Here is a 139,971-nt window from a genome sequence, read left to right on the forward strand (position 1 = left end):
CCTATGTCAAGTCATAAATAAAAATGGACTACAGGATGATTTAATCAGAACTGTGTTCTGACTGTAGAAACCAGAGTTGATACAGACTTCAGAAATATTCAGAAATATGAATATATGAGGTTAAGACCCCTGATGTACTTTTATTCCATTCTATTTTATGTGCATGAAAAATGCAGGTATATTTCTACGAAGAGTCATTATGGCATTCTTGAAGTATACTGGTCCGTTTTGACCATTCTGCTGAGCATTTAGGATTAAGGGATACAGATTTCTGACTTCTGAATTAGAGGTATGTTTTGTGACATATTTCTCTCTCAGTCTTCTCAATTGTGCAGTGGAGCTAAAGCTATCTACTTTCTTTTTTCAAGGAAGCACTGGTGGGATTAAAATACTTATTTAGGATTTTAAAAATGGAAAAGATCAGACAAGCACAATTGATTTTATTATAACCACGCATTTCTTGCCTTACATATACAGTGAAAGGTGTTTCCCTTTGCCTCAATTATCAGAAGATTGCGACAGCCCAGAATGTTCAGCAAAAGCAATCACAGATGTTGTCTACACCCACATATTTCTGAAACTTTTGGTGATAAGCACGCAGTTTGCATGCTACAGGAATAAGCATGTACTGGTTCACATAGAAAATGAAAATACAGCAGTTTAAATCAAGTGCTGATGAATTGTGTCTATTCCCCTCTAGCTATTTGCTGGGATTAAAAAAAAAATAAAAAAAAATCAGTACTTAAGCTTCTTCCTACACAAGAGGATAAGCTTTCATTCCTCTTTCTTTTATTATGCCAATGTGTCAAAAACGTCAGTGTGATATCTTTCAAAGTCACTTCAGTAAGATCAGATATTGAAGATCAAAGTGAGAAAGAAATTGGAATAAAACTCGCAATTGAAATTTGAATAATACAGAGAAGTTTAAATCTTAAAACTGTTAAACACCTGGGAGTTTATAGTTAGCTACTATATATTTTTCTGTAAGCACAGTTTGTTAGCCAATACTTCTGGCAGAATGGGAGGCAGGAAAATGGAAAAAAACTATTATATTATGGAGGAATATTATAATAATTCACTTAGTCTTTCAGAGACAGGTTCATGCTCAAATATGAAGTGCGATACATGTGATCGTTTAATATGAGGACACAAAAGTTTCAAGTTCTGGTTTGTAAACTCCAGCTTTTCAAACAGAGAGTTTTAAGTCTCCAGGCAAGCAGATTTCACTGGTTTGAAGGAATTTGTAGTTCTAAGACTCAGAAATTAAGAATGTATATTTAATTAGTAATTAATTCCCAGATTTGGGAAGAAAATGTTACTCATAAAAATAGAAAAACACTTGACCATAACCTAAATGCATCTTCTTGTTTTCTCTATAACTGTTTTTGCTTTCAAGCCCTGTCAGTGACAAAGCCACATGAAAGCAGTACCTAAAATAAGCTTTCTAAGCCAATAGTTTTGCAATCACTGAGTCTTTATTCTGCAGATGGGTAGCCAGGTCCCAGGTTCTCATAGTTAGCCACAGCCCTGGCTGAGCCCCATTTGCTTCTGTCTTTGCTCTGGGCATTTATTAATCTGTTTTGAGCACACAATTACATTCCTTATGATTTAAACTTCTCCAAGTAGCACAACCAAGCACTGGCTCTAGTCTGTGCTTGCTGATGCAACGCAGAACCTTTCTTTCTTCCGTCTGAGGATGGAAAGCCCAAGAGTGACCCACTTACATGAACAATGTCTAACTGTGTAGAGGAATGTGATAACAGAAACAAATGAATTTAGCAAAATTACTGCTTTGACTAGCAAAAGAAATGTACATATGCTGATAAAACAATAAATACACAGGTGTCTTCACCACTCTTGTTTCTTTACTTTTGGAATGTGTTCTGGGATCTTGAATGAAGAGACAGTGTAATACTCAGAGTCCCTTCCCTTCACAGCATCCGCTATAAAAGGATTTTCTGGTAACAACCTTGAACCTTGCTTTAAAAGGGCACATGAAGGTTATTTTAGAAGAGTATATACCTTAGCTATCCAGTCTTGAAACAAGTTTGTGCTTCCAAGAGCTACAAATTCTTATGTATTTATGTATATGTAGAGATACCTATATTTATATTTATATCTATAGACACTGCTTTTGATTTAGTCTGAATGGGCTGATTCCCATTACCTTGAATACACCTGAAAGCAGAGCAAATGGCCAGGGACTGTCCCATTTAAAAAAATCCAACTAATTACCTCAGAAAGAACTCTGAAATACTCTTGACTGCAATTGTGTGGAGGGCTGTTGAGTTTGGCCTAAAGTTTGGCCTTAAGACTTCTCTTATACAACAGAATAGATTTAAGCAACAAGTCTGTGGCTACTCACAAACTTAAGTACTTTGTGTTTAAGGAAATGGTGGAAGAAACAGCAAGAATGTAGACTGTCAAGATACATGGTGTTTAATATTTGTAGAGTTTTAACAGAATTTTTTTTGCTAGAAGACGACACCAGGATCTTCCAGCTAGCTACTGAGGTAGATATGAAGACAGAGACGGAACAGGAAAAAAACGATCACTGCCCAAAGTGCTAGGAGAGAAGAGAAGTAACTATAATGCCCTGTCTCTCTCCAGGTTTAGAAATGGCTAATAAATATTGGTGAGTACCATATATTTTTTTTTGTTTGACCTTTTGGTGGGTCATATAATCACAGTGCTTTCAGCTGTCCTGGCATTCCTTGTAGGAATGGGTAGGGTGGGTAGGGCACACATTGGTTCTGCCATTAAAAATAGCCTTATGAGAAAGAAAATAACCTTTTGGAATCTGAACTGAAAGACAAATACATGGGTTTTGCCATAAGTTGACATAATTTGGCTCTTTTATTAATCTTGATAAATCAAGTTCTACAAATAGATTCACAACATGATTCTGCTGGTAGAGGGAGTCTGACGTATACCTGATAAGCATCCCGATCGAGAGACCTGTGCTTTCAGTGCTTTCTTAATTACAGACTCAGTTTTTCCTTACTCCAATTAGACAAGGTGTAGCTGGGATGAGTTCTGCCAGTGACAAAACGTCAGAGGTGACAGCATGACCTCAGCTGTACCTGCAGAAATGCCTCCCCCCCAACCACACCTATGTCTGCCTTTCACTGTGCACATGATGGAATTGCAAAATACATTACCTGATGTGTTCTCTAGCCTGACATGAAAACAGGAGGCAGATTCTGGAAAGACAAAGACAGAAAACTCTGGAAAGCCAGGTTCTGTCTTTAGGCAGTCTATGAGATGGTCCTTAACTTCACTCTCCCTGACGATCCCACAACAGGAGCTGTTTTCCTCAAGGTCTTATGGGTACACAGCAAGCTTATTCTGCTGTCATGTTGACCTTCCTTCATTGCCAAAGCCCTGGAAGCAGGCTTGAGACTGCACCTACTGCCACAGAAACATAATCAGCAAACCAGGACTGGTTGTGCCTACCTCATTCACTGTGTACTACCGAGATTTGGAGACACAGTACAGGCAAGTGTCTGTGTAACTTATACCCCTGTATGTCCCTACAGACTCTCAAAAGGAGCAGCCACAATGTAATTCCATATTAAAATGCCATCTTAGAGATATTTGGCGGGAGTTCTCCTTGCTGCTGTGCCACTTGATTTAATTCTACCCCCAGTTTAAATGGAGAGCTGGGCTGCTTTCCTGTCTCTGTTTGGATTTTAAATCCTCTCTGGATCCTGCTGAAATAATCTCTGCCAGAGACAACTTATCACTAGGTATTACTGAAAAGCTCCCAAGGAGCACATTTATTTCTTTCTTATTCTTGGCCTGGACCAGGTCACAAAAAATGGGAGGAATTTTAAAGAAAATTCCCAGAAGTGGATATCAAAAATACTCCTCCTTTTGCCTCAGTATCTTATCTTCCCCAGGTTTAGGGTGAGCAAGCCAAGCATGGTTTTGCTTCATCCATATCCCTGATCTGTTTTCCAGGAACAAAACATAAAGTGATGTGCTTTGTGAAGGCAAGATCACCTGCCTGTTTGGGGACAGAAGTGAGACAGCTTTCAGATGATGTGGAAGGCTGAATAGACTCTCCAGTAGCCCAAACATCCCAGGTAAAAGCAGATGGGTTGTTACTGAGAATTCCTTTGTTTAAGATGTTGGCAGTAGGCTTCTACAGAGTTGGGATATCAGATATCTATATCTATATCTATATGCATGTAAGTATATATTCCACCTGATGCATTTTTAAAGCCTTTCTAGTTACTAGTTCCATCTTACTGTGTCCTCCATAAACTTATGGCCAGGGAACCTGTGCAATACCTGAATTTAAGCACTTTTTCATAGCTGCCTCTCCCAGTGGTTTTTGCCAGCTCTGACCATTCAGCAGATCCTTCCTCCAGGGCAGGACTCCAGGGACAGCTGGCAATGGTTCCACCACCCATCCTACCTCCACTCTAAATCCCTGGACCCAAGGCTTCCTCTTCTAGCCTTGTCAAGGACCTGGCTTATGGTTTGGAGTTTGTGTGCTGAGCACTTAACCAGGATCCTGGAGAAAGTGTTAAATATTTGTGATACATGGTGAAGGAATATAAAAATAGGTAAGGAAGGACTGTTAACAAGCTGTATTCTAGACTACTGGAAAGAAAGCGGCAAGAGTGACTGCAGGATTTTCCTAGAGCTGTACCAAAAAAACCAGCAAGTGTTTGAGGCAAATTAGTGATGAAGGACTCATTATAGATACCAGAGAAATTTCAGTAAAATGAACATGGAAGATTCCAATACTTTAATTTTTTAGAGTTAACTCCTGAAGGAATGTTTAGGTTTTTATCTCCTTCAGTATTTTAGCAGGATATACTGCATTTGCAGTGAACAGAGGTTTGTATTCCTTGTGAAGAAGAAGGTGTTTAATTTATTGAGAAAACTTGTTCTCAGGAAAATAACTGTGTGGTTTTATAAAAAAAGACGTTTTTTCTTTACATGTAGTAAACCAGACTCATTAGGAGCAGTTGACATGTCCTGTTTTTCCCACCATGTTTTTTGGTTCTTGACACTCCAGGTTTTGACTATCAAAGAGCAGTAAAATGTGCCAAACTTCCATTGCTCAGGACACCAGCCAGCAAAGTCCCCCTGCCTGGACCAATTAAGAGGCTCCAGTCCTGGATCTGACTCTTGCACAGGGACTTGCTGTCCCTTCCAGGAAAGCAATAGAGAACTCTATTTGCAAAGGTTTTTCATCACTTCTGATCTTAGACTTGCATTTCAGATTTGCATTTCTAAACCAGTTGTTTAGGAAATTAGCACTATATCCTCAATAAACTGAAAGCAGTGATGCACACACCCTACTCAAAATGGCAGGGGAAAAGGAGTTGCTGACTATTTTAAAGAATTGTAACCTTAAAGTGTCATAATCTTGATTGTGGTGTTCCTATTCTTCCCCAATAAATAAACTAAGCCTTAATGCATATAAAATAGATTGTAATAGAATGCAAGAATGCTTGGAAAAGCATAAACCATTTACTGAGGGAAACTTGAACTTCCTGTGAAATGGAAACAATTTGAGAGCAAAATTTTAAGATCATTCATTTATTATATTCATTGGCCTTAAACTCCTTATTTATGGAGAGTCAGAAAAGATGGGAGAGGCGCTAGACTTATCCCAGCCACAGTGTATATATTTCCATTATTGATACTAAACCCTAAGTTATTTTAAAGAGGCTTGGTGCCTTCAGCTTACCTTCTGCTTTTAATAAAAATAGCATTTTCATAGAAAAACTAATAATGACTTCCCTTCATTCCTCCAGATTTGGATTTTGCTGTAGACTTCAGTATTGGAATAGGCACAAGGTACAAGGTAAGACTTCCTGATGATTACTTTTATGCCTAGCCATGGTAGTAAAATCATACTCCTTTTACATATGTATATAAATATACATAAAATGTGCCATATACTCTTTAAAGGTTAGGAGAACATTCCATGAGTTACTGATGTGGTGGAGATACACTGCATACACTGTATATGTGCTCCAGTCATATGAAAGTTGGTGGAAAGACTATGATGTTCCTTGAGGAGAACTGAATCAGGCTGGATTAAAGAAGCAGGTTAAACATTTCTGTTGCCCTAACTCAAGGGATGTCAGCAATACAGAAAATGTCATTCAGTGGTTTTCTTTGGTTAAATTTCACTGCTTTATTGGACATCTAACATAAAGTCTCTGAGTGCTTTGTAGTTACTGCAAAAAAAAATATAGGCTTATACCTGAAGAAAAGCCATCTGATCAAAAATCAGGAAAGAGAAATACTATCATCAGTGATACCATCCCAACTTGACCACAGTTATGATTCTCTCTGCAAAGCCCAGGGACTCTTGGTGCATCTTTGTGTCTGGATGGTAATGGAAATTTCACACCCATAAGGCCTACTTTGCCATCAGAGTGCTTTGGCAGTTGCATTGATTTCAACTGATTAATCTTTCAGGGCTGTATCTAGCTGGGGCTTGGATATCTCCAAGGATGGAGCCTCTCTGCGCAATCTGTCCCAGTGTTTGACAAAATTCACTGTAAAAAAAAAGTGGTGTTTTAACATTTAAATGGAATTACTGTATTTTAGTTTGTGTCTATGGCCTCTTGTCCTGTTACTAGGCACTGATGAGGAGAGTGTGGCTCTGCCTTTTATACTTTCCCCATCAGGTGTTTACTCACATCTATGAAATCCCCTTGCAGCTTCTCCTCTCCTGGCTGAATATTCCCAGCTCTCTTTGAGTGTCAGATGCTCCAAGAACTTAATCACCTTCCTGTCCCCTCACTGGGACTCGCTTTACTTAGACTCTTTTGTACTGGAGAGCCCAGCACTAGAAACATTACCAGGATCTATCTCACCAGTGCAGACCAAAGAGGGAGGCTCACGTCCCTTGGCCTGCTGTCCATGCTCTGCTCAGCACAGCCCAGGAGGCCACTGGCTGCCTTCACTGCAAGGGCACATCATCACTGGCTCACAGAATCATAGAACCACAGAATGGTTTGGGTTGGGAGGGCCCTTTTAAGATAATGTAGTCCAAGCCTCTGCCATGGGCAGGGACATCCTTTATCAGATCAGGTTGCTCAAAGCCCCAACCTGGTCTTGAACACTTCCAGTGATGGGGCACCCATGGTCAACTTCATGACCACCAGGACCCCAGGGATTTTTCTGCAAAGTTGCTCTCCAGATGGTTGACCACCAGTGTGTACTGGTGTCTGGGGTTATTCTTCCCTTGGGGGCAGGACTTTGCACTTCCCTTTGTTGAACCCTATAATGTTTCTGTCTGCCCCACTTTCCAGACTGTCCAGGTCCCTCTGGATGGCAACATGATCCCCTGGAACATCACCCACTCCTCCCAGTTTTACATCATCTGCAAACTAGCAGGTCATTAATGAAGATGCTAAAAACCCTACTGAGTTGTAATGGTTTTCCAAAATGATTAGTCTAGAAGCAAGACAATTAGGACATGCATCCATAATCTGTGACTCTAGGGATCAAATTTCACTTCACAGGCTCATTGACAGAGGTCTCCTTGAGCGGGGATTGTCCTGCAGGGGGACCACTAGCCTTAACTTCCCCAGTATGCTCGGGTTTGTCACTAGGAGAAGCGTTGCCCTCAAAGGAATACAGACCTGGTGCTGGGTCCACCTTGAGTGACACTGCCAATGTCAGGGCAGGACCCCAGGGGTTCATGGTGATAACCAGTGGGGAATGAGACTGAGAAATGTGCCTTGCATGTGTCAGAGAAACTATTTGAGATGCTGCATTTTCAAGGCAGTAGAAATGTAACAGGTGTGTTGGACACAGGCGGCCAGTCACTGGGACACTGAAAATAAAAGAAAGAGAGGAGAAAGGAGGAAGAGATTCGGGTTTTTTAGTCCAGAGCTTGCTGGAGAGCAGATTTTAGGGGGGGTTGTTGGCCGCTGCTGTTTATTTCAGTCGTGATTTTAGTGAAAATAAGTTTTCTTTTTTTCTTAAAACTATTTTCTAGAAATACAATTTTTTTTCCTGAGTGCACACTTAAATTGTATTAACTGTTTCTCATTCTATGGGAAATGACTCTTGAGTTCAAATACTGGCTAAGCACTCAGAAAACAAAGAAAAGGTTTAAACTGCTTAGGAACATAGGACGGAGGATGAAACCTTACTGAAAAATAAACTGTGATAGCCGCTTGCCATAAATGTACTTCCCCAGATGATCTTCTTCACAGTATCCTCTCAAGACATTAGCAAATGCCAAGGACCTCATCTGAGGTTACTGGACACTTACTGTGTTCTGCTGTCACTTGGCTTGGAAGCCACTTGGTGTGGCTTCTCTGCCACACTATCCATGTAAAACACATCTGGCATCTTTCCCATCAGGCCTCTGATGCTCTTGACTAAATAGCAAATCCTGTCCCTCTTCCAGTTCCAGGTCAGACTCACTCAGCAAGGGGGTCACCCACCCGTGCTGTGAAGATGCATTGGGAGAGTCAATGCTCCTCTGCAGAACTGGCTCAGCTTATGTAAAACTGGGCTGCTGTTAGTATTTGATCTCCGTAAGGCTTTAGTCTCGTCAGCTGAACTAAGGAGCCATGAAGTGCAAGGTGACTTCATCAAAAGCCAAATGGGGATAGAATAACATTGGAACTGGGAGTTGGTTTTGTTCTGACTTGCGGGCAGAGCCGTCGGTGTAAGCCCCAGCATGAGCAGTTGGCAAGGAAATTGTACAAAAATGACTTGCCAGAGGCTTGCAGTTTATGCCTGTATAGATTTCTGTGGTGAAATTTGTGCCTGCCAGCCAAGCCAACTTGCACTCGGCACTTCATTGGAAGACTCCTTGCAAAGGCATGCCTGTAGCCTTCCTGAGACACCAGCGCTGGAGCCTTTTCCATTGGCATCCCAGCTCTGCTTTTCATTCTGGGACACTCAGTGCCTTGGAGCATCACAGAGTCAAAGTAATAATCAAAAGTATCTTTTTGATATTCCAGTACAGTGTGATATTGCAGGGGTTTACATGATATAAAAGGTCATGGTTTAACCCCAGCTGGCAACTAAGCACCACAGAGACATTTGCTCACTCCCCCACCAGTGGCATGGGGAAAGTATCTGTAGAGCAAAAGTGAGAAAACTCATGGGTCAAGATAAAGACAATTTCATAAGGTAAGCAAAAGCCATGTACACAAGCAAAACAAAACATTCACCACTTCATGGGCAGGCAGGTGCTCAACCACCCCCAGGAAAGCAGGGCTCCATCACACATAATTGTGACTTGAGAAGACAAACATCATCACTCTCAATATCCACACACAGCCCTCCCTGCTTCCTTCTTCCCTCAGCTTTATGTGCTGAGATAATGCATTGTATGTTATGGAATATCCCTTGAGTCAGTTGGGATCAGCTGTCCCAGCTTTGTCCAGCCCAGTCTCCTCACTGATCAGGTGGGGTGAGGAGCACAAAAAGGCCTTGTCTCTCTGTAAGCACTGCTCAGCAATAACAAAAACATTTCTGTACTATCAGCCCTGTTTTCAGCACAAATTCAAAACACAACCCCATACAAGCCACTGGGAAGAAAATTAACTCTACCTCAGCCAAAACCAGCACATAAGTGCTGAGCCTTAGAGCAGAAAAATAATAAAGAAATTCCTTGTGGAAACATACTTTCCTAATCCTCTTCGCTTTGCATGGCTTCTGATTAACCTAGATGAGGAGACACTTTGGAAAAGCCAAAGAGTATTAATGAATGGATTTGTATGCCTCATTTCTGTCCCTAATAATAAAAATTTTGCCCTGAATTGTGTAAAGGCTGACTGTAGAATTGGAATTTTGCTCAATTAAAAATCACAAAAGGATTTCTACTGGGGTCATCACTGACTACTCTGCAAAAGAGCAATGAGGTGTCAGGGAATAGAGCATGGGACTCTATGGAGAGAGCTGCTTCTCACACCCATGAGGTCTGACAGCTGTTAGGGAACATGCAGACATCCTCCAAGACAGTCTTTTGGGATTTCATGGTCTGCTTCCTAGTGAGTCAACACAGAGTACATCTGCAGAGCAACAAGGTAGGTGTGAGCTCAGTATATAGAACAGCATGTCTTTACTAACAGAATTAGGTGGATAAATGGCTTGTGCCTTGCTTGGTAGGCACAAGGCACACTTGCAGGACTTCTCACTGCAAGTCTTACAAATTCACTGCAGGTAACCTTTGAGCTGGGGTCTTGTTTGCCTTGAAAGAATTTTTCCCAATAATGGCTGTCTGCAGATACATCCCACAGGTTGTCCCATATTGTAATTCTCTGATGGTAAGTTCCGCAACAGCTTGAGGGAATAATTTAGCACTGGTCCCTGCTCCAGGTCTTCCAGTATAGAACAAAACCACATGAAATTCAAAAGCTAGACCAGATGCCAACAGGAAGAGAGAAATAGGGTATTTCCTACCAAGCTGCACCTCAGCTTCACTGCTGGGTGTGGGTGAGGGGACTGGTGTCCTGAACAGAGAAATATATGCACAGTCCTTGCCTGCAAAAAGGGGGGTGACAAGGGTACAGCTTGTGCTGTGGGAACTCCTCTTGAGATTAAGTGAAACACTGAGCAGGACTGTTCAAATTAAGAATGGAAATGGAAGCACAAGTAGCAGCAATTGCCGTTTAGACTTTTGACATGTGCTTCCTCATGTCTTGTACCGTTTCCCAGTATGCTTTGTCACATGATACCTTTGAAATAAAATGAAAATTAGCTATAGGCATCACAATGTCTCCTGCCCATGCACTGGGACACCTTACCTGCCTTTTCATTCTGAATCCTGTCAGGAAACTCCAGTTTGGGCATTGAGCACCCATATTAGGTAGGGCAACAGTGGTCATAATTCTGGCCTCTGATGAGCTGACCCTTTATGACTTAAAAAGACAATGGGATTCTTAGCCTTTCACATCATATACATGGTTTTAAAAATATACCCCAAATTTAACTCATGTGGCATGTTGTTACAGCTGATGCACTGCATTTTCTTATCAGTTTTCTGTTTCTCTGAGCATAGTGAAGGACTGCTTGAAAGAAGAACTACAGGTTACTCACTCAGTGGCAGCATCTAGCATGTCTTCCAGCATCCTAGAAAAAATCAGCAGTAAATCTCAGGCCAAGTGTCATATGAGGTAAGAGAGACTATCTGACATAATTTCATTCTTAGAAACTTTCAGTGTTGAAAGTCTTTAAACTTTGGCATCTCACCAAAATCCACAATCCCCACCACAAAATTAGAAGATATCTGAAAAAGAGGTCCCTTTCCAGGAATGACACAAACAGAAATGAATACAGAGAAAGAAAAAAATATCCCACTGTTCAGGATAGATTAGACATAATATTTCCTTTTTAAATTTACAGGGCACTGGGGATTTGGTCTTAGGGAAATTATTTTCCAATTACAATTCTCAGACCTGAGTTCTGCTCTTCCCACAACTGATTATTTCCCAGAAGTCATATTTTTCATACTTTTGTTTGGTTTTTTTGATACTGAATGAGCTGAAACCAGGAGTCTGAAGAGAAGAAAAAACAAAGACACTTAACTCTGAAGAAAGTCCTTTTCCTTTTTCTGCACTTACCAAATTTTAATAATTTATCAAAACTGCTATAAACACAACCTTTGCCACCCAGGCAAATTCCAGCAAGGTTGACCACCATACTGTTTGGCTGAATTTTACAGTATACTTTTAGGCCACTTAATATAAAAGAATCTGCTTCTGCAAAAAAACATGGTACAGCTTCAGGTCAGTTCACATTTCCAGTTCATTTTTCTGTGGCCTTCACAGAGACAAGCTGTTTTTCTATTCTTTGGTGAAGTTTATTATACTGTGGGCAAAACATCAAAGGGAGTGCTGGACCAAGCTGTAGAGTAAGCCACAAAGGGCACACTGTTGAACTGGAACAGTCTAGATTTTTCAAATGTTAAAGATAGGAAATATTTTAAATACTTTCTCCTGGATGTGCTGCTCAGTATGCCTTGCCCACGTTTGTGGAGAGAGAGAGCTGCCAGCTCCCTGCAGGACAGGTACCCTCCATGGGGCCAGCAGGCCAGGATGGGGCAGTACCATCCTTGGGATGGCAGTAGCAGCCAAGCAGGGGATTTCCAAAGCTGCTCTCAGAAGCAGGCTCACCTGAGACTACATCTGGGCCAGATCTCAGCACACTGTGTGCTGTCAGAAGAGCAGAAAATTCATCCATGCTGATAGTGGCTGTGGGCATTAGCAATGACCTAATAGTCCAAGGATTTGACCACTTTCTACAGCTATTAAAGTTTTAACCTGTAGCCTGTTCGGGATATTCCATAGCCATTTGGTAATGGATGACAAGGATATGATGGGAAAATGGTTATCACTTGAAGTTTATTGATGGCTGCCACTATGCGAAAACAACACCCTTTTGTTCACTATGGTACAGCTTCAGCATGTGTAGGTATGTTTGTGAGCTATTCCAGCCTGGATGAAAGTGTGGTGCTTAAGGATCAGTTTTGACAGTAGGAGAGGTGAGTTTAAACCCATCAGGGGACTGGAGGACAAAAACACCAGTCACTTGGAAGAGCTTTCACCCCAGGAGGGTTATATGAGAAGGTGAAAAGGAAAGGACTTCTCCCTAAACCTTATTTTTGGTGAAATTCTTCCCCCTCTAGCTACAGGCTTTGTTTATGTGCGTTACCAGCACAATAGCATGAGCTAGAAGGTCACTTGTCTCCCTTTGGACTTACATGACATTATTGCTAAAGCCAGCAGGCTGGAAAATGGAAAGCTTTCCAGGTCTGCCTCGTCTCCTGTTAAAGACAATCCAGGAAGCTGTGCAGTCTCAGTGCTGAATACTCAGAGATATACTGAATCCCATGGTTACTTGCTACCCTTTAATGGATATTTGAGTAAAGAATACTCTCTGGGGGAAGTGTGTTATTGTGAACCTCTGAAACATTGGTGCTGGAAGTTTGTTCCCTTCACATGCTCCCATATGCTTGTCTCTCTTGTATTGTCAGTTGTTCCTCATCATCGTGGTGATTGCTGGGTAAAGAAATACGAAGCATAAAGATTCAAAAAGGACTTAATTAAAGGCTGGGTTAGATGCTAAGCTGATGTGAGCTGGCACAGCTGAACAAGCCACGACAGCTGCCCCACAGCAGTAAGAGGAGAGGTCCTCAGCTTCAGACCTTCAGAAAAGTGGTACATATACTCATTGAAGATGGGGACTTTAAAAGTGGTGAATACTTTTCTCACTCAGTCTGAAAAGCAAACTTCATTCTCATTTACTTCAGAAAAATGGCATTTAGACTGTAATTGAGAAAATTTGGTCATAACAATACAAGCATTTTCCAGTGATGATCATACAGCTGAAATTTTATCCAAAAAAGGCAGTGTTGCTTTGGTGTCAAGGGGCCTTGTTGGTGTGAAGGCTTAAAGATTGTATGGCCAGAGCAGAAAGCATTGCCTATCATTAAAGACATGTAACACTTTCCTTTGAAAGACTTTTAGACTGAAATTCTTCATGCTGGTTGCTTATTCTCTGCTGAACTGTCTGGGAAAGATTTTATCAGAAGTCATTCAATCCATTTTAAACAGAGCAACCGGGATAAACTGCTCTACCTATAGTGAAAAAATAATTCTGCATCTATATTACTAAGCAGCTGCATGTTTTACAAGGGAAAGGCAGCCACCTCCAAGGCCCCTCACTCAACACACAGAAGCAGTGGTGTGTCCAGAGCAGAATGTAACTCCTTGGTTACCTCAAGTCCCCCAGCCCTGTTCAAGTCACTTGGAGGACAACACTCCCATCTTGAGTCTAACACAAGTGATGAGTTGGTTAAGGCTGACAACAGGGAATATTAAAACATGACACAAGGACAGTGATAAAACACAAGCATGAAACATCAGCATGGCATACTGGCCTGAAAACACTACACAAAGGAAACCAGGACTGTATTAAAAGAAAAAAAAAGAAGATTGAGCAGAGAGAATGGCTGAACCAGGATGCTATGGAGAGACTGGGAAGGGAATTAGACAGTAAAATCTGTGAGTGGCATGAAGAAGTGTGTGTCTGTCTGTGTCTGTGTGCATGTGTGTGTTTATATGTGTGTACAGGCAGCCTCAACTCTCACAGAATTGTGTAAGAAAAGGCAATGAACCAGGAGAGAAAAAAACAAGCTAGGAAGTATCTAGGAGATAACATGAAAATTTCCTTAATCTTTTTTCAATAACTTTGTACAAACAGTTTCATGATTAGCTTTCAGCTTGTCACTGCTGAAAAATGCCTTGGGTTTAAGTCTGTAGAGCAGTACCAAAAGGTAAGGTAGAACTTCCTCAGCTGAGTTGGGCATCTTGTATTGTATGCATTTACTGCTCTTAAAACTGTGTATAAGAGCATGAGCTGATCTTACCTCTTGTTCTCTAATTGCCTTGTGAAGAACCAGGAGCCAACACTACTATTCATTTGTACAAAATCAAGACACTCTATTTTATGCTAGGATATACAAGTTGCACTTTTTCCTAAAAATCTTAATTTAGCTGGCTTGATTTTAAACCATCAGCTGGCCTCAGCCTGAGAATGAACTCAGCATTTTGGTGATGGAGCAAGGACTGAGCATTCAGGTGAGGCTGTATCCTGCAGGGGAACCTTGTCACGTGGAAGAAGTCACAAGCTGCAAATAAGACAAAGCCTTTGGGTCACACAGCGAGCCATCTCACCCACTGCTCTGCTTCCAGTGGGTGGCAAGAGGACATGCTGTTTAGGAAGAACATGTGAGGCTGGTTGTTATGTGCAGTCCTTTCCCCTAATATGCAGCATTCACAGCTGTTGGATTAGGGATACTAGAGGTATGCTCCTGCCTCATCCTTTTAGCATAAAGACCCATTAATTTGACCAATCCCTTTTTGAACATGCTAATACCGTCTGCCTCCACAAGCTTCTGTGTTGGCAAGCTTCAGAGGTTCACTACTCATTGTGTCAGCAAATACTTTCTTTTATCTCTTTCAACCCATCTTTTGGTAGTTGCCTCAAGTGTCCCCTAGATCCCATACAAGGTCCTCGTAAACAACAGCTACATGTTTGCTTTAACCAGCATGTTCATCATCTGGTAAATCATGATTACCCCACTCCATCACCTTCACCTCCTCCACTTCAGAGTGGAGTCCCAGTATTCTCAGTCTTTGTAAGGCAACAGCTTTAACACCTTGACCATTTTTTCTGCCCTGTACTACAAGAATGCATCAGGGTGTCTTTTTTTTTTTTTAATGTAGCAGTAACATTACACCCTCTGTCCTGTTCCTAATAACTTTCTTATGAGTTCCAACATTTTATTGGATTTTGTTTGCCATTGCATACTGACCCGATGATTTCAGAGAACCATCAGCAATGGCTCAGAGATCTCTTTCCTAAGTTGTAACTCTCAGTTCCAAGTCTGATGTGGATAATTTTTTCCTAGATGCATTGCCCTAGATTTATCTATACAAAGTTCATCTGCCACCTTTGAGCCAACTCAGTTTGATGATGCCTTCTTGGCCTGCACAGAACTTGACTGTCTAAAGAACTTTAGTATCATCCACAAACTGCAGTGACAGCAACTCCACAGTATGAGCTGGTTCCATTGCCATTTTACATTAGTTGACCTGGTTATCCCTAGGAAAAAGAAATCCCTCCAAAATCTCCTTAAGGTTTGAAGGCTAGTTTCTACTTCTCTAACCTAGTGGAGCTACATGGATTTCAATCACAAATGATTTCTAGAAGTCAATAAAGCCAACTGTGTCCTGCAGGGAGAAGAGTGAAGTCTCGAGCTACCTCAGCTCCACAAAAAAGGACTTTGCATTGTAGGATTTGTGTCCTAGGATTGTTCTTGATAAACATGAAACTTTTAACACAACTCATAGTGACAAAAGTATAAAGTCACGTACAGTGCTGAGCTGTTTCTGTGTCTTCTTACAACAAAAAGATGAAAAAGTAAGCCCGGTCCTTTCATATAAATCACCTAAGTTATAATGAGTGTTCCTAATTGCACTCCTGGAGCTTTGTTTATTCAGGATTAGGGTAGGAGCCCTGCAGTGGGGCTGGCACCGGGCGGTTCCCGGCGCTGCGGCTCCATCTGCCGGTCCCGACTGCCCCGGTCAGCCCCGGGCTGCGGCAGCTGCTCGGTTATCTCCGCGGGTCTCCTTCCACCAAAATGTGTTACGGTGTATTGGATGGAAGGGAATTCAGCACGGATCTCTTCTCCTGCTACGCTTTCGGCCAGCAGAGGTACTCAGATCCCTAAAAGAGCACTGGAATTTGGTGATAACATAGCAGTTTTTCATCTTAGGATCTTTAGGCCATATTGCACCTCAAATACCCTCTCCACTTTGCCAACCCTAAACCATTCACAAGCCACGTCTGGTCCTCCAAAATAATGAGTTTCTACAAGTGCTGGATTCTTATCTTGGAGTCTTCAGACTTTCTAATCTGCCATGACCACAAAGGCTATCTGTCCCTTAATGGTAGCAGAAGCATATCCCGGCAGAACCTCACTCTAGCAGCAGGATCCTTAAGAGAAATAGCAAATGACACAAGGCCAAGGAATTTGTAATACCATTTGTTTCAAAGGTCAGCTCTATTTAGTGCCAAGGGAAAATTCTGCTCTTACTTCCATTAGTGAAATTCCTTGCTGGCGACTGGAAGTTGCATTTATATAACTAAAAGAACAATTTGGCCTCTTGTTCACCATTAAATTTCTCTCTGAGGTAACTGTGTCTTGTTCTAAGAACATTTGCTCCAGCTAAAACTCAGCCTTGTTGTTTGACAATTTCATTATTGCATATATTTAATTTTTATTATAGGTCAGGGGCTGGATGTTGGATTTGGTCCAGGAACAGCTGCCACTGCTGTGGGTAAGTCAGGCATGTCTCAGGACTCAGATGACACCTCTGTACAAGTCCTCCTCCGTTCTGTCCCCCAGCTCATCCAGGGTCCACGGCAACTGGAGCCAGGGAACAGAGGTAATGGAGAACTACTCCTGCCCTTCTCCCAACTCTTAGAGCTGATACCAAGTTAGACAGTGGACCTGAAAACAATTTCCCTTCTCTGCTCCTGAATTTTGGGTTAAAGCATCTGGTGATGATTCATCTTGCCTCTTATTCCAACAGCCCAAAGCTCTAAGCTGGCCCTACAGGTTCCCCAGGGCTTTAGATCCCAGGCCAAGGTATTTACAGTTTGAAAAACAGGTATATTATAGAGCTAAGTGCTGGATTCAATGCCAGATTTTATACAGCAAACAATTGTAGCCAAGTACTAAGGTCGTATTCTCCTTTTCTAACTGGCAGGTCTCCCACCCCATTTCCCCATTTGCTGTATCTTATCTTGGTGTAACCACCTTAGGCCCATCCACGCCTTCTTGTGCTACCGAACAGGGAATCATATTCCAATACACCACACTGGGTTTTGGGTTATTCAGCCTGTTTAGATCATTCTGAAGTTCCCTTCTTTCTTTCCAAAACCAGGTAAGAGGCAGGGAGAAGAAAAAATGCTTTTTGAGGATTTACTGTGGCATAGAGCTGTAACCAAGCTGGGGAGTTCATACCGACCAAGGTGTCTGGAAATACTCCCAGGCCATGCAATTTGCGAAGCGTGAGACCTATGATATCATTAATTATATTATTAATTTATGTTAAAGTTTGTTTTCCACTTTAAAAGTACTTACAAATTAAAATGGCTGTGATCCTTGTGTGGGAAAAACAAGAGTCAGCAAAGTGTTTACAGAAATTAAAACCCCTTTTTGCATCATTACTTTGGTAAAGCTTATCGAACCCAAAACATCACCTGTCACAAAGTAATGTTAAAAGCCAGTCATTGGTGGGCACTGCCAGCAGAGCTGCCCGAGCCCATAATCAGTTCACCAGGAAGTCCCAGAACCTTTGTACAGGGTCATGGGGCTGTGGGAGGTCCCAGCTCTTCAGCAGGAGGGCAGAACCTTTAAGGTCCCTTCCAACCCAGTCTATTCTATGATACTATGATGTTTTTCTCTGCAAGGGAAGTAGAGCATTCCTCTGGCCTTGTGCTGATCTGCTGTTTATTTTGCCACATCACTGGTCCAATGACATAGGCCACAACTTGCTGAGATGAACAGGAAAAGGTGTTCAGATGAGATTAAAATCTCCAGTCATTCTTTTAAGATTACTAGTAATAGTGCAACCATAATCAGACTGTAGGGATCCACAGAGCTCAGTCACAGAACCCCAGAATTGTTAGGGTTGTAATGCACCTCTGGAGATCATCTAGTCCAAGCCTCCTGTCAACGCAGGGTCACCTCAAGTGGGTGACACAGGGTTGCAGCTAGCTGTGTTTTGAATATCTCGAGAGCAGGAGACTCCACATCCTCCCCAGGCAGTCTGCTCCAGTGCTCCGCCGCCCTCCGTGGAAAGAAGTTCTTCCTCATGTTGACGCAAAACTTCTTGTATTTTAGTTTATGGCCACTGCTCCTTGTCCTGTCACTGGGCACCACTGAAAAGAGTCTGGCACTCTTGACACCCACCTTTTGGATATTTAAATCACAGAATCACAGAACATTCTGAGTTGGAAGGGACCCACAAGGATCATGAAGTGCATAAGAGCCTCTCTGGAGACAGGCACAGTAAGTCTGGACATGTATATGAATATTTTGTCCATAATCTCCAAAATCCTTACAGATATTCGCAATAACCCTATGGCAAGAAAGGTGTTAAAACCACACCTAGGCATAATCATGTTTGATCAGTGGGTTCCCTTAAACAGCTTGACAGGTTAGTTGCCAAAACTTAGCTCAGGTTTCTGAACTGAAAAGTGTTATGTCCTGGCAGGTTTAAGGCAGGTAATATTTTACCAGCACCAAGAATTTAGGGCTCAAACATGCTGTATAGCAGGGAGCAGCTGAAATTGTAGATTCTGAGGATCTGTTTCTTCTACTAAGATGCAGGAGGTAGATCAACACCTCAAACAGAAACTCCTTGTAGCCTATTTATCACTGGATAATCAAAATTTGTTAGAATACCCACCCAGAAACTATGATGTTTGATATAGTAAAGCCAGTTTGGCACGTTAAACCTCCATTTGACTCATAACTCTCCACATTCTACCTTTTAACCCCATGTAACTAACTGCCAGAGTAATACCACCAGGACAGAGACAGGAGTGGGCCAGGTCACACACCATCTGCACTACGCTGCTTCCTTCCAGCCCACAGTGGGCAGCAGTAGGGGCTGCTGGGCAGGGCATGGAGAAACTCACCTGAGAAACCAGGTTTCCTTTTACTGCTCCACCACAGATCTCCTGTGAGAGGCCTTCAGCAAGCAAGTTGTTGCTTGGTGTCTCTCAGTTTTCCACCTGTGAAATGGGAATAGCACTTCCCCCCTTTCCAGGAGCACCTTGAGGATAAATACTGTAAATTCTGAGCTGGTCATATTATAAGGGTATCTAGATAAACACCATCATTGACCAAGAGAAATTTAACCCAGTGGGAGAAAGGGGTATAGTCATGCTGAACTCAACTTCTTAAAAAAAAATTAAGAGCTTTCCATTGCTGTTTACTGACTTCAGTAAATCAGATTTATTTTTTTTTCTGATGGTTTTCTCTGTGTTTCAACAAGGCTAATATGTCATGACCAATTGTACAAAATACAGCTAAGAAAGAAATACAACATGCTCTCATTTTCAAGTTTTTCTTTTTTCAATATTGAAAAGAGCAACGTTCTGTTTGCATCTCAGTCTGAGAACTAGTTTACTGTTATCCACAGACAAAACCCTGGGAAGCCTTTCTGTATGACCTGGGCAGCTTGGCAGAGGAACGTGAAAGGCATCAGGACATTTGCTCAGAGACTGATTTCACAGTATCTAAACAAAAATGGAACAAACAAGCTATCAGAATTTTAAGCTCTCTTAGCATTAGTTTTTCAAATTCAGATGGAGAAATTATGAAGGTCAACATTTTTTAGTTATAAAGCAAATGCAAAAATACAATGATTAGAGGAAGTGCAATGGGAGTCAGCACTGTGTCACCTTGTTTTGGAAGCAAAAGAGAAAGAAGAGCTGGTTTAATGATTATCCAGTGCTTTTTCTTTAATTTTTATGAAGGGCACAGATTTTTGTGATCACTGGTTCTGTCTCTCTCACCTTTTACAGCTGTGTTTTACAGCTGTATTTTAAGGCAGCATTTTACGTAGCATAACTTTACTCACATCAGGAGTTATAACCAATGTATACAGCACAGAAATCATGAGAATCTGAACAGACTGATCTTCGCAGGTCAATAATCACTGCAGGACTTGTATAATTTTTGATTATTTCCAGACATTCAGCGAGGCAGAAGCAGAGTCTGGACTCCTGTGAAGCACTTGCTGTGCATATTTTCTGACAAAATTCTAATAAAATTTTAGGTTTCTAAAATCTTCACTTTCACTTCTCTTTAGCAAAAAGCAGTAAACTGCTGCTTATCTCTGCACCCTTTGAAGGAAAGTCTCCTTTGAGGCTTCTCCTAATTTACCAGTAGCTACCACACAGCCCTATCCAAAACACCTAGAAATATTTTCTAAGAGTAGGGACCTGCATGGTGTCTTAGACACTGCTGCATTGCGACTTCACATCAAATAGAGATGTTTGATGAAAACACTATTTAGCATCTGTGGTCTTCTTCCTTTCACCTTAAAATTAATTGAGATAATTTATCTCCCTACGTTTCCTCCCACTCTTTGGAAGGTCTAAGCTTGCATTCTTCAACGTCATAGGCTTGGGGGAATTTTTGTACAAGGAAGAGTGAGACTTATTAGAACCAGCTTGCACGTATCCCCTATAATACCTATCATAAGGATTATGCATTATTCCCATATCAGTATCTGCATACAGACAGACAGCAACCACATACCATTTCTGAGTCACACCTATCTTTTTAGCTCCCAGTACAAAGTAATAGCAAATTAACTACTGACTTTTTTCTTTTTTTGAAAGAATGTAGCTGCATGTTCTGGTGTGTCTTTCCTTAGATCTTCTTCAAAGTGCACTAACAGAAAAATTCCATTCTTCCACTCCATTTTGGCTGTTAAAGTCATTCTTCATTACTGTAGTTTTTAACTTTATCTCTTCTCTGTCCTTTGTTTGTCTTTGATACTTAAGAGGGAAAAGTTCAGTCTTTCCTCACTGTGCAAACAGTTTCCATAATACACTAACCACACTCTGCTATCTGGACTTCTACAAGTAGATTGGCAGACTTGAGTAGCACCCATCAATCATGACCTTTACAGCTCAGGTTTGAACTTGTAGGTTAGATATAAACGCTGACGAAACTTGGGAAGCTTTTTAATTGACACCACGTGTGGGATTCCTACTCTGTAGGTTTAAATGGCCAAAACATTAAGATCTGCTCTCCATCACCCCAGCTGGCTGCTAAGACCATAGTTGTGGCATGCAGAGACTGTGGTGAGTAGTGCACAGCCAGGTTGCAGGATACAGGAGAAACCACAACAAAAATCAGCATCCATTTGAAATGTTGTTGTAGCCGACCTTACTATTCTAATATTCATGCAGCGTCACATGGCAAAACAGCTGTGAAACTACATATATATATGAAACCAGCCCCAATGGAATTGTGCCTTCTCAAGAGATCTTAGCCTCAATTTTGTACGTCTAGCGTGAGTCAAAGTTGCAAGGTAGTTTTTTGACTTTCCAAAGACAAAAATATTCACCAGACTACTGCCATAAATATATTAAGGAACTTTAATGCTGCTTAGCATAAGTCTTTGTTATATACTTTCATCCATATACTCCAGTGTAAAGGTATTTTTTACAATATGAAGTATTTTTAAAAGTATATGGCTCTAGATAAAATGTTCACAAAAAGTCTCAATGCAATTAGAGAATTAGGAAAAAAAAATCGGACAAGAGTACAAAATCTTTGGAAGAAAAAAAGATTCAGAAACCAGATAAAGGCAAACATCCCACTTGCAGTAATTCTGGATGACCACGTGGTTCTGTAGTCAGAGGGGCTGCCACTCAGTGCCGTGTCACCCATAAGAACCTGTCCTGGGTCAGCAGGGACTGCAGGGCACTGCTGAGGGTGGCTGCCTCTCACAGATTTTTGTACTTAACAAGTTTGATAAAACAACTTCCACGGCAGATACCGTTGTTGGCTCAAGGAGAATGAGTAGGCCTGGGAGTGAAGGAAATCCTGCCTTCCCTTACCCAAGCACTGCTGGTCTCTGCAGAATATTCAGGTGCACTGGCAGGACATAGTCAACAAGCTGTTTTACGAATGACAGGGAGCTTTTATTCTCCCAGGTTCTATTTGGCACTATTCACAACAGCAAAAATTATTTGCCAGCATTATAAAAAAAAATTTTCACCATCTGCAAAAGGACATGAGTGTCAGGGAGCAGAGCACAACCTTATCATTTAGTTTTGCTAAATCAATTATCTATATATAATATTGCATGTCATTATACAACAGGATATTCAAGAAAGGCTCAATTAAACTTCATTCGTGCGAAAAGCAAACTCCATAGTGGTCGGACTGCTTTGCATTCCACTGCCTTCAGTAAGATGTTGTACAGGCATCTCTCCAAATAAAAACACCTTTACAACACTGCAGGTTTAGAATGCAGCAAATAACACACTGCAAGAATTGAGGTCAGACATTATTCACCATTTGGTAACATTCCATTCAAATGACATTGACTCACATAGCACCTAACAAATACAGCACTTTAAGTTAACAAAAACAAATCTGTACTCTAAGAACTAAAACAGTGCAAATACTCCTGTTAAACAAAAATACACCATGTATATACACACAACACAAATGCACTGTTTTGTTTTGCAGTATAAATAGATCTGATAAATAGTTCCTAAAACTAATGAACTACTGATTGACAGTCCAAAATGGTTTTCATCTAGTATGGAACGTAATAAGCTTCAAGGATCAGATGACCATAGACAGATATGGCAGATACAAAAGAGTATCAAAAGATTTCACTGCATGGTTATTTAAAATATATTCTCTGTACACCAAAGTTAATAATACATATATACTAAGTTGGCATTTCAAAGTCAGGTCTGATCATGTAAAGAGCAGCACACAGAACATCCATGACTCTACAAGAAGCCTCAAGGCTGGACCTGTGTGGAGTGCACCATTACGGCTGCAAGACACTTAAGGCCCAATCTCAGGAATTAATAAGGGGGGAAGCTTTTTAGCTGCCTATGCAGTCAACATCTTGGCTTAGTTTCCACTTTCTTCCTCTACTGATGTAGCACTAGAGTTCTGCTGTCTGGTAATGACATGTCTGTTTATCCCTGAACTCCCTAATACCACACAATTAGTACACTTATAATGCATACACAATAAAAGTAAATATTAGAAAGGGAAGAGATGGAAACTTGTTGAGGAAATCCTAATTAGGGGTTATTTGCATTTAAAACAGATTTTAAGCAGAAAAAAAGTCTTTTTGGAATTAGATTACAGTAAAACAGACAAGTAGCACTTAATTTGATCTGAAGTGGAACACATGGGTGTTAACCTCTCTTCAGCTGTTATTTAGCCTCCATCTCCTTAATGCCAGGGCTGTGCTGAAACCGTAACAAACAGCTGTTGCAAAGGCAAAAATCTAGAGAAGAAGCAGGGGAAAAAAGAAAAAAGGAAAAAGTGAATCACACATTATATTGTTCTACTATTTTTTTCCATTCTAAATGAATATAGGGACACAAATGATTCAAAACTTATCCCCTCCTAACCAAAATGCTTAAAGTAAAGATAGGTTTGGGATCCTCTGAAGTCTCTTCAGGAACTTCTCTGTTATAACCCCATTTTGCTACTACCCCATGCAACTACTTTTCACTTGCTTGCTTCAGAAGACATTTTGAAATAGAATATTAAATAGAATTCCTGCAAAGTTATGGTACAAAGTAAACACGTGTATATACACTGTGTATTTCAGTTTTCTCTTATCTAGACTTATCAAACATTAATCTCATATTTGTTTTCAAATGAATGTCTTTATCAGCAAACATCCAAGAAGACATCCCTCTAAATAGCAGAGCTCTTTTACTTGCAGAAATACAGAAACAACTCCAAGTCTGGCCTCCTTGACCAGATATGCAGCCATTAGAACAATTTCCTGAACAATACCAGGAAGTTGCTCTTGCTCAAGAACTGAACTGGATAGATTTGAAATGAAGGTCATGTCACAATGAAATTGAATATGTAATGACGGGTTATATCTCTTTGAACATACAAATTCAATCATAACAACCTATTCCTTGCTTTCCATACAAGTCTTAATTTGACAGTTAAAGTTTTGAATAGATGCTACACCATAGAAATACCATCTGTAAAAAATGAACATATATATTTTTAATCACAGTATATGAAAGTAATTTTAAAAGACAGAATGTTAGCAACCCTTTACATTTTTTTCTTAGGTAGCTTACAAGACTGTTTCAATGAAGTATTACAAAGGATTACAAACTTTTTTTCTGTATGTTCTGACTTCCTAAATATACACTTCTGCAAAAAAGTAAAAATACATTAAAGACTACAGTTATCTGATTCCCTATTTTCAAGCATCCCTTAATTGAAGATACTGAGGCAAGTTACAGAAGAGTCTCCTCCTCCCCTATCTTGCCAGGGATTTGAGAGGTTTGAAGAACTGAATTCTTCCTTAAAAAAGTAGTACAGAAGGGGGAAATGGTCTCTTGGAGTACCCACCATCCCGCTGTCAGACAAAATGACTTAAGCGACCATAACTTCAGTGGGATCTGAACACACTAAACTAGGATTGGAGGGGTACGCTTAAGGGTAGAATTCAAGATACCTGCTTACTATAAAGATCTCCCTTAGTTCAGGTACAGCTATGAGACACCCCCTCTGTCCTTGTGCCACATGGCCACACCGATCAGATGTACTTGTGTGTTACTGGGAGGTGGGTAATGGTGAGGAACTCCAGACTTGGAGACTGACATGACCACTTCACCTCTTCAAAGTGTCCATCTGTTTTTATCTTAAGATGAACTAAAGGTGTTTACTATGCAAATTTTATGGTGTACTTTTAAGGACAACAGATACCTGCAGAGGGTTTTAGAAGCTTAATAAATACACATTGTTCCCTGAGGTATGCAAGACCCTCTGGACGGAACAAAAAATAAGAGCATTAGTTTCAGTTCTTTAAACTGAGCCTACATGGTATACCTCTACTTGCCTCTGAGGAGTCCAGCCAAGGAGAAACCTAGAGCCTTGTATATTTTCTGATTTGGCTATGCACACTCACATTAGCAGATACAGGGATTCAGTGATGATGCAACCACAGTAGGAAAAATGCATTCCGAACTTAGGCTATCAAGAAAAGCATTCTTGCCGTGAGACAATATGGCCCTGACACGTAACTTTATGTCTGATTTAATAAGTACATATGTGGAGCTTCACAAAGGTCTAGTCCAGTTTTATTTCTCCAAGGTATGTTCAGGACTATCTAAATGATATTAAAAAAAAAGACAACTGGAAATTTGAGCACAGGCATGAAATTCATACCTCATCCTTTGATAAAGCTTCAGTTATTATTTTTTCTTCAAATAATCAACACTGCTTTACAAATTACCATGTCTAAAAATTATACACTGTAGTGATCATCTACATAAAACACTATGGTGAAGAGTAGCAACTCTACACTGCAGTGAAGAGTAGATATCCCATTAGCTTATACCAACAGTTTTTGCATGTTGCTGTTAGACGCTATTTGCTGCTCTCAAAGACAATCCTTTCTCTCACAGCTCCTCTTTCTATTAAAGCTTGCTGTTAAGTTCCCAAGTTGAATGGCTGGCTACAAGGACTTACAACAGATTTCTGTTCCCCTGATACAAATACACAAAAATACATACCGAAGCTGCTATGCTTATGTTATATTCATGACCAGTTAGAATCCTCTCTTGTGTGGTGGAATTGAATTTGCGGGGAAAGTGATGCAGAGATGTAGTTGCCGCTTGGAGTAGAAAAGCTCCAAAATAAAAGACAAAAGTAGCTCCATGGAAAATAAAATCCTAAAAAGCAAATAACAGAATCAGTCTGGGCTGCAATCCATACGTAATTCTTCTCGTCCCAGTACGAATGAAATCTAATACTGAAACTCGAAACAAGCACTGATAACAATAACTTTAGATAAGCTGTGTTAAATCCATGCGAGAGCTTAACCTGAACATGTTTTCACAGCTGCTTGTACTTATAAGCAACTCACTAACATTAGTCGTGATACAGGGCAGCTCTCCCTCTCCCCAAACCTTATATTCTTTCAAATTAAGAGGCACATGCTCATCTTTATGTACACATGCTGACCTCTCAGATCACTTTAAAGCTACTGGAGCTTACAGAAGTCTCCCTTCATACAGCTTAGATAAAAAAGAAGGGACATACAGGCCAACTTTATCACATTTCAAGCAGTAAAATACGACCTTGCAGTCCCCCACATCCCTTCTTAGCTATAACCAGAGCTCAAAAAACGCCCCCTCCATGCCTAAATTTTGCTTCCGTGAAAGCCCAGAAACATCTCAGCCTTGACACAGATGAAATTTACTTCTCAACATCTGAACACAAGAATAGAGGCATTTCCTCAACTGACTCTAACTTGGCTCTACCCAATAGTCAGTAATCTAAAAGTTCTTCCTGACACTGTGGAATAAAATGCCTGAGACTTGAGAGGGCAGGTGTTAGGATTTACTTTAAATATGCTTCTCTCTTAGACCTCTCTAGGCAATTCCCTCCTCTGTGGTGAATGCTAACTGAACATAATGCTTAAACATCTAACTTTCATTTCAGGGTTCTATTACTGACACACATGAAAAAGGTCTGATGCTCAAGTATCTTTGTAGTTCTATTTTAGAGTCCAGTGTTCCAGCAGCAAGATCTAAGACATGTTGCAGTACAGTTTTAAAACATCTAAAATATTCTTCCAACATCTCCTTCTGTTGTTGAGTCTGAAAATTGCACTGACATTTGCACTGCACTCGATTCCTGAGTCCACACAACATGTACTTTGTGCCTATACCTGTGCAGGTCTGCAAAAGCCACACAATTTTTAAAATACACACAAGTATATTTATACTTTTTGATGATATCCACGATATCATCAAAAGTCTATCTCCAGCATAATGAATTCTTTGTGAACTTTAACTTCACTTGAGTGCAATGGACGACCAGCATGCCAAGAGTGAGAACCCAGGGTACACTATGTGTGCCCAGCACAGCAGCAGACAGCATTTATATGCACTAGAAGTTACTGTGTGACATCCTTACCTACTGTCTGCCTGATATCAAAGTGAGAATATGCTGCATTTCCCTGTTTATAAATATGCAGTTTCTTGGCAGATGTGAGATTTTCTTTTTATTGCAAGAATTTTCTTTTCAAACCCATGACTTGTTCCATATTTGATAGCAGCTAAAGCTACTTATCACACCCTCAGCAGTTGTGATAAGTTACAATATAAGCTGCTACTACAGTTCCCCATTCCACTTAGATCAGGACTGACTGCATACAAGAGAGATATTTTCAGAAGACAAACTCTTTAATTTCCGTCATTCTCCTGCCAAACCCTCTAATTTCCTTCTCCTGGAAGCAATTACAGTGAAGCTATGTAGCATCAGTAAGGCTTCACGTTCACATGGTTATGGTTTCTGTGACCAAAAACCCTAAGGTCCTATGAGGGAGAGTTTTTTGGTTTTGAGTAATTGTCGGCATGGTGCTAACTCTCCCTTGCTTCCACACTTGTATAATCATTGGAACCTCATACAAAGTGTTTGTAAAATATTAACAGATCTGCATGATAAGTTAGTTCTCATGTAATTTTGTAAATGAGTATGTTGTGAGTCAGGCTGTAAAGGACAGTATTTGTCATACCATCTGGCTTAATACAGTGATGTACCGAGTGATGTGGTTCCATAAGGTCCATCTTTTCCACTGTGTAGCATCTTATTTCTTAAATATCTTTATTAGCATTAATGGATATATCCTTTACATTACTAAATGCAGAGCTGCATTTATCGTAACAAAAATAGTTCTACTGTTTCCAGTAATTAATTATTTATTTGCAACAGAAGGTAAAAAAAAAAATCTTGTGAAGTGCTGCTAACGAGTTTAGTGCCAACAAGTTACAGAACACCTGGGTACTTGAAAACAGTGGTCAAATGATCTATCTAGTCTTATTTTTATTGAAAGCTGGAAGGGGCTGGGTTTTAGTTACCAAGTTAGAGATAAAATCATTCTTTCTGCATTTATTTAAGATGCTGAGTTACGACAGCTTTTCAGATGAAGCTACAGATACAGCTTTTATACAAGTTTTGTAGCTATTTCCTGACATAGAAAGTTTTCCAGTAACTATATGCAAGAGGACAAAATTAACAGTACAACAAATCATTGCCAGTATCAAGTAGCCAATGTGAAACACACACACAATTGTCATATGATGAAATTTGTATAGCATTTTCAATCTATAGAAGGCTTTATCCTTACCTAGCAACCCTTAAATAGATGCATGATTGTAAACTGGCAAACAGTTTCAATGAAACCCAGGACACTATTAATTTACTTCAGTTATGCACATGCTCAAGGGCTTTGTTGCATCATAATTTGTGAGGATGTTGCAGCATAAATCTCTGTAAAGGTGTCTGTGATTGTAACTCATTATTAGCCTAATTACTGCCTGTATTGTGCTGGAAAGCTGATGCTGTATGTATGTGTACTCACTGTCAAAGTGCTAATGTTTGTTTTTAGTAGAATCCAGTCTGTTATCACTGATAGGCTTTGAAGTTATCTGAGCTCCAAACTCATGACTGCTCTATGATTTGCTTTAAAGACCTTTTGTTTTAAGGGACTGTCCATGAATACCTGAACAGATTCCACAGATGTGGATACTGAAGCACGCAATTCCAGCTATGATCAAGGAAAGTGTCAACAGGAAAACTAAGCCATGTAGGAGGAAGGTTAAGGTGATCAGCAATTACAGACACTTTACACTAAAACATTTTAGTGTTTTAGAAGTTGCAGTCCTTTTAGATTTATTTGAAAATTTCCATTCTGATCAGAGTTCTGCCATCCCACTTTCAGTAATATAAGAGAGTGTGATATCATCTCATACTCAGCTATTTGAGTACTAAAAACTCAAAGTAAAGAACAGTTAATTACAAAAAAGGAGCCCACAAATCAGCAGTCAATAACCTGAGGTATCCATAAGCTCAGCAAAACCAGAGCAAACAACTTCCCTTTTTTAACAGGAACATACAGTCTGTGAGAACTGCTGGCACAAGCCACAACAATCAATTCCAGCAAGAATCAAGTTTTGTCTTCACAATGAGGAAAAGTTGGGCAGAGTATAATTATATCTGTAGTCTCACCAGGCAAACGTTAAGTCTCCTAGTAAGAAGCTTTATCATCCTGCAGGTTATTCTGTCTTTGACCACCTAAGGTCTAACAGTCATTTAGCATTGCTGCCTTAGTTTTAAGGAATCAACCCAAAAGTCACCCATAGACTTTCTTAGGAACTGGAGGGGACCTTCTGGGTGCTAAAGTCCAGTCTGTGGTATCTGTGATGGTATCTGTGATTGGAAAAACAACAGGCCACAGCAGACCTCACTCCCAGACAAGCAAGACTGGCCACAGGGACCTGCTGCCTTCAAGTCCAAGGGAAGAGAATAGGGGAGACTCTCCTCTCCTTCTTATTTATACTCTTGCTTATGTAAAAAAAAGGATGGAATACTGGGAATGGCCACTTCCCTAGTTTCGACCTGGTTACCAAGGAAGGTCTATATCAAACTATCACAGTATCTCAGACAAGCCCATCACACAGAATGTTCACAAATCCATCCCTTCCTTTACAATATTAGCTGTATCTTTCTAAGTCCCATTATTTACAGGGTGTTACTACCACTTCTTTAATAGCCAGAAAGTATTTTCTCATTTCCAGTCCACAATAATTTCTGGCCATTTAAACCAATTTGTTGTCATGTCTTGTTAAACTAGTCCTCTTCCTGCTGCTCATACATTTTATGTGCTTATAGAGGACAAGTATACTCCAAAAAGTTTTGAAAGCTCCTTCAGCATCCATCATAAAACAGGTCCTGTATTTCCTCTGCCACCTTTGTAACCCTATTCTTTTTCCAGTTTTGAATTCCTCCATTTTGAAAAACTTTTCCCTGATACAGAAGTCCAGCCATTAAGACTTCGGATCAGTAGTTCTCATTACATCATTTTCAGTTTCTAAAACAAAGGGAATCCTTAAATAAAGAAAAAAATCTTACCGCCTGGTTCCAGTTGAGAGCAATTCTATTTGCATAGCCGAAGAGGAACACAGAGAGGAACACAATGGACAGGAACCATGCAGTCACTGCTACAAACATGACCCATCCCTGCAGCAGCGGCAGTGGAACTCGGGTAGAAGCGACCAAAATCCAGACTATTGTTCCGAACAGCTGCAAGGGAAGGAATACAGAGAATGAACTGAGTGATAACTTTCATTCAGTCCTTTCTGCCTAAGAACTGATATCACACATTACACATCATCAGATTACTCTTAGGAACCAAGAGGAAACACTTCCAAAGTACTCAGAGAGCCAAGTCCTCTTCTCAGAAATGATAGGCACTAAGTGGTGGTAAGACAAAGCCACTCTGAAATTCTTTAAAGTTCTTAAAATAGTCTTGAAAATGGGATATACGAACCCAGGTGACCTGTGTGCTGCTACTGAAAATTTTACCCTCTCACTTTGAGGAAAATATAAGAAATGTGAAGCAAATCTATCTACATATACTAAAATTGTCACGAGAAGGATGTACTTCAGATTTTGATTCAATCTCATACTATTTAATTTAGTAGTCCTAATCAGATGAGATACAGAAAAGATGAAACTACTTCTCTTTTTCAATGTATTTGTAATAATAAACCGAAAGAGAACACATTAAGCAATAAAGTGAAAGAGAAGACTAGGATATACAATAAGGCATGCTGTAAATTATGTTGTAAAGATTATACAGCTTTCCAGAATCATCATAACTTGAGGAAGAATTCAGCACTGCCAATTTTCATTTCAGCATACTGATCACAGAGAAAGAGTGAGAGGAACACTGTGCTATGATGGACTGATGGAGAATTTATGTACTCTAAGACTTCCTTGGTTTAATCAACTCTTGCTGTAAGGAAGGGTACTATTTCTTCCTGCAAATTCTGCCTCTTAATAAAAAGGGATAAATTGAGTGAATCACAATTGTCATCTGAAGTATGTTCATTTATTACAGAAAGATTTAACTTCATAATCCAACCTGTTAAATAGTGACAACTACAATTAATTTCCAAGCAAGTTACTTCTGTCCTGTTTAAATTCTACAGATTTACAACCAAGAAGTCAGAGGTTACATTTTCAGGTTCAGAGAACTTTCTTTTGTATCAAGGTTGGATGAGAGACACATTTTAAAAAATGCCTCCTATAAAATTAATTGGTTCCTCCCTCAGTTACTTTGCAGCAGCACATATGTAAAGATGCATTGCAAGTCTCAGTTCAAAGCTCCCAAGGGTTTATGTATTAGTATTCAAGTTGTTCTCTAGGGTTCCTTTTTTAGCTGCTGTGAAGAAGCAAACTTTCTCTAGTTTCACAAGACTGCAGGTGCAAGTCTGTTACTCAGTGACCAGATAGTGATGGGCAGTGAGGAAGCAGAAGGGATATCACAAAGTGTCTGTTAAACAAAAAAACAGAGACACGTGAAATGTTTTCAGTATTTTGAATATGCAAACTTGCAGGGTTCTTTAAAAATAAATTTAGAAATGTATTGTAGAGACTGCTAATCTCGGCGCCCACTACTGTGCTATTTCCCTCACACCACACCTGTCCACTTCAGCTCAGCTGTCAGATATACAATAGGTGGGCCAACCTAATTAACCTTTTGTTCCTACTGACTCACGGCCTGATTTAGTGCCTGGACTTGTGTTTTGAAGTCCTTGCTCAGGTAGAGTTTTATAGCTTGCAGGGCGGGACGCAGGGACACAGCTCACCGGCAGGAACCCAGCTCGCAGGCAGGGAACCCAGCTCGCAGGCAGGGGACCCAGCTCGCAGGCAGGGGACCCAGCTCGCAGGCAGGGGACCCAGCTCGCAGGCAGGGGACCCAGCTCGCAGGCAGGGGACCCAGCTCGCAGGCAGGGGACCCAGCTCGCAGGCAGGGGACCCAGCTCGCAGGCAGGGGACCCAGCTCGCAGGCAGGGGACCCAGCTCGCAGGCAGGGGACCCAGCTCGCAGGCAGGGGACCCAGCTCGCAGGCAGGGGACCCAGCTCGCAGGCAGGGGACCCAGCTCGCAGGCAGCATTCTGCTCTGACCCCAAGGAAAAAAAAAAAATCAGTTCTACCGAGGTTTTTTTTTTTCCCCTCTTACTAGTCAATACGAGGGCAATGCAGAGCCTCATGCACGGCCTTAGCTCAAAGGTCTCAGCCCTATGTACACCAGTGAGGACTTACACATACATGACATTGAACACACTTGTAGGAGTCTGCACGGGACCAGCAACACACGCGCGCAGGAAAAACCCGGTGTAACTCTCCATGCTGCGTTTTCGGGTCTGGGTCACGGAGTGGCTTAAAGTCCTCGACAGCTCAAACCACCCCGCGAAAACCACCTCGGCGGGGCTGCGGTGAGCGGACCCGCCGGGGCCGGGTCCCGCTCCCCCGGCCCGGCCCGGCCCCCGCACCTGCCCCGCTCACAAAATGGCAGGTGAGGAGCCGCGGCTCGGCCGCCCCCGGGGAACGCGGGGGCAGCGGGCGCGGAGGGCAGGGAAGAGCGCGGGAAGGCGGTGGCCGCTCCCCCCCTCCCGAACTCCCCCGCGCACTCACGATCTCCAGGAAGATGACGGCTCCCGAGAAGGTGCGCAGGATCTCCAGGCCGGAGGGCAGCGTGACCCGGGCAGGCGGGAAGTAGGGAGCGGGGTTGGGAGGCGGCGGCATGGACGAGGCTGCCCTGGGCAACATGTTGCTGCGGCGGCGGCGGGTGCGGGGCCGAGCGCGGCGAGGCCGGGCGAGCCGCGGCCAGGTGGGCGAGGGGGCGGGGGCAGGTGAGGGCGGGCCGGGCCGCGCCTCCTCCCGCCCCCCGCCCGGCCCGGGCCGGCACCGCCCCGCTTCGCCCGGGGCTGGCAGGGCGGCCCTGCCGAGCCGGGAACCCGACCTGGGGCCGGGCCGGGCCCGCCCGGCGCTTGTCCGGCTTCCCCGGCAGCGCAGCGCTCCGCATTCGCAAATCCTGAATCAGTCCGTGATTTCCTAATGCCAGTTTACAAAAGGTTGTTATTTACCTTCTGGTTACAGATACTTGGGGCTTCGAAATTACGAGGTTGTACTTTTTTTTTTTTTTTTTCTCTTAAAGGAACATTTAAAAAAGGAACCTTGCCCATTCAAAATACTGAAAACATTTCATGTGTATCTTCGTTTCGTTCAATCTGGCTCAACCATGCGCAACTGCTTAAAAGTAATAGAAAATTGTTTGTAAAAGTTTTGGGTAGGTAAGGGTCTAGAAAGGCACATGTTCACCAGACCACTCATAATGCATTTTTTTCTTATGCTTCTTTATATAAACATTTTCCCCAGATGAAGGATGGCACTATGCAGCAGTTTTGTTATTTCTCCCAGACTGGTTTAGGATGAGGTGTCCTGACTATGGGATGACTGAGCACTGTTTCACCCAATTGTTAAACCATGCAGTGTTTCTGGGTGTTTATCCTCAACACATACAGCTTCAGTTTTAAAGATTACATTTTTAGAAGGTTTCATTCAAGTGTAGCAGCTGCTCTGGAAGTTGAACTAGCTCAGATGTTAGGACTATATTCCTTTATGTTTAGATGCATGGTGTTTCTGGGATGTGCCTTTGTTATGGCAAGAAATGCCACAGCCTGATGCCTGTCTTCCCCACCCCAATCCAAGCTCTAGGTGGAGAGCAGTTGGCTCCAGTAAACATACTCATCCATGCTTCCACCATAACTAGTACATAAATAGGTTTGTGATGCTTTTAAAATGCAGTAAAAGCCGCTTGGCTTTGAAATTGTGGCTTCTAAAGGAGGAAGAAGCAACAGTTTGCATTCTTTATTGTACTCTCTTTGTGTCTGTTATAGCTGGATGCCTCTTGCACTCTTAAGTAGGAGATGTGGGATTGAAACCCCATTAGGCTGAGGAAGGCACTGAGCTCAGCCTTCCCTCTGTTCTAAGTGCTTTACCCCATCAGTTACTCAATGAGATAATATTTCTCCTCTAGACCTATTTTAAAAGTGAACCCTGTGTCCCATCCATTTATCTTCAGGAAAGGACTTAGGCTCTGGAGGTGCATGCCTACAGGACCTGATTTGGGTGTGTTTTGGAAAGGAATGGGATTCAGACTGGTGCCTAAGTGATTTGGGTGTAGGTGGTTCATTCCTGGAGTTGCATTATGGAGACCATATGTCCAATTAATTTCACAGTCTGGCCCTAAATCTGTTGAGACTGTCCTGCAGAGGAAGAAATCTGAGTGGGCAGAAAGCTGGGTTGATCAGTTTATGATTCAGAATGAGAACTGTGATTGTCCTTATCTTATACAAAGGAATTACAAATAACACTTGGTCATAAACATCTCCAGTGTTATTATCCAGCTGTACATTTAATCTGTGTGAACTCCAACAGCACTGGATTTTACTAATGATTACATACCACATACATTCACTTTTTTTTTCTTGCTTATAAATACCATTCCTTTTAGTCTGCACGTTCCTTTTAACACTTCTTTTCTAGAATTTTAGTAGGTTTTTACAATAAAGTCTAAATTTCACTGGGAGGTATAGGTATGCTGAGTAGATTTTTGGCAGGGCTTTTTCCTGAACCATAATCATTTAAAAGCCCCTGGTGGTCTAGTGGTAAGGGCGCGGCGCTATCACCGCGGAGACCCGGGTTCGATTCCCGGTCAGGGCCACTCCCGGGCAGATGGAGCTCGTTAGTCTTAAAGGCAACCCACCTACGTCCTGAGGACCTCACTGCCACCGTCCAAGCTCGCTTGGCCCCGGCAGATGAACCTTAGGATTAAAGGGTGGGCTCAGTTCCGCGCACACTGTGTCTCACCTAAAAAATCCAATGCGCAGGCTGGAAGGTGGAAAGACCTTCCCCGGATCTTCGCTCGCAAAGACTGGCCATTGAAATTGAATCATTTAAATGAAACTTTAAACATTTAAAATATTTTTACTGTGTTCAGACAGGATGCACTACAGCACTATACGAGATTGCTTTTATACTGATTCATGACTGTTTGAATCTTTAAAGATCTGGATTCTTTAAGGGATTAGTGTCAGGATTGCATTTTTAAATTTCCATGGCAAAAGCACATGTTTGTGTTGGACTGCTTTTTAATAGCATTTTTATGTAACTAATTGCATCTTGGCATGTTACAAGGTAAACTAATGATGCTGCTTCAAGTCCACTGAGTCAACAAGTAGACGGAAGTATATTGATTCATTGTGCATAGGAAGGTCTGTCTATACAACCACAAGGACTAAAAACTGCTCCTAAATGGCTATAACATAAAGTCCAAACTGTTTCTCCTTCATATTCTTATGCTTATGGCAGCCTAACACAAAGTGGGCATTGTCACAGAACTACAAAACCTGTTGTTATCAATTTTAGATTATGGAAAATAATCGATGATTTAAGTTCCACGTACAGTGATGTAATATGTACATATCTTATATACAGAAATTAAAATATCTGTTTTGGAATACTGTAAGTCTCCTCCCTCAACGATCAACCATTAGAAAAATGCAGTAAGAATATGAAAAGTACTTATACAGCAGTCCTATGCAGCAAAATTCAGGCTACCTTTTGTAATATGTACCATGACACTTATGGAAAAGCTGAATATTAGTAATGATACTACAGTAATAGGTGAAAGTAATGTCAGTGTAAGCGTTCATGGTCCTTGACACCTTATCTGAGTATGTTATCAGAAGCACTTCAGGAAGAGATGTCATCTCACGTCCCATGCTGCAGTGTGCACAAGGGTGGTCTACCAAAATGGCCAAAGGGATGGAAAATAAAAACCAATAAATGACAGTAGCCCTGTTCTCCTGTGGCTATGTTTACACACAAACAGATTTCCCCAAGCTAGAGCAGAACTCAGAAAGTATTAGGATCAGATAGTATTAAGATCTGCTTCTTTATTCCAGAAACTTTTATTTTCTGGAGGAAGTTGCCCCCAAAAGTCATCTGTGTTTCTTTTAGATTTGCAAAGCTGCTCTTTCTTAAGAAAGAACACAGACTCTCTTAATCCCATAATTAGTTACATATCAAAAATAGAAAGCCCGAAGATGATAGTATAAAATGCAGACTGGTTTTTCTTATGGATTAATTAATTTAACATGCTCTGTAAAATTGCATGCAGGATTCTGATCTAATACTGGTACAAACTCTGGAGTCATTCTCCTTTAGCCAGTGAAATTATATAGGCATAAAACTGGTTTGCATAAGATGAGTGATAAGGAAACCCTTTCGTGTCATTTGTCTAGTGTATTTACTCAGTGGTAGCAGAACTTGAGGATAATGGTTGGACCTATGCATGTTATGAATTAGTGTGCAATGCCATTACATCGTTGAGGTCTCCTGGGAGAGAGTGCAACAGTTTTTATTTCTAACAGGCAAGGCTAGGCTTGTGAATGCATGGTGCCCCTTTTTGCATCATTACACTAAGGGAAAAATAGCTATTGAAATCTCTCACTTCATCCAGTTAAACTGAGCTTGGGATGTGTGCTGAAGAGGGGAGGTTAATAAATGTGCCACCTGTTTGGCCCACTAGTCCCAGGGATGGCTGGTTGCCAAACCAGTCCCTAGAGTAGCTTAAAGCAGTCTCAGAGCTGCTCTAAGCAGTAATTTCTGGCTGGCTCATAAGGCTGTGGTAGTACTCTGGATATGGCCTCTTCCCACAGAAGTGTCTTCTGTGCCCACAGCTTTGGGATGAAAGGCGTTGACCTGGCTACTTTGGCTCTCCACAGTCTCAGGATGCCCTTTAAAGCAGGGAATTCTTAGCTGGATGGTTAAGGGTCTTTGAGGGTCCCTTCACACAGTCACCACACAGCTGGGAGTCTGGCATCGAGCCAGGGACCCTCCTGGGTGGAGTAAGCCGGTGTTACTGAGAAGGGACTGAGGTCTCTGACCTGTTCCAATAATGTCGTTTACATGTTCCTAAGATTATCATCACCCAAATTATTTGACTTGGTGGCACTGCTGTTCTCTAGCAGTGTAGTTTAAGGTGCACTCAGAGGGCTGATTCTCCTTTAATTTACTTTGAGGAACTCCTTTTAGATGTGTGAGGGTGCAGCAGAGGTAAAAATACAAAATCTCATCATAGAAGAGAGGAAGATCCTGAATTGGCATGGTGCAGGAGGCGGGGTGTGTAGAGAGGGACATGGCAGAGCAGAGCAAAGTTACCTAATGGGATAATGTCTCAAGAACTCAGTGTGCTGCTCTTGGCATAGGTGACCCATCAGGAAAAACGTTTTGTGTGGATGATCCCCAGAAGGGAATGTAGAAGTCTCAGAGGTACAAACCAGGAGCATAACATTCTTGTAGATGAGAGATGAGTAAATGGCGCTGATTGTTTATGACAGAATTGCCCAGGGAAACCAGCAGACAGATTGCACAGCAGCAATACTTAATGCTTTGTTTTTTTCCCTGTCCCCCTCTGGCGTCATGGTGGAAAAGAGGACCAGTCCAGCCGGTTGCAGAGGAACTCACATTCAGCAGCACAGGCAGGAGGACATGCTAAGTGCTGCCAGTGCAGGATGCAGTACAGCACCATGCCATTGGTACTGCTCGTAGCGTGGGTCTCTTCTCACTCTGTCATCACTCAAGGCTTGATGTACTAATCTTTACTCATAATGTGTTGGGCTCTGATCTTATCTGTCGTTGCTCAGGAGTATGGATCTATTGTTTTGATGAACGAACTATCAGTACTGACGGGAAGTCACCTTTTTCCTCAGTTGCAGTTTGTTTGCCTTTTGGGGACTGTTTGTTTTATTGAGCAAATTCCTGGCTAAAAATCCAATAGATGGCAAAGGATTATTAAGCAAAAGACAATGGTGACTTTATTTCATGATGAATGAATTCAGGAAGGAGGGAGAAGGAAGGAGACATTAAAATAGGGTCGTATGAAAAAACACTGTAATTGTTTAATATAGCATAAAAATGCTGCTGCAAAAGGAGTGAATGCATAGATTTGAAAGCACTGAATTTATTTAGTTATAAATAAGAAGGAGTTATCAGTGTTAAAATGTATACACATAATTAGGACTTATCTGATGACTGTAAGTAGGATGATGAAGAGTTATTTGTATATAAGTATGGGCATGTTTAAGGGATATATAATGTATATTTGTAGTTAGTTTCAGTTTGCTTGAAACAGCAGGGTCTTACTCTACTGACACGTTGTTATTTACAGTAACTACTGGAGTTATAAGGCTGAGAGGGAGCTCTTCAGCTACTGAATTACTGACAGACCTGTAATCCTTTTACTGACTATGCATCATTTCAAAACTGTCTCTGAGCCTCCAGCCTCCAAGCATCCAGTGCCTCTGGTGTCCACAAACGTCCTCGTGGTAGTTCAAACTGCACATAAGCCAGTGTAACTGAGCTGTTGCCTAATGAAGGGATCACATTCCCCCAGTCGTGGTTTCCCTCTACCTCCTTTGCATCAAAGCCACTGAAAATGGGGGTACAGAGGGGTTCAGACCAAGGCAAAGCCATTCCTTGTTTCTTTTTGGTTGATTACGTTTGTGCTGAAATTGCTTGATTTCAGTACAAAAGGACAGTTTAAAAATGAACACAAAACTTGTGAATCAGATACATCGCCATGTTCTATCTTCTTTATGGAACGTACAGTACATGGATTTTTTTCTCTTTTAAGTTAGATGGAAAGCCATTATTAGGATTTTCCTTTTAGATAAGAAATGCTGATGCAACTTCTAGAATCCTTCTGGTGGTCTGAGCCATGCTTCTGAATCTTGAGATGCTCTACTCCTGTGCCCATACTAAGTAAAGGGAAAAATTAAATTATCACAGTTATTCATTTGTAGTGGAAGAATATTGGTTTCATTATGAAAATCAAATTGTTTATAAAGAGGTATTTGGATGTTCTTATATATAGGTGATTTTAGGGAAAATGCTATCTGGAGTGTATTTTCTTGAGTGAAGTTTACAGTGCTTTACATCCCTGAGGACTCCAAGAGATGAACGGGTCACAATATATTAGCATTTTTCTCATTTTCTTTACCTAGAGTAAACAGAAATACTTATTCTGTAACCTTGAACTTTAGAGTTATGACCTTAATATGAGTTTGCCTGTCCTCTGCAATGATAACCCCCACAGGACACTCAGGTGTTTTCAGGACGTGGATGCCCCTTATAGAACAGGAACCCTGTTTCTAATGCTTGATCTTCTGACATCATACTGAGAAATACTTCCTACTGATGAGCTTGCATCCTCTGAAAAACAGCCCTGATACTGATGGCAAGTTCCAAATAGTAGCTGTTTCTGATTCACCAAGTGCTGAAGCTACAGCAGAAGTTAATAGAACACATGAGAACAATATCTTTATTTCATAGAACTACTATGAATATGCTTCTTAGGCCTATCTCAGCCACTTAGTTCCTACTGAACCCAGGCCCAGATTCTTTCACAATGTTTTGGTAAGTTTAAACATTTGATCAAGTAGGTTCTGATTCACAGAGAAGCAAACAGGTTTGATTTTTTTTTTCTTTCCTTTCTTTCATAAATACTAAACCAGTTAAACTGCATTCCTGTTGGCCTGGCGTCCTTCATGAAGAAATAAGTGTTACACACAGTATGTATGCAATTTCTGGATAGAAAACAAGCTGTGGTTCTACTAGCAGGTTTAGCTTGTGAATGATCAAGGAAGATGAGGTGGTTCATGTTGTCCTCATACTGAAACACAGTCTGCTAAGATGTGGTTTAGACTATAAAAAAATAAGTTAAAGACCAACTGTCTCACTTTCCCTCCATGATTTTAAATGAGACAACCACAGAATTTACTCAAACAGAAAATGAATATTTTATTTCAGTCACAGTTACTGATGGTTTCTTGTATTCATTAATGTCTTTGTGCTTCGTTTCCTGACATTTTTCCACTTCTTGCACATGCTCTTCTTATGTAGTGGGTGTTTTCATTCACTACAATAACTAACTCATCACAGTGGACTTGTTCTCAGAGGTGCTGGATGAGGGGAGAGAAAGGGACAGTGGACTGACCACCAGGAAAATTTTGTAATTTATTCACAAGGCCGTAATCAATAAATAAAACCAAACAAACTTTAAACAGCAGCTTTCCTGAACCTTTAAACAAAATTATTCTTCTACCCTGGAGTCTGATTTAGAATGGGACCTTATGTTCACATATCCTTTGAAGTGTTTACACTCTGTAGCAGCGCATTTCAAATACTTGAATGGCCTTGCCATTTTCTGCCTACCAGTAGTTTTGTGGAGCTATTTAAGTAGCTTAAATTTTAATCCGCATGTATTTGGAAGAAGGATGAATCAGTGGTCAAAAAACACAGCTCATTAATTTTACATAATAGCAAAAGAATAAATAGGTCACTATTCCATGCCTTATTTTACTAATAGCATAGTCTAACTGCTGTGTAGTTAGTGTTTATAGGGTACTTTGAAGAAGTAATTTGTTCTACAGGACTAATATTTTGTTCATACATTTCTACATTTAGCTATACTCGAAAAGAAATACTTAACTTGCTTGAAACCTTTTCAGGTTCCTGGTGCACAGTGAAAGAAAGCACGCTGGGATTCAGCTGACCAAGAGCCTCTGTGTATCTCTAGTTACCTGGCTAGACCCCCACTACAAACAGGAAAGAAATGGCTGCATTTGAGGAACAATGTACTAAATTACATATCTGGAAATAGATCATATGAATCACTTGTGTTCTGCTTTGTCCTTGGTTTTGCAGAAAATGTATTTTTGCTTCTTCAGGTCCTGAGCAAGCTCTCTCTTGCATATGTGAGCTTGCAGAAAGCTCTGGTATTCCTGAGCTGTTGAATTGAAGTTTCTTGTTGGACTTATTGACAAGCTTTTAGATTTCCTCTGACAAACTTTAAAGCATTTTCAGGACCTATAAACTATCTCACAGGGGGAAATAAATTGATCAGTTCACATGCTAAGCATCTACCAACTCTGTATTCACATTTTTCTGCATCGTTTTTACTTAGCCTTCTACTGAATGACTGATCATCATTGTTACTACTTCCACCCTGTCCAGAGTAGAGTGCTCCATGTGCTCAGGCAATGCTGTGGGGCAACTGATATAAAGACTTCTGTTGTATGAAGTTGGGAAAATTAGCCTCTCTTGCTAGACAATTCACTGCTGAGGGTTAGTAACATAGCAAAAACTTGAAAGAGAAGAAAACGAACAGGGGATTCATGACTGAAATCTGTGTCCAGAAAGACATTACTTTTATTTGTTATACTCTCAAGGATTGAACTATGTCTGCATCAATAAAATCAAAGTAATGATTGGCATCTGGCTACTTTTTATAAAGTTATGTCTATTTTGTAAAGCACATGAGAAAAGACAAATGTGACGAGAAGATATGTAATCAAATTGCCTTGTCTGTGAAGGTCGTGGCTCTGCAGATGCACTCATGATGGACTGCATCACATCACTGAGAAGCTACAGTCCCTTTACAGCTCCATCATCTGCAGATCTGCACTTGATTAGGCACAGGACCTCCATGGATTTAAGCATGGGTATAGCACTGAGGGTGCTGAGGTGAAGCACTAAGGGCCATAGGGATTCAGAACTCAGAAATGCACGTGTCCTCACACACTTCCCCGGCGTGGAGTTTTGTGTAGTTAGACACTGTGCTTTGGCAGGCTGCTCTGCTGCTGCCTGCAAAACAGGGTGACGCGAGTTACCGGTCCCACCCACCTAATGACAATCAAGTGAAACTTTTCCTCCTGTGTTGAAAGATCCCCATGGAGAAACCTTTCCAGGCCAGGAGCAGGTGGGGCCCTGGGTCTGCAGTCGGGCACGCTGCACACAGCAGGTAGGCAGAGAATTCTTTTAGAGTTTGCTGTTCTCTCTTACCACACAAGCATAAAAGAAACCCAGATTAAGCTACTGCTTTGATCTTGTTCATTCTTTTTTTCCCCCTGTGAGTAGGTTACATGTGACTTCAATAAATGACAAAAGACAGAGGAAAAAAAGAAATAGCAATTCACAGCTTCTACACCTCTGCAAACTTATTAAATCAAGACAATCTAGAGCAATGCTTTCCAAATAACCATGTTAATCCCTCTCTCTGTGAGACATTTACTATTTTTATCATTGTATGTGGTGTCAAATTGCAGTTCATTAACCATTTCAGTCAGCTGAGATACAACTGCAATATACTATTCAAGACTGTATATGAAACTAAATAGAGATGTCTACATATTCTTGTGGCTGTGGTCAAGAATGTCATATTCCATTGCTTTAGGTGCTCAATCATTTTTTTTTGGTTTTTTTTTTAAAGTGATTAAAGGTAGTTAAAGACTCAGAAAGAAGGAAAGAAATGGAACTGCTGAATGCCCATGTGAGCCCATGAAATGCTTGAAGAAAATGTTTTCTTAATGGGATATATTGATTCTATGATAATTTTTATTAGAATGAGTTTTTAAAACATTATATTTACCACAGGTATCTGTGCCTTAAGTGTGTTATGAGCCTGCGGAGAACAGGATGATAATGCTTGCACTGAGTCAGGTGACAGTCTTCAGAATATAGAAGATCATAAATTCCTGGCTGTCCAAGAAAGAGCAGGAAGTGTGCTGAAATATTCCTGCTATGATGTACCAAGATCTTGAGCAGCTGTCTTGTATTCACTGTGTATCCACAATCAAATATATCAGAAGATTGAAGTGGCTAAACATGGAGCTTGGTGGAACTCCAGTACAAAAAGGGGAGTATAGAGGGGATGGAAGCAGGAACAGGCTACAATGGAATAATTTAGAAGCATTGCCTGAGTTTGTAGGAGTAGCCTCAGGGGCTCCAAAGCCTAAATGCCTTTGAGACTTGCATGGGAAGCACAGCAAGAAGAGCTTCCACTGCTGTGTTAGTATAAAAAGCCTGAGCAAGAATACGTGGAACCACTGCTGAATGGAGGAGGTGATGTAGTGACAGCAGACATGGATAGAATGGAGATGCTCTAAGGTTTATTTGCCATCTTTACCACCAAAATATGCCATTCCTCTGTGCTTAGGGAAAGGGTCCAAAGAGAACTTCCAGTGTTTAACCAGGGATTACTTAAGAGAGTTTGACGAGAAAACTCCATGGGAGCACACAGATCATGTAGTGGTCCAAGGTGCCAAAAATACTGATTAGACGTCTCCGCAGAGCCACTCTATCAAATCAGAAGAGTAATGGAGGTAGTGGAAGGTTCTTAATAACTGGAAATAGGTAAATGTTGCACCCTTCTTCAAAAAGGCCAAAGACAATCTGGGGAACTGTAAACTGATCAGCATCACCTCAGTCCCCATGGAACTTTAAGGAGTGGGCCCTCCTGAAGCACATTTCTGGGCATATGAAGGAGAAGGTGATTGGAAACAATCAGCATAGATCTACCCAAGGGTAAATCATGCCTGACCACCTGATTGTACTTATGATTCTATGACTGGATTTGCGGATGAGGGGAGAGCAGTGGATTGCATTTACCTCAAATTTAGTAAGGTTTTTGACATTGTCTTCAATGACATTCTTAAATCTGAGTTAGGATTTTATGGTCTGTGGGTGATTTGGGTCATAAGAGGATGGTTAAATGAGCTATTCTCTACCCAGAGAACATTTACCTTTTTTTCTAATAGAGTGCCTCAGGTATCTAGATGCTATAAATGTCCTGTTTAACATCTTCACCAGTTACCTCAAGGAGGTGATGAAGTCCACTTTCCTCAGGTTTGCAGATGACACCAAACTGAAGGGAACGGTGAATATGCTGTGGGCAGTGCTACCGTACAGAGGAACCTAGGCAGGCTGGAGGAATGAGCCAAGAGGAACCTCATGAAATTCAGCAAGGACAAATGAAAGTTTCCGTCACCTGGGAATGCTGAGCCCTTGCATCAATACATGCTGGGGCTGACTGGCTTTACTGCAAAGGCTCTGGGTGGTCCTGGCAGAGAGCACACTGCCCATGCATCAGGAGTGTGCCCTGGCAGCAAAGATGGTAACAGCATCTGTACTGTGCTAGAGGGAGCACAGCCAGGAGCTTGTGAGAAGGGATTATGCTCCTGCTCAGCACCTGTTAGACCACATCTAGACACTGTGTCCTTTTGAGCCCCTCCACGAAAGGCATTGAAAAATTGGAGCCAAGTTCTGCTGAGGCCCCAAGGATGGTTAGAAGTCAGAACCATGTGAGGGAGAGCTAAAGGAGCAGCATTCAAGTGGACCTGATAACAGCCTGCCAGGACCTGTGAGGGAGTCTTCAAGAAGACAAAGCCAGGCTTTTCACAGTGGTAGCTGGTGGGAGGACAGGAAACAGCAGGTATAAATTGAAACAAGAAATGTTCAGCCTGGCAATAATGAAAAGAAAAACATGTAAAAAATAATATTGGGCTTGGGTAAAATGGTTTAGGTGTCAAGCACTAACAGGCCGTAAATCGTGAATAGTCAGACACCATTTCCTGTGTTCCTGGCTCCATCCACATAGCACAGAAATCTAAGACACTTTACCCACCACAGTGAATTTCCGTTGGCTACCAATGAGACCTTTGATATATCCCATATTCTTAATTATAACAAGCATATTTTTTTCTGCAAAACACAGCTATAGTATTTCAGTTAGTGAAGGCTCAAAGCCAGTGTCTACATGGCACGGTGCAGGGCTGTATGCACTTACCTGCCAGGTTTCCTCTATGAGATAGCTTTATTTTTTTGGCCTGGCCTATGGGTTAGGCTCCTTGGCAGAAGTTATTAACTGGGACCTAGTGCTGCAGAAATGGGTTGCACAAGCACCTGATCACACTTATACCTGGCTGGCTTTAACATCTGCTGTGCCCCTCTACTGTCCCTCTTCTGCAGTCAGCAAAGAAACTGTGACCCCGAGTCTGCTTGTTTCAACCGGCCTAGCCTTGCCCAGCGTTACATTGCTACATAGTGTGTAAAAGGGTTGGTCTTGTTTATTTTTTTTTCTGTTTAAGAAATGATGAAGCTGGTGTGGTAGGAGAGGATGAGGGCAGTTCCAGCCTTTCCATTGTAGCAACCTGACACAAGATTCTCATTTACTTCCCTCAGCCAGGCAGCCAGAGGTTGTGACAACCACTCCTTCCTGTATGTGGAGCATGCTCCAGGATTACTCATAACTCATGGTCACCTAAAAAACCCTAGAGTTTCAATTTAGACAGATATTCCCTGATTTTGAATGTGTAGGAGAGTACCTGGTCTAATATGAGGCAGAACTTGATCCTGCAGCAAAGTAATTCTCCTCTTTCATCTTCTCCCAGCTGAGTTTCCTCCTAAAGAACAGGAAAATGTCCAGTTCCTGATGGTTGTAGCATTAAGGACACCTCTAAATTTTGTCACCCAATGGTCTCAGTATGGCTAGAAGGTTTCAAAATATGGCCTTCAGTCTGGCAAGCAGGTTTTGGTGGCTTTTTGGGTCAGAAGATGAGATGAAGAGAAAGAGTTGTGCCTACCCACAGGGATGTTATTATGCCACTTCTGCATGACTGCTAAGAACTGATCTGCCATGAGTGTGGCCAGCAGCCCTGGGCTTGAACTTTTAAAAGGCATTACTTTTACTCAAGAAACTTAGCCTTGAATTAGCCGGTAACTCTTTATCATTACCCATTAATGATTCTAAACCAAAAATATTAAGCTTAATGAGTTTATTAGTATAGATCCTAAAAAGTGTAATTCTGCTTAATTTTGGGGAATCAGTTCTCAGAGGCTGAACAGTTCAGTTGAGTTATGGTAAGTGAACGTCTTTGCCCAAATACTCTCATAGCACAGTAGGGGAGCAATGAAAACATTGAATAGTTTTCTGGAGGGCGTGTAGCAACACAGATAATTTACTGCTGGTAGCAACAAGTGGTTTTCTGGAGGAACAAGTGTCAGAAAAACTGGATTACAAGAGTGGTTCTGAGTCACAGAGTCTTCTGGGATCTTCCTGCATTGGTCATTGCTCAGAGGTGAACCTGGAGTCAAACTAACAACCAGCTAAATGGTTTGGAGGATTTTCACGTTGAGGGTGAGGTTGAGGAAGTATGACTATTGTCTGTTTGCCTTTGCAGTAGTAGGAGACTTGGAGCTGATCCTCTGCATTCCTAGCTGCTGGCATGTCCACCTCTTCATATACCCAGAGGAAGACTGTGTGCTGCTGGTGCTCAGAGTGACCTACAGGGTACATTGCTGCATGGTGCCTAGTGTCTAGCATTCTCCTTAGCTTCCAGATATCATTCCTTAATTTTTAGTGTCAAGTGGGAAAGAAAACTTTCATTGCAATGACTGTGGGATTTCTCTTGACATCTGCTGTGAGGAAAGGCGAACCATGATTAAGAACAGGCTCACTTCTGAAGGCAAAGTCATTGCTGTGTCTGAAGAAAAAAGTTCTGTCTATATTCTCGAAGACATGAAACTGTAATCCATTGTGGGCATTCTGATATGCAGGTGTGAACAGCCAGGCACTGACAACAGAGCCTTCATGTTCACTGCTCATCATTTTTGGGGAGTGTCTCTGAAGTGCATGACTTAGTAGCTCATCCACACCTGAATTCTTGGGGCATGAAGCCTGTTCCATAGCTGTGGCCTGTGTTGCAAAGGCATGGGTGATTTTAGCATTAGACATTATATGTCACTGCCTTCTGAGTTAGGCAGTTAATATGTTTCTAGAATCACTCATTAAACCAGCAATGCACAAGGTGTAGCTTATACTACATGTGCCTGTTTACAGCCTACAGGAATTGTTCTCTTTGTTCTAGATTTATTTTTCTATGTTCTTCATAGATTTTGGGAGATTTCAGAGGCTAGGAGTTCTCCACCTATTCTCAGGTTTCCTACAAGCTTTGCAGGCTCGTATGCAGAAGTACCATTAATTCCTCACACCTCAGACCAGAGTGATGGAAGATAGAGTTAGAAGCAGAGATAAGCAAGACCTCTCCTTTGTAAAACCATAGAATGGCTTGGGTTGGAAGTGACCTCAAAGATATAGTTCCAACTCCCATGCCATAGGCAGGAACAGCTTTCATTAGACCAAATTGCTCAGAACTCCATACAACCTGGCCTTGAATACTTCCAGGGATGGGGCATCCACAAGTTCTTTGGCAACCTGATCCAGTGCCTCACCACCTTCACAGTGGTTGTTTCTGATATCTTACAGAATTTCTTCCTGATATCTAATATAAACCTACTCTCCTTCAGTCTAAACTTATTCCCTCTTATCCTGTCACTTCCTGCCCTTGCAAGAAGTCTCTCTCCAAGTTTCTTGTAGGCTCCCTTTTCAGGTACTGGAAGACCACAGTTAGGTCACCCACAACCTTCTCTTTTTCAGCCTGAACAAACCCAATTCTCTCAATCGTTCCTCATTGGAGAGGTGCTCCATCCCTCTGATCATCTTGGTGACCCTCCTCTGGTCTATGTCCCTTCTGTGCTGGGGACCCCAGAGCTGGATGCAGCACTGCAGATGCAACCTCACAGGAGTGGAGTAGAGGGGCAGAATCCTCTCTCTCGCTCTGCTGCCCACGCTGCTTTGGATGCAGCCCAGGACATGATTGGCTTTCTGGGCTGTGAGTGCACCTTGCCTGCTCATGTCCAGCCTCTCGTCCACCACCCCCAAGTCCTGCTCAGCAGAGCTACTCTCAATCTGTTCATCCCCAGCCTGTTTTTATACTGGGGGTTGCCCTGACCCAGGTGCAGCACCTTGCACCTGGTCTTGTTAAACCTCATAAGATTCCCATGAGCCCACTTCTCGAATTTGTCCAGGCCCCTCTGGATGGCATCCTGTCCTTCAGGTCTGTCAACTGCACCACTCAGCTTGGTGTCATCTGCAAATTTGCTGAGGGTGCACTCAATCCTTTTGTCCCTGTGATTAATGAAGCTATTAAATAACACTGGTCCCAAAACGGACCCCTGTGGGACACGCACAACATTTGTCTTTGATGACCATCAGAATTCTAAGCTATCGACCACTAACATCTGGATGTGACAGTCCAACCAATTCTTTATTCATCTAATAGTTCACCCAGCAAATCCATCTCTCTCCAATTTAAACCGAAGGATGTTGTGGGCATCCATGTCAAAGGCTTTGCAGAAGTCCAGATAAATGCATATCAGGCAATATAATTGCACAGCCAAATTAAGGGAGTATTCCAACTTCTGAGTTTGAAGTTGGCCTTGCTTTGCATGGATGATTCAACCAGATTACCTCCAGAGATCTGTTCCACCTCAGATTACTCTATGATTCTAACAAACAAAGAATTTTTTCTAGAGAAGCTGTAAATCTGTTCTCCCAGCTCTGAAGTCACCAGGGAGATTACTGGGACTTCCTGCACAGGTCAGAGATTAGTGAAAATCACACTCTTTCACTTTTTTTCCACTTTGTGGACTTTGCAAATCACATCAGTAATTAATATACCAATGAACCTACTATTTCTGGCATTGGTGAAATTATATTCACCTCTGCAAGCTCTAAATTTACCCCTAAATTACACAAAGAAATGCCCATCCTAAAATGCATGTATAAATGAAATAAAAATCCACAACTGGCTGGATGCCCTCTGCAGACCTTTGCTGACTTTATCATCACTGATGACTAAACAGTAGCTACTCTTGCTTAACCTGATGATGTGAAGGCTGGATTAAGTCCTATCCCTAGTTTACTACTCCTGGTTTGCTCTCCCTACAGCAGATGAATGAGGATGGTTTATTGTATATACAGCAGATGCCAGGCACATTCTCTGGCACTTTTATTTCCTCTTCTTGAGGAATTCACATACAAAGTAGATGGTGACTTGGCACTCAGAGTCGTTCCACTCTCCTGTGCTGAGCATTTCCACACAGTCCTCGCGGCCAGCTGGGTCATGAGGCTCCCCTTGCTTCCAATTACTGTAGTTCTGCAGTGGGCTGTTGTCTGCATACACAAACTGTCCTTCTTTTTCCATGTCATTCAGCCCAATGAAGGCTCGGAAGAGGCCACTGCTAGAGATGTAGTCGGCAATCAGGGCATTGGTTGTCTCGTCTTTAGGCATGGCCAGTGTTCCTCCTCTGTCCCTGCAATGGATCAAGGCTTCTCTGTAATTCTTCTCTTCTTTCACGATATAATAGAATTTCTCGTCTGTCTCCCTGATACCTGCTATTACTTTAAAGGAGAAGAAAAATTACTTAATGGCATGTCAATAGATGATCTGAAGGTGCTTCTATTCCATCATGACAGTGAGATGATTTTTACATTAGAATTAATAAAAAGGAAAGAGGAAGAGTATTCCCAGCCCTGAATTTGTGATGAACAGTAAGGACACGATTGGAGAGCAATGCAACTAATGGGACTGACAAGCACCTTGCACACATTAGGACAAGAACTATTCAGTCCTGTTTGGTGTGTTTCCTGTGACATTAAATTTTTACTTCAGCAGTATCTAGTACTAGCCAAATTAAGGCATGCTAAATGGTCAAATAGCAATGTCTATCTCTGGATCACCCCCACTGTATGTGTTTGAATATAAATGGTGAAAGAGTGCCCAGGGATAGAAACATAGGGGTATAGATAGCTTTTCAGGCCCTTTCCATGTAGAGGAAAATGAATGTAACTGCTAAAAAAAGACATTTTAAATACAGCCTGATATTCAGATCTGCTGTAGATACCACTATGTGGCATTGACTAGTAAGAAAATTGTGGCTGCTCAGCAGCTTTAAAAGGCAGACCTCTCAGTCAGTGTATAACCTAGTGAATTAAGCAGTGACAAGAGGCATGCCTGGACAGCTGGAAGCTGGTAGTCTCTGCTGATGGACTGCTGGAATGGTCCTGAGCAGTGTTTGGCCTGGGACAATTAACACTCTCCCAGACAATTCAGGAGTTGCCCCAGGCCCCACTTAGGGGTTGGTAGAGAGACACTCCTTGAGATTTTGTTGTTCAGTTTTGTAGGATTTATAATACAGCTGACTTCTGTGCTGGATGCCTGCAGTGACAGAGAACAGTCTCAAACGCATTTAATTTACTGATGCAGCCCTAGTCCTGGAAGCAGTGGTGGAACTGTCTCAAAATCTCTGATATTCTAGGAAACTTTCCTTTCAGTGGGGCAGTTTGCACTGTCCACCTGACAGCACTGCCTGCAAATGTGGCTTCTTATAACCCATGTCTTTGAGTGTTGGTCCCCTGTTACAGGAAAATGATGCTTGCACTGAGGGGAGCACTAGGAATACAGTGGTCTGCAGCCTTCCTGGGCAGCAGAAAGATCAAGAGGTTCCTGTTGCTTTTCCTGCCTCCTTGGAGCAGATTGGGTCATCTGTGGATTCTGCCATAGAGAGGCAATGGTAGAAGAATAGCAATGGTAACTGTTATTGGAGCCAAATAAAGCCTCATCAAATACATAAAGATCCTTACCATTCTTTACAAACTTGATGGATGTATTAAGACGAGCAACATTGATATTCAGTTGTCCAACAAATCTGCGGTATCTTCCGCAGTCACACACCGTGCCTGATACAATACAAAGGGTAGACGATTTATCTGTTTAGAAGCATTTGTGTGTGTGCATGGAGAGTCACCTATATCCCACTTCCAAAGCTTCTGAAGACCAAGGCTCCACTTGTGGACAGCCAGTCTCACCTTGACCCACTGGTTGTACTTCTGTTAATCAAAGCACTAAATATTTTGGCTCTGTATAATCCCTTGCTAACTGGCTTAAGAATCCCTGCTTTTAAAAATGCAGATAGAAGAGTTTGCCATCTTCTTTAGACCCATATCAGTGTGAGATTTACACATTCTCTGCCCCCTCATTATTGTTTCCATCTAGCTTCAGAGATGTGGCTTATCATGAGGATCACTACAGCCTTACATCTGAATACCAAAGATCTACCTTTGTATCTGTAATTGGCACAGGTTCCCCAGCCTTCCAACAGAAGCAACAGCACCCATGAAAATGCTGCTTTCTCAGTGAAGGAGTTTTGTGAGTATGCATAGAGGTGGGATTGGTAAAACTTTGGTAGAAGGACTATGTTAGTGAATTGCTACATGCAGCTGTGGTACAGCAGTAAGTCAATACCAACTCAATCAATAGCTTTCAAGAACTGAAATCTCAGTTATATTGTTTTTTTGAGAGTTGGGTTGTTTGGGGTTTTTTTGTAAACTGAAATTTGGCATGGTATATGTTTTGTTTGTTCTTCTGTTATTCTCAAAAGAAAATAAGTTATTAATGGTTTCCCATTATGAATCAAACTGACATTGCATATGAGATCTCTTAAAAATGAACACAAGTGTAAGTTCAAGGTGGGTAACCATTCAAAGTTATTAGGACTCAGAAGAACTTTCTAACTCATCAGACTCAAATTCTCCTCCTGTAGGCAAATGCATTGCATTCATTTGACAACAGATTATGCTCTATCCTATTTTTTCATCCCCATAGTCCTATTAGGAAACTGTTAATAAACTTAATTCCTTTGGTATTAAGAAAATTTCTTCTAGAATCCAGTATAAATGCAAACTGCTGGCCTGTCTCTGTGTTAGTTTTTGTGATGACAAACATCGCCCCTTAATTTGGTTGGCTCTTTATATTTGTTGGTGTATTCATAGGCATCAGCCATGTCCCTACCCTAGTCTTCATTTTGCTCAACAAAGCATTTTCATTCTCTTCCTGTTTATTCTCATATTTTCCCATGGGCCTCAAAACGTCCTGAAACTCCAGATAAATCAACACTTGAAATCAAAAATCCAGCAGACTTGACCATTCTGCAGAGAAGGATGCATAGCATACCTGCTTTTCCTTTTTTTCCAGGAACCCCTGATAAGCCCTTGGCTCCTTTGTCACCTGAATAAAGAGGAAAATATATTCTCAGATCTCAGACAGTGCACATGTCAGGGGAATATATTCGAAAACCTGTTTAATAATATGTTAACAGCGTGCTTCTGATAGGAAGCTCTGATGTACTGTACTGGAAGACATGCCAAGTTAAACAAACCATGATTAATTCTGGTGTATGGAAATGAGAACCCTTTAATAGCTAACTTGCAGATAACGCAGGCATCTTGTGTGCTGCTGGTTCCTGGTACTACTTACTTTAAATATAAACTGCAAAATGATCCTGAGAGGCTGAAAGCACTCCAGAAATCTTGGAGAAGTGAGATCTGTGTTCTCTCACTGGCTGCAGGACAGAGCCCTTCCCTGGGTGCAGTAGCTCTATGATGGGCTGAGGCACCAGACGAGGCTGATGTGAACTAAGCCACTGAATTCATGTGTGCAATGGACTGTGTGTGTGGGCAGCAGTTGGCACCTGCACCTGCACAGAGGGAGGTCAGTAAGGAGCAGCATTTAACTTTGGTTGCAGTTTATGGAAATGTGAATTATTTTCATCCAACTGATTTCCTCTTCTTTTGTAAATCATAAAAATGATTTACAATGCTCTGCTACTATATAAGTGGAGGTGCCTAGCTTTTAAGAAGATCTCAGCTGTAATTTGGATCAGGAGCAGCTGGACTTTATCTGGAATTCATGTCAGCTCTTCTTTTATGAATTAAAGCTTTAGAAGTGAAAAAGTACTGCTTGCTCTGCCTTATTGATGGTCATGTTTTGATGAACTTTTTACTTTATATGGTTGTGATTTTTAAAAGAATTTACATGTTGGCTGTCATTTTAATAAGCATTGCTTGACACTGCATACTTGCAAGATGGAATTTCAGGGTTGCTGACTTAAGAACTAGAATGTTTAATTGTAGATTTAAACAGTGACTTAGTGACCTTTGCTTCTGCAAATAAAGAAGATGAGAAAACTGTAAGGGCAAAATAAATTATACATTCAGATTGAGAAAGCTTAATTTAAAGGCTCAGAGCATTGGTTTATTTTCAGATAAAGAAAGGCAATTTGTGAGATACTTTATTTTTTGTTTCCTTGATGATTGAAGACATCTTAGGAGAAACTCTCTGCGTTTTCAGTTGTCTAGATACTTCTGAAAATCAGTTCCTCAGAAAAAATTCTTTTCTTCTCTGATGCTAAGGCTGGCTAGAGGCCATCAAAGGTTTATTAAAAACTCTGGTTTGAGAAGCTCCCTGAAGAGATTGTTCCACCTACTCACCATCATACCTGAGTTGATGCACTGGTTAGAGACCACAGAGTTCCACTGGGGGTGATGGAGTCCCTGATCAGCTTTCAAAGCAGGTCTCCTTGTGGCAGAATTGATATTCCCTCTTAAGTAGCTCTTTAGAAATACCAGAAAGAAATGCCCAAGCTTCTTCTTAAGATAAATAGAGCATAATTTCATGAAATTATTGTCCAGGCAGACTTGGAGTCTGCCTTGATTTGCAAGCTGTTGTCATCCCTGCTTATGTGAGTGTCTTCTTAAAACTCCTAAATCCCTTCCTTACCAAGCTGTCCTGTGCTCACATGACCCAGAACAGTGCAGGTCACCAGGTGTGGCATCCTGAACAGCAGCAGAACATTAACTTAGGTCTTCAGTGTCCAAATCAGAGGCACAAATTTGTCTTTCTCTTTTAGGACATTCAGAGGATTTACCTCACAAGGCCTGGATTTCTTCTTTCCTCTTTTACTGTAGAATCACAGAATAATTTGGGCTGGAGAGGACCTTTAGAGATCATCTAGTCCAATCCTCTTGCAATGAGCAGAGACACCTTCTAGATCCATCAAAGAAAATTTTTTTTTTAACTCATAAACCAAATTATTTTATCCAAGTAGGTCAGATAATAGTGCATGTGGGAAATAAAACAGGAATATCTCAGTTAGCTGTCATCACCAATTTTTATGCATAACTTTATTTGGAGAGCATTGGTCACAGCCATTATCTGATATTACTCCATCTCTGGAACTCTCACAAAACACATATTTATCTTGAGGGAAAAAACCAAGAAAACTCCCAGACCAGAGCTTACCCTTGCCACCAATAGGGCCAATTTTCCCAAGCATTCCCTGGTCACCAGCATCCCCCACTGGTCCTTTGTTTCCTAAGAGAAGAAATGAAAAGGAAATTAATATGAATGGTTTCTTTAATTTCTTTTCCAAGGCACTGTTTAGGCATCTACTGCTGCTCTTTTTCCTGAGTGTGGCCAGCCTGCATGTGTGGCAAAGTCAGAATGAGTGCAGCCCTGAGGACGTTTGGAGGAGTACAGCACAGATCTCTGCTGCTGTAGGATACAACAGGAGGACATTGCAAGGCACCTTAGTAGAACTGCCTGTTCAAATGCCCAGAAATACCAGGTTTTCTTACAGAAAATACAAACCAAAACTGCTAGTGAATATTCAAATATTGATTTTACTTCACAGTCAAAAGAGGCTGCCAGCAGCTTTATTTGTTTTCATTTTTCTCTACCCCAGACAAAAGTCTTTCCTTCTTTCTTGAGGTAAAGGCCTTGCAGCTTTGCTGGGAATCCTTCTCAAAGCTGGATTTCCAGTAGGGAGCTAGTTTTGCTGTATGTGCTTTCTCTGTCTTCAGAGCACCAAAATAAAGATTTTTTAAAATCTTTATTAAAGTACTTTTTAATTGATTAGTAGTTCAAATTCTAAAATAGCTGTCTAATGATGACAGACCAGTCTAAGGAATCTCAGTTTGCACACTGAATTTAACATCAGTAAGATGCTTTGTTAATGGTTGTTTAGCTGATTCCCTCGCATCTTACCTGATGTTCATTTTAAGGTAAGAATCAAAATCATAAGAATGCATTTAAAAATGGGAAAAGTTTTTTATTGTATCAGTAATAGCAGGGTGATTTAAAAGGTTCTGTAAAGGTAAAAACTTTCCTGATTAATCTTATACCACTATCAAGGAAGAAAGACCATGCATATGCATTATCATCGAACTCTAAAGATAAATTAAGCTTTTGAGTATGCAAACAAGGCTGACACTATCACGTTTGGTGCCTCCTAATGCCCTCCACAGGTCACACTGTGGATATGGGATATGTTTAATTGAGTTGAGTCCTGAAACATCTGTGACTCTTTGTTCTCAGCTCAGATGCTCTTTGATCAAAGGAACTTCTGTTTTCAGTGTTTGGCTTTGTTTGCTCTTCTGCAAAATACAGACAACTGAGACCCAATTTTATTGGGCATCCTGATGTATTACTAGGAAATAACTTTCAAAAATCATTTCCAGCTAAAGGATTGTTTGATTAAGGATCAGTAATCTTTCCAATTATGCATATGATCTGGGTCTTCTGACTCACACTCATGACAGCCATATATGGTATCGGTAGGAATTGCACCAAGCTCTCTTAGTATTGTTAGGTTCTCTGATTAATGTTTGACAGGATTGTGAAATCCACTGGTGCAACAGGAATGAAAAGCATTAAACATCACTGATCATATGCACCAGTACAGTTGTGTATAATGATATTCATATACCAGTAATAGCCAACAAAATGTTATAAATACCTTTTGGTCCTTTTGGTCCAACCTTTCCTTGTTTGCCTACTTCTCCTCTGTCTCCTTTTTCACCTTCATCCCCTTCCAAAAAAACAGAAAATAAAACAACATGATACATTTCTCTCAGTGCAATAAATACAACGATACACAGTCAGAAAGTAAAGTTCACAGGGCTTTTTCCTACTCATTTCTTTCTATTTCACATTGAAGGCACAGTAGCCATGGGATAAATTTCCAGAGAAGAGATGATGAATCTGACCATCATTAAGAAAAACTATTAACTTTCCCTTTCAAAGAGGCTGTCACAACATGAGAATTCTACAACACCAATTTCTACTCCTACGCTTTAAACCTTATTAGCCATAAAACAGATAAATAAGCCAATCTTTCTCTGTTGGGAAACTTGTGAACACCCAGACAAATTGCCAGGGGAGGCAGTAGGTGTTTATTAATTGTTCCTAGTGATTGTCTTCCTAGTGACTCTGTGTTCAAGGTATGTAGTTGCTTTCAGAATGGGAGGAATGTAAATATGTTGAAATATTTCTTAACATAGACCTTGGCACTTAATATGGCAGAATTCTTGCCTTCCGTTTTTGACAGATGGCATTTGTATGTTGATATAACAAACTAGTTTTGCAGTTACTCTGATGCTTTATTTTGAAGAAGTCACACACAGGGCATCTGCAAGAGGCAAAATCATTGCATTTATTACAGTAGTGCAGAGATTTCTCCAAGTGAGATCAAGACCCTATTACACAGATTCTTGTGTAGTACTGTACAAACACTTTTACTGTTGTGACAGAGAGTCTCTCACTGTGCAGCTTACAGTCCAAAGGTGCAAGGCAGCAATTAGTCAGAAAGAAATGTTATCTCCTTCCATAGGTATCATACAATGTTTCTTTGCATTATGCAGGAAATTTGAGGCACAACTAAAGTCGATTTTCTTATTTTTTTTTACTTCTTAGTTTTGAGTCAAATCCCAAGAAGAGATTTGCTCTCTCTCTTTTCCTGCCCACCTTCCCCCAGCAGATGCAGGCGGAGGACACAACTCACCTGCACCAAATGGCAACACTGAATACAGGCAGCCTTCCAAGGCCTCTCCCCCTGTTCCCTGCCCTTGTTGGCAGTAAGCCTTGCCATGCAGTGGGAAGCAGTGCCACAGTGTCTTGGCTCAGCCAGGATCTCACGTGTTACTGGCAGCCGGTTGTGTCTGTGCCTGCAGCCCATAAGGGAAGGAGAGGCTGCAGTTCAGTGTATGGAGAGCCAGGGGAGGAAAGTCTGCCTGGGTGTCAGCAAATGAGAAGTGAGGACAGTACAGCAGTATGTGACAAGACCAATAACCTGTCTCACTGAGGATGGTGCCTCCAAGCGCTGGCAGGAGGTGTTCAGGGAACTGGATGTACTGAGGGTGACTGTGACCCAGGCTGCCATTTCCAGACTCTCACGAGCAGTGGTTTAAAGGCTCACCTGAGCCAAGCACTGCATCCAGACCTCTCATGAACTACTGATTCTTCCCTCCAACGAGTAGCCTTGTGCCATTTAAATCCATGAATACTTTTGACCCTTATAATAAATATCCTGTGGCAAAGAACTCAGTGATTTTTTTATGTGCTGGGAAGAAAGTACCTTTCCATGATTGCATTAAGATTGATCATTACATTGGTCTCTTTTTTTTTTTTTTTTTTTCTGAGAAATACTGCCCACTCATTCCTGATTTACCTTCTACTTCTGTAGTCACAAGGTCACATGCCATGGCCTATTCTGGGGAGTGATACCAGATGAGAAGTGCTGCATATTACTTGCAGCATATAAAACGTAGTTTTAGGCATTTGGCACCTTTCCATGCCAGTTATGTGGACTGAGCTGAGTCTGTCCTTTGATGCAAAAAAAACCCTTCAGTGTTGGGGCTCTTTTGTGGAGGGCAGACTCACCCTGATGGTCAGGATGCCTTTTGGGGTAGAAGGTCAGTGGTCTAAGCTGAGGAAGATAAAGGGCTGAACTTCATCTGTGTTGGAGGGAGGAAGCACTTGCTAGAGGGGAGACAAGGAGGAAACATGATGTGTATGTGTGGGCTGGCTCACTCAGGCACTTTGTTTTTAACAACAGCTGCCACAGGACAAAGTAGGAAGAGAAAAGCTGTAAGCAGTCAGCAATAGACATTGTAAACATATCTATTTTCACTGGCTCTTAAAAATATTGTAAAACTCAGTATATACTATTTCCAAAAGCCAAACTCTTTAAATATACAGCTGAAGCTGTGGGTCTGAGCCTGAAGCTGATGGAAGGATCAGCCTGCTTGTACTGGGTTCCAGCACTGCTGAGAAGGACTTGGGGTGCTGATGAACGAGAGGCTGGACATGACCTGGCAATGTGCACTTGCAGCCCAGAAAACCAACTGTGTCCTGGGGTGCATCTGTGGCAGCGTGACCAGCAGGGTGAGAGAGGTGATTCTGCCCCTCTACTTTGCTGTGGTGAGACCCCACCTTGAGTAGTGCACACAGTTCTGGGGTCCCCAGCACAGGAGGGACAGGACCTGTTGGAGTGAGTCCAGAGGAGGGCCACCAAGATGGGATGAAGGAAATGTTGAGAGAATTTGATTTGTACAGCTGGAAAACGAGAAGGCTCTGGGTGACTCAATTGCTGCCTGCCAACACCTGAAGGGAGACTACAACAAAGATGGAGGAGACTATTTACAAGAGCATGTAGTGACAGGACAAGGGGAAATTAATTTAAACTGAAGGAGAGTATGTTTAGAATAGATATGAGGAGGAAATTCTGTACTGTGAGTGTGGTGAGGCACTGGATCAGGTTGCCCAGAGAAGCTGTAGATGCCCCATCCCTGGCAGTGTTCAAGGCCAGGTTGGAGCTCAGAGCAACCTGGCCTAGTAAAAGGTGTCCTTGCCTACAGCAGGGTAATTAGAACTAGATCATCTTAAAGGTCCCTTCTAACCCAAGCCATTCTATGATTCTACTGATCATCAAACAGCAGAGCTAGAGAATGTGCAGCTTAATTTTGCTATTGACCTCAGTGGACAAGATGTTGTCCTTTCCAAACCCACCTGTGAAACCCTTGAGAAAAGTGTAAAAGTCACTTCTCAGTAGCTCAGAAATTCAGAAAAGGTTCCCAGAGCTGACAAAGGGCTTGTGAAATGAAATTCTGAGAGGAAGTTAAGAGCCAATATGGTCATGAAACCCGTACAGGGGGAAAATTGTGTGATAATAGAAAGGAAGCAGGGCATGATTCAAAGGCTGGGAAAGCTGAGTGAATCTTGACTATAAATACAATTTGTGATATTTAACAAATGGACTGTGTTCTCTGACAAGAGAATTGTGGGAGGCTTTTCATGTCCAACCTTTCCCTGTGCAACTAGTTGCTTTGTGTAAGATAGGCTGTAATTCTGGCTCTGGTATAGAAGCTTTGTTTCTTTGGAGCTTCTTTGGCCTGTGAGAAGCAAACCAAATTCCTGCTGACCTTTCAGACTAGGGTTTGTCACCCTGGCAGTCCTCATCATCTCTCAGGCTGGCTAGTTACATTCCCTGGGGCCTGCAGGCTGCTCTGTGGGGTTAAAGACTCCAGAGGGACTCTTGTTTGCTGGAGAAAGAAGACCTCTCTGCCAGATACCTTTTCCTTTTTTTTTTTTTCTTTTTAAAGAACCCTTGCTTAGACAGTTAATCTTACATATAGAGCCAAAAAAAGAAAGTCAGTATAAAAGTGGAGAGGCTGTGATTGCTTTCCAAAAACGTTTTATTCCTATCTCAGTTTCAACATATCAAGCCACTGAAAGCTACAATGACTTTTTCTGAAAGACATTGGAGTAAGCTTTTCACACATGGGACTGCTGCAGATGAAGGTTGTCCTGTATGGACCATCAGATTGAGAGCCAACAGGTGAAAGGAATGGAAAGTGTTGGAAAGCTTATTCTGGAGATTTTGAGAGGTTATGGATGGCCTCAACTTTTATTGTTTTATACCTTGTATAGTCCAGATTTTTGCTTAAACCATCCAAAAGCTGAAGGGAGATGGAAGAAATATCTATCACCTTGGCATATCAGCCTACCACATTCTGTCTTAGTTTCCTTATCTAGAAAAAGGGGAAGAAAAATAATTTGTCTGTAAAGAAGAGTAATCCTCCTTTTCTCCCCATGTCATCTGAGAATAGCTAGGCCATCGCAAAACAAGGGTAGACACAAACCAGTATTAGTTAGTGGTACCCTCTCAATGTTAATTTAAGACTGGATTAAGCCCAGTGCTTGCTAATATGGTGTTAAAATGTGTTGTGTCCTCCTTTAGCTGCTGTGTGCAGTGATCTCAATTTTGGCACGAAACGTGAATTCTTGTGTCGTGCTTCCCTCTTGTGGTCTCGCTATGATTTGCAACCAAGTAGGAGGTTTTGTGAGAGGTTGGCTGACTGCTTTGGGCAGGGGTTGAGTTGCCTTCGTTTCTAATTTATAATAACTATCCCTCCCTTTCCTCTGAGGCTTCATGTGGACATGCGATTTTTTTTTTTTTTTATTATCTAGAAAAATAATCTGTCCTGCTAGTACTTTTAAAAGTGTGGTTGCAGGGATGTCAGATAATGCACTGCACTGGCATTTGAAGCATGAGTAAAGAAGCACTTGAAATCAGTAACTGAAGTAAAACCATTTCTCAACCTTGTTAGTATTCACTCAAGTTGATTTGTTTCTTCTGTTACAGATTTAAAATACCAGGTTACTAAAATGAATACCTGAAGCAGTAAATTACTTGACTCTTCCAGACTGGGACTGTGCAAGGCAAAAGAAAAACAGAAGCCATAAATAGAAAGTGACTTTTGCAGCCATTAGAAAATTTTAGTTATAATTGAGAGGGAACAACAGACCTTCTTTCTCCTATAAATAAGCTCTTGGAAATGCTAAAGGTCTAATTATCAGCAGGATTTTCAGGCAATTGAAAGGAGCTCTGTCTTTTTAGGACTTTCACTAAAGAACACAATGTTGAGAGGTTACATTTGGTAAGAATTTAAGTAGTAAGATTTTACTGACCTTCAAGTGGCTTAGATTTCCCTGCTGAATCTTTTGTAGGCAATTTACCGGGTTTGTATTCATGAACTGAGGATGTTTTCTGCTTCATATATATTGTTCTCATATATCTAGTGAGTCTACAAATCTTGTGATCAAGGGCTGATCCTGGTTTTTGGAGAACCAGGTTACAGAGCCCCCGTTTATCAATAGAGGCAGCCCTGCATCATTGTGAGAGCACATCTGCAGGCTGCCTAAGGGCCAGTGCCAGGGGGAGACTCCTATCTGGGCTTACACTTGTGTATATCTCTCAGCACATAGGCTGTTCTCTTGGAGCTCTGCTCAGACTCTCTGGGCCCATGCAGGGACACTTTGACAGGTGTGCTGGCAAGCCATGGCCTCAGGTCAGCTCCAGTTCCTGTCTCCTGAGCAAAAACACTCCAGAAATGTTAATGCTCTCTCATCCTCTTTTTTGCAGGTATATCTTCCTCCACACTCCAGGGCGTGCCTATCCTTCCAAATGAAACAGCACTAACTCTGGGCTACAGCACAGTTACCTTCCTACATCAGATACTCTGAAATGAAAAAAAACCCCATTACCAGCCAAAAAGTCCTTGAGAAGCCCTGCACCATGACTAATCTGCTTGAGGGGGGAAGAATTGTTAATCTCGATTAGTATACCACATGGGTGATTTGCACAGCTTGCCTTGGATGCATTTAGCATTCCTGGGCATAGCCAATGTCCCATCACAAAGGTTTTGTATGGAATTTGTTACGTGGTTTTACCCTCTGATCACATGTGACACAATTCTGCTGAGCAACATGTTTCATGCTCTTAGTGCCACCAGAGGTGACAGAGGGACAGACCTTCCCCATCTCCAGAGAGAGAGTGTAAAGAGTACAGGTGATTTCTGCCTGTCCTGGGTGTTACACTAAAGGGATAAGGATATGAGCATAATTCTGAAGCCCTGAGAACCCTGCAGGAGCAACTGAATGACTTGCCCTCCTGGAAGAACCTTGCAGATAGCTCAGGATTAGTTCTGCAGCCTTGGGCACTGACTGACCCTAAGCAGGGAGAACCTTTGCAGCACTTGCGCCTGCACAATAACTCCTGAGAGTTTGTCACCAGAGGGAGTCACAGACTTTAAGAAATAAGCAAACACATCCCAGTTTGTATTTCCAATGTATGAGCGTGTCACAGTTACATCAACAGAAAGACTCAAGATCTCCTCTGATTTCACTTTCAGTGTCTGTTAGATCCTTAGCAAATTTCCCATAGCAGTGTCCATTCTTGCATTCACACTATACATGGCTAGTGAGGAAAGGATTTCTTGAGATCATCTGCCTATCTGACATGATGTCCTCTTCCCTCTCCCTCCTCCTTGCTTCAGCTCCCAGCACTGTCCTGCACACCGCCCTCCCCTCTGCCTGATGTTGAGCACTCTTTTGACCCTGTGTTGAAGGAATTTAACTCCCTTAACAGAAGAGTATCGGTAAGGCAAATACACATTTTTAGTAAGTGAGCTGAATCAGCCCAGTAAAAAGTATGGTGAGTAAATAGCTGAGCCAGCACATGGTCAGAGTGTAAGAAGAAGATGATATTTGGCCTTTCTTTTTTGTAGAAAGCCTGAAGGTTGAGTGCAGCTGTAGTGGGAAACTGCACCCATGGTCACTTTCCCAGCTGTCCTGCAGGTACATACAGGGCTCCCACATATTCCTCCATTCTTAGACATGCAGTTTTTTTCATCCAGATCCAAACTAGACAACATTTCCCTTATGAAATAGAATCTTCAAGAAAAAACTAAATTCTCTGCTTGCTTTTCTACTTGTAAACATCCATTGTCTTCAGTAGGGGTACCCTCCACTGCTATTGCATTGCATGAGTTGTACCCAAGCCTCCAGTAGGCTCAGTGAACCTCTTCTGACTTGTATTATTTGAAACTGGGGGTTTTGTGCATGAATGGAACATATATTATTTCTTTAATAACACAGAAATAAATTATCCTTGATTCTCATTTTACCTGATCTACTTGATTTCATTTTCTCAGTCTGTTTCCCTGCCATTCTGGCATGGTCTCAGAGACCCATGAATTATTTTGGCTTCAGGGAGGAATAAGAGTGCCATTGGTAAGAAATACCCACTATCTTTTGAATTTATGTGTTTAAACCCACACATACATGCTTTGTAGCTCAGGCTGATAAAAATTAGAAATTTAATGTACACTAAAATGAGGAATTTTGATAGCCATGAAAAATAGAATTATGTGTTGAAATTAAAGGGCTTTTCAGATCAAATTTGAGGCACTAAGAGGGAAGTTTAGCTATAGTCTTGAACAGCTTATAGGATGTGGTAAAGCATTTTATATTTTTGGAAGGAAATGTGCATAACAGCATATCTGGTTTCTGAGAGAGATTTTCCAGGAGTAAAATTGCATAAGTGCAATTAAAGCTGAGAGATGGACAGCTATACTGGAGACCACAGTAAATGCTATTTTAAGGCACCAGTCAATGTCAAAGAGTTTATAAGCATCATTTGTCAGAAATAATGATAAGGAAACATCTAAATTGCTATGGGAAACTCCCAGTACTCTTCAAATTTCATCTCATTCCAATTTCTCAACCTGGATCTGGTTCAAGACTTCAAAGCTCCTGTGTCAAAGGACATGAGCTGGGACCTGGGGCAGATAGCAAGATCTAGAGCCAACCTTCTGAAGCACTGAGCTCCCAGGAATCCATGTTAAATCAGCTTTCACAGAGCCAGCCCCCACCCCAGTCATCTCCCTCTGCTCACTTTTTAATGGGAGTTTAGGAGTCAAAGCTTTGGATTCTCTGCTTATTTTTACCCTCATGTTCTTGCTTATTGATTTCCTCAGAACAGGTCAAATCCCATCTCATCTACGTCAGCCCACTTAAAATTTCCTTTGCAGGTTGGACAAAACTGAGCTTCCAGTCTATAGGCAAGAGCAAGCTGGAAGAAAGGACAGAGCTGGGACACCCCTTGAAGGTAGAGCTCAGGGGAGCAGAGCCTGGTGTTCCTGATGCTGCCAGGGCATGCACCAACAACTTGTGCCTTTGCTCTCACTGTGTTAGCTGCTACCTCCCCACAGTCCCACATCCTTTCTCAGCAGCAGGAACAGCCAGTCTGCTTCCAGGCTTGGAAGGGTAGAAAGCAAGCAATAGGGCCCTGACTAGTTTTGCAAGGCCAAGCACCTGGCTGCCCTGGAAACTTCATTGTTTTGCTTGTGCTTGATCTGGTTCTCTTTGGACACAAGAAGTGGATGAAGTACAGAACTTGGCCTTTATTGCCCCAGTTACTCAGCTGTGGATCAACATTACCTAGTGTAAGTTTTCAGCCCAGTTCCTGTGCCACAACAACCCAGCCAGGACCAAGTTGTTCCTAACATCTGAGATCAAACACCAAAAATCACTAGTTAGAAACACTGAAAATCTGTACTTTTTTTGGTTTGTTTTGTTCCTTGAGTATTTCAATAAGAATCCTAGAAAAGGCCTCACACTGCCACGTAAGCCAGATTGATGTGTACCTCAAAAGCTTTCTCAGGAAGGCAGCACTAGACAGCCATTGCAGTGGGGCTATTTTCATTGAAAATAATCCCCTCTTTTTGAGAAGAGATCTGAATGTTACCTAGAAAAGAAAACTGGAAGAAGATTGCCAGCCTTTGCCTTTCTCTTATTTTTTTTTTAATATTCCTTTTTTCTGGAGTGCCTATTTAGCAAATTTCTTTGCATAATTCTTTGCAAACAGACTTCAATTTTCATTTGCTTGCACCAACGATGGAAAACAGCAGATGGATGGTGGGGACTGCAGTCGCCTGGTGATCATCGCGTGAACCACCAGAGGTCAGGCTGAAACTCCTGATGGTTTGTCATGCTGAGCAGTTTAACTCGGACCCACTTCTGTCCTTGCCACACAAAGTACAAAGGCTGACAGGACATTTACTACATTCCTTTTGTTGCTGTGAGACTGCAGTCTTCGAGAGTATTTTCTAGCTCTTAGTGTTATACACACAGTTAAACACAGTGGGTTTGCCTCACGCTTTTGGGGAGCTGATGGGAGTGTCATAAGTGGTTTGAAGACTTTCCTGATAATTAGCCTGGAATTACCCTTTTTTTTTTTTTTTTTTCATCCCATCACTCATGTCCTGCTTCTCTTGTGACATCTCAGGTATGATCATACCAAATAGTATTTTTTTGAAGGGGAAGAATATGGCTTGCACGAAGTAACTTGTCCAAGTTACATGTGGCTAACATGTCGACAAAGTGGCCTATTTTCACAGCACTAATGACCCTTCTTAAACATGTGCTTTTCAGTGTGAGCATATGGAGAGGTTGGGAGTTTGCTCCTGTAGCAACTGTGAATGCCTAGATGATGAAGTGAGAAATGCAGCCCCCAACAGTGCAAGCAATAAAGGGTTATAAATTCTGAGCCTCTTTGAACAAGCTCACTTGTCCCTCAGCTTTCTACTCTCCTCTGGGCTATGTGGTGGAAATGGCAGTATTGCTGTTGCAAAGAACCAGGGACCATCCCACTTGTAGCACACAGACTGGATCTAGCCTACAGGAAAATTTGTACCTTGCACTGGGATAGTTGAGGTGGAACAGTGTAGGAAGTCTTAACAGCTATTGAATACCTTTTAGTTCCTTTGACTTCTGGTTGCCTTGGACCATTAGACACTTCCATGTTGTCATGGAAGGAGGAAGTTGCCACGACAGGAATCTGGCCTGTGGTGGTAGGAAAGCTGGCCAATATACCAAGTGACCTCAGCACCTCTGTCTAGTGGGAGCACCACCATGTTTTAATATCGCAGGGATGCTGAGCAGAGGGAGGTGAGGGGCTGAAACTTGTGCCAGGTGGGTCAAAACCCATTTTTGTGAGAACAATGGACAAAGGCACACAACAGATGTAGCACAGGAAATAAAACCTACAGCAGCACAAGTCAGAAGCTTGTCCACTATTGAGGTTAGAGTTTAAGCAGCAAAATGCTGCCTGTGGCTGTGGTCGTAAGCTTGGATCATGTGCTCAGAGTTCATAGACATAAGATGGATAGAGGAAAACTGGCAGCAGGACAGACTTTTCTTCTGCCATATTAGGTCAGCATGTTTCATACGACTACAAGGGGTGCCTGAGGAGTAATAGGATAGTTCATACAGTCAGCCTGCTTGGTCTTTAGTTGCCCAGATGACTGGTAGTTAAAACAACTAGTGCTATTGAGAGCTGCTTGTAACTGTCCTGGATGAGTTCAGCTCTGGTAGGAACTGAAATTATAAAGTTACATCACACAGTCTGCAAATGGATGACCTGCAGTGGATGAGAGCCAGTAATTTGGAGGTGATTAATTTGATAGTCCTTCTACCAGTCATGGATCTTGGGCATAGTAATCTAAAGTAGTAGTGTGGGCTATGTCAATACGTTGGTTGTCTCATCTTGTGACTTGATGTCAGCCAGGAGGCAGTAGGAGTGCTAATGGCTAAATTCTGACTTTCTCAGTACCAAACTTGCAAAGAACCATGATACCTAACCTTCAGATGCTCCCCATACAAGCTAGACCACAGAAACCAGCTGGAGTCCCATCCACTCTGTGTTGTCATGAGACCACCTCATTAGCCTTGTGACCTGTTAAACACAATCCTGTCAAACTTTGTTCTCCAGTCTGCCGTTATTTAGATACTAACTAAACCAACTCCCACTAGCTCCCTTGGGGATCATTAAATCTCTCTGCATTTATGCTGTGGCAGCAAAAGTTTAAGCTTGGATTGTAATCATAAAGAAATTAACTTAATGATTAAAAATAGTCCTTTAAGCAACATGCATTTGAATAATCCATCATAAAAACAAATGAGTCTATAACAGTGCTCTTGACTTGATAATCTTTCTTCTGCTTTAAATTTACATCAGTTGCACTTTTTTCCTCTCAATCTGTAGCCCATAGAAAAATACAATGAATTACTAAAAAGAAAGCAATGGCTTGAACTACAGTAGCCATGGTGTGGAATATGTATTTTAGATCTGTTACTACAAGATAGATTTGTATGTCATGGACCTTATTTTTTTGCTAAGATACCCTCCAGGCAATTCCAGCAACATTAACTGTGTTACAGAAAGGGTAAGTTAATGCAGAAAATTTGGTTTCTCATATTTGCAAAGTGTTTTGAAGATAAAATACCTGTATATACCAGGGCTGATCCAGTTCTTATTGAAATCTGTAGCTAAGGTCCTGTTTAATTCAACAAGAGCCATTGGATCAGTCTGATGAGTGCAGGAGAGATATGTTTGCAAGTAAACATTTAGAAATAAAGATAGTTCTGTCATTTTAAATACTGCATACCTCTCCCTATCTGTAAGTGCAAAGCAGACGATTAGCAGTTCACAATAGGCGCCCACTTTTAGATGAATTCCTCAGTTTGTAGCTGTACTGGTTGTGTGATGAACACAAAAAGTTAAGAGAAGATTTATGCGACTGGAGAAAGATGCAAAAAGACACCTCTAACTTATATGAAAATATGTGACACTGTTCCTGAAACTGAAGAAAAGCAAATTTAAATATCCTTTCTTCATCATTTTCGCCCATTACAATTCTACTTTCCTAGATGTCTGTACAGTCCACAATAATTCACATCTTTCATGCCCAGCCCATGCCACAAGCCCTCCATGTCTCTATTTTTAAAAAATCAGCCTTTAGCAGTACTGGTCTCAGCATTAGCAACCTGATAATTCCTCACCTTTTGGTCCAGGTAAAATTGTGTGTGTTGAGCAGACATCTGTTGTAGGTCGATTGTCAACATCAAAACCAAAAATCTGAACTTGGAAGATAAAAAGCACTACAAGGGTCCCGTATTTTCTTAGCTGTTGCTCTTTCTTGCTGCTCATCCTTGCAGCTTCTCAGGAAATGCCTTTCGTTGTTACTGTCTTAAGAAATGCAGCTGACTCAAAAATAAATGCTTCACTAACTGGAGCAGTGGAAAGATTGGGAGCTACATGCAAGAACAGCTCAATAAAGTGAAGAAAAGAGTTTGACGATGTTGTAGTTATTTCAGTCCTGTACGTTATCCAGGATATTTATTTAACACTGACAGCTGTTTATTCCAATTTATCTCTTATCTGTGAGACATGTAGCTGCATTTGCTGTGGAAAATTTCTTCAACACATGGGAATATCTCTTTTGTAATTTTTTTCCTTTCAGCACTGACTCTTCATGCCCAGCTTTTCACTTACTCAAGAGACAAAAGAGTTTGGTATTGTATCCAAGTGTGTACTAATTAGTTATAGGATACTTTTGTCTGGTTGCGTGCTGAAAGTACTGCAGACTCCATATAACATGTAGAGATTCTTTTCCTCCAAGGGGGCTGTTAGTGACAATGGACGAGCTGCCAGTTCGCTGTGGGTGGAAATCACCGGTGCTATTTCACACCCTTTGGGTGCCATGTACCCACAGTCCCCAGAGCGGCATATGAAAAGTTGATGTGATTAATGGGTATTTTAGCCCAAAACCCACAAGTGATGATTTTATGCTTATGGATAACTTCACAATGCTTACTCTAAGCCCAGATTACACTGATAGACACAGTACAGAAAGGGCACACTTCAGAACTGAAGATGCAGAACAAGATGAGCTTGAATGACTGCAGCTCCTCCTCCCATAACATTTTTTCCATGCGCTGGGAGAGGCCATGTATCGGGATGCTGGTGTAGCATATATCCAATGTTTTGTTTGGGTTGTCCAGGAAGCTGTGGCTGGTTCAAACCTGCGTGAGGCACCTACCAGGTTTTCAGTTGGCTACTGGGACTTTTTGAAAATAGGTGTAGGAGGTATCTTGGATGGAGGAACAGGTAGAGTGCATCCTTCCTTTTGAAAGGAACTGTGACAGATATCTCTCTGTGTGCAATTCCTTCCTAGAAACAACTCTAGCTTTCTCTTAAGGAGAGCACAGTAACCAGAGACAGAAGGCTGTTTGACATAGCCTGGCAGAAAAGAAAGCGGAGGTGAGTATTTGTAATATTTCCAGTAATTTTGTTAACTTCTGGTTTCTCCCACAGTGAACGAGATAGCTACTCTAAAAGCCAAACTATGCTTTTGAACTGTGTAGTGTGTGAGAGCATGTTTGCTTTCCATTCTAGGCAAAAAATGTATTCCCTATGATAATAGCTTTTCAGAGGTTTTCCTCATTACTTAAGAGAGTATTAGTTCCCTAGTCCTACAATGTTTCAGCTTTGGGCAGATAGAATAAGTAGCAGTACTGATGTAAAAGCAAATACCTCTTTGTAAAGGTTGAAGGAAGACTTCAATTTCAGGTTTTCATCTGGGATAAAATGTTGGCCTAAGTCCCAAGAGGCGTCAAGACACTCATCTCCCTCTTTCCTTCTGCACTAGTCACAGACTGTCTGCCTTTTCAAAACACTTCTCGTTTTTGTTAAAATATATACAGTACTTCAGAAATAAATAATGGTCTCTGTCCTAAGGAATGTCATCTAACTAACCCCCTCAAATGTGGCCTTGATAATGGGTACACACAGCTAGAGGGGGAGGAAAGAGAAAGCCAGGATTATAGTTGAGTAGAGTCATACTAGGAATAAACTTGTTCCTCTGTGATTTGCGTTGGGCACTGTGCCTCTGACTTGTGCACTGTAAATCTGTTTTATTTATCTTTTTCTTCCCTTCACTTTCCATTTTGTGAGCAGAAGGTCAATGTAAGAGCAAGAATAGAGAGCGTAGGAGTGGGAAGCTAGTGTACTTAGCTTTGGAGGAGGCATTTTGGGAAATGTTGCCAAATGACATGAATGATGCTATCTGTTCCACAGTACTTGAGAGACTTACAGTGACTTCTTTGTTATTTATCAGGGATAAAGAGAGGTAAGTGTAAGTGAGAGAGGAAACCATTTGTTTAGCCACTTCAGTTACTGTCCAGGACTAAGCAGGGAACATTTTTGTAATAGTGCTGTGATCATTTACAAATGTTCTCATTCCACATTAGAAAAAAATCAAGACCCTACTTTCCCACCACCACGACAATCACAAACCTTCTGAACATACAGTGAGAGATTAATGTATCTAAAAACTTGGTAGTGAAGACTCTTAAAATGTAGGAGCTCCAGATTCAGATTATTTCTCTGCCTAATTCAAACCAATGTTTGCACTAGAGCCTTAAGGTTATATTGCCTTATTACAAGGCTGTATGCTAATCAGTTATGTCTTGCTATACGTTGGACCAGAAATGCTGTCCTGGAGCTAGAAAACCTCCCTTAACAGGCAATCCATCAAAACTGATACACTAGCCTGAAAAGCTTGGGTTTTGGCAAATCAGTATTTATCAAACCAGTTTCACTGAAAAATCTTCAAGGAGTTTCATTGCTGATGGAGATTTAATGAGGCAAAGTGCCTATTGTGCATGTTAATTCTCATTGAGTCAGGCTTAAAAAATGTCTGTAGGCAAGAGAGAAAACCAAACAGTGTCCAGACATAAAAGACATAAAGCAAATACTTTGAAGGGAATGACTGTTTTACAAGAAAACTCTAAGACGACACAAAAGAATATCTTGAAAGATTCTGTTCTTTGAGATGAGCACTGGTCAGGTAACCTTTGTGTCATGCATTGCCTATTTGGAGTCCAAGTAACTTCCTTGGAAATTTGTAATTCCTTCATTTGCTTATTCTTCAGATGTTAGTAGTTAAATGTCAAAAAACTATAAGGAATACAGATATCCTGAAATAGTGTTCACCAAAAACCAGTTCTAATAATTTTTTGAGTCCCAGATCCTGTGGTTGGACTCTAGGTTAATACACTCTGCTTATAACCATGGGCTGATTCAGCCATCAGTTTTGAGAGTCTGGTGGCATCTAACCCAAACTGAGTATTAAGGAGAACTTTCCTCTTCAGTACCTTACTGCACTGAATAAATTTGGGAGCATCTGAAGGAGGAAAAAAAAATTAGAGTATTTCTCCACTTTGGGATCCTAGATGGTTTCAGTTCTCCTGGTATCAGAGGTCATGATCATTTGAGATACTTCAGTCTGTCACACCATATAGACCAATTGCAGTGGCAAAGCTTAGAGAAAATGGAAAAGGAAGAGCAGTAACACATGGTTTGCAAAGTGTAGGGAGGAAAGTAATCCTAGGGCTATTTTGTAAAACCTCATTTTTGTTTTTAACACCCTTCAATGGCTACTTGAGCCTCCATAAGGCTAAACGCACTCTCCACCAGTTGTTGTTCCTCTGAGTAAGATGTAAACAATTACTAGATCTGGATATGCCTGAAAATAACTGACAAAAAGAACCAAACTAAGGACAAAGTTCTCCAAAATGTCCTTGTTTATATGTTTAGTAAACAGAGCTTCTAGGACTCCAATGGTTATAGATAATTCTTGTTGGATGTTTGAAAGGCTTTATCAGCAGTATAGAAATATATGTTCCCCTGTCAACTATAATCTTCCTGGGTTTCTGCTGGTGAGTTTTACTCTCTGTTGAGTTGGATGTCTTGAGGGGTAGATGTGGGCTTTGTCTGGTCTGACACAGGCATGGTGCTCTGGAAGATCTTTAGATCTGCATTAGAGCTTACAACCCCTTCTTGGGATGTTCCTACCTCTCCTTTCACATTCCTATCCCCCTCAGCTTTTAGCCCCTAAACAGAAATGCTGACACAGTCTCCAGCTGTAAGTGTCTGCTGTGAGGTAGGAGGGATTTGGAGACAGCTGTTGTCTAGGGAGAAGAATGGCTGGTCAGCACTGAAATTTCAGAGAGAGCTTGGTTTGCAGACCACAGATTCAGAGAGCTGCTGAATGATGTGTGAGGTGCAGTACTGACCCCTGTACCCCCTTTTTTAAATAGACCTCGGTTGTATGTGACTTCTGCTCACTCAGGTAGCACTGCATTACAACGTTGCATTTCTAACTTTTGCACTTAGCAAAAATTCCTGGCTTACAGGGAATGTGTTATAAGCACTTTTATTGTGAACACTTGGATTGAGAATACTTCTCTGTCAGCATGCAGGCTTTCAGTTCTGTTGAAGACACCTTTGACTTAAGGCACCAACCTTCCAGAGAGGCCTAAGACAGATACATATTGCTATTGTTTTCTGTGCAATCACTCAGAGAAGCTGTCCAAGAATGTAAGTCATTCACTTATGCATTCAGAGATGTGATAGAAAGTGAAATACTCAGTGTGGTTTGTAATTGTGTTTATATAAGTGCAGCCTCTTCCTGTGTCAGAACAGATTTTTGCAAACAAGAGGGCAATGATTCAGTTCCAGGGGAAGACTGACAAAATAAACCCCAGCTTCCACTGACCTGATGCAGTGCTGAACAGTGTTCTACCCTGGGAAAATATTTCCTGCTTCATTTTCATAAATATTTATGTAATTCCTTCTGGGAAACATGGCTTCTTCAGAAAACTGAACATGCTGCTCCCTGACATAAATTTAACTGTTTGTTTACACATGAGAGATTATGGGCATCTACCCAGCCTTAGATTTTTACATTCTTATCTCAGGCATTTCTGTCTCGTAGAGTTGTTCTTCAGTCTCCTCCTAGAAATCGAATCATGTCTTGAGCCATGGAGCTTAGTTCTGGCTCTGGAATTTGAACATCCCTGATGCTCTTTGGAGAGTTGTTATTTTGGGCTGCAGAAATAAGAACCAAATTTAATGTTCTGTCTGAAATCACAGTTCTGTCTTGCATAGTTATGCCCTTCCCATTCTGGTTTGAGGCTCCTTTCTTAAAAAAATAATCATGTAAGCAATTAAACAGAGGATTGCATGGCTAATGAAAGTATTTCTATTTAGAAGCAGACCTGTACACATGGCTGTGAACTGAAATAGCACTTGTGTGCAGTCTTTTGTGTTTGCTTTCTAAATTTATAATACAGACTAGTGGCAAAATTGTGCACAAGTTTCCCCAAGAGAACAGGTATAATCCCCACTGTGACAATCTGAAAAAGGTTGATTTTGCTCTCTTTAACATTTTTTAAGAGAACAGAAAAAACTCTGACATTGAAGCACAGATTGACAGAACCTTGTACAAAGCCTTGTATTAGAGCAAAGCTGAGCTTTGCTTTCCAGCACGATCACAACCATTCCATGAAGTGGTGAACTGTGTGGGGTGCTCTGGAAAAAGCCATGTGATGAGTAGCAGACATAGTCACAGGAGATGGTAGATGTTAAGATTGTGTCCAGGATAAAACACATAAATGAGTAAATGGTACCTAGGGGATGTGCGACCTATGGGTTTTATATGAAACATGTTTATCATGCAGAGCAATGACAAAACTTCAAAACACGAGCTCTGCCAGTCCTCCAGGATCTTAGTCCACTGGTCCTAGAATTCTAGCTGTTGTGCCTTGCATTACTCATTTAACCATATAGGCTATTATTATGCAGAACATCCAAATTTATAATTACTTAGTTTCTCTTTTTATTTCCTTTTCAGTTCAAACTCTGCTTCATATTTTCTAAGTAGAGCCACAGCCAAACAGCTTTTATGACTTTCTTCAGCATTTTGTAAAAGAAACACCAACAGACCAGGAGGCAGCTACATACCCCAGAAGATTTATGAGATCATCCAGCAAAAAGGAAAGGCAATGATGTGAGGAAGATGAGAGTGGGAGACACACTGAACAAGGAAGGGTCCACAGGAAACCAGAGAAAGCTTAAAGACCTGCCTCCTAGCTCATAGTCTCCTGGCCTTGGCCAGTGCCTGAACCCTGTTACTAAATGTGTCTCAAGGCATCTGCATTGCTCAGTGAACTCTGTCTTGCATCCTAAGTTGCTTCCCTGTTGCTTGGGGACTCACAGTTTGGGTAACATGTATCGTAATGTTGGTTTTATGTATGTGTGGGTGTCTTTTTGGGAAAGAAGGAAAATTTGAACCTCATTCTCCCACCTTTTTAGTAATTGCCTGCCAGACTGTTTGGTAGTGATGGGGAGGCAGGCTGATGGTGCTGGCTTATTTTCCACTTGACAGCATCACAAAACTAAGGGAAAAAACCCCTTTACTCAGTTTGTACTCAGAAAGTTGTTTGTTTTGTTGTGTTTGATTTGGGTTTTTCCTTTAACCTACTAATGTATTAGTCTTCTCACAACTTCAAATTTTGTGTAATTAAGGAAGACTTTAAAGTGATGGGGTTTTCCTCCTCAATTTTGATTATTGCTTTTGACCTGTAATTTGGAGACCGGAAGGCTGGATTCCCCTCCCATGTCATATGCACGCCTCTGAATTACACTGAATTACAGAATCACAGAATATGCTGGAAGGGACCCACAAGCATCATTGAGTCCAACTCCTGGTCCTGCACAGGACCATCCCCAAGAGTCACACCACATACCTGAGAGTATTGTCCAAATGCTTCTTGAACTCTGTCAGGCTTGGTGATGTGACCACTTCCTGGGGAGCCTGTTCCAGTGCCCAACCACCCTCTGGGTGAAGAACCTCTTTCTAATATCCAGCCTAAACCTGCCCTGACACCACTTCACGCCACTTCCTCAGGTTCTGTCATGTGTCACCACAGAGAAGAGATCAGTGCCTGCCCCTCCTCTTCCCCTCACGAGGAAGTTGTAACTGCAATGAGGTCTCTCCTCAGTCTCCTCTTCTCCAGGCTGAACAGACCAAGTGCCCTCAGCTGCTCCTCATACGGCTTCCTCTCACAGCCCTTCACCATCTTTGTTGCACTCCTTTGGATGCTCTCCAATAGCTTAGAATCTTTCTTATATTGCTGTGACCAAAACTTTACACAATATTCAAGGTGAGGCCACCCCAGTGCAGAGCAGAGCAGGACAATCCCCTCCCTTGACCAGTCTGATGATGCTTTGCCTGATGCCCCCCAGGACACGGTTGGCCCTCCTGACTGCCGGGGCACTGCTGACTCATATTCAACTTGCCACTGATCAGGACCCCCCAGGTACCTTTCCACGGCACCACTTTCCACCATCTCATTCCCCAGTCTGTACGTACATCCAGGGTTGCCCCATCCCAGGTGCAGAATCTGGCACTTTCCCTTGTTGAACTCCTTATGGTTGGTGATTGCCCAGTTCTTCGAATTGTGGATACTTGATTAGGTGTACAGTGTAGTGTCATTATGGCTGGTTTTTAATTTAATAGTTTAACATATAAATTACAGCACTAACACAGACTGGATAAAAGGACTGCAGTGACTTCTACCATTTGGAGTAATTCACATCACTTGGAACTACTGCTGAGCTACCTCTGGCAAATAAAAGAATGAGCTACAGGGCTGTTAAAAAGATTTCTGAATAGTAATGACATTGCCATTGGTGGGAACTATTGAGAACCACAGAGCTTTCAGCCTTTTTCCCCAGCACAGGATTCTCCTAAACTTCAGGTTTTTGTTTGTCTCATAGGAAGTGACACCTACTTAGATGCTTTGCTTTTTAATCTACCTGCTCTCTGGCTGCAGCAATGTAAGTATAGATATGGAAGAAAGGCTCATAAGTCAGCACAGTATTTCTCACCACCGAAAACTGGTGCATGGTTTTGTTTAATATGTGAAATGTTATGACAGCATTCAAAAGAATTTATGAGTTTACAAGTAAGATTAAATCAGTTCCAAAGACAGTGTCGGACTATGTCCAACACTGTCAATAAAATATTATATAGCACTGTTATTTCTCCAAGGATTCTGGAGAGTCCAACTTTACTCTCATGGGATTTGCTGTCACTTTCAGTCTAAGGAACAGGAAATTGCCACAATCTGCTAGGTGCTTGCAATTTGGTCATAGCAGCATGTGCTGGAGGAAACAGTAGATCCCAGAAGATTCTTGTCTTGTGCTGTGGAAAAAAAGGTCTTACCTCTTGGGAAGTTCAAAGCACTTCCTTAATTTCTTACCAACCAGAAGCAGTTAAGAATAAACCTGAGCTTATGAGCTGTCAGATTAATGGTAAGAGATTTCCTCTAATCTTAACTGGTCCTTGGCTTTATAGCACAGAAGAGATTTGCCATGCAAAGCATCCACAGTGCTGTGTCACACATCAGTTGTTCCCTTTCCAAAGAACATCAACCTAACCAAAAGAATAAAGGCTATGGAAAGGGCAGGCAGAGTGTGAATGCACAACCCCTCATTAAGAAACCTGATTGCTCTTCTCCTTCCTCTCCTCCTTTTTCTTTTCTGGTGCAACATATGTCTTTGATTCCTTGGCAATGAAAAGTACTTCACACAATGGAGGAGGCTGTTTGGCTGATATCAGAGGCAATTCCAGCTTCATGCTGTTGACACGGTCCATTAACTGTTGAATCTGTGCAGACTCCAGCCATGCTGTTGCCTCCACATTCCTGGGCTTGGATTCGTGCCCTTCCTGCCCACAGCCAGTGTGTGTGCACATGACTGCTTGGCTGCCCACCCCAGTACCCATGCAGTGCGATGGCATGGTGCCTGCTCACAGAAGTGGGAAGCCAATTTCACAAGGGTACAGATGAGCACTGGAAGTGGATTTAGACTGGCATCCTGATCAACACTGCCTATGCCAATTCCCCAGCTGGAACTGGCTCATTTTCAATGATAACTTTGAAAATAAAATAAAAAAAAATTAAGTTTAATCAATCTGAAAGTGAATTACTGTCATTTAGCACTAGGAAGAGATTCACATGTTTTCCTTTAAGGAGAATTTGTGGTGGGGAATGAGTCAGTAAGTGTGAGTCTTTCCTTTGTGCAGAGGAAATCGTGTCCCCTGGGATGTGATGACTGTACCTGCCCTCAGGCTGTGCCATACAGGGCTGGAGCAGGTTCAGTGAGTACCACTCCGTGGTGGGGAGGGTGATGGAGTTAGAAACTGAATGCTGAGCTGCCCTTTCTCAAGGACACAAAGGGCAAGAGCTGAGATTTATTGACTAGAGCCCCTCAACACCATGGCATTACAGCTTTATACCTCCAAAGATTTGCATCAACCAGCACTTAATAAATAGTAAGGAACAGGGACTCACAGTAATAGAGCAAGGAAACAAAGGAATCAAGCAACCTTAAAAAGTAAGCAGGGATGAGAAAATGAGAAGTTATGATTTATCTGTTTTTCTAATTACATGAGATTATAACCAAACTAGAAACATCTGCTGCTTTGATTTTGCTGCTCCTGGGATTCCTCAGTCCTTTCCTCCTAAGTGGAAGATTTCAAGTGAGCAGGAACTGGCCTGAAGAAATCCATAAATCTATATTCATTACTTAGGTTTTCTGCTTGTGCTGATTTAAAGATTTGGCTGTTTTCATTTTCTTTGGATTAGCTGAGCTCAAGGAAACTCTCCAAAGGAATGTGCCATTGGTTTCTTGTTTGTGGTTTTTTATGTGATGCAATGCATTAAAACTTCCATGCAGGCAGTCATTAATTGTCAAAACCAAAAATACCCCTAAACTCCTATCTGCAATTATCCATACTGTGATATATTTGGGACACATTATGGTTTCTGTCATTAAGAAGGCCTCCTTGTAATGCCCCATCATGGATAAAACCTAGTCACAAAAATTATGCACATGGACAAAATATAAAGTGAAATTATGGGTTTCTATACTGAAGTGGAACTACCGATGGTGGTCATGCCGGACATGAATGACACACAGAACAGAACTGTTAGTAAACAGAGGGAAAGCTATAAATATGCTTAAGATGAGACATCACACATTGTTTTAAGTGACAAACTCTGTTCTAAAAGAAAGAAGAAAGATCACAAATCTAGACAGACAGCACTGCTCAAAGTTATATAGCCGCATGATTCATTCCCCAAAGAAATCAATGTCAGAATGACATTTTTCTTCAGGCAGTACTGGCAACTGCCCGTAATTTGGGTAAACTTTCTCTGCCCTATAAAAACAAACCATCAAACCAAAAGGTAACCACTGAAACAGCTACCACTCAACCAAAAAAAAAAAAGTATTTTAAACAGAGCACGACATAAAACTGCATGAGTCAATCTACCGTAAACTTTCGGCAAATAGGATGTGTCATCGAGATCGACTTCGGTGTTTCCAATGAATATAGGTTTATACAGTAGGCTTTTTAGAAACAGACCTTGCTCCAAATAGTAATTCCCTGCCTTCAATAAACCCTGACTGTCTGCAACTAGTTATTTCTCCTGTCCTGATACAGACAGCCAAAATAACTGACTTGGAAACAGAAGCCTATGGAGCTAGATTAATTACAAGGATTACATATAGTATTCAGAGCTTTTAAAACCAGAAGGAATCATTATGATGATCCCAGATGGCTTCCTACTGTTGTGGTGGGGGGTGATGTGAGAGGCAGAGAAGGCCTTGACAGTAACTAAAATATCTCTGAGCTATCAACATGGTTTCCAGCACAAATCCAAAATGCAGGCTTCTGCTAGTTACTGTGAAGAAAATTACCTCTATCCCAGTCAAAACCAGCACACCTATTGCTGTGGTTCAACCCCAGACAGCAGCTGCTTGCTCACTCTCCCACCTGAAGGATTGAGGAAAGAATCAAAAAGTTAAAAGCCAGAAAACTTGCGGGTTGAGGTAAAGACAGTTTAATAAGGAAAGCAAAAGCCATGCAGACAACCAGAACAAAGCAAGGAATTAATTCACTGCTTCCTATGGGCAGGCAGGTATTCAGCCAGGAGAGCAGGGCCCCATCACACATAACAATGACTTGGGAAGACAAATGTCATCACTCTGAATGTCCCCCCACTTCTTTCTTCTTCTAAGCTTTATATCCTGAGTGTGATGTCATATGATCTGGAATCTGCCTTTGATCAGTTTGGGTCACCTGTCCTAGCTGTGTCTCCTCCCAGTCTCCCATGCACCCCCAATTTCCTTGGCCACTGTGGCAGTAAGAAAAGCAGAAGAGGCCTTGTCTCTGTGTAAGCCCTACTCAGCAATAACAAAAACATCTCTATATTTGTGCTATATATCTATAGCACAAATACAAAACAAAGCCCCATACTAGCCACTGTGAAGAAAGTTAACTCTACCTCATTTAAAACACGCAAGCTTATGTAACGTAAGCATTGGAATTTCACTGAATGATTACTGCTCAGAGTTGCTGGTGGTGATGGGAAGATGTGTCGTCTCTAACTACTTCAAGTGAGTGAAAACACACTACAACATTCTGGTGGCTAGTTGCCATTGTTTTGTAACATATTTAGTAAGTTGTATTTAATCTGTGTCCCTGTTTAAATGAACAATTATATTTGAAGTATTTACAACTTTCTCTCAATTTCAGGCCCAAATGCCAACGTGTTCTACATCCTATATCCTAAAAAATAATTTGTGACATGATCTTGAAGTGTTACACTTCTTACCAATGAAATTTTGCAGCCCACAAGAATACATGTGTCTTTTTTTGCTTCCACTGGACAGCGGTCCTGAGGCCCACTGTTTTAGCTCGTTGCAGCATATAGTGTTCTTGATAAATGCCACAGTTATTTAAGTTGGAGGCTTTAGTCTTATGTTTGTCTTTCATGTGGGGAGGTGACTTGCAATAAAACCTCAACGTTTTACCTGAATAACCTTTGAAATAAGACAGTCAGTTTGCTTGATAATATGAAGAGTCATCACTGCTTTATGCAGGGGAAGACAATTTGGTTTCCAGATCAACCAGTGCAGTGGTTAGAGAGAGAGCTAAGATGATCCTGTGTGAGTCAGTCTAGGTCCAGCAAGGCTAAAGAGTTTAGGCACAATGCCACAGTATTGCTTAAGCAGTTGTTCCCAAGAACAGTTCAGGTCCAGAAGTTGTGCCTGTATTTTTCCTTTGGCTATGGTATCTCATACCTTAAGGGTAGAGAGTTGATTCTATTAGATTTCCACAAAGCATTTGACTTTGTTATTACATGTGGGAGAAACAAATTTCACTATTAAATGAGAGTAACAAAGCCAGGTAGCTCTTTCAGACCCACCTTTTTACACCTGATAGGCATGTCACAAGGGTTTTTCCATTCCAGGTGACTGTTTTTCTCTTACTTTGGAAAGCAGAAAAAATAAAGGGTAAAATATGAGAAAGATAGTGAAATTGTGCAGAAAGGTTTCTCTGAAGACAATTCTGTATTTTTACCCAACAATACAACTTTTTGTTCATGACTACTTTCATTTTGGCATGGCTTATCAATCTGACATGGCTTCTTTGCTTCAGAAGTTTCAAATGTTTGCAAAAAGGAAAAATCACAGAGAAGGGTTATTAATTTAATATAGATGAACAGCTTATCTGTTATCAACATCCTAAAGAGGAAACAAGGTATAATCTATTTCACTACTACTGGCACAAGACTGCATATTGGATTACTCAGTGAATAATGCTGGAGAGCAGTAAAATGGGCCATCGTTCTTAGTATTTAGTCAAGTACACAGAATTTTTCTCATTTGACTTTATTTTTTTTAAGACAGAAAATCTAATAAAAGGTAAAACCATTTTAAATGTCAGATTGCAACTACAGAATATTTCTGAGCATCAGAAGACCAGAAATTTGGTACTGTTTCCTCAACTGAAAGATATGGGGTTTTTAAGTACTAGATGTATTTGGTCACCTAAGGGCTTTTCAGCTGTGATGGAAAATTCCTCATTACCTCATTAGAACAAGTACAGTTGGTGTCTGTTGGAGAATGTGATAAATGTTAGCAATAATTCAAAGAATCACCTAAAAATCGATTACTAATATGGGTTTATAGATACAAATGTTACAAATAATTATCTTCTATGCAACCTTACAAAGCTGGGCTGTGTCTTTCCTTAGCTTCCTGAGAAAATCTGCTATCATCTGCATCAGAGACTAAAAGTGCGTGATCTTGATAGTCACTTGGGAACTATCAGCATAACCTCTGTTTTTCTGTCCTTTATTTTTGTAGTGCTCACTGACTGGAAAAATGAATAAACATGTAACTGTAAACGGCCCTTCGGAAAATCCAGAACTTTCACAAAAGAGTCATGTGGACGATCACTTGTTCCCTGTGTCACAACTTTGTGGTGGTCTGGGAAGCAAAAAAGACCTTCCTCTGGCAACCCCCAAAGACGAATAAGTTAGAAAAATAGTTGTACTTGGGTATTTTGTTTCTTGACATCAAAGCTTTTTGAGAGAGAAATGTGCTATTGTGGGACATTATTCTTTTTTCTTCCTGTAATAGCTGCATCAGACACTCAGCATTTGCTTTGTGCATTTAAAATTTGGAATCATTCAGGAAGAAAACTGATTCAGATAAGAAACCTGCTGAGGGTTCCTCTCATCCTGTAGTCAGTGGTAGTACTTTTATTGGGATAATCTGGACCTGCAACATGCACCTCATATGTGGGTGTGCACTGGAGGAAAGGAAGAAATTTTCCTCCAACCTGTGGGATGCTGTAGCTTATATTGCTTTAATTGCCAGGGTGGCACTTGGCCTACCCTCACATCTGGGAGCCTTGACCCATTTCAGCATGAAAGGTTCTTATTACTTCATCCTGAGAAGTTTTAACATCTTTGGTGCTTCCAACAGAGCTTTGAAATATTGCTCTGTGAGGAGTGTGCACATACATTTGTGGCAGGACAAAGAGGAGGGAGCTCTTAGTGTAGAAAGAAATACTTTTTTCTCTCAAAACTATTTTTCCAAAGATGTTCCCACTTCTCCCTACAAGAGCTCAGGAAAGCTGTGGCAGCTTGCCAGCACAAGCTGATGCCAGCGTAGCTCCACAGCAGTCAGCACAGCAGGAGAGATTACAGGGATGCAGGAGCTGCTCTCTGGGAAAAAGAGGCCTCTTTTGTCCCACTCTAGAAGCCCTTTCCATCCCCACTTCCATCGGTTCTCTCCATAGGCAAAAACTGCGTGTGTGGCTGGTGGCTGAGTGTGTTAAGGGTTGCTCAGACAGATTAAGGCTTCCATGTGGCTGTCTCAAGCAGTCAGCATTGATGTCCCATGGATGATGAAGAGGTGGTTGCATGTGAATGGAGTAGACTTTCTTAAAAAAATAAATTAGCAACACACATGAAAAACTCACACTTCACTTAGGTGGAAAATGAAGTCCTCTGAAGTTGGGAAATGCCAGATATTTGTCTGTCTGGCCAACCCAAACTGAGCCTGGTGTTTGTATGATCTTCAGTTGCTTTTGCCATGGACTCTCTTCCCCTGGGCTCTGATTCAGACTAAGTTAGATCTGGTTACAAAATCAACACTTGAAATTAGGAAGTATCAAACCTGGGGTTTCCCAAGTATCCTTCATTCTGAAACATTGCATGCTTACCATTCTTGCCTGAACTGAACACAGTGTCACAGTGTAGAAGAACTCCCACTGAGGCCAATAACCTGAAAGGATCAACAATGTGCATGGACTGTGTGTACCAATACAGCATTACTGCACTTAATGGATCAGCTCATTCATTTATATGTACCTGTCACTTTTCAAGAATCTAAACCAAAGGTGAGTATAAACTCCTAGACATGGGAAGGAGAAAAGCAAATAATGTGTGGGCTGTAAGCAGAATTCAACTTTTGTACTTAACAGTAGAGCAAAACTGTAAGAAAACTGGCAGATACTTGAAATCAATAGGAAGATAACCCCTCTAGCCCCAAAAATATATTATGAAGATGTTTAAAAAATAACTTCAACCATAAAGAAGACTAAATATTACAGACACTTTTTTATTAGTGAGTCTTGAACTGAGGCTTGGTTTTGGTTTTCAGAGAATCGTGGAATTGTCAACGTTTGAAGAAGCCTTTAAGATCTCCAAGTGCACCTGTTGATCCAGCACTACCACTGTAACCCCCAGGCCTCTAACCTGTATCACCCAGCACTGGATCCAGATGTCTCTTAAACATCTCTATGGTGTCATTTGTCGCTGACCTGCTGCCTAATACAAGCAGGCCCAGACATTTAGTGTTTTGCTTAATAACCAAGTAGGTGTTTACAACAAATTGTCTCTTTCTTTTGACTTTGTCTTCATGTGGATGCCTACCCCTAAGATTAATTTAATAGTAACCATATATTACAATTTTCATCCCTAATTAATTTTTCTTTTTCACAAAGAATCTTTTTCTGACATTTTGCACATTGTGTTACCAGTGGAGGTGAACAGATGCAGATGAATTGTTAAGACAGAACCCTTCCACAAAATGTAGTTGAATTGTTAAGACAGAGACCTTCCCAGATGGCTCTTGTTCACTGTAACATGCTTACTAAATATGACAAAGTTTTCTGCATCAGCAGCGCTGAGTCTGAGTGTGTTGACCCCTTCTCAGTAAAAGCTTTTTGACACAAGTGCCCAAAGGCATGTGAGTTCCAGTTGTTTGTAACTATAAACTACTGGTTAAAACTGACTTGAGTTTTGAAAAGATTTTACCGTAAAATATTTCCTTGTCTGAAGCAGAATGCACTTGACAGCATTTTCAGACTAAATGTACCTAAGCATCATTTTGATGTATTTCAATATTAAAGAAACAGCTTAGTACCTCCATGGGAAAAATTGTTAAAATGGTTTTTTGTTTGGTTGGTTGATTTTGCTTTTGGTTTTTGCATGTTGGCTCTTTGTTTTTACTTTGTTCACCAGATTGTTCTCAGCTGGTTTATTTGTTTTTTCAGCAAAATTAGTGCACCCCTGTGTTATTCTGGGAATACAACTACTCCTGGTACTGGTGCAGAGCACACACATGTGACTTTACCCACATTCTTCCCTTATCTTCAAAGCTCTTCCAAACTGTGTCTTTAGTCCTTTCAGCAGGTATGTGTGGATTAAGATAAAAGTAGGTAGTTCCCATACCTGGAGAAACATAAACATGGCAAGAGAGGTAGCACTGCTTCCATGCATGTAACAACTACCACATGCCTAAAATTTTTCTGTGACTTTTAGTAAGCCAGCATTTAAAGTGTAGCTGGCTCTGAAGTGAAATCCCCTTAGGAACTGCAGGTGGGCAGCCTGTAACACCTTCATTCTATCAGACTGAGGAAAATAGAATCTTTTAATTGTCAGTCAAGTATCACAGCTGGCTGATTTCACACAGAGACTGTCAAATATGAGTTTGTGTGTTCTGCCTTAACAACCCTTCCTTGTCAGTTTTATTATGTTTTGCTCTTACTTTCAATTTTCCCTTCACTGGAGAAAAAAAAAAAATTGTTTAGTTATTAAGACATCTCTTTCTGTCTTGGAGAGATCCTGTAAAAATTTTTCAGGTGACTTGTACACTTCCCCAGATACCTCTTGTAGAGTGTCCAGTGATCTAGAAGACTGAGGGGAAACAAAAGCAGGTTGAAATCAACTTAACACTCTTGAGCCTCTGGAGCTTATAGGTTAAGCAAAAAATAAGAGTCCAAAAACATGAATTAAAAAATATGAGTCAATCCTGATATAGCTAAAACACAACCCCAGGGTCTTTGCTCCCAGTGAGCTTCTTCATACTCTGAGCCAACAATTTTACACCCATGGGGCCACTTCTGTTACTTGTAGCGTATTAGTTTCTTTCATAAGTTTAATTAAAATTATGTGTCATTAACTACTATGACTAAACTTTTGTGATAATTCAAACCTTGCAGGCCAAACGTACGAAAATTATTGTTTCAGTAAGGTCTCAGTAAGTTTGATTAAAACCTGCTACACTTGAACTTGTTGAGCAGTTTGGTCAGGAGCTGAGTTGGAGAAAACTCTCTACTTTTCCCAGAAAGCTGTCTTTCCAGTATATGAAGAAGTGTATCATCTCTCTTGGGGATTAAAAAAAAAAAAAAGTAAGTTTTAGCATGACATATTATGTAACAGTTTTGCCACATTATCTAGTGATCTTATGTTAAAAATAAGTACTTTAAAAATAATTCATGGAATGAGATTGAAGCACAAGAACTGATAGATCCAGTGTTATGAGGAGAGCTGAAAGAAGCAGGTCTGTCTGCAGTCACTTCATCTCATTTCAATTAGGACATAGATATTAAAACCACCTGAGTAGGTAATTAAAATGTGTGCAGTATTTTGAAATGCTAGGGGTGTCCTTATCCTGATATTTCTACAGACAAAATGCATTGCACCAAAAGAAAAAAAAAACAACTAAAGAAAATAATTGTCAAAATGCAGTTTAAAGAATGCTGTGGGATTTTTGTTTTCAATATAATTGCTATTGTTTATCAGTACTTACAGCTCAATTCAATGGTAAAGGAGGAGATAAAATGTTGATACACTTAAGTGTCAAAACCTTTTTCTTTCACTTCCACAGGCATATGTTTTTGGTCTACAACTCACTAAATCTGTTGGGTATGGCAGTTTCTTTGAATATTTGATGTGGGTTTGTGGTAACTGCAGTACAGAATTTAGTTAAGAGTCATAAACTCTACAAATATGTTCAAAATGACTACAGATCTTCCATTCTTCTTTGGCTTCCCTTGACTTTTCCATTAATTTCTCTTGATCCCTACTTTTTGCAAGGTCCATAGTTATGATGTTAAAATTCAGAAATTATTTTTTCACTGTCTGTTCTGTATTCCATCTCTTAGTTTCATCTTGAAGCAATTTTGTGCAGCTGTTTGCCTAAATTTTGGTTGTATGTCTCACATAATTTTTGTTCCTTCAGTAGGCAAAATCAATATTTTATTATATCCATGAGATACTTAATTAGGATTGCAAGTGTCCTCTTGATAAGTAAGTTTCAGCTTTGCTTTTAACATACTGTATACACAGTACAATTTGTGCTATTAAGTAGCTCTCTGTATCAGAAAACAACAGTTTCAGGCTTTATTTTAGGTCTGCCCATACCTACAGGATCATACCTACCACGGGATCATGCAAATGAGGTTCTGTTAGATCCGTTAGATTCTGTGGATCTGTTGGATTTGTGTAGGGAAATAATTTTGACAAAAGAGATACCATTCTGTCAGTGTACTAATGAGAGGAGGAGCAGTTTCTATGGCTGAAATGCTGCATTAGAGTTCTGGACTCAGCAAAAGAGTTGATTATCTACAGAAACATTATTCAGTTACTCCATGTCACACATTAATCTTTCTTCAATAACTGTTATCAATTTTTCCTATTGTATTGATATAAGATAGATATTGTGAGCAGGTAGAAGGAAGAGGCACAGGACTCACTGCATTATCAAAACTCTCTCCTTCAGAAAGTAGAAGAGAAACCTCTTTTAACATCATGAGTTCCTTATTGTTAAATGGAACAAGAACTGAGGTAAAAAAACACACCCGAAATTCATTACACATCTGAGATGTCACTATTTTCTGTATTAGGATTTTGGTCTTTGTCCTTTCATCTATGGGCAGATGTGGCTTTCCCTTGCATGAATGCAAGGTGTATTTATGGTGTCTGTTTATGTATTTATTTAGCTGATTAACTGTTTTTAACAACTATTAATTAATCTGGTCCCTGTACTTGCTTAACAACGTAAACAAAGCTCTGGAGTTCACTGGAATTCCTCAAAACCCAAGCATTTTGCATTCATTTCAGAATCAAGTTCTTAGTCCTTTTCCTTGTATCCTGCTTTAGTATAGCAATTTTTGACACTTGGAGTCAGCTTCCTTCACCAGAGAATTTGTTCAGAGTATATATGTGCTGTGAGGAGACGTTTTCATTGCAATGATAAATCCCTGAAAGTGGAGTTTGTAATGGAAATTCTGACTGCTCTTTAAATGACCATGGAACCAGAAGGCTTGGCAACACTCAACAAAAACAAGGGCATATTTTAAAATTAGGCCTACCATTCTTACCTTCTTAAGGACTAGAGGGAATTAAATGAAACCTTCAACCTGGAGAAAAGCCAGGAATGCTGACTGTATTGCACAAACTTGATCTGAGACCTTAGATAAAGTCAGTTTTCTGAAGATCTTACAGTCTACCTAGGATCAGACAGCCAGGGGAACCCTGGACATAAAACAAAGGTCCACAGGAAGTGGCATTGTGATTCAGAAGATGACATTCTTCACCCTGAGTCACTCAGGCGCTGCTGGGATGCTCTCCTGCAGGTAAATTCCAGCACTGAGGCTCTGAGCACTGACCACTGCAGGCCGTAAAATGTTCGATGACACTTGTCTCAAGAATAGCAGCATCCATCCTGGCTTTTGGCTATGTTACAGACTGGGTAATTACTTTAAAGTTCTGGTTGCTTTAATTGCCTATGGTTCTTTTTCTTATAATTCCTTCCCTTTGGTCTATGTCATGCTGCTGGCACTGTTATAATTGCTCCTGTGTTTCCAGGGGTGACTGGCTTTGTTTTATGCCCAAGGAGACCTGGCTAGATTTCATTCATTGCTGAGTTGCTACTTCTGTCATGCCTTTTTAGCTTGTGACACCATTGAAACAAAAGCTCAGCTGCCTCTCCTGTTTGGAAAGTGCCCAGCCTACTAGGATTCATATCCAAGTAAGACTACTGCTAATCTGAGGAAGACTGGAAATTTGTGCTATGCCAGTAAATAAAAATAATCTTGACAGAGCATCACAGGCATCAAAAAGCACAAAGTACATAGGGAGAAGACTCCATTCCCACACAGCAGACGTACTGAGCTTGAGTCAGTTATATTTTATTTCTAGTGCATATTTTAGCACAAAGAGGAAATTGTCAGCCACATGTATCTACACCAGGAACACTTAGCACATACTCATAAAGAATGAGCAATTACTGTACTCTTGAAGGTTATTTTTAAAATAAGGAAGTTCCTTCTTACAGTTATGGAATAATAAGCATTGAAAATAATGTTAAGGACAAAACTAGGTAATAGAAACACAAATAAACTTAATTCTCCTAAACTTCAGTTGAATTGTTATCTAGAATGCTGTAATAATAACTGATTTGATTTCTTTTCAGTGGAAACTACTTAATCAAATACAAATATTAGAATGATTCCAAGGCTCAGAAATCACACACCAAATATCTGGTTTCAGTAGATTTTTAGGGTGGCTTATAATTGAAATGCTGATAGAACTTTAACCATTGCCTTGCTATCAAATGCTGCTATAATTTCAAATTAACATGCCTTATGTTATCTGCTAGCTCAGCTACTTGCTTTGCATTCATTATGATATGTGAAATGCTGGTCCCTTGGTCATTTTAGTAATTTTGATGTCTGCAAGTGGAGTCTTTGCGTTTTTTCTTCTGTTCAAAGCATAACGCAGAAAATACTCTTTATCTGTTAGAAACCGGATCTCAGTAAATGCCGTGTTTTTACTTCATTTCAAAGAGCTGAGAGTACACAGTGACTCACAAGACACGTTGGCACCTGGCAGAATCATGTCCTAGTCGATCTGTGTGGTGCTTGGTGGTTTCAGCTGGCAAAGAGTCGTGCAAATATTGCCTTTTATTGTATTATACATTCCAATCCAAGTGGTTTTGCAGGCCTTGAAGTTTGCTTTAAGATCCAGATTCAAGTGTTTTTGAAGAATTAATGTAAAAATCCTTCAAGGTACCACATTTCTTGGCTTTCAAAATGAAAACATGCTAACTGTAAATTTCATAAAATTGTGGTGAAGGAAAATGAAGCAGTTGCAACTCAGAGCAGGTTCAAAATCTCTAAGAATCTTAGTGGACCTTTCAGTACACATGCTACTGAGTTAGAGGTCTATTTCCAAGACCCAAACACAAGGCATTTAATGTAAAAACTAAAAGAAACCCCTCTGATATTGCTATAATCAGTAATTATTTTATTCAGTTGTTAAGTAAGGGGCCAGCCTGCCCTTGGCTTTCACCAGAATTTCCACTAAAGACAACAGAATATTAAAACATTCAGCAAGTATATCCTCTTGCTTTATTTCCTTGGTTATTTTGGAATACTTACAGCTTTCTTATGCGTGTACCTATGTACTTATACATGTCCTTTTAATACTTTAATCTGAACTGGGTTTATAGTGTCCTTTTGCAACTATTGAACAGCTGTCTAGTTGCTCATTTTGTGCAAAGATTACAAAGGAAGCTGATGAAAGTAGATCTTAAGGCAAGAACTTGAGAAAAGCCTTAAGAACATATAAGAAATGCAGAATTTTAACATGAAACCTGAGTTTCAGGTATATTTCAGGTTTATCTTTTCTGGAGGTGTGGCTTGCCCTCATTGTAGAGTTGGTTTCAGTTATCCTTTTAGAGCTGGCTTTAAACCCAAATCTATATATCTCTACATTATGCATAATGGTGCTTTTAACTCGAAATATTGATCTGCCAGAGAGGTTAATCTGAGCTTCAGCTAACACAACTCTTCAGTTATTAACAGGATACAAGCTGCCTCCTCTTCTTTGTTCTTAGTCTTTAAATGCCTGTCCAGAACTTCTCTCTTGCACTAGAAGGGTCTAGAGTTTACCTCTCAATTCACTCAGCAGCATTTCAGACCCACATTTCAGCCATTCAAAGACTGAGGACAAGTGCTGTCCAAAGAAGGGCAACATGTCCAGAGAAGTGCAATGGAGCTGGTGAAGGGTCTGGAGCACAGGTCTTATGAGGAGCAGCAGGGGGAGCTGAGGTTGTTTAGTCTGGAGAAAAGGAGGCTCAGGGGGACATTATTGCTCTACAACTACCTGAGAGGAGGTTGTAGTGAGGTAGAGTTTGTTCTGTTCTCCCAGGTCAGTGACAGGACAAGAGGAAATGTCCTCAAGTTGTACCGGGAGGGAGGGGGGGGAAAGGGGGATTACACTGGATGTTAGGAAAAATGTCTTTGCTGAAAGGGTGGTCAGGCATTTGAATAAGCTGCCCAAGGAAATGATGAAATTACCATCCCTGGAAGTGTTCAAAAGGTGTGTGTTGATGTGGCATTGGGCACTTGGTTTAACAGTGAACAGTGATGCTGGGTTAATAGTCGGGATCGATGATCTTAGAGGTCATTTCCAACCTTAACGATTCTGTGATTCTACTGCAGCTCCAAAAGGCTTTACACCACACACAAGTGACTCCAGTCCAAACTAAGTAGTTTAGGTGTCACTTCACAGTGTGTCCACCTCCACTAGCAGCAGGTTAAATTGAGCTTAGCTAACAGAACACTGAAGTAAGTTGTTCTCGAGTATTCTTCAAAGTGTTAGTGAAAGTCAATTAGCCTTACATCCTTCCATGCTTTTCAGCACCTATAAAAACCAGACCTCAGCTCATTTTCTGCATTCATTTGTGCTTGATAAAAATTCAATATTTTTCAAAAGCAACCTCCAAGTGAAGAAGGGACACAGAAAAGTGCGAATGCCAGGGCCTCATCTACAGGTTGCATATTAAACAGTTTCTAAATGAAAAAGTTGTTTGCTGTGCTATAAAATAAAGGCATCTTTCTGCAGACCTACAGCCCACCGGAACAAGGGGACAGGATGGAGTGTGCCTTTTCCAGTATTCTCCACCCACTGACCCAGAGCATGAAACCCACAGAGTTCTTGGAACTGCAAACAGTGTTTGAATTCAGACTAAAACTGGAAAACAGAAACTGGCCTTTTTTTTTTTTTTTTTTTGAGTCACATCAGTCAATGCTATTTACAAAATCGGTTTATGGAGACCACAGGTGGACACTCTGACTCATTACACATGAATACTAAATATATCCAAGACAATCTTGGAAAATCCCATAAAGAAAGAGGGAATAGCCGTCTGATTTTTATATTTATAATGTCGGGTTTTGGATGCCAGTAATGGAAATGACATTGTTTTCACAAAAAGCAGGTGAGGAACAGTAAGGGACTGAATGATTGCCAGGCTACATGTGGCTGGAAGGAGAAGGCAGCTCTAAGCTAGACGTGGGGATGGGTTTGTCCTGCTGCCGTAGGTTGCCGTTTGCATTTGTGGCAGGCTGTGGTGAGGTTAGCAATGCATTCCACAATTGTCAGGAGTTAAGCAAATGTTATGTCCCTTCGGCAGGGTGAAAAGCACACCTGCCCAGGAAGCCAGTGTAGAATTCGCTACTGTCTCAACCCTGCGTCAGTGCTACATGGAGAATCTGAGTAGTACTTATGGCCTCATATCCTGCCACATATTTTAGTCTCTCTGATCTTGAAAACCAGAGAGGTCCAAGGTCTGTAATATATACAGGAAATCAGATAATGGATCCCTTTATGTTGTCATCACTGAATTCTGTCTTGATGGATGTTTCAGTGCCAAGGCTTTTCTTATTTTCACTGCTGAAGGAGAGATATTGCTGGACACCCTGCAGTCCCTCGCTGAGCCCTGAGAAATGTAGCAGCGTAAAACTGAAACAAGCTGCAGCAGTTTTACCATGAAAGCTTACTTTTTATGTAAGCTGAGAAACAAGAGCTTCTGTTAAGAAGAGCTAACTGAGGAATAAATCAATGATTCTAATCTATAACCTTTCCTGAATGACCAGTAAATAAACTTGATGCCAAAAGGAAATTTTTTACTTACAGATCACCCAAACCTGTAAGCTATTTCCCAAGCCAAATTTTGTCAAGGTAGTGCAGGACAGTTCCTCACTATTCCCCTCCTGGAAACATCCCTAGGACTAGAAAGAACTTCTCTGTCACTGCTGTCTGGTTGGAAATCGCAACATGTGGATGTCTGTGAACGCAAACACAATGAGAAACTACTGATGCAAAGTCAAATGAAGTAGTCACAGTTATTCAGGTCAAATCCGAGCAGCAGACGTGGTATCACTTTTTTGTGAAGGCAGTTTGTACCAAGTGGTTCATTAGCTGAGCCAGCGTAATGGGAATTTATTTGTGGACTTAAGATCTGCTAATTTAGCTTGGCTTGCTGATCCTTTAGCAAAATAGACACAACTTCAGAAAAGTCACTCTTCTGGTAACCTGAATGACTAAAGTTCCGGAGCTGGAGGTGGAAATACCCAACTAACCTATCTGCTTGGCTCACTGCAGTCAGTCTCTAATGAGCTCTCCATTTATTCTGTGTGTCTCTGTAATGCTCCTTCCAGCCTGCGGCTAAAGTGCTTCTAATGGCAATTTCTGTTTCTTCACTGCTTTCAAAGGAGTTGATTCTTCAGCGTATTGTGCTCTTTTCCATCTATTCAACTTTATTGCTATCTACTGCAGTAGGCTTAAACAAAAATAAAATATTTCTTGAAACATTCAGGATGTTGTTGTTGTTGTCTGTTGAGTTAACTCCTCACCAGTGTAGAAGACACAAACAACACAGCAGAAATGGAAAAGTTTATTGCAAAACCAGAGGGATGGCAAAGTAGTATCCCTTTTTTTTTTTTTTTTTTTTTTTTTCTGTGGAAGAATGAGCTTCTTTGTTTCAACCTTAGGTCCAGAAATTTTTACAAACTCCCTGTCTGCAAATCTTGGTTCTGCACTGATCATCATAGTCATATGAAATTATTTAACAGGTATCTTATTGCCAAGGTCAAATGAAATTATTTAATAAAAACTTGAAAGTGAAGTTACCAGCTCATCTCTCATTGAAACACTGCTTTGGCTTAAAAGAACCTGCTGAGTTGTAAGAATGAGAAGGACTGGGCATTTTCCCAATAATAAGATGGCAATAACAGGAAAGAATGCTTGGCTATGTTATAAGGTAAGTGAACAATGTATCCATGAATTTTACATATTTATATTCTTAAACACTTCATGGTGACTTAGGTCTGTGGCTTGTTTGAAATTACCTCGTGCAGGAAAATCACATAGGTGGTCTGCAGCCATCACTGAGACTTTTTTAAGTACCCCCAGCAAAGTAAAGGGAAACTAAGTCTTTTGGTGGGGAGGAGGTGGAAAGGAAACTTTTTTAGGGTAAAGAGTAATTTTATGTGCTTTACTATGTTTCATTTAAAGCTTTGTAATGGCTCTTCACTTCAATCCATTTCCACTCAGTGCACATTTTGGTCTCTGTTACAAAGCAGCAGAACTCCCAGAAGGTTTGCTCTCTTTTATGAGGTAAAAGGTCAAAAGCCAAAAAAAGTTTGAGTGTTTTGATACTGAATAGTTTAAAGCTAATCCCTACTTCAGAAGCAGAGTTCTCTCACTACTGAGCTACTAGCTATAGGTCTCCTCATTGCTGTCTCTCTGGACTCATGAATCTCAAATTCAAACTACAGTGTCCGGACCTCAACAATAAGCAATACTGCACTCCTTACTGAGTGTCACTAACATCATGGTTAGACTCTCTCCTGTGAAGCAAGAGCCATGGCCTTGGGCTCTGTTGCCCTAAAAGGTCCGTATGCCAGTTCTCCTACTTGAGCAAGTACCACACCCTCAGAGTTACTGTGAGGCTTTCCTCTTCCCGTCATCTTTAAATGAAGGCGGCTGTGACTGCAGGTCTCAGTGCACTCCCCTTGTGCTGTGAGCACACTCAATGAACCAAGAAGTTTATGGCTGCAGTTTCCTTTTGTATGAATCCCAAACAGCCCTGGGCAGGAGATGCTGAACTCTGACAAGGTAACAGTTCTTGTGAGCAGAAGTAATAACTAGAGGTGCTCATCCAGTCACAGGTATAGATTAAATGCAATTTTCCTCATCATTTCATTGCATTTTAGGATTTTAATTGCTATTAAAATACAAAGCTATTTACAGGACTTCTGAGGCCCAGAGTTCATCTAAGTGAGTAAGAATGTTCTGTATTTTAATGAAAAAGGGATGAGATCTTTCAGAAAAGAATCAAACCTGTTCTTGTCTTAAAGGCAATTGTTCTTTGACTGCTCTGGCTGCTCTGCATCCTTCAAAGGAGACCACACTGTGTCAGTTAAATGATTGAAAAAATAGATTTTTTTAGCAGACAGTGTAGAGCTGGACTCTGCAAAGAGTTTTAAACAAAGTTGAGACACCACAAAACTTCAATTCAGTATGAATTATTCTTTGTGCTGCTTCCACTAAGGAAAAACGAATAAAGTATTTCCTGTGCTGAACACAAAAAATTCTTCCCACTTTTGCTGCAAGGGATCTGTGTTTCGTTCAAAGGCTTTACTTTTTAAACCATAAAATTTTCCTGCTAGACACTGTGTGTGTGTTTGCTGTGTTTGTACGAGGGAGCAGCTCCTGCTCAGGCTGGAATGACACCCTCCTTTTTTTCTTGTCTCTACTTCGATGACTGGTGTCAACCCATGAATCAGGAAAAAGACATACTACCAAAAAGCAAAGAGAGTGAGTAAGTAACTCATGAACACTAAATTCCAGAAATTCCCTCAGCTTAAATCCAAGTTTCAGTGGTAATGACAAGAAACTAGCACAGCCAAAGCCAGCACCTAAGGACCAGGAAACAAGCTGATCGGATCTCGTCCCCTATTGACCATCTAAGGCAGCTATTAAGTATTGTCAGATGGAAATTCCCAGGGACAGGGCCTGATTCACTATTTCCCAGAGTATACTGGTGTCTCATAAGTGGAATATAATAGCATAATGCTGTTTGTTCTCACAGAACCTACTGAACACTAGCTTCTTGAGTGTACTGAACAGTTATTTACTCAACTTATCGATTACACTGGAGAAATGCAACACCTCTTTAATTTAATGCAAAGCAGTGGCTTTGAGTATTTGCATGTGCTGTAGTCAGCAATGATTAGCAGCTTACATATCTCAGCAGTTTCTTTTTTCTTCCTTAAATTTAAAATAAAAGGCAATGGAAATTTAATACTCTGATCTGTGTTCTTCCTTTTACCCACATAATTTTTCAGGTTTCACTTGCAAGCCTCCCTTCTTCTGTCACTAGAAAAATTATGTCAATATCCCACACTACCTGATGCATCCTCTTGCCATTTTATCCAAAGAACAGAGAAAACATAGATAAAGTACTAACCAAAGTGTGTTGGGCCTGGAAACAGCATAGTTTGCAAAACATGTTGTCTTTATTGTAATTTACAGGAATTGTCTCAAAGTTAAAAGCCTGGGTGTGTGCAATGATCTCACACACCAGATGTTGCCTCTAACATACAAATATTGAAGGAGCTTTGGCAATGTGTTGTTTTTCCTGAGTATTGGAGAGAGAAGAATCATAAAAAAGTCTGAATTTAAGACCTCATTAGGGTTTTCCTGTAAGGGAGGTATGATAGAGAACATGGAGAACACCGGGAAAGCTGAAAATTTGAATCAGAGATACTATCTGCACTGATTTAAAAAAAAAAAAAAAAAGCAAACCTCTTAAAATAGAGTGGAATGCATGCTTGTGTTTATTTGTCTCTTCAGTTCCATAGTTCTATGGAATGCAGTTCTAAGTAGTTGATTCACAATTAAGAAAGTCTTCAACTGAAATGATTGAAGGTCCATTGAGTTTCTTTACTGGAAAACCCTGTCATCCACCAAAACTTTGCCCAAGAAAGGAAAACACCGTTGCAGTTCCAGTGTGAATTCCACTGCTTAATGAATTTAAATGCCTACCAGTCACTGGGAAAGTTTAACCTTGGGATACTTTGTTCAATACTTTTCTAGTAGATAATGAATGCCTGAAGAGAAATGTTTGATACTATGCAGTCTCAATATCTTTAATAACAAATTCATGGTGGTGTGATATACCTGTGGTGAATGTAGGAAACCAGAAAAAAGGGCCACAATTACCAATCCACTTCTTAGTTGTGACCATTGGCAAGAACTTGCAATGGCTACAGAAACAGTGCCAACCATTCTTGGAAGAAACACCAGGACAGAGGGCAATTAATACAGCTTGTTTATTTTCTGGCAGCCTGCAATACATATTGGGCCACTGAAGGAGAGCCAGAGGCTGCTTTAATCTTCAAGAATTAGCAATAACATGCTGTGTCAGAATTTTAGAGATTGGACTGAATCCACGTTAGCTTTACTGCTCTTACAAAAACATTGAGACCACATGGATGCTAGTATTTTCCTGTACATTCATAAATGCCACTCAGATTCTGACACTGAACATCTCATTTATTTCAATTCATTTTATTTTATTTCATTATTTCATATTTTATTTTTTCCCTGACAGAGTTATTTATCCTCTGCTCAAATCTGCCCCCTGTATTTCCTATGACTGAAGAACACAAATCCTTTTATCTTCTGCTTCTGACTGGAAGAAACAGCCTCAAAAGATCAAGAAACAGATGGACTGATCTTGGTGTTTCTCTCAGAAATGAAGGTCTGGTTGCCAGTGGCTTTAGTTTCATTGGAAGAGGCAGCTGCTATGATATAGCAAAGTGGGAAGATTAAATGATTTGGGGGCAGTGAGTTCACCCAGGAGAGAAGGGGTGGAGAAGACAGTGTTTAGGCACAGTGAGTCACTTTTGTGTTGGGAGAGCAAGTGCCTGGACTAGTTTGTGCTGGTAGATGCAGACTGACACAGAAATGACTAAAATAAATGGTCCTTGAAACATGATTTGGAGCAGAGCCTACAGCATGTCCTAGAAATGGTTGGAAGGGATGTCAGATTGCAACAAAAAGCTGAGTCTTACTTTAAAATGCTTGGAAAGTATCAAAAGGCCCACTAGAAAAATTCAGGGAGTACTAAGAATGACTGATGCTACATGACTTATGGGAAACTTAGTATCTGATAGTGCCCGTGGGATGGGCAGAGGACATGCCTTGCTTAGATAAAAGTCCTGTGGTGTATTTGAGAGCCTCAGCCATCCTTGAACTTGCTTCCTGATTCCCAAGAAGGGAATGGTGTAGCCAGGCAAAAGATTGTTGTTCCAGATGTGCATCTGGGTTTCCCTCAGCCTCTCACAGCCTCCCCTGACCAAAGGGTCCATTAGAACATGCTCTCCTGCCTTTGCAAAGCTGACCTTATCATTTAAGCACATTATTTTATGGTGATAAGAGCCCATAAGTGTATTCCCCTGTACTTCCTCACCTGGTCAGCATGAATACCTCTCCTGCTTTCTTGAACAGAATAAATCCCAAACTCAGTCCTGCATTTTAAGCTCCTTGTAAATCTGAGCTTTGCTATTTCCCCATACCTAACCAAGCATTTCAAACCTGTTCTGCTCCTACTTTCTTCTTCTTGGAACTGGTAGGTAAGGACCATCAGGGAGTCAGGAAAAGAAGCTCTACTAGGAGATGTATTTTTTTACTCTGTTTCCCTAAAAAGGCCTCTGGTCGGTTTTAGGAGAAAGTGATTTTCTGTCTGTAAGCCTTCTTCCTGGTGTTACTGGCAAAAACAAGGGACAGGTTTAAATAGCTCCTGGGTGGATCTTCTTTTGAAACCAAAATCCCCAGCTCAAGCTCTCCTGCAGACTGTGTGTGCTCCTGATGTGCCCCTAACACACAACACATCTTTGCCACCAAGACCAAGAATTTATAGGAGACTGCTGGAACTGCATTTGGAAGAAAAGGCACAGAGACTTAGTGGTAAAAAACAGCAATATGACTATATGAACAATAAATAAAAAACTCTCACCTGGTAACTCTGCCAAGAGTTTGTTAATTTGGTTTCCTCCCTGCTGCTGTAAACACCCAATAGCAAATGTCCCCTAACCACACAGCTTCATCCCTCTGCCTCTGCTAACCCTCTTTCCCAATGTGGTGGCACTGGGTATAATAGCCCTAAAGTCTCCGGGTGTACTTGGAAAGCTTGTCCCTAAACCTCTCAGAAGTTCTTTCCTGAAACTTTCATAACTATTACTTGTGATTTCAGTGTCAGTTGATGGGGAGAAGAAGTTGAAGAGTTTATTCAGGACAGCAGCTGTTCCCTAGAAAGGACCCTGAGAAACCACTGGAGACCTTCTGCTGTCTCCAGATAAAGTTAACTGTAGCTAACAAAGGTCTTTCTAACCTCTCCTTATACAACCCTAGTGACACTGAAGACAGCTTCTTCACACAGCCTCTTCTGGTATTTAATTGTCTTCCAAGCAGAAAGTATTTGTCCAGGGTTCAGCCTACAGCTCTCTTGCTGTCTTTTAATTTGATTTCTTCCTCTTCTGTGCTCAGTGTGGATATACAACAGCTATTTTTGCTGCTACTGTTTAAAAAATCTTGTCCCTTTCTGCAGACTAAGTCATCTCAGTTCCTTCAGTTCTTTCTTTGCATAATGCTTCATTCCTCTCTCTTTCATTTGTCCATTTGCTTTCTGTTTGGGGTAGATAAATAGCTACAAAAATGCTCAAAATGACCCTTGAGGGATACTAAATAAAATCCTTGTGATCTCTGTAGTCATCAGCTCCTTTATTCATACTAATAAGGCAGGATAAAGTATGAGTAAGAAAACAACCCCAAGGCACAGCAAATACAAAACACATACAAAGCAAAAGGTAAGTCTCTGTTTTGTGGCTCTGGACCTGTTTTAGCTGTACAGCTATTTCAGTAAACAGATTTCCACAGAGAGATGCAGCAATTCTGAAATACAGTAAGAGCACCTGAATCAGAAAGAATTTCTTTGTGGAAAGGTTTGTTAAGCATTGGAATGAACTACCCAGGGGAGTTGTCAAGTCACCATCCCTAGAGGTGTTCAAGAAATGAGTGGATGTGGCACTTAGTGCTATGGTTTAGTTGACAAGGTGGTGATCAATCAAAGGTTGGACTCGATGATCTTAGAGGTCTTTTCCACCCTAAATGATTCTGTGATTCTGTGATTCTCTCTGGCACTTGACCATGCTCAAGAGTGAGGGAAAACTGGGGCTCAGTGGACCCAAAGGTGACTACTAGTACATACCATTCTTCATTCCTTTTATCTCAGAGCTTCTGTTCATGTACAGTGGTGGATGGCTCTATGGCGTGTACCCATCAGAGATAGCTCTGTGTCCTCTAGAGCAACAGACCCAAAACTTTATTGGCCCATGGCAATACTGACTGAAGATACATTCTGGAGCAACAACATTTATTCTCCTTATCAGCTGGAGTTATGGTAATAGCATGCCTGGCTACACATAACGCTGGAAGTTGGAATCTACAATGCTGTCCATAAGCCACTTCTCTAAAGCTTCAGGCTACAGAGCTTGCACATAATTTTCTAGGATTGCACGGTCTTCTTAAGCTGTTTTCTGTAACATTATGTTTAGCCACTGGCATCAATATACATATTTGGCAAGGTATATTTCTGGTTAAGATTCTGAAGATGCACGATGTAAAGAATTGAATGCTTTCCAATCCCAAATATGAAAAATGTGCCATGCTTTATTTAGCATAGCTGCAGACAGGAAGAAAAAAGCAGACTGGGTGAATCAAAATGCCAGGGTAGTTTTTGATGAACGTTATTTAACTTGCATCATTGCTTATATGCATTTTCAACCTAGTATAAGAAATGCAAACTGATAGTATTTCAGTGTAACCTTCTATTAGGGAAACATTTACCATTTCAACCCAGACTACTTGGGTAACAGGACAGCCTTGTAAGGAAGCTGTGTATCTGAATAAGTCATAAGCCTCTTACACCAACATACGGATCAGAGAGGATTCAAATCTGTGAAGAATTCCCTCTGGATCTGTAAATTTTCTACAAGTGCATCTCTTTCTATTTGCCACCACTGGATCTCAGTGGAATGGAAATTTGAGGTTTGTGATAGTCCCTCAAGTGGGCCTCAGCTGATAACTTTCCTAGACACTTATTCCACTTGAGTCTTTTGAGAGAAATTAAAGAGCTATGCTTGCTTAACCTGTCTGAATCTTCTTCTTGTGTAGACATGTACCAACAGATACTTACCCTGTTTGGTCTATACAGCAATATTAATTGTCGTGAGCTTTTCTTGTTTTTTTGGGTTTTGGTTCTTTTTTTCCTGATGCAAGTGTGTTGGGAAGGGACAGAGGGACATGTTCAAGTGACCTTTTGAATATGATTCTCTACGTGAGCTCTTGAAGACCAGAAAGCTCTATACAGAGAAATGGGGGAGTAAAAAAATATATACAGCATATTTATATTTTACCTTTATTCTGACGTTTTAAAATTTTTTATCATAACATGCAACATTGGCACCAGCAAGAGACAGGCCAGGACTTTCACTTCCTCCAGGACACCCAAGAGAAGTAAAATCCAGTATGTGCACAGAGGGATGTATCTGGTTGACTGTGATAGACATGAGATTTTTTTTTCCCAGAGACCAACTGGAAACCAGAATTAGTCTGCTGCCATTGACCCTATTACAGTGTTATAATCTGACCCAAAATAAAGTAATTTGAAATGTATTGAGTACTCACATTTGGTATCCAAGTAATTTTTTAGCTTTAATATGGCCAAACCAAAGCATCCTAGTCCAATTTTGAGAAAATGGATAAGTCATATAATTCCCAGTGTGTTAAGGGTGAAGTTCCCCTTTCAGTGCAATAACTTCAGGAGTTTACCATCCCATATGGGAATAGAAGTGTATTTTACATTATACTGTCATGACTACACCCAAAACTATTAAAAAATAACGTTGTGGAGACAAAGCCATTATGTTTTTTTAGAAAGTTTCCATTTAAAAAAATCCTTTGAGTAACAACTGTTTGGGAGATCCATCTGTAAAATTAAGATTTCAATAAGGTTATAAAATGATGACTGAAAGACGTCTGTCTTTCAGTGAGAAGTGAAGGGGAAATACACAAACACAAGAATGACAGAGATATAACTTTCACAATCTGCCAAAGGAGGAGAGAAATTGTCTTTTTTCACATTTTCACACATTCTTGGAGGATTTTATTATAATGCAACATAAGTTACTGGCAGTAATTAGGTGAAATTTGTTATGCAGGACACAAGGCTACATGAACTAATGGTCTGGCCTACGATTTGTTTAAATATGACTAATTATTTTATGCAATGTTTTTCCAATTTACATAGTTTAGCAGCAAATCAAGATGGAATTTGGTTATCCCTAGTAAAGCAGTGATAAATAAATGTGGGTAATGTTTACTTGAGGATTTCAATGGTCTGCACATTTTCATGTGGTTTCTTACATGGTTTTGGACATGAAGGACTCCGCAGAATGTGAGACATGACTGAGCTCTTGGTCTGAGGTTATGCAGTATTATATCCAGTTCTTCCAAAAAAATATGAAGCTGCTCTGAGTAGCCTGCAGGAGTACTTTTCCAGGGAGATCACCACATGAGGTCTTCTTGTTTCGTGCTGTGTTTTTCATTATGAAATCTGAACTGGTGGTGAAGACAGTAAAATTCATTATCAACTGGGAATGTGCATGGAGGGCACGGAAGACCAACAGCAGCTCTGATCTTGGGGTTAGTTCAGTAGCTGCCCTGGGCCTTGCCCACTCTGGATATGCTGGGAATGCTGGATATGTTCCATACTGCTCAACAGCTACCAAGGATGTGTAGGAAGCTTGATTTACTCTCAGTCAGTTTGTTCCTATTTCTGTTCCCTTATGCACGCTCAGGAGATTACTCATTTGGAGGAGAAAAACGTTCCAGGAATCTGGAAACTGGGAAGGTTCTTTCTGTACCTCCTGCTCAGTGGCACTCAGGACTTGTCCAGCGGGGGAAGTATGGTGTATAGAACAGTTCATCTGAAGAATGGATGAGCTTACAAAGCTGGTTGGAAAACAGAGACATTCAATTTGCATCTTGCAAGTTTCCCCTCATGCTTCATTTCTTCCATGTCTGACATTAATGGGCTGTGTTTTCAGTGCTTTTATCACATTTATTGTGGCAGGAGTGATAACTGTTACAAGTATGCCTTTCAGTGCAATACATAAAAGAGAAGAGATCAGCATGTAGCAGCCTAAAAATATTCTTTTTGCATTTTTAGTTTATTATGAGATCTTATTCATCCATAAAACCATGAGAGGGCAGCATTCTCTCTATCATTCATATTCTCTTTCTGGTGGAAAATAAAGAGATACTTTCTTTAACATTCATTTCATAAACCACAGAGAAGTGTTATATATAATTCAGAGCTTGGTTCAATATTCTTTGTAATCAATATGAATGCTTCCCTTGATTTAAACAGGTGTTGGACTGGGGCTTCAGTTGTTCAAAATGACATCAGGAAGAACTGTCTACATAATTTAAATCAGAAGATACCAAAAATAAGCAGTCAGGAAATTATTTTGGTGGTGGTTAACCATTGGAACAAAATACGAAGAATACTGGTGTATCCTCCACTTCTTTGTGTCATTGAATTCAGACTCAGTGCCACTTTGGAAAAAGTGGGCAAAAGCTGCTGGGTTCAATACTGAGGTAGCAGAATAATGTTTTGTGAACTGCATGGCGTAAAAGAGAAGCTGATGCTCTGTGTACAAAGACAGGATAAGTCCCACATTTTTTTGATGCTGCTTGTAATTATTCAGTGAAACCTTAATGTTTCAGGGAGGGATCTTACAATCAAAATGGATGAGGAGCAGTGATCATAAACTAAAACACAAAGATTTCTACCTCAGTATGAAGGAGAACTTTACCTTGAGGGTGGCAGAGCACTGGAACAGGCTGCCCAGGCAGGTCATGGAGTTCTCTCTCTGGAGACATTCAAAATCCACCTGGGCGAGTTGCTGTGTCACCTGCTCTAGTTGACCCTGCCTTGGCAGGAGGATTGGACTAGGTGATCTGCAGAGATCCCTTCCAACCCTGACTGTTCCAAGATTCTGTGATTTCCCTGCTCAGGGGTAAGACTAGATGACCTTTAAAGGTTCTTTCCAACCCAAACTATGATTCTTGATCTTCTGTAAGTCAGCTCAGAGCATTTGCGTCATCTGTACTGCACAAGTAGGCACGTTTGCTAAACAAAACGATCTCCCCAACTCAGGAATCCATGAATGTGGCCAATACAACTAATCTAGCCAACAGTTTCAGTGCAAAATGTTACGGCTGTGATGTGATCCTTTGAGCAACATCAATACAAAATTGTAGCAATAAGTGATTGGGGTTTTTAAAAGAATTAATTGTGCATTTTTTGCAAAATTAGAATAGCTTAAGAGGGAGAGTGAGGTTTTGAAAAAGGGAAGCAGAATTGTTTACTTCTAAATAATTTCTTCAAAAATAAGTTAGGTCACAAGAAGCTACAGATTTTTTAGTGAGATGAATATTTAGACTTCTCTCAATACCAGTCCAATATAGAGTGGCAACTGCTAATTAACATTCTTGCTTGCAGTTTCAGCAGAGAGTAGAATTTAATGAACATGGAGACCAAGCTATTCTCTCTATACTGCTTGACATGATGACCCAACTCCAATCCCAAAGGGTTTATGATGAAATTGTATTTTCTTATTTGTTTACTTCATCTCCTGCTGTGAGGGAAATTCCTGTGTGTCTCTTACTCACTGTATTTCAGTCATTACAACACCCCTAAAATGATGCACAAAGTTTTCACTGTGGATACCCTTAGGAGGTACCACAAACTGTGGTTTCACAGAAAAGTCATTGGGTCAAATGCAATGGTAGGCAAATGTAAATGATTCACAAAGTTTGCCCCAAGCAACCATCCAGTATGTGAGAAAGCAAAGGACCTCCACAAGGGTCGGCTGTAAACAAAACAAAATTGTTATTTGATCTATATCTACTTTCATATAGATGTTATTTGATCTATATCTACTTGCATTTTCTTTCATTGATATGCATTACTTAAAAGGGTTTCCAGATTTTTCAGAATGAAAGAAGTGGTGTCTATTTGTAATTTTTAAATAGGACCATAATAAAGAAAAATGTTGATTTTCTAGTTACGTTTTGAAGACTACTAAAGGATGTAAGCATGTATTAACTTGAAATATTTTCACATAGTTTCCATTAAAAAAAAGAACGTGAGGTATTATTAAATTTCCCATAACTTGCCATATAAAAATTAATTCAGTAACAAGTGAGCTTTGTCAAGATGACTGTATATTTTTTTAGAGAAATAATGTAGTTGTTCAGACTAGCCTACATTTTACGTGGGGTTTGAATTAGCACTTTTTCAATGGATCTCAAAAGCTTTTTTTCTGCTATTCAACTAAATACTGAAGTTCCAGTTCAGGAAGGTACTTCATAGTATGAGTAATCCTACTCGAATCAGTGGGCTACTGGCACACTTGGAGTTGGACATGTATTTGCACATGTCAGGAATGAGGCCTTGGCATAGAATGACTCTAGCTGGAGTATAGGGGACCCTCGTGTGCTTTGAGTCTCACCTTGTTCTGGATGGAGTCATGCACTTCAGTCGCAAGAGAGAAGCAACAATACATTTTATTGATATAAGACAGTGAGATAACAAAGTTCAATGGCAGATGTGACAGTGGATTAACAAGATTCATTGGCAAGGTATGCACTGCATAGAGGGGTGTCAGAAGCTGCCTTTAGACCATCTTGTCGAGTCATGAGGTTCAGAAGGGACCCCCTTGCATTCTAAACTCCTTCTCAGAGGGGAGTTTTAGGTGCAGCTGGATTCAGGCTCAGGCCCAGACTTTGTCAACAGTTTATATCTAGAGGATCATATATGCACAAGCAATCCTTTTTATTGCTTTGCTAAGATTTCAAAGTTTCAGTGCTTCCGTTGCCAGTTCACCTACTGAGTATCTGACGTGACAAGAATGCTCTTAACCTTGAGAGTAACCGTGACAGGTGTCCCCCCACTCAGGGGGAGATCCTGGCATGGAACCCTGCCATGCAGTAGAGCTCAGCAAATCCTGGGCTGTCTGCTAGTTATGAGGATAAGGTGATTGACTTACAGTCATATTTGCATACCAGTCGTGTTTTGGTTGGCTCATGCTCAACTAGCCCTCAGCTGCTGAGCAAGATTTATAGCCCTTAAATACTGTGTTGTTTTCTGTCTCCCCAGAGTCCAACTGAAGACAGATGTGTCCATTCCAAGCGCCACTGGTGGGGCATTTGCTGAAGCAGAGAAAGGGTGAGGGAGGAGCACAGCACCATACACCTGAGTTTTGATTTGATGTCTAAAATAGTGCCTGACACTATTCATTGGTGTGGTGCCATTGCCTATGTTTGACCATATCTAAATCTTACTTATTCAGAAAACACTCAAGAGGTTGTGTAAGGTTTGTGAGTAACACAAAACATGGAAGTATGAAATGCAAATGGTCAAGACAGGCCCAAAAGATATGTCAGAACATGCAAGGAAAGTGCATATGGTAGTAACAGCAGGAAACATCATAGCTTTATGCCTCCTCCTTTTTTGATAGAAGAAGGAGTAAGGTTGAGGAGAGAGGGATGAAATGAAAGAAAGGTAGCGAGGCTGCTTGAAGATAATGGGAGGGAAAAAAACAAGTCTTCACTGTGGGGCAATGAGGTTCCATTGAAGAGATCCTTGATCTGGGTTCTGCTTTCTCCCTGTCATGTTGAATCAGCTCCTACAACCGTCTGGCAGGGAGAAGGGAGAGGGAGAGATAACCATCACTGTCTGGCTTTTGCTGTTGCCAGAGTGGCTGATGAATCTCCTTCGCCCTTCTCATCTACATGTCTAAATTTAATTCGCTTTTTTCTGTGCAGTGCTGTTGTGGAAGGCCGTGGATTTTCACTCATTTTAATAGTCAGCTGATGTATTCAAAGGGGAGCTTATTTTGCTAAATAGGCCAGAAAGCAAAACACCAAGAAGCATATTGCAGTGAAATAAAATACAGACTCTAATTGATGCAGTAGTTTTGAATAAATCTTTCCGTTGTCGCAGTCCACATGCGAAATGCCAAGGCCTGTCAACACCACTTCTTGGTTACCTACCCAAGGTAATCATATAGCTCTTCTTACTGCAGAATCCAAGCGCATCCCAGTTTGAGGTCATAATCTGTTAGCAATACCACTGTATGGAGTTTTACCCAAACAGAATAAAAAACACATGGCAAAAAATAAATTACAGGCTCCGTTTTGCAAGATTGTCAGATCTCATCTCTTCTTGCGGAGCCAAAATAACTTGGAGACCAGTGTAGATGCTTTGCTGGGAGCGCATGCGTAAGGTGATGCCCCAGCAGAGAACTGAAGTCAGGTCTTTCAAGAGCCTTACACTGGGCCACCTTGTCTTTTTGTAGAGAAATGGCCCAGGGGAAGTAAATATTTGCAAAGAGCCCATGTGAGGTTTAAAAATAGTAAATTTGCTATCTTTATGGAATTGTGATGCTTTTCATCTCTTTGCAACTTCAAACTGTGTATGTGAGCTGGTTTGTCCTCAGAGTGCTTGGAAGAGAGGCTATGGAAGAGAGGCATCCAATGCACACTTATGCTGAAGTTTTACATCTGTCCCTCTGGGTAGTTACTGAAGTGTATTTCCACTCTGAACATATAAAGTCATTTATAGGCAGAATGGGAGGAAAGATGAACAGCCAGTTTATGAGAAATGTGAGGTGGAGGAAGCAGAAAAGGCAATGTCACTGATTGCAGTCTTCTGCTATTGCAGGACAGACATCACATGGTCCCTTTCACAAAATGAATGATTTGGTGAAAAAAGAAAGTCCTGATACCAATCTAGCCCCAGACTCTGTCCTGTGCCCCTCACTGACATCAGCTGGCATCTCTGAGTTATATGCCAGATTGTAATTAGGCCTCTGAAAGTAGAAGATTAAAAAGACCTTTTGAGGCATTTTGTGCCAAAAAGGTTTAAATAATTTCAGTGTTTAGGCTCCTAGAACTGTTTTTTGTTGTTGTTGTTTTTCAGGAAAAGGTCAATTTTTTATTTTTTTTCTATTTTCTTCTGCTTTTTTTACAAGTGTCCTTTTTCTCCTCTTGCACTAAAGAGTCAAAATTTGTCCTGTAAATATATCTGTAAAATCTATTTAGTTCAAGATTCTACTGTTATGAAGAAATCACATTTTATTTAACAAGAGGTATTCAGGCAGGTCCTATAAAAAAGTATTATTGTCCTGAAAAATCTCCCATAAAAACATTTTAGAATTTATTCATGACAGTCTGCAGAAGGTTTTTTTCTAAGCTACTATACAGTAAGGATATAATTTTGTATTAAGTTCTAACAGCTCAGAAAGTGTATGAAAAAAATAATAATTTTCTATTAAATGCTAAAGGACTTTCCTCCATGAGGATATAAGCAAGCTCTGCAGGAACTGGTAGTTATGCTGCAGAAGGATTTTTCATGCTTAGAGAGCTTGGGGGAGGGTGTTTGAGTGCATTAGTATTCACTCCACATTCGTGCCTGCTGTTCCACATGCACTGTTTTCTGTCTCCATAAACTGCTCTGGATGCAGATCAAAATTATTTAAAAGAATTCAGAGGGGGGAGGGGAGGGGAAAGCAGAGCAGCAGTTTCTATGTATTTCCACATTTCCATCATTTTCATTGACATTTACTGCTGGTCTTTTTATAGCAATATGAAAAAAAAGATGGCAGAAGCAGAGAAGGGAAAGGCTTTGTCTGATAAGAAAGGCTTTTACATTTTAGAGAGAAGTTCTCACAACAAATCAGAACACTGTTAGCTTTTCTTGTGCAGTCAGCATCAACAATTTAAAGCAGCAGCACTAAATTGTTTAACTCAAAGGGCATCTTAAAATTATTTTTATTCTTTCATGTTTGCAATAAATGTTTTTATATAGGAAAAAGTATGTTCATCTCTTCTGTGTTAATCCTTTTCAAAAAGGGTGAATGTTCATTTCCTCTCCTTTAATTTTCCACTTCTCAAGACTCTCGAGTCCTAAGCCCATCCAAGAGCAGATCTAGCCAAGGAGCCATTCTTCTGTCTCCTCGAGTTGAACTCACAGCTGCAGGAAGATTTACTGAAAAATTTCAGGAAAGATCAAGAGGGCATGATCACGGCTTTATCAAGGAAGTTCTGCTTTACTCCTAAAAAAAAAATCAACTTCTTACTATAGCTTGGGAGGAGCCTTTAAATTCTTGTGCACTGTAACAAGCCTGGTTCCTGGCCCACACCACTGACTCTAGGCTCCTTGAGTAATATTTGTCCCAGTAGTGATATTTTGCATCTTGATTGAAAAGGAGCATGGTAATGTGCAAACTTGTCTCACAGTACAAAGCTGTATTGCCTACTCTGAGAGCAGGCTAGAAAAATCCTTGTATCTCTAGGAATACAGAAGTGTATGGAGAACTCCATAATAAAAAAAAAGGTGCAAAAGCTAGAAAAGTTAAGCCTAAGCCTCACAAGCAAAATCCCCCAAACACTGGGAGCAGACAAGTTACAATAAAGCTGAGATGGAACTTTATAAATGTTTAGATGGGTGAATAAAGGCAGGTTCAGGGAAGAGGTATATCTTGCACACACACATACACAGAGAAGTCAAATGTCCAATGTTTAAAATTTACACTGCATGAAATACAGCAAACCCACAGTACTAACTAAAGCACAGTGTGGTAGATGCAAAATCTTTAAATCAACAGCATTCCCTTGTGGACAATGATCACTGACTGGGCAATCTCTTTAAAAACCCTGGTCCCTGCTGGGTGAAGCGCTGGAATCTTTGCTGTTGCTCTCAGGGTGCCACCCTGCTGTGTGTATGGTGATGACGAATAAATATGCATGAAGTCGACAGTTAGTTTGGCTTCCACCAAAGCTTAATTTAGCTCGCTTCTCAGTGCTGAATAAGAGAAATTAATAACAATAATTAATAGTTCTTTTAACACAGTGAGTAAGGAGTAGCATGTGATAAAAATGCTAAATCTGGGGAAACTTCACTGCTGGGAGACAAGGACAGTACAATGCATTTCACATTGCCAAGGAGGTACAACATACTTTGGAGGGCACTGATGGACTAAACAAAAGAAAATGTCTGGTCAGAGGAAACAAAGGAATGCACTGTAGAATCCAGGGAGGATGTAGTACAGTCCGCACCAGCTGGAATGCATCTCCTGAGGAGTCTGAAATTCCTTCCACCTTCTTCCCCCTCCTGTTTTTGGTTTTCAACCTTCTCTGCCAAGAAAAGGACAAAAGCTCTATTATGTTTGAAGTCTGGCCACAAGCAACAGTACCTAAAAGGTGCTTCAGAGCCTTTAGTAGATGAACATGTGCTATTTCTGCAGGGCCATGGCAAGCTTTCTCAGTGACTTTTGCCATGATCCACAAATTGCATATTCCTTCAATATAACTTCATGAAGGTTACTCCTTTTTTTCTTGGCTTGCACCACTGCACTCACTTCCTTAAAAGCCAGAAGATGCAGAGCTGACACTGTACAAGGAATTTCAAATAAATTTTGACAGCCATTTTGAGGAGAAAACATTGGGTGTTCATTATGGATTTTGTTACTTTATTGTGGTTGTTTCTCTGTATAGTTGTAAATGGGGGGGGGTTTGGGTGGTGCTGCACAAAGTCCGAGAAAGGCAGCATACTTTCCTAAGGAATTTCAAATTGTTTTTAAAAGTACAGCAAGTAGAAGGCAGAGAAATACATTCAATTTTTATAATACGTATAGTGTCAGGGGAGGTTTAGGTTGGGTATCAGGAAAAAGTTTTTACCCAGACAGTGACTGAGCACTGGAAAAGGCTCCCCAAGGAAGTGGTCACAGCACCAAGCCTGCCAAAGTTCAAGAAGCATTTGGACAATGCTCTCAGACACATGGTGTGATTCTTGGTGTGTCCTGTGTAGGGTCAGGAGTTGAACTTAATGATGGGCCCCTTCCAACTCAGCATATTCTATGGTCCTATGATTCTATATATTACACATACATTACATACATTTATGGCCTGCCCATCAGACACTCATTGCTACCAGACAGGGTGGATAGACTAGCAAGTAAAGAGTCTTCAAACTTTATTCAAGAATGATGCATGAAGCAAGGACAGTACTGATGAACACATAGACATGGTTGAGGAGAAATGGACAAGCTGGGGCTGTGGCATGGGAAAGGAAACAGAAGCCAGATAAAAAGAAACATGCAGGTAATTAGTAAGGGAAAGGACCATATCACTCTCAAAGACGTGGACAAGATGCTTTCACTCAGTGCAGTGGGAAAAGGAGAGGATGTTGGAGAAATTTGAAGGAGCATGGTAGTGATATGACAGAAGGCATGGTCAGAAACTTCATATAAATAAGGAGAAAAGCTGTGTGTCTGAAATTACTGCATTTGTAATGTTATCTATATAACCAATAGAACTGTCCTACAGATTGCTTAATATTTGCAGCTGAAAGATACTGCTTTTATACTCAATATTCTTATTTTGTTTGATTTCCTTAGGAGACTGTACTCTCTCATAGTGGTTCTTCTGCCTAACCTCAGCAAAGTCTACACTTGAGGTTCCAGTCTATTATCTCACCTATATTTCAGACTCTTCACATTGAAAGCCCCTGCTGTACTGTAGATGTTTACTGTCACAAGGAGCAGCTAAGGTCCTATGACAGCTTCTTCTCACAGATGACAACTGCCTTTAAATACTTTACTGGTTGAAAGCGGAGAGCCTAGAAATCCCCAGCTGGTGAAAGCATTTGGATGTAAATTATACAGGCTGCCCATCAAACTGCACAAGCCAATAGCTGGTTCACAGCTGAATGAATCCAGTGTCTGAGAGATTTGAATTCAGAGCATGTAGCAAAAAAACCTCAGGTGTCCATGCAAAATGCATTGAAGGCTGAGTGTGGCATCATTTCTGGCCTAACAACCTTGTGTATATGGAAAAGTAGAAGGAGGGAAAATTGGTGCCATGTTAATACTGCCCAAATATACACAATGAAGTCAGACCGAAAGCAATGAAATTGCAGCCGCTCCTCATGAGCTAACAGGACCATTTTCCTTAACCAGTGACCTTCAATTACAGAGTAGCAAGCAAATTAGCAGAGACAAAAAAGAAAAACCTGTTAGCCAGAAAATCTTACTGGCTAAAGCTTGTCTTGTTTCAGTTCCAGTTTCTGTAGCTTTCGGTAAAGTATGTGCTGTCACTCTTTTAGAGTACTGGTGTTAACTGGAAATGTTGGTTCTGGGAACAATGGACTCCTTCTTATCAAATTGTCTGGTAACAAATGGGGTTTTCAGAAAACCTTAAGGGTTTCTGAGTGCTTGAAGGATCTGAATCATTGCAAAAAGCCTCCTGATATCACAGAGATCAAGTTAGGAAGAAATTCAAGGCTAAAAATGGCCAGGGTAGGAATGGCTAAATGAAATTGCCATTTCTCAGGTCCAAGCTCTCCAGCACTCTGTATGCTCATGATTGTTTGCCTGTAGGTTGGAGTGACTGTGAAGCAGGTTGGGGTGTAAATTTACAGTGCAGCAGTTAGGTTGTCCCCATACAGAGGTCTGTTTGTGGGGCTTACTCTGAACTACATCCATCTAAAAGGTAGGAATCTGGTCCTACTGATACAGGTTGCTTATAAACCTGAAAAAAAATCACAAATCCAGATGAATTATGTGGTGTGAATCCACTTTGGAAAGGGACTAGAGAAGACAACAGTGTCTGCAAGCTAAGGGTGTTTGCACAGGGAACTATCACTCTTCAGACTGACAAGCTGACTTAATTCCCTAGATAGGTAAACCTGAACAGCAAAGAATATATGGCCTTCTTCCCTTTAAATTTGGAGAAGATGTTTGGGGTTTTTTGTTTGTTGTTTTTTGTTTGTTTGTTTTTTGTGTTTTTTTTTTTTTTTTAAATGGCTGGTAACTCTATAAGCCTTTTGTGACTAAATTTTCCAGAAGCTTCACTGAAACCTTAGAATCCTATAATCAAAATCAAGTTCTGTTTTGATAGGACAAGCTCCATATTTCCTTCTCTGGACACAGTCTGAGAAGTGAGGTTTTCCTTTTGGAATATTAGCACCTTTTATCTGCCTCAGATTTACAAAATAAGCCATAAAAAAGGCAAACCCACTTACAAGATAAAAAAACCCACACAGTTAAACCAAAGATAATTACTTAGGTGTAAGTTTTCTTTTAACAACATTACTAGCTAAATACTTTTTCTCATCCTTCAGTATATGTTGGCATGAAGTCTGCTCCTTGAGTTTTCTGAGTTATATGAGAGAAAAAGGATGGGGAAATACCTGCAGAGGGTTTTCTCCTACTTTGGCCAAATCTGAAACATTCTTTTCTGCTACCTGCACCATCGCACTGCCTGCAAATTAACAGTTTTCTTTAAGCTTTCATTTTCAAAGTTTTCTCAGGATAGTTTGGATCATCAGCTCTCACAATTTAAAGAGAGAGATTAATTTCTAAGAGACAGCTGTAACAGCATGTAGAATGTCAGATTGTTTCCTTCTTGTAGCTACTAATATGTTTTCTTTCATAGGCAATTGATCTTTTTGAGATTCCTCTTCCCCTTAGTTTGACAGAAGTCTCTTAATTACGAGGCTCTGAGTGTTCTCTAAATGTAATGTGTGGTGAACTTTAAGTCCCAAGCCTGAAGCCACAGTCTTCCCACTGTTTGTTGCTTGAGCTCAATAAACATCACACTGATATATTGAGATGACTCAGCTGCACAGTGTTCACCTGCCAGCACCAAGTCACCGGTCTGGACTTGTGAATTTTTCCAGATAGCAGACAGGCTGGAAGAGCAAAGCCATTTATATACCTGGTGATTATAATGATGCATGGGAACAAAAATAGATTTACAACAATAATAACATCCAGGACAGCAATACAAATAGTGAGGATAAAAAACAGGGAAAGATAAATACCTGTCTGGAAATATGACTACTACTGAATCAATAAGCTGATGTCCTACCAAAAGCACGTCACTACAGATCAAAAGCAATGGAGTGTTGGTAACTTCCAGTCTGCCCAATGAAAGTTACCCTTTTTCTCAAGTCTGTCTACTGTTACAAATTGCAGGGAAGCATTTCTATTAACTAGAGGGCTGCTTTTACATCATTGTTAACTAATTATTGTTAAAACAAGCTAGTCATATTGGGAATACTTAATGCCTATACTCAACACTTTAGGTGTGTTAATAAAAGAAATTCTGACTTTTTTAGTTTCTTTTCCTATTACATTTTGTAAACTATGCTATGAATAATGAATAATTAAAAGGACAAATTTTAAAAAAAATAATTTCAGGCTGTGTCCTTTCTCTGTTATGTAGCCACAAACGTGGTTATTTTAAACACTGCTGAGAACAACTTGGTTGTAGCATGGACAAGTGTTTATTACAGGGTTTACTGCCTTGTCCTATGATTCCATGCTCTGCAAGGCACATCTTAACTAATTCCCAAAGGCAAAGTGGCAACATTGTAAAACACTTGTGAAAACATTCAAACTGCAGTTTAAATCTTGTTAAAGTGCAGTTCTTCCTTGGAAAGTGACACTGAAAATGGCAGTGTGGGATCCTGTATTTATTGTCTATGTGTGATTTCAAGATCAAACATGCTAAGTACAACTATATAGTTCCCTCCTGGCATCCACAGCCAGCTCTACGGACTCCAATGAGGTTGGATAGTTGAAACTTTCATGTTCGTGTATCCTTAAGATTGTGGTCTCCTTAGCAACTGCCCAAACCTACTGTCCTCATTGAAACAGATACACCTGGGCCCCCTTCCACTTAGCTGAATGAGTTTGAGGAAGATCTGTTTTCTTGTCATTGACCTATACCAGTTTTTTCACTGCTTGTGGAAGTAAAGTGCCTTTTCAGACAAGTTGGCAAATCTAACTCTGAACAAAAATATACACAAAACAGTTCTATTGAAGATACCACTTTTTAATGATAGTTGCATTTTCAGCTAAAGAACTTTAATGGCTTTTTAATTTGGTTTTGGGTCCGGTTCATGGCATAAAATATTTTGATCTCTAGAAAATTCTGATATAAACAATAGTGTCTATACGCATTAACCTGTTTGAATACAGGCTTATGAGCTATAGTTTTATTTCTCTAGAGAGCTAGCTGTTGCACATTTATGGTTAGCACCAGCAATGAGAAGACACAGCCCCATCCAAGGCCCATAGAAATTCAGTGCTATTTAACCACAGGGAGCTTGCTATGGGTTTGGTGCTTTTCTTTCTACTCTGTCTGACAGGGAAGTAATCATCTACCTTCCAGGGACCTCTGGCTTGACACTGAAACAAGCTGTTTCCAGTCAGAAGAGACATTTTGCCATGTCCAACTCTTGGCCTCAGAGAAGACATAGCTAGTTTGGCTTCCATAACTTTTGCTGATGGAATTGCTATAACACTATGATTGACATTTGAAGTTGGCCCCTATATGGAGAATACCACAGCTACCCTGACATGGTCAGAGATGTCCATGTCAGGAAGAGTCCTTACCCCTACCCCACAATGGAAATGTTGAAACGTAGAGGTAGGTCTTATTTATTGGCACTACTGTCCTTTTGCCTGGAAAGTATGTTCATAAATATAATTAAGAAAAAATGCCAAAGTACTAAAAAGTTCTGAAAAGATTACAGGAACAGTTACATCATCCATTCTAGGTACAATACCAATCAAGTGGTGACTACTACCCAACAGATACTCCAGCAATACTCCCTTGGGTGTTGTACCAGTTTTGACATCACCTTTTACAAAGAACTTATTACTAATCCAAATCTCTTAAATTTTCGTAATCCTAATGAGTGAAGCCATAATCTGTTTCAATCTTAGGTTAAGCTTGATGGGCGTTCAAATGGTTACAGATGTGCAAGGAAGAATGTGCAAGGCTGTGCTTGAAGATGGTTTCCTGACTTAGCATGGCTGAATTGTTATGAAATAATATGCAGGCTTTTTCCACCTCATTTCTGCCAATCCCTCATAGCCTTGTGACTCAAAGGGGCAAAACTGCACAGCCCAGTGCCAGCAGAGGCCCCAGGTTTCAAATGCTCGAGAGCTGGAATATCCAGAGCTGAGGTTTTGTTCTGGCCTGTGAAAAGGGAGAGAAAACCATCTGTGAAATCTGGAGGCACATCTGGGCTTGGCTTCTACCCCGGGATCCCACAGCCTCCCATAATCCTTTATGGATATTTGCAGGTTGGGAGAAAAAAATCCTTTCTCTGCACCTCTGCTCTACTCCACAGCTGGCACACACACAGGTTCCCCAGGGCTTCCACGGAGCCCTCGGAGCAGTCCCGTGAGGCACAAACAGGAGGGTTCGATCCTTATGGCTCTAGAAAAATGCCCTTTTCTAACTCAGATTGGGGGGAATAACAGCCCCCTGAGTGAGGCTTCCCCTATGGGCAGGGGCATGCTGCGAACACCGACTGTCTCTGGGAAATCACAGCAAAAGCCCCGTGTCGCCCTTCCCACGGGCCTCTCCCTCGGGCAAAGCCCCTCGGGGCGGCCACCGGCCGGTGTTGCCTCGGCGAGCGGCAGGGGCCATTCCTCGCATTCCTGCCTCAGCAGGGAAGGGAAACGAGCAGGGATCCTCCTTCTCCTCAGCTTCCACCTCCCCGGCCTTTGCTCCCAGCCAGCCCCGCCGCTGGGAGCCCCAGGGGAGCCGAGCTGAGGGACGGCCGTGCCCCCGGGGCGAGGGTCCCCCGTCCGGCCCCGCTGCTGAGGGGAGAGCCGGGCACAGCCAGACAGCCAGACAGAGCCCAATTAAACCCTCCCCTGGCCAGCCCCTGACACTCCCTCCTGCATTTTCCAGTCTGTGGTTACGGCGCTCAAAGGGTTCCATTAAGTCACCAAGTTTTACAGGTTCCTTGAAAAAAAAAAAAAAAAAAAAAAAGGGGGGGGGGGGGCGGTGAGGGGGAGTGCGCGAGAGAAAAGTTTGGTCATGGCAGGGAATGTGTGATCAAAGCTGAGCCCAAGCTTCCTGTTACACCGGGACTATATATATATCGTGTCTTTAATGTTGGGAATGTAAGCAGCTGCTGGAGCCTGGCGCTGACTCTCTGCCTGATTCCCAGCGCACTGAGGTTTCTTCCACCGACCACAATGAACAAGTTCCTGTGCTGCACGCTTGTGGTAAGTCCCTTCGGAGGGGCAGATAGGCTCTAGGATGCATTACAGCTTCAGACACCAGGCTGTACAGACACACGGCTTTTCTTCGGGGGTTTTTGTTTTGGCTTTGGTTTTTTGCAGGTTTTGTTTGTTTGGGGGTTATTTTGCTTTCTCTCAGTTTTCTTGGTAAACCCTTTTCACTTCATCACTCCTAACTTTCCTGATGAGTTTGAAGAGTGATGGACGCGTCCAGCTCCAGGGAGACAGCAGGGATTTTCATCCCATTCTCAAGGTAGCGGCATGAATTGCTTTTCTTTTGCCTTTTTTCTTGTCTTCCTCCCTCTTTTTGTAAGGCTTCATCATATTGGACTGATGCAAAACAGTGTATCTAGGAATTAATTTGGAAACTGTAGGCTGGGATGTTTGTTTCTGATATACATGAGCTCCATCACTGCCTGCCTCTAATCTCTGCTTGCAGTGGCACTGTTGGTATCTCAGATACTGGGCTGCCTTTCTTACTGGGGAAAACCACTGTGACCTCCAGGGGAGAAAAAAAAAAAAAAAAAAAGAGCATAAGTGTGTGATGCTCGTTTTGGCTTATAATATTCAGCTTCATGTGCAAGAAAGTGATGAATTAGTAGCTCTGTCAGTAACTATTACAGAAAAAGTTGTGTTATGAAATCTAGTATAACCTCCTGCTCTAATAAGTTTTTGTTTACTTAGAGATTTAGTGAGATGCTCCCAGATGCAAATTTAGAGATGTGGTAAATCTTTCAAAATGTTATTTAATCCATTTAGTCATATGGAATTGTATATGAGTTCAGATTAATTAAAACCTGCATAGAGGGAGATCCTATGTAACATCTACTTGGAAGCTATTCATCTTTGGTATAAGAAAACATTAAAAGAAAAACATTAAAAAATAATATTCAGAGCAGGCTGTTATTCCTACCAGCAGAGTAACTTACTCCTGTGTTGTTTTGGTGAGTACAGTGGCATTAATGTTGTGGCAGAGCATTAGAACTGAGATCCATTTATTCTGAAACCTTTTTATAAATGCAAGGAGATTTCCAGGATCTGATGAGTAATGCATGTTTATTACTCTCTGTACAAATTTCTGAAAGGGTTTTTTGAGAAACAAACCCAAAGTAATTAATAGTGCAAGGGAAGCAAAATTTGTCAGGCTTGTGGTCGGCAGACTGAAACGCAGGACAAGTTTTTCATCTCATGTGATGCTCCTTTGTCAACATTAAAGCATGGGAATTTAATATGGGAATTTCAGCAATAGCTCATTATCAGCTTTGCTTCTTATCTATGGATGTAATAAAATAATCACATCAGGATTTTGATTAAATTCATGTGCTTGTTCATGTTCTCCCATAAAGTAATACACTTGGTGAAGTTCAGCATAATCCTGTGGTAGATGAGTCTTGGAACTGAAATACATGAGTGGCAGGAATACATACAATAGACCTTCATCATTCAACTGTATTTTGTTATTATTATTTTAAAACCATTTATTTAAAGTTTGGTGAAGTTTAAGTAAAATCAGTGAAGTTTAAGTACTGTCAGATAGCTAGAGTTCAGAAAAGTCTTTTCAGTATCTCTTTTATAAGAACCCTTGTAGGAGGCACAACAGCAGTTCGAAGTTGTGTATGTTTGGCTTACACACCTTAAATCTAGTTTGGGGACACCATAGCTAAAAAGACTTTTTGGCCAAGATGTACTTTCAGCCTTGGCGTCTTTGCTAAGGTTTCAGAAGGGGGACCTGCAGTGGTGTTGTGTTCATGTTCGTGTTATTTGCTGGAACACTGAGGCTGCTTATAAACAGACAAGCATTATGAAATTGGACTGAATGGAAAGAAATTCTCCAGAGCTGAATCTCATTACTTGTCACGTAACTATCTTGACCCTTAAACTTGACCTTTCTCTATTTTGGATCTCTGGGTGCATGTGACATGCTTTTTCTGGCCTGCCTGTTGGGTTTGCTGTGTGTAGGCAGCAGTGGCTTTGCAGCCCGCGAGTGTAGGAGTTATCTTTCTGTCTGACTTTCTTTCTGTCTGTCTGCATGTGTGTTGGTTAAAAATAAAGCACTAAGGTTACCAGAAGAATTTTTAAAAGATATTGTCACAATTTAAGCAACACCCACTGTTCAAATCTCATGGAAAAATTAATTTCGTTCCTTCTGTAGAAACACCTGTTTGCACAAAGTACTGGACATACTGTTTCTCTAGCTAGCTTGTCAGTTGTTAGGAATTCTGTCAGCGTAAAGGCAGAGGCAGACTGTAGTCACCGTAGGAACATCCCAAGTTCAGGTTAACTCTCAATCTTGCTGACACTGTGGTGAATAATGTTCCAAAATATACGTTATAGATAAGACATCTTTTGGAGATTATCTGGCTGGATTTTCCTGTTTTCTCCCTCTACAAGGTAAATGGTAACTCATACGAATGAAGACTTTTCATTTAACACTTCTTTGATAAGATGTAAAACTGCTTTTCAGCTGCATGTCATTTTCCTATCACTGAAAATGAAACAATAGCTTAGACCCCTAAATTTCTTTGTGAATGACAACTAATGGTCTGCAAAAGTCTCTACAAGACTTGACTTTTTGACATACTGCTTTACTGACAGAGAAAGGAAGACAGTGGTTCACAGCCCCAGTTTTGAATGCAGGTCACTGAGGAGAGTCACCAGTTATTATTCCTTATGTAAAAAAAGCGGCCTCCACAGAGCACCTTCCAAACAAAAGTAGGTCCTGTTATGTCCAAAGGATTGTATTAAACAGTTGGCAGAATGGTGGAACAGCCTTAGAAGCTGAACTCAAACCAGTGAGAATGATTTCGTGTTAGCTTCCATTGTGTACCTGGCACTCTCCTGTGCTCTGCCAAAAGGTGCTTTGTCTGGGCAGTGCTCTCAGTGAGCCTACAGCAACCCACAGGTCAGCAGTGCTGCAGAGCACAGAGGGTAAATTCGTGACTGCATGGGCCTCCAGAACAAGTAGGAGAGAAGGATGAGACCAGAGTCTCTCCCACATGGATGGGAGTAATTTCTCCCAGGCTGTCAAGTATTTTATGATGGTTATTTGCAATAGGTGGACATGGAACAGCATGGCATTGTCATGTACTGGATTCAGAGATACAAGCTATCAGTGAGGAGGACCTTGATAACATCATTCAGTGCTATATTTTGCCAGAGGGATTTTTCAGGGCCTGTGCATGATTTCAGTGAGGCATTCTGCCCAAGGGCTGACGGTATGGGAAGGCCTCCTGCCTTAGCTTGGTCCAAATGCTTTGTGTAGAAGGCAAAGTAGGAGAGTTGTGAGGTTTTACTTTGAACCCAATGCAAACACCAGGAGCAATCTTACAGATGTCTTGAATGATTATTTATCACACAAGAAAATATGCTTCAGAATACTTGTGGAATGCAAAACAGAAACATATTTATCTTCCTCAGCAAATTAAACATTCTCCTTTGGTCTACAACCCAAAACCACAAAGCCAAGCTATATAATAATATTTTCATATGCTGAAAAGCCACTTTTCTTTCTATCACAAAGCAGTGATTTAAAGGGATTGAAGGATTTTTACTTCATGTGCTTTGTCTTCTACTTCATTTTAATTCAACCAGAGAAAGCAAGCAGCTCATGGCCTTACATTTAAAGATGAAAGAAAAGGGTTTGTACTTTTTTCATACCCAAGATCTGAAGTGAAATTTTACAATCACATTATTTCTCTCTCAAAAGAATCTTCCAAGGACTCAAATAAATGGACTGCACAGGCCTTTTATGTCAGCATTTTTATGCTGACATAAAGATGGTATGGAGAAATATAGCTTCAGGCCTAACATGTTGAGTGACACAGTGAAAGAATTGCTCTTTAACCCTGGGTAACTCATTTTGAGTAAGTTCTTAGTATTTACTTGCATGACACTGACTTGCACTAGACTTGTATTTCAATATTTACAGTTCATCCCAATTCCTTACATAGAGACAACACACTGAGAGGTGCCCAGGATTTTCTCCAGGGAGATGGATGAAGATTGAGTTTTTCAGTCCTTTCAGAAGTGGGCCCATGATACTAGAACTGTTTAACCCAGTAAGTTGTTAGATGTAGTTAACGATACTAGGCTTTAGTTTGGTTTGATTTTGCTGTAACTGTTTTGTTACTGATAACATTTCATACTCATAGAACAAAAAAACCCAACCTTTGGGATTTTTTTAAAATTGATCTTGCATTTCACTACTGCTAGGAAAACTGTTTGCAATTGAGTGCACTCTGAATCAGACTAACAGTTAATTTGTTGAGATGAACAAGATACTGAGCATTATTGTCTTCCATCAGTGCTGGGATAAAAAGGACTTGCTTAGGGTTTAAAATTTAAAGAAACTGCCTAGATCTTTCAAGTCCATTTGCCAGCTCTTCCAGGAAACCAAATGCCACATTTACTTTCAGAAATTCATTGAGAGCTATATTTAAACTACTTGGATTTCTTGCACCTGCTTCTCAGTGAAAGGCTGTTTCCAATCTTCCTAGGATGAGACAATCTGCTTTTCATTTGCCAGTATTATCCTTTAATGGAGAAAGTTCTCTCTCTGTGTGTTCACTATCTGTACCAAATCTATAAGTGCAGTTGTGACTTGCCAAACTCCTGGAAAAGTCAAGATCCTCTTCTAAATGAAGCTCTTAATTTCCTTTTAAACTTTCTCTATACTGCTTCCCAGATGAATTAACCTTTCCTAAACAAGGATGAACAGAATTTTACACAATTTTCGGAATGACGAATCCATGAATTTGTCCAAGTGTAGTTCTGATGTACTCCAGCTTTGGTTTCTTGAGGGTTAAAGGGTGAACGTGTTCATTGTCCCTACTTCTGATTCCAGTAAACTGAAGACAGACTTATAGTTTCTTCCTTCTTTCAAATTGGAACATGCCAATTTTTCCAGTAAGAGCAAAACAGGCCAGTGCCAGAATGATTATAGAAGAAATCTTGCTTTCTGTGAAGTTTTGGGGAAGATCAATGTTTTGAACTTGTAAGTTTTAATCATGGCATTTTCATGTGCTCAGATAGTGCTGTTTCTTACAGTAGAGATTCAGATGCTTCCTGTGTAGACCACCCTTAAATATGGGCATTCAGATCAATCAGAGGTTTTGTGTAGCTAAGAATCTGCTACCAAGTTGGTCATAGCATAGTTTAGGACAGGAAATGTCAGGAACAACATAAAATGCATTTTATTACCATTTTAATTTGTTTCAGGAACATATTTTTGAAGGACCTCTCCTGACCAACCTTACTTACTGTATTTTAGTTTGCATATCATAACAATGTAGTGAATAAGTGGATTTACAAAAGTAAACTGGACTGATGAAAGTAAATCAAGAGAGAGACTCCAGAGATGCACCAGATGCACTGAAGCCACTAATTCGTGCTCATCCATGAGAGCAGACTGAAGTTAGTCCAAAATATCCCCTCTGAATCCTGCATAATGAGGATGTCAGGTGCTCGGCACCATCTGTTTTGCTCTGGAAATCTGCTGTAACAGGTGATTCAACTTCCTAATGTAAGCACAAACTCAGTGTGTGCTAGGACAGGAGAAAGGACAATTTAGTGACATTCCCCTCTAGCTCACTCTGTGAACTGGAAGACAAGAAGAGTCTTTTTATTCTCTTTGTGCCGAATTGCTGCTGCAAAACTATTAAAAATTATTTTTAATTACTTTCAAGCATTTTTCCTGAATTTTTGTAAAACATCTGAAAAATAGATTGCCTTTGGCACTTGATGTAGGTTCAAAGATAACTTCTGATTTGCAGGCTGCATATCAATATTTAGAATACTCAGTTATGCTAGGTGTTTTCAGCCTCCATAAAAGACAATTTTGCAGATCATTTCTCTTAAGCATTATTAAGCAACTTACAGTAGTCTTATGAAGTGTGGTATTGGGGATTGGAGTCTAGAAATGTGCTTAGCAACATACTAATGGCTATACTGGCTAAAAAAACCAATCCAGAATAAAATGTCCTAAACCAAGCCATATGCTGTCTATGGGTTAATATCTGATGTTTAGAAGAGATGGAAGAGAAAAATGGAAAAATATCACTATTTTTCCAAAACAGTCCTTCAGACTCAAGCAATTTGGGGGTTGGGATTTCTTGATCAAAAGGTGATGTTTATGTTTAATAGCCCTTTATTATTTTCATCCATTACTACGTCAAGTAACATCTTGAACTCAGCTGTTTACAATGTCCTATGGCAGTGAGTTGCACAGCTCACTGTGCTGAAAGAATCATGGTAGTCAAACAGTAGTAATAATGGTAATCTAGCTCTATATTGAAAATTATGTATAAAATGCTCTGGTAAAATACTGAGATATTGATTGCATAAATATCTTGAGTTTGACTGAAGAATCTTCTTGTTGTAATTGTTTGTAAATAAAATAGGTGGATCCTGCATACATATGGCTCAGCCACTGCTCAATGGATTACTGCAGCTGCATAATGTGTGTTTCTAGGATAAAAGGGAAGACAGGCTTCATGTGATTTTGTGTTAAAAGCACGAATAAAAAAATCAAATGGAAGGACTAATTGTATTTTTATTGATGCCGATTTATTAATGTTATTATTATGGGGTTTGGTTATGCTCATTTGGATTAATAATATTCTGTTTGACACTATTAGTCCATAGTTATTGGTTCTTCCAAAGGCAAAACTTTGCAGGCCTCAAACAAGTATTGTTCAAGTCTCGTTTTGCTCAGTTTTTTACATCAGCTCCCCTCAAATTATGTTGAATTGTTTTCAATTTTTCCTGGCTTATTTCACATAGCTGTAGGTTCTTCAGGAAGCAAGTGTCTCCATTTTTCCCTAAAACTCCCCATGCTCTCATGATTATTGAATTTTAATTAATTTTAATGCTGAGTTATCCCCTGCAGCAAAACTCCTCACTTGCCTCACACACGATTTCCAATGTAAATAGCTGAGTAAGAGAAATAGAGAAAATCTTATTGTTCTTGTTCCTACATGTTTCAGAGTAGAGTTGAATAGCCACGAAATGATTCACCTACCTGTTTGTTACATGAAAATGTGTCACCAAGGGCAGAGGCACAACCTAGAAGAGAAGATTCTACTGCAGTGACAGTTTCGGATTTGTTGTGAGCTGTGAATTGCAGAGCAGGAAACCCAGTGTTCCTGCACAAGGATGTACTACCCATATGTCTGGTTGCTGCCCCTAATAATTTTCACAGTGTCGGATTTTCATCTGCATTGGGTATTGTCTTGGGTTTCCACAGACACATGAAATGGGGGTTGATGTTTGGAGCATCTGTGCTGTCTGTCGCAATCTGGTATATTCTGTAAAGGGAATGCATCTGTCCATGCAAGTCTTGGACTCTGGTATGCTGTATTAGCTGTTACTGAATTAGAAATATAGAAGAGAACCTTACTGTTCACATAAAAAATTAATGAGATTACCAGGACTTCCTTATTACTAGCGTCACAGATGTAGATTTACCAAGGGTGGGGGCATTTTTCATCAATGGAAAGCCATTCACTATTAAAAAATGTGCTGCACCCTCTTTGTTAAACAGATCACATGAAACAGATTCAGTCATTTAAGGAAAATGGAGCTGTACATCAAACTTCAAAGACTATTAAGGAATTTCTTGAAAGGATTGTATGTTGAGGCCACAAGAAAAATGGGCTCTCCACCTGTAGAAAACACAGATTGTATAAATTACCAGGCTTAGTCAAGGGTAACTACAAGAGGCTGTAGGGAATAGCCACACTCTCTGTATTTCATTCCTCAGGCTGTCTAGGTATAGCTGTATAAAAAAGCTGTGTAAAAAGTGGATTCGTAGACAGGTAATAGGAGAATACATTTAAGAGTATTTTCTTAAGCAGAAGGAGTTCCTAATTTAGGCATCACTTGGTGATCGCTGTGACTTTTGCTAATGCAGATGACTGTTTAAATTGTCCTTTACAACCTAATAAAACTATCACTTCAGAAGTGCCATGACATGGCAGAAGTGAGACCCTTAGATGAAAAACCTCTAGGAAATACAAAGCCCGGGAAAAAAAAAAAGAAAAAGAATTAATTCCATTTAGATTTTGGGGATATCCGCATTGAAAAAGAGAAAATATATTTTTGAAATTGAATTGGCTGACCAGGATTAAAATAGAAACAAAGACAAATGAGTTGTATGTATAATTTGACTGGATATGTTGAAAACTATCTTAATTCAGAACCAATATACTTCATCTTTATAAAATGTACAAGTTTTAGAAGAGAAATGGCACATGCAGCCATTCATGAAGCACAGGACAGAGTTAGGTTCTCAGTGAGAACAATGAGCTGTTCCCAATAGTTTTTTTAATGGTAAACTGGTTGAATCATATAACCAAATTTTTAGTTATAAGGCAAAAATGAAGTGATATGGAGGTTGTCTCTGCAGCAGGGTAGTGTTGTCTCAGATCTCTAGGTCCCAAATCACACCCGCAAAGCAGACTGTTGTAGGAAGCAGCAGGGCTGTAGCTGTCATGACATGTGCCAGTACTGAACCAGCTCCTCACAACAGCTGAAAGCCTGTGGTTTTACATAAGAAATGAAAGCATTAGCCTGGCCTCTTCCAGTTCATGCAATTAAATCCTTAATGTACCCTTCATAAACTGTGGTATTCTTACCTCTGTCTGAAACTGCATCTTCACCCTGGACATAGCTGCCACATTTTATCTCCAGAACTGTTGTATTTCAGTGCAGGATTAAAAAGAATGTATCAAAAAGTAACCTCTATTGTTCTAACCATTTGATGGTGCAATACACTAGTCAGATTTTTATGCTCATACACAATTTCTTTTGCATCTGAAGTACTAAAAACTTAGGAACAGGCATAATCCCCACCTTGGCTGTGCACCAGATTCTCTGGTACTAGGCATGAAAAGGTCATTGCCCAGTGATATTAAAAGGGTGTAAATGGGAGAAGCATAGTATCTACATCTTTGGAAGAACAAGGAAATATTAAGATTGGGATGTTTTGCTAGACAAGATCCTAAAATTTTCCCATTCTCAGACAGACGTGTGAGAGTCTGAAAGCTGGCTAATATCTTACAAATTCTAAGGCAAACATTTGTTTGAAGATAGTACCATGACTAAACTCATAAACTCATTGAAGCGTAGGTTTCTTTTCGATCACAGTGCTCCCCAGAACTAAAGGAAGTGATGTTTTATTTTCGTGTTGCTAGCTCTTGGACATCTCTGTGAAGTGGACCATCCAGGTTGACTCTCCCCCCAAGTATCGCCATTACGACCCAGGGACGTCTCGTCAGCTGCTGTGTGACCAGTGTCCTCCCGGGAGCTACGTGAAGCAGCACTGCACAGCCACCAGCCCGACGCGGTGTGCGCCGTGCCCGGACCAGCACTACACCGAGGAGTGGAACAGCCACGACGAGTGCCAGTACTGCAGCACCGTCTGCAAGGAGCTGCAGTACGTCAAGCAGGAGTGCTCCAGCACACAGAACCGCATCTGTGAGTGCATCCCGGGCAGGTACCTGGAGCTCGAGTTTTGTCTGAAGCACACGGAGTGTCCTCCCGGGTTCGGTGTGGCACAGCCAGGTACGTACTTGCCAACACGCAGGGGCTGAATTAGAGCTCTGCCGCACGTCGACGACTGGCGGCAGTTACAAGGTTAGGAAAGAGGCTCGTGCAGATGAAATTACAGGACAGTAAATTGTAAAGCCAATTGAACCTGTTCTAGTCTGCATCATTTGGACTGTAGCCAAAGGAACGTTTCTCAGTGGAATACTCTGCTCGTGCTGTAATATATAACTTAATGGCAGTAGCAAATGTAGCAAATTGCACTCTAATGAGAAACATGATGGATTGCCTCTTTTAAAGGAACATTATCTGGAACGTAGTATTTGTGTGTGTAATAAATAATAATGTTTTTCATTTTGAAATCTGCTGTTTCAAGCAACTGTATATCTTGACAAACACCAGGAGCACTACATGTTTGACACCAAGTGTATAATTATAACAATATTAATATAGGTCTAGCATCACAGCAATATGTGTTAATAATTAATTATCAACATCCTAAGTGGAACTACTAGGGAAACTGTTGCTATTATGAAACAAACAAGCATTTCTTTGTCAAGCAGGCTGGCTGTATGTCTGATATGGATACAGAGCGAAGGGGCACTTTTTGGTGGAGGGTATTCTTCATTTAAGACAACGTAAATTGTTAAACCAATACTATATTCTTCCCTCAAAACAAAATACATCATGTATTGTTTGGCAAATACCATGGCCTAGTTTAGCTCCCGTATTTAACACAGCCCAAAAGAATTGTAAACTGTCATTGTACCAGAGCTCGATAACTGCCCAGAAAAGAGCACTGAGGAAGGAAGGGAATGCAGAAAATCAAAGCATCTCAGACACAAACCTGTGGGCAACCAGTCTCCAGACTACAGAATGATTTCCCTAGGAATTACATACATGGAGTGAGAAACATCAGGGCTGGCCTGTACATTTTAGAGCTGTGCTGAATGACAGGCTAGGAGTCCTCTTTTGGGTTTTGAACATCTCATTGGAGAGCAGCTTTGATATAAGGAAAATGTCACTGCTGCAGCTTCTCACTAGTCCCTGAGTAATTGGTTGACAAAGCATTACCTTGATGCCCTTGCCACTGTTAAACATTTCCACTGGAAGCTACTTCATTTCCATATTGTAAAACTTCATTAACCTAAACTATTATACCCAGGGGATTGGGTTAATAAGGTTCCATTGTACCTCAGTAGCGAGTCAAAAGAGGCCCGAAATGAAGTTCTCAGTTTGGGAGATGAACAAAACACAGATTGTCTGAGCAACCAACCTGCTGCATCCCTGAGACCATGGTGAAACTGTGGTAGACAAATTCGAATCCCTCAGTTCAAAATGAAACAAACTTTGAAAGAAGACAAAATGTTGAATCGTGTAATTTATTGGAAAGTTGGTTTCCAAAAGACCATCAGAACGAACTAGCTAAATCCAGGCAGACCTCAAAAAAGGAATGAAAACATTGTAAAAATAATGGCATCCCCCTGTGCCAATAGTCAGTTTTTGACATGAGGCAAAAACTAAGAATTTAATAAGCATGTACCATACTGTGTTGCTGCTTTCTGCCATACGATAGCCTTGAACTTTGTAAGAATGCAAATTCAGGTGAAATAAAACCTAGCTCTAGGAAAATATGCTTCCACTCCCACACAAGTAGATTGTGGTCCAAAATCTTTAAAAGATTGCCTCCTTTAAAGCTTAAAGCACTAGAAATCTCTTTTCCCACTGCCAGTTGCTTGTGATTACACTGGGAGATCACTTTGGTTGTCCCCTTTTGTGAGTGCAGATTAAGGTTTTGTTCCCTCTGACACTGTGCATGACAGGGTTTATAGCAGCAGTGTACCGGAGCAGCAGCGCTGCTACGAGGCAGCACTGTCTCCCCAGCGGCGGCTGACATTTCCCTGGGAAGAATGGGGGATTCCAGGGGAATTGGAGGGAGCGGCGGAAGGATGGACAGACAGCGGCAGTTTGTGCCCTGAACAAGAACGGCCAGATAAACAGCGATGAAGAAGCTGGCAAAGCTGGAGGATGACTTCATGCTCAACCCTGAGAATGCCAATGGATTACCCAGTTTATTCCTCTCTTGTGCCACAAGGGTTACGCAGGAAGCTCTGAGCAGAGTGACCCTTGTTTGCAGGAATACTCCTTTTTCCCCTTTTTTGCTGGCAGAACACAACAGCAGCCTGTCCATAGCAGGGAAAGTTGCTAAAATTCAGCTGTCTGAGGCCAGGTAATTGCTGCCTGTGCAGGTGCAGTTGTTGGCTGGAGTTTTGTCCAGCCCAGAGCCACAGGCAGTGCATGTTCTGCAAGAAGCACAAGGACAGACGCTGTGGGTGCAGTCTGGGTACTGGCTACAGAAAGCAGAGGATTTGAGAGGCGGGTTGGAGATGTACAGGGTCTCTGGCAACTATAAAGTCCTTTGTTTTCACTTGTCTGATGAAATGCTAGGTCAAGTGTATGTAACCACTATTCTTTATTTCACAGCTTGTGGAAAACTTGAGATTCATACTCTTTTTCTCTAAGGATTTCCCAAAGTAAATAAAGGTTACCTAAAAGCTATCATCAAAATAAACATCCACATGTAAATACTTTAAAAATACACTAGATGGAGGTATTTTCTTATTCAAATATAATTTACAATTATTTCAAATAAATTTTGAGCATGTGCTTAAGTTCATGTTCAATAATACAATATTAGATACTAGACTTCAGGCACTTGTTAAATGTTGGCTGAATAAGGATGAATTAAGAGTGAATATACAACAATTATTAGTGCTGTTACTTTGCTGCCACTGGTGGCTAGACTGCGTTGTTTCAGATTTCTTGTATTAATTTTCTTCCTCTTTGTCAGTGAGATAGAACCACATATTGTTGTTCTGTTGTTGTATCATATATTTATTTCTGAAGTAAAACTATACCTTATAAATCACCAATGAAAACATGTATGTTTATTAAATAGTTTTGTTATACTGGACATTATACTTTCTTTTAGTAGTGTTTTATTCAAGCCCAGAGAGAAGATTAAAAAATGTTGTCTTTAGTTGACACTTAGTTTGGTTGTGGTTTAGGTAGAACTGAAGCAACCCATTCAAGTAAGATTCTAGGCAGTTATTGCAGAGTAAAATTCAAAACAGATTTTTATGCCACTTAATTACTTTACAGAGTATTTGTACAGTTGAAAGATGAAGATCAGACATTGTGTAATGTCTGACTAGACTCAAGTAATTGAGGTTTTAAAGATATTGCTTTACTAAGTTACTGATTTAATCAGTAATATTTGATTTTAAACTTGGTAACAACTGTATTTATGAGTCTATTTACTGTAATAGACCAGCAGGAACATAATTCTCTTAAAGAATCTTTTGTTTGGGGTTTTGTTTTGTTTGTTTGTTTGTTTTCAAAGTAATTCCTCAATAGATCAGAAATATGAAATCAGAATCAGGACAACTTAGAGAGGAATATTTTCCTTTAGTTTTGTGTTCTAATTGTGGGGTTTTTTTCCTACAGTTGAGGTTATATGTAATTGGACGCATTGTTTTCCTGTTTCTGCAGGTACCCCTGAGAGCGACACTGTGTGTGAGAAATGTCCAGAAGGATTTTTCTCAAATGAAACATCATCCAAAGCAGCCTGTCTTAAGCACACGAACTGTAGTGCCCTGGGTTTTAAAACAACTTTGAAGGGAAATGAGGTTCGTGACAACATCTGTCAGGAAAATACAGATATGACACCTCAAAAATGTGGAATAGGTATGTATCATATTAAGGAAGAGTGTTCTGAAATCATACCTTTAATTATTATTTAAATTAATTTATCAGCATTTATGATAAAAATATTTAGCTTATTAGCCATTTGCCTGCTATGGTAATGGCCAGAGTAGACTTAATTATCGTAGCTTAGATCAAATAGAATTCAAGCACAGAGAGAAATCTCTTCATAGAGACCACTTCTTAACCTGCTTTTTAAACCTTTTTTCTTATCATTCTTGCTGCTTGCTTTTTTTTTTTCGCCCTGAGACAGGCAGGGTAACAGATTGGAACAACTGACATCTTCTTCTATTTCTCGTTTCAGACGTAACCCTCTGTGAGGAGGCTATGTTCAGGTTTGCTGTTCCTACCCATCTCACACCTAACTGGCTGAACATACTGGCAGACAGTTTGCCTGGGACAAAGGTTAGCACAGAAAACATCGAAAGGATTAAACAAAGACACAGCCCTCAAGAGCAGACCTTCCAGCTTTTGAAATTATGGAAGCAGCAGAACAAAGAGCAGGATATGGTCAAGAAGATTATTCAAGGTATCTAACTGTGATAGCATGTGTGTTAAAAGCAACCTTTTAAATGGCATTTTAAAAATTGCCTGAGATCAAATACCTCCTGGTGATGTGTTATGCTCAGAGCTGGGCCTGCAGGGCTTGAATGAGATTTATTGATGCAGTAAGAGCAGTGAAGTTGAGGGGACGCAGGAAGAGAATTCAGCTTCTCCTGATAAGTTGAGGACCGAATTCTTCCCAGATTTGTAGCCCCCCTTGGGACTATGTGTTGTGCCATGGCCAACATCCCCTTTTGAAACTGCACAACGTATGAAAAATCTTGTTCAAGTGAGGCAAGTGTTTCCCACTGTTATACCTGAGCAGTGACTGTGGAGGTTAGAGGGAGCTGCACGCCTGCAACCGAGAGTGCAGCTACTTTTCTAAAAGTGGAGGTTGATATTTTGGACTAGGACATCTATTCACAGAGTGGGGGCACATGGCAGTGAGAAATACACAGGTAGGCTTTCCCATCTTTTCCCCCTCTGGTACCTGTTTGTCATAATGATTCTCTGCTTTGTTTATGCTGAATCTACCAAGACAGGTTTCAAAGCTGAAAGAGTGCTGCAATGTTAATACCAAGGGTTTTACAACAGTCAGGTCAACTCTTCTTATGTAAACCACCATTAGCAGCCACCACATTCAAATGACGTTTGTCCACTCAGAATAGATTTGAAAAAGGCTGCAGAAATGTTTTTTTTACCCCTCCGCTATTTAGAATGTATCTTCCGTCACACTGTGACATGTATAGAGCACTGCAAACCCCAAAATTACTATTTTAGCAAAACTTGCCTAGACATTCTGAAGAGATTAAGCTAAATTTTCATTCACTGGAACCAAATATTAAGAGTTCTATTATATACATGCAACATTTTACAGGACAGATAACACAACTCTATAGCAATAAATACCTGCTATGAAGTTTGTAATTTGGAGGTTGTTTATATTTGCAAAGATAATTAAATTCTTAAATATTTTTCGTAATTGGAGCCTAAAAACCAAACCTGAGAGAATTATTTGAAATAAAGAAAAAAAAATTTGGAAGGGAATATTCACCTTGGAATTTTGGAAGTTTTTTGCAGGCCACGGTTAAGCTGTAATGGGCTGTACTTACCTCTCTTTTGTTTTTGCTTTCTCTAGATATTGATCATTGTGAAAACAGTGTCTTAAAGCACATTGGCCACCCGAACCTCACCTTTGAACATCTCAACATGCTGATGGCAAGTTTACCAGGCAAGAAAGTGGGAAAAGAAGATGTTGAACGCACAACGAAATTATGTCAACCCACAGAGCAAGTCCTGAAGCTTCTCAATCTGTGGAGAATAAAGAATGGTGACCAAGACACCATTAAGGGTTTAATGTATGGCCTGAAGCACTTGAAAACATACCACTTTCCAAAACGAACCATCCAAAGTCTGAAGAAGGTGGTTAAGTTTCTTCACAGATTTACAATGTACAGATTATACCAGAAACTCTTTTTAGAAATGGTAGGGAATCAACTTAAATCTGTGAAAGTAAGATGTGTCTAACTCAAGATATTTTTAATTCTCCACTGACTATTTTTCCTTAATTACTGCCAGCAGTAATTAAACTGGAACATTGTTTCACCACAGTACATTTTACTATTTATAGAAATGCCTGACTGGAATAGTTCTAAGTCTTCTGCAGTGGTTTTGGATTTTTTTTTCTTTAATAAAAATCACTTTTGTAAAAGCTATTAACCCGTTGATAACACTAAGAGCCTGATTCTGCATTTTTGCACATTCAGTGTTGAAAAGTCCCACTATAGTCACTAGATGAGAAAGGAATGCTGGACCAGGCTCTACTCCAGTATTTGCTATTTATATTCTTCAAAGAATAAACGTTTTTTGTTGTACATATTTATTAAATTAAATGGAAAGTGTATGAGACTGAATTTTAGGAAGAGAAATGAAAAGCACGCTGTATATTTTCTAGTTAAACAAAAATGATTCCATATATTTTTCTGGTAAAAAATTTTGTAGCATGCTTTGAGAGTTATTAATTTCCTTATATTTTGTATTTAAAAAATTATTATTGCTTAGTTTTATTTGTATAAGTTGTGGTATCTTTTGGTAAGGATGTTTTAATTTATCCAATGATTTTAACTCAAATACGGTGAAAATATAGTAAAAGTGACCTGAATATTTAAATATTCTGTGAGGAAGTGAATGTACCATATTTAAGAAGCTGGATTTTTATATAGAATTTCATAATCTTATTTTATAAAACAATTAAATTTTTCAGTTTACTTTTCGGCTGGTGTTTTGCTCTTGACTCTGAAGTAGGAACTAATAACAAAGACAGACTATGTGGATTTTGCACCTTATCTTGGGCTTGGCTCTCTGCTACTTCCTGTCTAGTCTAGTAGTTAATATGTGAACCAAGTAAATATTGACCAGCACTGGATTCTCATGGTCACTGTAAAGGTGTAAATGAAGGTAAAAAGTATTAAAGGCTCCAGTTCAGAAGACCCAGGTGGTTTTGATATGACTGATTACAACTCCATAGGCACATTTGGCCCAGCAACACTCTTGGCCTGGTGTCATTCTTGGAGAGCTCACAACCTTTGCCCTAACCACAGCTTGTAATTTCATGGAGGAAAGATGATGCATGGCCCTGACGGGCTTGGAAAGCCTCACATATTGCCACTATGTTTAAAGGAAGGGAGCACAGAGAGGTCACATAAGAAAAGTAGTCATCTACCACTTCCCTCAGCTACAGAATGAGGCACCTACAAAGCCTTGGGCCCCATAAAAACGGAACAGAGATTGTCTGAGTGCTGTTATCAAAAGCTAATGTTATTTTAGTAGTCGTTGACAGTGCAAGCCAAAGGCCTCAGTGGCTGCAGAGAGAGACTCTACTCTTGACTGTTTTTCTTTAAACCATGTGAACAGAGCTTGAATATCCAACAATTTTTTTCTATAGTGTAAAAGAAGAAAAAGTCATCAGTGTTTAGTCTTGTATGACAAATATTCATATATTACAGATGAGAGGATCTTAAGCAAAGAATGAGAAAGAGATTCCTACCTGATATGATAGGTGCTCATCAGAAGTGCTCTCCTTACAGAGTACAAATAAGACATACTCCTTAAAAATACTTGGGTTTCATTTTTCACTGAATTCTCACATCACTTTTTGTATAAAAAGGAATTAACTCCCTTTTAAATTTCACATGCTATTAAAGTCTCATTTATTGGTGTAGCAGAGAAATGGTCCTGAACAAACAAAAAATTCCCAGTTTTGTCTTGATTCATTTGAAATAATTTACGCCCTTTTACAACAGAAAATGTTTTTACATATAATTAAAAGTTTATAACAACAGAATCTCAAATTTCAAAATAGATACCAGATGTTTCCATGACTCTGCCAGATATGGAGATTTGGGGTGTTCTAGGTGTTAAAATGAGAATAATGATCTTATTGGCAGCAAAGAGGATCCCACACACCTCATAAGAAATATCATGTTGATCCTTTCAATGTACACAACAATTTTGCAGTCGATATTATAGTTTTAGTATCAAGTAGTAACATAGTTTAAAACTGTATCACAGAGCTATTGGCTGGAGAAAAACATAGTTGCTTCCCAGTACATGGTACTGTTTTTAATTTATATACTTATACTTCTATATTGCAAGAAGTTATATGTAACTCTCATTTAAAATAATACAATATTTGTGATCCTTCAGGATTGGCAACAGTGAGGAAGGAGCCAGAGACTGCAGTTTATTCTATAACTACCCTGTGAACATGCTATACTTCACTATAGCAGAGTACGACCTGGACTGGATTTCCTGAGAAACCTCAGGATTAAACAATTACCCATGCCTTTTAAAATAGGACTTTTTTCTCCCTAAAGTTACACCTGTTTAATGAATTATACCTGTTAAAGCTGATTCCTTAATTAGTTACCCGTGCTCAGGTGGACTCTTCTCAGTCAGTTTGTGCCTCTTTTATCAGTTCAGCTTCTCTCAGCTGGAATGACTCAAACACTTCACATCCTGAGCAGGCAACACTTAAACTATTCCCTTCCCCAAAGAGCTTCCAGCCCAAAATAGCCAAGACAAACAAAAGCAAGACCCAGGATAATGAGGGAGAGGGTGAAGCAAACAGAAAGTGGGAGGACTGCTTGGAAAAAATGTGGGTTTGGGGGTGGTAGCTTGTTTTTCAAGGAAGGCTGCAGGAGGAAGAAAGAGGTGTGCAATGGGTAGTAGGTGGGAGAGGGGTCCCTGTGTTTTTCCCAGAGGAAATGTTGCTGTGGAGAGGCTCAGGTGAGGGGAAGGAGGGAGGTGTGAGGGCTGGGAACAATCAACCAGAGCTGGGCCTTGGGAGTGACTTGAAGGGGGATTCTGTGCTCACAGTGCCTTGACCTGCTGCTCTCCTCCCAGCCCAGCTGATGATGGAAGGCAGATGTATTGCCAGCCCCTGGCTAGAGGTGAGGCCACTCTTACCTTGAAGCTGAAAGGAGGAGAGGTACAAGGAAGCAAGAGGAGTGCACTGCCTCTGCTGCCCCAGCCAGGGGCAGGATTTGTCGTGCCCTGCCAGTTTCTCCTTCAATGAGAGAAAGGAAAAGCAGTATCAGGAATATTTGAAGGAGATAGTGAGATGGACTTGAAGTTGGGTTCTTCAGCTGTCGCTTGTCCAGCTGTGTTCTCAAAGAGTGGAAACGGCTATCCAAAAATACCATTCATTTAATGCAAAACCTCGTGATTCCAAAATCTTCTACAACCCCGCCTTTTAGACTTTTTTTTTTTCATATGTGCTTGTCCTCCACCAAGACAGTCCTTGGGTCCCAGAAAATATACTGTTTTGGAGTATGGGGGAAATTAAAGAATAAACTAAATACTAAGCTCTGTAATAATCTTTTTTCTATGCTGTGCACGTCACCAAGCAAAAGAGACTCCTGACCCCTGATGCTCTCATAGTAAAATCAAAAGAATAGTCTGCTATAAACAAAACAGAGCCTGGTATTACACAGCTTTTAAAAAGTTTTGAGAATTGAATAATGAAGTTTCAAAGTGTTGGCTAGGAATGGGCACATAACTTTAACCAAACACGAGACACACACACACAGACTTGCACACATAGCATACACCACGAACACAGCTTGTACTGGGGCCTTCAATGGGCTGTGGTGATGATTTCAGTTCAACCAAGACCTTCATGATCCTCAGACACTCATCCTGCCCATCCTGGTATGGGTAAACATTGCCACTCCAAGGCAGAGGTGTCTGGTTTACTTGTGAATCACCTTCAAAGTGCTCAAATTTTTGTTCTTAAAGTAATTCAAAACTGTGGCTTAGAAATAAGCAAATATTTGTAGAAAAACAAAACAAAACAGCAATCTCTGCAGACTAGCAGAAACTACTCAATTTTTGAAAAATATCAAATATAGGAAATGCCCACACTCCAAAATATGTCTTCATTGAAATAATTTGGAGAAGCAAAATTGGACAAAAATAGTTGAAATAAAATTTTACATTTTTCTTCCTTTACCTTAGTTAGATGGAAGAATCAATATTGGCAATAAGCTCAGTAGTGAGAATGGATAAAAATAGTACAAAGCTAACTGTGGTCATTGTGTGACTATTCCTGGTGGAGCTGAAGAACAAATCTATGGGGAAAGGCTATAGGAATGGATTCAGAATTGCAATGAATTGAATAATTCTATTTTTATATTAGACTTCTGAACTGAACAAAACTTGCGACAAAGTAAAGCAGATGAACACAATGTGAATGTAGTTTATTCCACTCATCATCATCCTCATCCCTTGTATTTATGGCAAGTTTGCGTAGGATTCCTCTGTTTGTCTTTTTGCATTTAAAAAAAGTTCTTTCATACTACCAGGTTATTTTTCTTAAATCATTCTGACCTTTAGTACCTAGGAGGTTATTTAAAAGGAACCACATGATGAAAGATTGTGGCTTTGGCAATATTTCTTATATGAAAAGGACAGGGTGTGGTTCAATAATGGTGAAAACAGAACTTTCTGGAGAGTATTTTTCTTCTTTATTTCTTTATCTAAGAAGGAAAGTCTTCATCCTCTTTTAAATAAATAAATAAACATTCTGGCAAGTAGGATATATATCATTCTGGGTGTACAGAACTTTGTCAGCACATAAAACAAGACCTTTGTCTATTGACAGTATCACTGGTTTGTTATTTGTGTGGCACTTCAGCTCTGCCTATGGCACTTAGGATGAGTGAAATGGTACATCCTAAAGGATGATTTATCCAATATAATGCAATGAAAACTCAGTATCAGTAAGAGATGTACCAAGGCCCATATTTTTGGGAAGGGTGTCCACAGCTGGGAGATGTGTCAACGCTTGAAGTGTGTTTTTTGAATTGCAACAAAACAAACAGAGAGTAGATGGCAGGCCGGTGAAGCTGTTGGGAAACTGGGCTATTCCTGTCTCTGGGAGCTAGAGAGAAACAGCTTGGTTTGATGCCGCGTGGGTTGGGAACCAGCACAGGGATACAAGGAACGGGTAGTTGCTGCTGTTGGGATAATGGTTTTGAAAGTCTAAGAAAACTGACATGCTGAAACCTCAAGAAGAAAGAGGAGTGATGCAGAAAAATATTGCACTTGATGCCTCAAAACCAGACTTTCTTTCTTGAAACAATCACAAAAACCAAGTACTCAGAAAAGAAGAGATTTCTCTGGCACTTATTGATGAAGACCCCACAGCATTATTTGGGTGATTTTGTGTTGTTGACAGAGGATGCTCACAGACAAGAGATAGCAGCACCAAAGCAGTTCAATGCCCAGATGCAGAAGTGGTGACCCAGGGATGCTCCCAGGCTTTCTGTGTATCCTTCATGGACTTGGACACTTTAAAATCAGCACAAGGATGTTCAGCCCCTCTAAGGAAGTTGCTGCAAAGGTCTGTGTGCTGAAATTGGGTCCCTCCCTCCCCACCACAACACTGGTTTAGTGAAACACAGTCTTGCCACTTGGCTCTCCCTTCTGGTGCAATCCAACCAGTTCCTTTGGATGTAGACAATTGCTTCACTTTCCTGCCACACCTGGAGCTGTTGGTTCCCACCTCTCCTTGTCCCACAGCACACACAGGCAGGGAGGAGGTAGCAGGGGTGACCTTCTTCCTCCTCAACCTCAGAGGATTCTATCAGCCACTTCTGGGAAGGGGCCTTGACATCCTGGAGACAAGGGCAGGACACAACAGCCTCCAGTCTGGAATGGGGCCACTGCCAGCAGCTGAGTGCATATTAAACAGTCACAGAGAAATGGGCAGGCAGGGATTGCATTTGCATTAAACAGGCATAGAAAATTGTGCTTGTTCAGACGGAAAGTGATGGCCAGAACCCACAATAGGGGAAGTATCAAAACTGCTCTGTACAGCACTGTGAACTCAAACTCTGAGTTAGCTACTGTTAATTTAGTGTTCCCTTCAGTTAAACTAATTATGGAGTGTTTCTACATGCACAAATAAATGAATTGCAAAAAGAACAGTGTTGGATGATATGCACAGGTTTGATTGTTCATGTCCCATTGTCCTCACTCCCTTAAAACCATTCTCATCACACAGTAGCCCTATTACAGTTCTTTCTGCTTTCATGCTGTTCACAGTTTGTTGATGCAATTCCTTCCTCAGCTCTGGCAGAATAAATGGCTCTGTTCTTAGACTGCATTTTACCCCTCTCCCATCCAGCCATGCCATTATCCTCTTGTCACTGTGAAGAAGACCTGCAAGGCACACACTGAGGCTGCAAGGAGCGGCATTAACCACAGAGCCACCCCACTCTAAATAACTCACCCTACAAAAAATATTGTATCACTGCAAAGGCTCCCTCAGCAGTGACCAGGATGGCAGAGCACCACATTATTGCTCTGTGCTACGCTGTATTTACAAGCTGCTTTGGAAGTGCAGAAATTGCACCTATTCCCACACAAATCTCCCTGCTCCCTCTGACACCACGGTAAGAGGGTGGTTATTGCAACATCCCGCAGTGTAATCCTGAAGGGTATAGGACAAACTCAAACACCCACAGAATACAGAATAAAAGGACTCTGACAAACAAAATCCTGGGTTATACGAAGGGTAATGACTAGGAAAACCCTTAAACTAGGAAAATACAGTCCTGTGAAGAATCATCATTACTCCAATGGTGCAGGTATTATAAGACACATGCTCCAGTTTTGCTGGAACAACAATAAATCTGACACACGCACACAAAAAAGGCATCAGTCCTGCTGCCTGGTTAGTCTTGCTTGAGGCTAAAATACCTAAAAGCCTATTCAGCACAGGAAGCATTTAATAGCAGTTTTCTGTGTTTGCTCTCATGCCCCAGAGATACCATTCCCATAGAAAGTTTAACTGTAGAAATAAATGTATACTTCCAGAGTTGGCTAATTAAACAGTAAATTGAAATAATTACAATAAGATGAATTAAAAAAATCTACAGTTCTTTAATAGCCCCCCTCTGCTCCTTCTCTGTAGGAGAACGCTGGGTTTCAAATTCAGCCCTGGAGATATTCACTCTTTCACCAGGGTACATTAATGTTCAATTCTGCTAAGCCTGGAGGGAACCTCTTGCCAATACTGGAAGGAGGCTTGGAGTAATTTCCCCACCTCCTGGGCAGTTTACTACCTTCTTGGTAAGATAATGGGTCCTTGGCCCTCATCTACATAATGCTCAACGGTGGGGTTTTTTTATGTTCCAAATGTAAGGTGTTTTCCAAAAAAATTCCCACTGAGACATAATAAGCTGGCAGTGTTTCCTTGAAAAATCCCAAGTACTGAATCTTGTGGGAAAGGATGCTGACTCACTGATACTGGTGGCTCAGTACTGAGGTCTGATACAAAGAAGCAGGACAATTACGTTATTCAGGCAGGAAGAAGAAAGCTATAGAAATGTTGAAGCAAGAGGGATGAAAAGGCAATTTTTATGTTTCCTTATGATTGAAGTCATACTGTAAGAAAAGTGAGGTTAGACTCATTTGTCAGACATGGTTTTTAGCTGATCTGCATGAATTTGTTTTATTCAGATTCACTGTGTTGTGCCTCAGGAATATAAATTCAATACTGAATTTTAAATTCTAGCATAACTAACTGTTCTTATCCCAAGCCATGAAGAAAGTCTTCCTCTCCTTTCTCTCCACCAGACTTTGAACAATATACAGTCCTCCTTTTTCTGAGTAAAACCTGAAAAGGATAAGAAAACACTTCTTTAAATGGACATTTTAGAACTGCCCTTTGTGGGAGGGCATCTGATTTATGGTATGGTTTTATTTACATGTGATTTATAATTAATTCAAGCACACAGCATACTGCCAAAAGCACAAGGCAATCTTCAGCCCCATGTCAGGCATGAAAAGATGTGTCTTACTTTTTGCATTTCTTTTTAATTATGATTTAAGGTTTATGCCTGGTATTCTTTGCATGTCCAAGACTTACTTGTTTCTGAGGGATTTGTAAATGCTTTAAAAAAAAGTGCTACTGAAAAATTAAATTGCCAGAGGCAAGTAAAATAGAGCCAGTCTGCATCACTGCCAGCACGGCCATTGCCAGCATAGATAGTCATTGCTGCAAAAGGAAATATTTTCAGCTGCAAAGTTCAGACGAAGAATTATAAGGAAAAAAATGCTATTTTGGTGTTTACTCAGAGTAAGAAAATCTTCTTGCTTCTGTAAAGATGGGCTGAGGAGAAATGGATACAAGTTAGTTTTAGCTCAGCTATACCATGTGGGATTACCCGAGCGATAACCGCAGCCACTGGGAGTCAGCCCAGCACCCGACATCCTGCCTCCCAGACATATTAATCCCCCCATTGCAACGCTGAGCACCAACCAGAGAAATTCTTGTGGAAGCTCAGATTTCAGATCCACTGGCTTTTCACTTCTACCTCCCAAGCAAGCATTTGCTGGTTGTGCTGAAGGGGAATTTTGAGCCTACAGAGACAAACACCCGATTGCCCAAAGACTTTCTGGGTTATGGTAATGTGTCTGGTTTCAGTCTGGTCCCTCCACAAATTTTCTGTGAACCCTATTTCAGTTCCTCTTTCTTTGTGAATTTCTCTGTGAAGAGAAGTCGAATCTTTCAGTGGATGACCGATTCTGGTGTTGCTCAGACTGGTGTTGCACAGCTGTGTATCTTGGTTTGCAGCTTTATGTTATTCACTGAAAGCGTAAGCGAATAACCGGGCTCTGTAACCCACCCCAGATCATCGACTATCTTCTTGCTGCTACAGCTCCACCAGTGGAAAGGGGCCACAGACAATATAAAAGAGTAACAAATGAGCTATCTAATTCCTGTAGATGTGTTTCCAGCTAGAGGAGAAAACAGACATTACTACTAAGAAACAGCATCTGGGAGCTCTTGTTACCATGGCTTATGGGCCTCTGGAAGCAGCAGGAAGCTCAAAGAAATGGTTAGTGCCTGCTTGCTGATGGCAAGAACAGAGAAAAAAAAATTAATCTCAGGTCCATGGGTCACTTCACCAGTGTTATCCTGAGTCAACAGTTTGGTCTCTTTTTACATGCTTGATTAGATATCAATATGCTACAAGTGGAGAAGCAAGGTATTTCATATTGTCTCTGTCAAGTGCAGCGAACACATTTCACTGCTCAGTCCAATGCCTTTGTGCTCAGAAAGATTTGGCACCGAAGTTTGTTTGAATATGGCAAGAGGCAGTTTTGGCTTGGACAGTCAGTAACAGCACCTGTCTGGCACAATGATCTGTGCCTCTGTCACAGCCACAGAGCCACCTTGCTCACAGAGCCCACTGCAGCCATGGGCAGGCAGAGCCCAGAGGGGTTTAAGCATTTCACCACATGTGAAACTTCCCCTTACTCTGCCAGGAAAGGCTGAAGGAACTCCAGCTGTGAAAGTCAAAGGGTTTAGATAATTCACAGGGGGAAAATTTGGAAGCACCTTTGAATTCAAAGCAGGAGGTTAAACTTCTGATGGGGTTTCCTTCTGAAAAGTCTCATTTATTTGAAGTCAAGCAGGCAATTCTGTCTCCCCCCTCCCAAATCAAACAAAAGTAAATGTAACACATTTAACTTAAAGGATTTTAATTGAAATAAAAGAGAAAAAAAAAAGTCCTAATTCTTTTCATAATCCTGTTTTTATTTTCTGAGCATAAAAGAGCTGAGCTGAGCTAACATGGATGTCAACCTCACTTGACTGCACTGAGTGGAATGGTTCTAGTTGTATATACCTGTAAAATTGGGGGAAAATGTATTT

General features: G+C 40.7%; 3 protein-coding genes and 1 long non-coding RNA gene across 5 annotated transcripts; 2 read left to right on the plus strand and 2 right to left on the minus strand.

Annotated features, from left to right (window-relative positions):
- Window positions 1–21,681: 21,681 nt before the first annotated feature.
- MAL2 (mal, T cell differentiation protein 2) lies at window positions 21,682–33,034 on the minus strand. The gene is made up of 4 exons (XM_050305955.1): window positions 32,828–33,034; window positions 30,257–30,427; window positions 25,852–26,010; window positions 21,682–23,585 (listed from the first exon to the last, which is right to left on the minus strand). Exons 1-4 carry the CDS (start codon window positions 32,960–32,962, stop codon window positions 23,505–23,507), a joined length of 546 nt encoding a protein of 181 aa, XP_050161912.1. The 5' UTR covers window positions 32,963–33,034; the 3' UTR covers window positions 21,682–23,504.
- Window positions 33,035–45,858: 12,824 nt separating this feature from the next.
- On the minus strand, window positions 45,859–67,747 carry COLEC10 (collectin subfamily member 10). The gene is made up of 6 exons (XM_050305877.1): window positions 67,300–67,747; window positions 55,574–55,645; window positions 54,079–54,150; window positions 51,952–52,005; window positions 50,583–50,678; window positions 45,859–49,340 (listed from the first exon to the last, which is right to left on the minus strand). Exons 1-6 carry the CDS (start codon window positions 67,445–67,447, stop codon window positions 48,949–48,951), a joined length of 834 nt encoding a protein of 277 aa, XP_050161834.1. The 5' UTR covers window positions 67,448–67,747; the 3' UTR covers window positions 45,859–48,948.
- Window positions 67,748–68,336: 589 nt separating this feature from the next.
- On the plus strand, window positions 68,337–75,895 carry LOC126635105 (uncharacterized). The gene is made up of 2 exons (XR_007627525.1): window positions 68,337–68,560; window positions 72,996–75,895. It is a non-coding gene; the product is annotated as an uncharacterized LOC126635105 (long non-coding RNA).
- Window positions 75,896–114,678: 38,783 nt separating this feature from the next.
- TNFRSF11B (TNF receptor superfamily member 11b) lies at window positions 114,679–131,218 on the plus strand. Of its 2 annotated transcripts, none has more exons than XM_050305820.1 (5): window positions 114,679–114,878; window positions 124,085–124,454; window positions 127,989–128,183; window positions 128,506–128,730; window positions 129,883–131,218. In XM_050305820.1, the coding sequence occupies exons 1-5, from the start codon at window positions 114,849–114,851 to the stop codon at window positions 130,269–130,271; spliced, it is 1,209 nt and encodes a 402-aa protein (XP_050161777.1). In that variant the 5' UTR covers window positions 114,679–114,848; the 3' UTR covers window positions 130,272–131,218. The 2 variants fall into 2 exon arrangements, with proteins under 2 accessions (XP_050161777.1, XP_050161767.1); XM_050305810.1 differs by lacking the exon at window positions 114,679–114,878 and adding an exon at window positions 115,017–115,146.
- The last annotated feature ends 8,753 nt before the right edge of the window (window positions 131,219–139,971 follow it).

This window comes from Myiozetetes cayanensis, unplaced genomic scaffold (genome assembly GCF_022539395.1).
Source record: "Myiozetetes cayanensis isolate MyiCay16 unplaced genomic scaffold, myiCay2020 scf1, whole genome shotgun sequence".
Classification (NCBI taxonomy): Eukaryota; Metazoa; Chordata; class Aves; order Passeriformes; family Tyrannidae; genus Myiozetetes; species Myiozetetes cayanensis.

Excerpts from the sequence above, each read along its gene's own strand:
- MAL2 (XM_050305955.1), bottom strand. The coding sequence starts at position 32,962 with ATGTTGCCCAGGGCAGCCTCGTCCATGCCGCCGCCTCCCAACCCCGCT. Across the intron at positions 26,011-30,256 it reads CTCTCAACTGGAACCAGGCG|GATTTTATTTTCCATGGAGC; the intron begins GTAAGATTTTTT and ends TTTGCTTTTTAG. Across the intron at positions 23,586-25,851 it reads ACATAAGCATAGCAGCTTCG|ATTTTTGCCTTTGCAACAGC; the intron begins GTATGTATTTTT and ends CTTCTTCTCTAG.
- COLEC10 (XM_050305877.1), bottom strand. The coding sequence starts at position 67,447 with ATGAGCAGCAAGAAAGAGCAACAGCTAAGAAAATACGGGACCCTTGTA. Across the intron at positions 55,646-67,299 it reads AATTTTACCTGGACCAAAAG|GGGATGAAGGTGAAAAAGGA; the intron begins GTGAGGAATTAT and ends TTTTTTTGGAAG. Across the intron at positions 49,341-50,582 it reads CATCAAGTTTGTAAAGAATG|TAATAGCAGGTATCAGGGAG; the intron begins GTAAGGATCTTT and ends TCTCCTTTAAAG.
- TNFRSF11B (XM_050305810.1), top strand. The coding sequence starts at position 115,078 with ATGAGTTTGAAGAGTGATGGACGCGTCCAGCTCCAGGGAGACAGCAGG. Across the intron at positions 124,455-127,988 it reads GTTCGGTGTGGCACAGCCAG|GTACCCCTGAGAGCGACACT; the intron begins GTACGTACTTGC and ends CTGTTTCTGCAG. Across the intron at positions 128,731-129,882 it reads GGTCAAGAAGATTATTCAAG|ATATTGATCATTGTGAAAAC; the intron begins GTATCTAACTGT and ends TGCTTTCTCTAG.